We start from the raw sequence: 144,179 nt of genomic DNA, 5'->3' as shown, positions 1-144,179 counted from the left end.
GTGTTCTTTTTTGACCAGATGTTTTTTAACCTGACTATAGTCAGATTCATTCATATTTTTCTTTAAGTTTGTGTTTTATCATGTCTTGTTAAAGAAATCTTTCCTTACCGTAAAGTCAAAAAATATTCTCCTAAAATTAAAAAAAAATAACTTTCACACTTTTATGAAATGGTATGAAATATGGCTCAGTGTTTAATTGGAGTAACAGCAGGAAAGATGAAAGAGAATCAGAGAAGAAATCTTTGGAAAAATAGTGGCTGGAATATTTCTGGAATTGAAATAGAAATTAAAAGAAATTCATACTTTTACAAATCATGTAAAAATGCAAAACAGAGAGGATCTTAAAATCATCCCAGAGTAAAGAGAAATAATTTACAAAGGAATGACAATTAAACTAATAGCATATTTCCCAATATCCATAATGAAAGCCAGGAGCCAGTATTTCTTTCAAATATATATAGAGAAAAAAATTCTCAATTTAGAATTTTTTACCCTACAAAATTGACTTTCAAAATGAGACTGAAATAGTGAAAATTTCTTTTAAGCAAAATCTGAAAGTTTACTACCTATCGACCTGCCCTGAAAGAACTTCTAAAGGGGGTACTTCAGGAACAATGAAAATGGCTCCAGAATGATGATCTGAGATATGAGAAGGAATAGTAAGGAAATAAAATGGGAATGGCATACACAATTACTATCTGTTTAAATAATAACACAGTAATGTCTACTTTGTGAAGGTGGAAAAACAAAAGGAAAAAACTAAAATATTTGGCAATTACCCTTAAGTCAGAAGGGCAAGGGGTGTGATCCAAGTTAAATAGTTCTGAAGACTTGTATTATTCAAGGTGGAGCTAGGATATTGTATAACTTCAGGCTCTGTTCAGTAAATACATATAATAAAGTTTTAAGGATAACCAATAGAAGTAAATGGTATAAAGTCTGTATCATCAGGGGAAACAATGGATAAAAAGAAATATGCATAAGAATAGACATATAAAGCAAACAGAATAGAATTACGAGTCCAGAGGTAAACTATTACATTAAAAGTGACTGTGGTGGTTCGGTCCCGGGTTTCCACACCAAAAAGGGGGGGAAAGAAAAATTGACTGTGGTGATGGTTACACAATCCTGTGAATATACTAAAAACTATTGAATTGTACACTTTGAATGAGTGAATTGTATATTACACGAATTATATCCCAATAAAGCTGTTAAATTAAGAAAAAAAAACACAAAAAGAATGGTTGAAACTAGTGCCGTCAGAGCTCTTCTTCAGCTTATTTTCTCTGTTTTTCTCACACATCTGCTGCAAATTTTTTTTCAACATATAGAGATGTGTGGCTAATCATGACTTCCAGACTCCAGCCTACTTAACTCCACTAGAGATGAACGGGGCTTCCCTTTCGGGATCCTATTTGAAATCCCAACCAGAGGTTCTGATTGGCCCCACTGAAGTATTATTCCCACTCTTCAAGCCAATCACAGTGGCTGAAAAGATGAAGGATTATAATTGGTCAAGTTTTGGCTCATGAAGTAAGGTAGGGGAAAGGCGGTTACCAGAAGGGAAAGCAGAGAAGTAGAGAACAAAAAATAGTAATAAAGAGGAAGAATGTGGGGAAGAGGAGGAGAAGAGGAGGTCTATTCTGAATACACAGTTTACCTATAGCTCTGTCCTGAAATAATGTATTTCTAACTCACAGACAATAATCTTATTCAAAGTTTTCTAGAGGAAGTTCCCTTGTGGCACTAGGGTAAAGGATCCGCCATTGCCACAGCTATGGCACAGATTCCTTGGCCTGGGAACTTCCACATGCCCTGAGTATAGCCAAAGAAAAAAAAAAAGGCTCCTAACCAAAAACACTTGACGCTAACTGGTGATAGACTACACTCTGGTTCACAAATCAATCTGCAAATGCCCATCTTTAAATGAGTCTGGCCACACAAACTTATTATCACTCTTGTATTCCAGTGGGGACGATTCTGTCAGGTGTTGCAAAATAACAAAAGGTTACCCAATTGTATGATTTTGTCTCACTTTATGGTGACATTTATGTGATTGCTTCTTGGCAATGACTAAAGCCAGAGTCCCTCTGATAAATTAATTTCCATTTATGCTATCCTTAATCATTCTCTTCAGAGGCTCGTGTACTTCAGAATTTACTTGTATGAAATCATCTCCATAAAAAAATCTTTTTTTCTTTAGCTTCACATTTATCGTACTTCTTAAAGTCAATTTTATCATCGGAACTTTTGAAATTGCCAAAGTACAAAGATGAATGTCAGAATGTCAAGGGTTTTTTAATGAATTCTGACTAGACAGAAAAGGTCAAAGCAGATTTCTTCAACGTGTTCAAATGTGGTCCTGATTATAAAGATTTCCATAAGAGTATTTAGATTATTCCTTAAAATGACTGCATTATTCCACTACATGTGATGGGTTGAATTTTGCCTGGAACACTTTTCTTTCTAGGGCCCCTAACTTCCACCCTGCTTACCTCCTTATCCTTCTACTCTTGGTTGAGATAGATATCTTCTCTTGCAAGACGTCTTTCCAAGACCCCCAAGATATAGCCAGTTGCCCATTCTAATATCCTCTTCATACTCAGAGCTCACCTCTATTATAGCACTTATTATGGGCTGGATTGTAATTATCTGTTAATTTGTGTATCTCTGCCCCTTTTCATTGTAAGATCAGCTTCCTGAGGGCAAAGACTATACTGAAGCACCCAGGAGACAAGCACAGAGCCTAAAAAATCTACTATGCATTTGTAAGATTAAAGGATATTCTTCAAAACAATTGCCCTGTAGTCTGCAAAAGTGTCAAGGTCACAAAAGACTGAGAAACTGTCCTAGATTGGAAAACATTGAGAAGGCATGACTCTGATCCTGTATTGGATCCTGGACCAGGAAAGGAACAATAGTGGGACAACTGGTATAATCTGAATAAAGTCAGTGAGTGAGTTAATAGTATTTGATAAATATTAATTTCCTGCTTTTGATCATCGTACTGTGGTTTGCATGATGTTTGCCATCTTTTTTGTAAGCCTGAAATCATTTCAAAATGGAAAATTTTAAATAATTTTAACAGGAAAAAACAAGCATATGTTGACTGATGAATAAAATGGAAGAAAGGGAGGGATAGAGGGAGGGAAGGACAATAAAATAAAAGAAAGAATGAAAACTTATGAAATTCTCTTGTGTGCAATAGGTTAAGGATCTGGCACTGTCACTGCTGTGGTTCGGGTAGCTGCTGTGGTGTGGGTTCAATCACTGACCCAGAAACTTCTACTTGCCATACGCACTGCCAAAAAAAAAAAAAAGAATGAAAGATTAAAAGCTATCTGGCTTTTGGAAATATAGCTAGGGTGGTAAGAGGATAAATTCAAGAGATTTATGACCATAAGTTTCTCAAATGCCATGTTATTACCAAATTTCTTAGTAGTTTAATTAGGAAATGTTATTCATGACCACAACCTTATGTAATGCTTTGTTCCATATACTTTCAAATTATCCAATTCAATTGAGCAAGGGCTTCCCAAGTGCCTGCTGTGTGTCCAGCACAGTGATGGGCACTCAGGATAGGAGCAAATGCGGTGAGATGTGGTTCTCATCCTCAGAGAGGAGCATGATCCACAGGAAAAATCGAAGCAAAAGGCAAAAGAAGAATAGTGATATGGGAAGAAACATGCAAATATTCCCCCAATTACCAGATTAAAGCAAGACTTTGAGGGCATCATACTAAGTGAAATAAGTCAGATAAATACAGTATGATCTCACTTATATATGGATTTAAAAAAAAAAAAGAGTGGAGTTCCCATCGCAGCACAGAGGAAACAAATCTGACTAGGAACCATGAGGTTGCAGGTTCATTCCCTGGCCTCACTCAGTGGGTTATGGATCTGGCATTGCCATGAGCTATGGTGTAGGTCGCAGACGTAGCTAGGATCTGGTGTCGCTATGGCTGTGTGGCCCTGAAAAAAAAAAAAAAAAAAAAAAAAGAACTTCTAGATAGAAACAATAGATTGGTATTTGTCAGAGTGCCAGAGGCAGGTGTGGGGGATGGGTGAAATCAGTGAAGTGGGTCAAAATGTACAAATTTTCAGTTATAAAATACATAAGTCCTGGGGATGCAATGTATGACCTGGTGACTATAGCTATTAAGACTGTATTGTTTCCTTGAAAGTTATTAAGAGACTATATCCTAAAAGTTCTCATCACAAGAAAAAAAACGTATATTTCTATGTAGTGAAAAATGTTAACTAGACTATTATGGTGATCATTTTGCAAAATATACAAATATCAAATTATTATGTTGTATACCTGAAACTAATATTATATGTCAACTATAGCTCAATTTAAAGAAAAAAAAAAAAGGAGGAAGTATGGAAAAGTCCTTACTTTCCTGGGAGGACAGAGATATCACAGAAGAGGTGATGTGTAAACTGGGCTTTGAAAATAAATCAGAATTTACCAGTAGGCAAAATTGGGAAGAACATTCTGGGCACAAAATGCATAAGATCTCAGAAGTGGGAAACAGCAAAGCCTGAGCTCAGCTAAAATAAAAAGCAGTCACAGAAGAGTGGATTCCTTTTTAGTAGCTTTATTGGGATATGATTCATATCGCATAAAGTTCACTCATTTAAAGGGTACACTTCAGTGGTTTTTAGTATAATCACAAAGTTGTACAACCATCATCACTATCTAATTTTAGACTATTTCATCATCCACCCAGTGAAATACCATATTTATCAGTAGTCACTCCCCATCCCCCACCCTCCACCCTAAGCAACCACTAATCTACTTTCTGCCTTCACAGATTTATCTATTCTGGACATTTCATACTAAAAGAATCATACAGTGTATGGTCTTTTGTGATTTTTTTCATTTGGCATAATGTGTTCAAGTTTTATCCATTTTGTAGCATGGGTCAGTACTTTATTCCTTTCCATTGCCAAATAGTATTCCAGTATGCAGATATCTCACACTTTGGGGCTGTTCTGAAGAATGCTGCTATAAGCATTAATGTTTTTATCTGGACATAAGTTTTTATTTCTCTTGGATGTATATTTAGAAGCTGAGGAGTTCTCTTGGATGTATATTTAGAAGTTGCGTCCTGGCGCAGTGGTTAACGAAACCGACTAGGAACCATGAGGTTGCAGGTTCGATCCCTGGCCTTGCTCAGTGGGTTGACGATCCGGCGTTGCCATGAGCTGTGGTGTAGGTCACAGACTCGGCTCGGATCCCGTGTTGCTGTGGCTCTAGTATAGGCCGGTGGCTGCAGCTCCGATTAGACCCCTAGCCTGGGAACCTCCATATGCCGTGGGAACGGCCCTAGAAAAGGCAAAAAGACAAAAAAAAAAAGAAGAAGAAGAAGAAGTTGAATTGCTGGGTCTTATGGTAACTGTTTACTTTTTGAGGAATTGTCAAATAGTCTTCCAAGGTGGCTACTGCACTTTACATTCCCACCAGCAATGTATGAGGGTTGCAATTTCTCCACAACTTCACAATTCTTATTTTCATATTTTTTATTTTTATTTATTTTATTATTTTTGTCTTTTTGCCATTTCTTGGGCCGCTCCTACAGCATATGGAGGTTCCCAGGCTATGAGACCTCATAGAATGACTTGAGAAATGTTCCCTCTGCTTCTGTTTTTCAGAAGAGTGTCTAAAGGATTGGTGTTGGAGTTCTCATTGTGGCTCAGGGGAAATGAATCTGACTAGCATCTATGAGGACGCAGGGTCAATCCCTGGCCTTGCTCAGTGTGTTAAGGATCCAGCATTGCCATGAGCTGTGGTGTAGGTCACAGACATTGCTCAGATCCCAAGCTGCTGTGGCTATGGTGTGGGCTGGTGGCTACAGCTCCGATTAGACCCCTAGCCTGGGATGCTGCAAGGGCATCCCTAAAAAAAAAGACAAAAAAAAAAAAAAAAAAAAAAAGATTGATGTTAATTCTTCTCTAAACTCTTGATGGAATTCATCAGTGAAAACATCTGATCCTGTGGGAGTTTTGTTTTTTTTTTTTTTGGTGTGTGGAAAGTTTTTTGATTTTTGCTTGTCTCTCTGCTTGCTATAGCGATCTATTCAGGTTTTCTATTTCTTCCTGACTCTGTTTTAATACTTTGTGTCTTTCTGGGAATTTGACCATTTCACTTAACCTTATACAGTTTGTTTACACACAACTGTTCATGACATATCCTTAGAATCCTTTGGATATTTAAGGTTAGTAGTTACGTTCCCTCTTTCATCCCTGATTTTATTAAACTTAGTGCCTCTCTCTCTCTCTCTCCTTGGCTAGTTTAGCTAAAGATTTGTCAATTTTGTTGATCATTTCAAGTGACCAGTTTTTCAGTTCATTGATTTTTCTTTATTTTTCTATTCTCTATTTCATTTGTTTCTCCTAAACTTTATGATTTCTTTCTTTTTGCTTTGGGTTTAGTTTCCTTTTCTTTTTCAGTTTCTTAAAATGAAAACTTAGGTTCTCTATTAAGATCTTTCTTCTTTTTTAGTATAGGCATTTACGACTATATATTTCCCACGAAGCGCTGCTTTAGCTGCATCCCATACATTTTGGTATTTGTGCTTTTATTCTCATTCATCTCAACTATTTTCTAATTTCCTTTGTGATGTCTCCTTTGACTCACTGGTTTATTTAGGAGTGTTTAAACTTTCAAATACTTGTGAATTTCTCAAATTTCCTTCAGTTGTTTATTTTTTAAAGATTTTTGTCCTATGTACAATTGGCACTTTATTAGTGGTGGGAATGAAATTATATACAAGGGTGTGCAAATAAAATGGGGAGGAGAGAGTGAGGTAGAGCAGGATCCTGGGGTCAGCAAAGATAAGAAGGCAGGAAACTTGGGGTATTGCAAAAGGGTAATAGGAAAAGCCTCGAGTTCAACAAGTTTAGCATAAGGATCCTCAATGTGAGAAGACTAGGCATATCTACCACCCCTTACCCATACCGCCCTCCCCAAAAATTCCCTTAGCTGGGGATTCCCTTTCTTTCCCTCCCTTATAAAGAAAGCTGTGTCAGGAACTGGCAGAAGAAAGCAGAGGAGAAATTCACAGCCTCCTCCATCATTTCCATTATAATGGGCACCTATCCTTGAGAAGTGGATGCAAAGTATACTGCCTACATTGATTTTCTACTCAAAAACTCTTGTGTACAGATGATTCTCAACTTTCAAAAGATTGTCTTCCCAATGTTTTTGCTCATTTCCAAGCTTTGTACTCCTCTCTTAGATCACACTTTCTCAAAAGTGTTGTACAAGCTATATGTGACCACAGAGGCTCATTTCCCAAATCCTATTTGAATATAGCCACAAATCCAATGTTGAAAATAAAAAAGGAATGAAATAAAACTTTTCTTGAAAAATAATTATGACTAATGAAGAAAATAGCATTTAATTATAACAGGGACTTTTCTTTTTTTTGTCTTTTGTCTTTTTAGGGCCACACCCACCGCATATGGAGGTTCCCAGGCTAGGGGTCAAATTACAGCTATAGCTGCTGGCCTGTGCCACAGCCACAGCAATTCGGGATCCAGGCCATGTCTGCAAGCTACACCACAGCTCATAGCAACACCATATCCTTATCCCACCAATGAAGGCCAGGGATCGACCCTGCGTCCTCATGGATGCTAGTCAGATTTGTTTCTACTGAGCCACGATGGGAACTCCTGGGATTTTTTTTTCTTTAATTTAATTTCTCTAACCTTGAGAGAAAGTACTAAAGTTGGAGGGATGGTCAATGGAGACTTCAGTGGAAATTCTTAAGGAGACTTCTAGATATTTTCAAGGGCTTTGGAGGCTAATAAGAGATGTTAGCCATCATTTCTAAATCTACTTTCTTCATTCAATCAAGTAGAGGTAGCTGATACAAATGATTTTCTATAGTCACTGCTTAATTCAGGTTTGCTTTAGATCTAATGGCCATAAGTTCCTTTCCCTGGAATTTAGGGTACATAATACTTCAAACCCTAACTCCTCTTTCAAGCCCACTTAATCAAATATAAAATCCAGGAGTTCCAGTCATGGTGCAGTGGGTTAAGAATTGAACTGCAACAGCTTGGGTCACTGCAAAGGCACTGGTTCAATCCCCAGCCTGGCACAGTGGACTAAGGATGTGCGTGTTACTGCAGCTGTGGTGCAGGTTGCAGCTGTGGCTCAGATGCAACCCTAGCCCAAGAACTTCCATATGCTGATATCCATAGTAAAGAAAGGGCACTCTCTCTTCACATTTTTCCTTGTCCCTTCATCCTCTCAGACCCAGGTTCTCTTATACAATCTCAGCATAATCTGTATAATTTTTAAAAGAAGATAAAATATTTCAGCTCTTATAAATTAATGGGTTTCTTATAAATCAATGGATTTTTTGTTGTTGTAGTTTTATTAATTTATTTTAAAAAGCTCAAAGATTTTTAATCTTAAAACTCATGCTTTAATATAAAAATGTTATCCTCATAGTCCAGATTTGATTGTGAGACAAGTGAAATAATAAATACACTTTCATTTATAATGTAATTGGAATTCTATAGCAGAAACTCCCCAACTCCCGATCAAACTTTTTAATAGGACTTTTCTCTACTTTTTTTTTTCTTTTCTCTTTAGGGCCGCATCTTCAGCATATGAAGGTTCCCAGGCTAGGGGTCCAGTCGGAGCTGTAGCCACCGGCCTACACCACAGCCACAGCAGCACAGGATCTGAGCTGCATCTGCAACCTACACCACAGCTCATGGCAACACCGGATCCTTAACCCACTGATCGAGGCCAGGGATCAAACTCACAACCTCATGGTTCCTAGTTGGATTTGTTTCCACAGTGCCACAACAAGAACTCCAGGACTTTTCTCTATTTTAAAAGTCAAATCAGAGACTCCAGAAAACTGATGATAAAAGGAAAAAAAAAAACAACTTAGCCGAGAAATGAAGTGAAAACATTTATTTAAAAATAAAGAAAAAAAAACAGGGCAATAAATTTAAAATTAAAATAAAGAATTTAAATAAATATAAAGAAAGCAAAAAATAAAATAAACCTGACAATGATATCTACAAACAAATACAGGAAGCTGATCCAAATCTTGCTGTTTTCAAGCATTACATATGTAAAGTCCTCAGGAATGGCTTCCAGCTCACCCAAGAGAGAGTGCTTCTCCACATGCCAAGTTACAAGGCGAAGGCAGATTGAGGGAGAAATATAATCAACCATTTGTTGATTATTTATTTTTTAATCATGTCCTCAAGCATCTACAGATGTAAGGAAGCATGTGGCCTCAGACTGGAGCTGTTTGCAAACAGCAGGATTGCCTGGCCCAGGAAAGGGCGCTCACTGTGTGATGAAAACCATCCCTCCACGACTGTATTTGGTTAGCACCTATGCCCTGCTGAAACTGGCACCACACATTCTCCGTGGGCATGCTGCCAGCCTAACAGATGGGCATGACTGTAACCCTGCCAAAGAACCAGCGCGTGCCGCAAGCTCACAACTGTGGTTAGACTCCTTTCCAAGGATGTTGCCTCTATTTCAGCTGCCCATCCAAAAAAAAAAAAAAAAAATGTATGACTTACTTGTCTTCAGATGGTATTTATGAATATGTAAGTAATTCTCCAAATCAGCGGTTCTCAAAGTGTGGTTCCCTGGACCAGCAGTATTGGCACCGTTTGGGAGATAGGCAAGTTCTCAGGCCCCAGCCCAGTCCTATTGAATCAGAAAATCTGGTGGGTTAACAAGCTCTCCAGGTGATTCTAATTCAGATCTTGTTTGCGAATCACTGTTCTAAACCATGTTCTCAAATGTTCAGATGATTTGAGAAGTTTTTTAGAAGACCAATGCCTGTGTCTCGGAAATTCTGATTTAATTGAAACAGGATGCAGCATGCACCACAGGAGTTTGACCATCTCCTCAGGTGATTCTACTGTACAGCCAAGCATGAGAAGCACAGCTCTAACTACCCAGAATACCTCGCATGCCCTTTGAGGAGAAAGAAATACTTCAGACCTTCGCAAATATCCTAAGTCTTTATTGAAAGAATATTTGTGTAAGTCTTTGCTTAAATAACTCTTTGGTCTATCACTTTATTTTAAGCCCTTAGATAAGATTAATTTAATGTAATCTGTGGCTTTTGCCTAAATCCTGTGTGCTCTGCATGTCACTTACCATCAAGGCCACCCTCTCTGGCTGCACCGTATTTAACTCTGCTCCCTATTTCAGTGTGCTCTTTTAATCTGAATGAACTCAGCAGGTAATGTAATGTCCCCAAACTCTGTATTCTATTGGTGTCTGGGAGTTTACATTGTGGCCCAATGGGTTAAGAACCTGACATAATGTCCCTGAGAATGCCAGTTCAGTCCCTGACTTCACTCAGTGGATTAAGGATCCAGCATTGCCTCAAGCTGCAGCTTAGTTTGCAGATGTGGCTAGATCTAGCATTGCTGTGGCTATGATGTGGGCCTCAGGTGCAGCTCTGACTTGACCCCTAGCCCAGGAACGTCCACGTGCCACAGGTGCGGCCATAAAAAGAAAAAAATAAGAATATATTCTATTGGTATCTCACTTCCCTGTGCCTCTCAAATGCTGAAACCTTGCCTTCTTTCCAGCCAGAAAAAGGTCTTATATCAGGAAATTAAAACTTCAAGCAGTCTAGGGAGTTCCCTGGAGGTCTAGTGGTTAGGATTCAGTGCTTTCACCACTGCAGCCCAAGTTCAACCCCTGGTTTGGGAGCTGAGATCCCACATCAAAAAAAAAAAAAAAAAAAAAAGCAGTTCTCTTGTGGTACAGGGGATTAAGAATCTGGCCTTGTCACTCAGTGGTGCAGAACCAAAATGGCATCCGCCATTGAGTACCACCAACATAGCTACCGCTCAAAGAATCTTGCTGCAGGTTCCCAGCTTACCTTACCTGATACCTTAATTTGGGTTTTGTGATTTGGACTTCTGGTCCAGTTTCCCTGGAAATTGGTCAGGTCAATCCCAGGAACCTTTGTTCTGTAAAAGCTTAAGCTCGCCCTCTTCTCCTCATAGACCCACAATGTTGAGGGTCCAGGATGACCACTGGGAAATTGTATTTTCTATGACACTTTGAAGCTTCTTAGAAGGAAGTCTCCAAAGCACAGCCTTCAGGAATCACATAGCTATAATAATTCTCCTCTAGCCTCACAGAGATGGCAGGCTTTAACCCACAGTTTCCTTTGCCTCCTTGCCTCTTCCTCACAGGTGGGGTCGTTTGACTTCATATGATAAGGAGTGTTCCTCTAAATATACCAACCCATTTGCTCTTACATGGCTAAAGACATAGCTCAATGTCTCGGGCTCCCTTTGGGCCTCCCACATAGGTGTAGTTTCCCATCTGATTTGTATTCCTTCTGTGGTTAACTGACTGCATAATCAATAGTCTACACTTTCCAGCCTATTTGGGATAACTCCAGCTCCCCCAAAACTCTGGGCAGTGGCTCTGTCCAGATAAATAATAAATAATATCTTAGCCATAGATAATATATGTTATACATATATTATAGCACATATAATATTAAATATTATTATATCTTAACCATTTAATACCAGCACTGTATGTAATAGCTTAACCATCTAATACAAGTATTATCAATGTCCTAACCGTTTAATATAAATACAGTTTATATACATTATAAACAGCATCTTAACAATTTAATGCCAATATTATTCATTCAAAAAGGACTCTACACAAATTTATACAGACAGGAGGTAGAATAGTAGTTGTCAAGGGCTGCATGAGGGGTCAGAAGGAGTTATCGTTTAATGGATGATGAAAAGTTCTGGAGATGCACAGTCCTGATAGTTGCACAACAATGTGAACGTACTTAATGTTTCTGAACTATGCATTTAAAAGTGGTTACAGTGATAAGTTTTATGTTCTGCATATTTTACCACATTTAAAAAAAAAGGACTCAGGAAGCAGTAATATTTTTCTCTCATTATTCCTATTCTAGTTATTCACTCTGGTTGGAATAGTCACTCAAATTTCCACAATTAATGGCTCTTTATTGTAAGACTCAGGATGGAGCCAGGATGCCATGGCAATCAACTGGGACCAGGCTGGACCAGAAACTGCCAAGTACCCTTGGAATCTTGAGAGAAAGAATGAGAACTCCTCTCTCCAGTGCTCCATTTCCACAGGGCTCAGCCCCTCCCTGTCCCTGCCTCTCCTCACACTTCTTGCTAGTCCTTCTACAGAAGATTGGATTCCTCTTCTCCATCTTTTCTCCTTCTCATAGTTTCTGCTTAATTATTCTTTCACCTTTTTCAGTTTAGCTTCCTTAAACTTGGCTTTGCTCTTGGCGTCTCTTCTACAATATATGCCTCTCTATACATCCTTTCATCTCAGTTCCTACAGTCCTTGTGTTCTGTTTCCCAGATTGGGTTCCCACAGGTGAGTACATGATCAGTCCAGCTTGTCACTCTTTGAGCCAGGTCACCCCAGAAGCTACTCTCCAGGAAATATTTTAGCTCCCTCTAGTGCAATTGGCCATATATATGTAAGGCGGATGTATATGGTACAAAAACCATGGCCACCTTCACCTGCCTCTTTAGCAGTGGCAGTAGGTATAAAAGACTGTGAGAGCCACGTCCAGTACAATCTCATTTTCCTTACACTCCAGAATAATAGCCCTTTTCTAGGCAGTCACATCAACTGCATCTGGGTCAGTGACAACTTTGAAACATCAGTATGCTGTTTTAGGAGCATCTCTACCATTTGACACAGCTGAAGACCAAAGGACTGACCTAGAGATTGTATTAGCAACAATACCTGTAGAAAGCCCTCCTCGTTCTAGGGATCACATGTATAGCAGACAGCATGCCTCAGGTGAGAACATATGCAAAATCAATTTGAAACATTAGCTTGATTTTAGGACACATTTTTACCCCTGCTGGTTAATTATTGTGTTCCCCCTAATGCTGACATAGAATAAATCCAAAAATTCCTTTGGAAATATATCATTTTTAATCAACAAAATATTTGTAGTTCTTGGTCATTAAATCCTAATAATGTATCTAGTACATTTGGCCTGTAGCAAATGGCACTAATTATTAGTGTTTTAAATAGCACATAATAGTTTATTGTGTAGGCAACATGTTAAGTAAGATATTCCCCCCAGTTGGAGGCTCTTCCTTGAGACATCAGATCCGGCTGTCTGAGTCCTGTAGAGCAGAGTGAACTCATCAGCTGGCTCAACTCCAGCTCTGCAGGGCTTGAAGCTTCTGGGCAGGAGAACAGGCAGAAAAGCTGCATTGTGGGTGCCCCCAAGTGGGTACATTTTGATGTGCACGCTGAGGATTTTCTGGCCAGTAACTAACATTAGGTCATGTCTGTCAAGTGTTTTTAAAGATGGAAAAACGCTAAATAAAAGTGGATGTGTTTTTCAGCATGCATTTCTTATTATGTAATATCAACTGAAACAATTATTTCAGGTTATCACAGATATTTAATTTCTAGCAAATGTCTTATGGGAAAGCTTTCAAGTTGAGCTGCCATGTAACAGTGTGGAAATAAAAAGAGATGGACTTTAGTGGCAGACACAACTTGACTTTGAACACTCAGCCCCTTATTAGTTACGTGATCTTGGGCAAGCCACTTAATCTCCCTAATCCACGATTGTCTCCACAATTGTCTCATTTTTAAAATGGGATCTAGGAGTCTTTGAAAGAGTATTTATCTTATAGGGTTATGTTTTGGACAAGACAATACTTACGGTGAAATAGTGACAGTGTCTGGCACATTAAAATTGCTCAATAAGGGACTTCCCGTTGTGGCTCAGTGGTTAAGGAACCCGACTAGGATCCATGAGGGTGTGGGTTCGATCCCTGGCTCTGCTCAGTGGGTTAAGGATCCAGCATTGCCATGAGCTGTGTTGTAAGTCACAGATGCAGCTTGGATCTGGTGTTGCTGTGGCTCTGGCGTAGGCCGGTGGCTACAGCTCCGATTCGACCCCTGGCCTGGGAACCTCCATATGCCGAGGGAGCGGTCCAAAGAAATAGCAAAAAGACAATAAATAAATAAATAAATAAAGGTTGTGTTAAAAAAGACTCTCAGAGATGTTGGAACACATTATTTGGAGATTTGGATTTCCAGTACAAGAATTTGGAAATAAATTTCTGGCAGTCACATGTGAAACCAAATTAAAAAAAAAAAAAGAAATACGAGCTATAGATTGAATAAACATTTTATTAATGATAAATTTTCTGAATTGATTACTGTGATTATGTAAGAGAATCTTCTTGTTCTTAGGAAAATGCACTGAAATATTAAGGGGTATGATGCATGCAACCTACCCTCAGATGATTTAGAAAAAATAAATAAAATATGTATAATATCAATGTGCATATATGGATAGATAGATATAGAGAGATGTCTATGTATACACACAACACCATGCAGACACATACACGTGATGGCTAGGAATTTAGTCTACTCTTCCCTTTGCTTTTTAATGTCTGACTTTTCCATTACAATAATTTAGACATTACTTTTAAAAGATTGAGGTGGCTGTGTGTTTACTGAAATTGAAATACTACCAACAAATATTTGTTTAAAAAATCAAGGAATAGGAGTTCCCATCATGGCACAGAAGAAACTAATCCAACTAGGAACCATGAGGTTGTAGGTTTGACCCCTGGCCTTGCTCAGTGGGTTAAAGATGCAGCGTTGCTGTGAGCTGAGGTGTAGGTCACAGACGTGGCTCGGATCTGGCGTTGCTGTGGCTGTGTCGTAGGCCAGCAGCTATAGCTCTGATAAGACCCCCCAGGCTGGGAACCTCCATATGCCATGGGTGTGGCCCTAAATGGCAAAAAAAAAAAAAAAATCAAGGTATAATTTTGGGGTTGTTATATATTATATTTCACTTATTATTTGGGTTAAATATACATAATATAAAATTTTATATGAACATTTATATTAAAAATTATTTCATTTTTACATGTACACTTCAATGGCATTAAGTGCATTCACATGTTATTTAACAATCACCACTATCCATTTCCAGAAGTTTCTCAGCACCTCAAGAGAAACTCTGTACCCATGAAATAATAACTCTCCATTTCTCTCCTCATCTCTAGTAGCTTCTACACTACTTTCTATCTCTATGAATTTGCCTGTACATAATATAAGAAGAATGATACAATATTTATCCTTTGCATCTGGCTTACTTCACTTGGCATGATGTTTTCAAGTTTCATCCATGTTGTAGCATGTACCAAATTTTCATTAATTTTTGGAGTTCCCATTGTGGCTCAGCAGTAATAAACCTAACTAGTATATATGGGGATGTGGGTTCGCTCAGTGAGTTAAGGATCTGACATTGCTGTAAGCTGCAGTGTAGGTCACAGATGCAGCTTGAATCTGACATTGCTGTGGCTATGGTGTACGCCTGCACCTGCTGCTCCTATTCAACCCCTGTCCTGGGAACTTCCATATGCAGTAAGTGCAGTGCTAAAAAGAAAACAAAATTTTTTTTCATTACTTTTTAAGGCTGAATAATATTCCATTGTATGTATATACCATACATTGCTTATCCATTCATTTGTTGATGGACATTCGTGTTGTTTTGACTTTTTGGTTATTGTGAATAATGCTGCTATGAACATTGGTGTACAAGTGTCTGTTTGAATCCCTGCTTTCAGCTCTTTTGAGGATATAGACCAAAAAGTGGAATTGCTTAATCTTATGGTAACTCTATGTTTCACTTTTTGAGGAGCCATCACACTGTTTTCAATAGCAGCTACACCGTTTTACATTCCTACTATCATCGTGCCAGATTCCAATTTCTCTACATCCTCACCAACTGTTGTTTTTTCCATTTTTGGATAATATTCATTCTAATCAGCATTAAGTGGTATCTCATTGTGGTTTTGATTTGCATTTCCCTAATGGCTAGTGATGCTGTACACTTTTTTTTTTTTTTTTTTTTTTTTTTGTCTTTTTGCCCTTTCTTGGGCCACTCCCTCAGCATATGGGTGGTTCCCAGGCTAGGGGTCTAATCGGAGCTGTAGCTGCCAGCCTACGCCAGAGCCACAGCAAAGCGGGATCCGAGCCGCTTCTGCAACCTACACCACAGCTCACGGCAATGTTGGATCATTAACCCACTGAGCAAGGGCAGGGACCAAACCCGCAACTTCATGGTTCCTAGTCAGATTCGTTAACCACTGCGCCACGACGGGAACTCACTGTACACCTTTTTAGGTGTTTATTAACCATTTGTATATGTTGTTTGAGGAAACTTCTATTGAATTCCTTTTTCAATTTTTGAATTGGGTCGTTTGAAGTTTTTTGGTTAAGTATAGAAGTTTTTTACATATTCTGAATATTAATTCCTTGTCAGAAATATGGTTTGTACATATTTTCTCCCATTTGGTGGGTTGTCTTTTCACTCTCTTGATAATGTCCTTTGATGCATAAAATGTTTAATTTTGATGAAGTCCAATTTATCTATCTTCTCTTTTATCACCTGTGCTTTTGGTGTCATACCCAAGAAATCCAAATCCATTACCATGAATATTTTCTATGTTTTCTTCTAAGATTATAGTCTTAGATCTTAAATTTAGATCTTTGATCCACTTTGAGTTAATTTTTCTATGTGGTGTGAGGTAAGGATCCAACTATTTTGCATATATGTATCCAATTTTCTTTTTATTGAAAATAAGTTATAAGTTTTTATTCAAGAAAATTTTAAACTATATTCATATATTTCCATGTAAAAATAGAGTAAAAGATTTAGAAAGGCACATGCTATGCTGTTAATAGTGGTTACTTCTGAGGAAGAAAACAATATTGAGGAGGAGGCTATATAAGAGCTATGGTTTTTGCTATATGTATTTTTATATTGTTTCGATTACTTACAAGCCTGTAGTCACACATAACTTGTATAATTTTATAAAGATTGTTTTGGTGGGTTTTTTTCCTATTTGTTTTTAAGAGAAAATTAGTTGAATGTCAAAGCATGGGACGAGTAAGGCAAGGGTCAGTATTCTGGCAGGCTAGTAATCCAAATTAAATAAAAGTCCAAGGCCAGAGAACTGTAATGTGGGAAGGAATTAGCAGATCTAAAGGGAAATGCTGTTTGTACAAATAAATGTGAGTAACATTAGCAAATAGAGACAAATGTGAGAATTTGGTCCTAATTCTTAATGTTCCTCCTAGCCTGCCCCTCATTTATTTTGTTTTTAATCTTCAGCTATGTTTGGTAGCATATATTTTGTTGATACATGTAAGAGGTAACTGAGGCCCAAAGGTCTCTGTGGACTTTGCCAGAGAAAAACAGCCAGAGTTACAAAGAGGCTCTTATGCAATTGCAGTTTGGGGGCTGGTTGTCAGATCAGAGGATTTTAATAGTGGAGTAGTAAGGGGCCAGGAAAAAAAAAAAGGCTTTTAATATACATTTTATTCTGTAATTCTCACCAAAGAAATATCTATGGAAAGCAGTCTCACAATTATATATAATAAATAAATAGAATGCTTGTTGAATGAATGCACATGAATCTGAAGAACAGGAGATGAAGACAAATAGATTAAATCAAAATAGACTAATACTAGTAAGATATTGGCCAAATAGTTAGCCTCGATGGGAGAAGAAAAGAAAGGAATATGTCTAGACTTACTTCACAGTAAGGGCAGAACCTCTAAATAGTCAAAAAGTGTGAATCTGGAAGCTTGTGACTTCAGTAAACCATCAATGAAACTGACTCACCATTGAACTGACACTGCCCCACCTTTCCTGGCCCTCCCTTTCCTTTCTGACCAACACTCCATTATTAATGACTCTCCTCTAGCTGTCCTTTTCCTGCTGTTTTTTTTTTTTTTTTTTTTTTCCTCACGGTACAGCATGGGGACCAAGTTACACATACATGTACACATAATTTTTCCTCCCATTGTTGTGTTGCGATGTAAGTAGCTAGACATAGTTCTCAATGCTACACAGCAGGATCTCTTCCTGTAGGTTTTCTACTCTCAGAGCAACTTAGAGGCCAACCTGGAAAGATATTTCTAGTTTTTCCTCTAGAAGTCAGTGTAGTTCAGAAAGGATTTTGTTGCTTTATGCTCAAGAGCTTTTCAATAGCACTGTTATATACTGGCTTCCCATATCTGCTGCCTAGAGATATGACTCTCCTCTTCTGATACACTTCTGTCTAATTCCTTGGGTACCTGGCTTCTTTTCTGTCCTCCAGATTTTGAGTGTCCAGGATGGCCAGTCGGCTGGCTAGTATACCTACTATACTCTTGGAGATCATGTCATCTTTTGTCAGAGCACATCCCTGATACTCAGCTCCCAGGCCTCGTACTAACTAAGATCCATAATGAATGGCCCATCCCACACAACAATGGGCACCTCAGTTGCCTGAATTCTAAATTCAAGGCCCCATCCCATCTCCTTGATTTGTATTCCAGATTAATGACCCTTACCTGGAATCAACAAAAGTTTGACTACTGTATTAGTTTCCTACCCCAGATATAACAAATTAACACAAACTGGGTACCTTTAAAAAACAAACAAACACACAAATTTATTATTTTACAGTTTTGGAAGACAGAATTTTGAAATGGGTCTCACTGAGCTAAAATAAAAATATTAACAGGGCTGCATTCCTTTTGGAGGCTCTAGAAGAGAATCTATCACCTTGCCTTTCCAGATTCTGGAGGCTGCCTACATTCCTTGGCTGGTGGCCACCTTCCATATTTCCTTCCTTCCTTTCTTCCTTTTTTCTTTTTCTCTTTTTTGGCCACACCTGTGATGTATGGAAATTCTCAGGCCAGGGATTGAATCCGAGCCACAGCTACAACCTATGCCACAATGCAGCAACAGCAGATCCTTTAACCCACTGCATAGTGCTTGGGATCAAACCTGCACCACCACAGCGACAACACCAGATCATTAACCCACTGCATCGCAGTGGGAATGCCCTCTTTCTTTTTCTTCTTAGAAGTGTAATTCATTTAATAGGCATAAAAAAATGTAAATAGAACAGCAATTTTCTAAAAGTGTTGAAAACATTGACTCATTCAACATTAAAATTTTCAACTGTCATATGAATAACAAACTCTATCGAGATGTCATTAAACTAGGGAAGCACCCTATATTTTCATGATTTTCTTTTTAATTGAAATATAATTGATTTACAATATTATATTAGTTTCAGGTGTACGACATAGTGACTCCTCCATATTTTCAAAACCAGTAACAGCCAGAGTCTTTCTCACAGTGTGTCACCCTAACTCTGCTTCTACTGTCACATCTGCTTCTCTGACTCTGACTCTCTGGCCTCCCTGTTTCACTTATAAAGACCTTTGTGATTACACTGTGTCCACCTAGATAATCCAGGATAATCTTGGCCTCACAAAATCCGTAACTTATTCACATCTGCAAAGTCCTTTTCACCATGTAAAGTAATATATACACAGGTTCTGGGGGTTAGGACATGGACAGCTCTGGGAAAGAGCATCATTCTGCCTGCCAGAAGCACCCTCCAAATTTATGTGAGAAAGTCACAGCCTTTGTAAGGGGAAAGAAGTTATCACTTTAGACCCTGAGTTAAACCTGAACCCCTTATATTTGGTTCCTCCCTTTCAGTTCATTCCCCAGAACTCTCAGCATGCTGTCATGCTGTGTGGTCAGATGAGGTTAACTGAGGCTGATCTGACATAAGGATGTAATGTAAAAAATATATATATATGTTAATAAGATGTCAAAAGATCGAAAGATAGTGGGAAATGGTATAGGGGAAGGATTTAATTAAAGTTTACTCTTGAGAAATTAAAGTTTCTAGGATCTTGAGAAAAGGATTACACACAAACTGCCATAGTCTAGTAAGTTTTCAGAAAGATGGTTTATCTACCTGGTATATAATACATACCATATTGTTATACATGAATGTACCCTCTATTGGCCAGAGCTATGGGATGGCCAGACCGAAAAGAGGAAGATCTGACAATTAATCCTTCCTCCTAAAGCTAAGGTCCTTGCACTTTTGAAGTGGGCAATGGTGGAGTAAGAAGAGAGCAAACCCATGCTTTTCTAACATGACCTATCTCCCGGTACATCAGTTTCACTGAAGAATAATAAAGGGGATAATTAAGTAATTTAATTGGTGATATAAAGAATTTCAAATTACTTCAATTTCTACAATAGAGTATAATATAAACATAGTAGGATTTTTCAAAGATAAAATAGAACAGAGGCCTTTTGAAGTTTCCCTGGTCCTTGGAGGCTCTACTGGTATAGGAGGTCTGTTTGTGTTTGTTGACTGGTAGGAGTTCTCTAGTAGAACAAGCTGAGAGGACTGACTCCCTTATGTTATGGTCAATGACAGCAGATGGCAACTCACCAAAGAACACCCTGGAGCAATTGATACAGTTTACAGTTAAATAACCTGCATCTACCATGAACATACAGTCATCCTCCTGAGTGACTGACCAGCTCCATAATACTGTATAAGACTGAACAAAATTATGACCAGATAAAAGAAGTGCTTTTCCGTATGACTTTCCACACTGGAATGTTCTCATCACAATGATGGAATAGGACCCTCTAAATTAGAGATTTATCTGTTCTGAACTTTGCTTTCCCTATAGTTATTGACCATGGGCATTTTTCTTTTTTTCCCCCATCTTAACCATTTTTAAGTGTACAGTTTAATGGCATTAAGTACATTCACGTTTTTGGGCTACAAGCGCCACCATCCATTGACAGAACTTTCATCTTGTAAAACTGAAACTCAGTACCCATTAAACATTAACTCCCCATTTTCCCCATCCCCTAGCACCATGGGCATTTTTCTTTTTTTTTTTTTTTTTGGCCTTTTTGCCATTTCTTGGGCCGCTCCCTCGGCATATGGAGGTTCCCAGGCTAGGGGTCTAATCATAGCTGAAGCCTCCAGCCTACGCCAGAGCCACAGCAACACTAGATCTGAGCCACATCTGCGACCTACACCACAGCTCACAGCAACTCGGGATCCTTAACCCACTGAGCGAGGCCAGGGATCGAACCTGCAACCTCATGCTTCCTAGTTGGATTTGTTTCCACTGCGCCACAACAGGAACTCCAGCTTTTAAAGTTTTAAAGTAATTCATGCTTACGGTAACATATCAAATAATACAGAGATATGTGGAAAAAAATTAACAGTTTCTTCATTCTCCAGCCTCATTGCTCAAAAATGTACTGAGTGCAGAGTTCCCGTCGTGGCTCAGTGGTTAAAGAATCCCACTGGGAACCATGAGATTGCGGGTTCGATCCCTGGCCTTGCTCAGTGGATTAAGGATCCGGCGTTGCCATGAGCCATGGTGTAGGTCGCAGACGTGGCTCTGATCCCACATTGCTGTGGCTGTGGTGTAGGCCTGCAGCTACAGCTCCAATTAGACCCCTAGACTGGGAACCTCCATATGCCACTGGTGGGGCCCTAAAAAAGACAAAAAGACAAAAAATAAAATAAAATAAAATAAAATTACTGAGTGCCTATTAATGAGCCAAAAAATGTTCTTGGCTATGTGGATACAACAATGAACAAAACAAAGTCTCTGCCCTCATGGACTTGGAGTCTAATGTGAAATACAAACAAACAAGCAATAAATAATGCCAGCTAGCAATAAGTACTATGGGGAAATATAAAGTTAGCTAAGGGATCTAGGAAAGCCTCTCTTAACAGGTGACTTGAGCAAAGACTAGAATGAAGTAGAGGTTAAGCCAAGTGAACAGAAGGTGCTCCAAGTGAAAGGAGCAGAAAGTGTAACTCCCTGTTGGGGGAGGAACAGCAAAGAGGTCAGCATACATAAAGCAGATGATCAAGGAGTTGCTTGTCTTTTTATACATTTATTTATTCTTTGTACTTACCCTGTGTAGCTATGCTACAAACTAGATACAGTTAAATTCATTTGTTTCATTTACTTTCAATTTGTGGGGATTTTAAAACTTTTTTACTATTATAAATGGTTGCATGGTTCCAAATTCATATACAGAAAGCAAAGTAGGTTCAAAGATAATTACCTTCTATTCTCGCTCCCACCAGTCTATTGCTTCCCTCATAAGTAACCATCTTTGAACCTTCTATTTTTTAACCTAGGAAATACATTTGTAATTCTATCCCCTCCTTAGATCCATTCAAATCTTGCCCCCACCATTTTTTTTTTGGTCTTTTTAGGGCTACACCTGTGGCATATGGAGGTTCCCAGGTTAGGGGTCCAATTGGAGCTGTAGCCACTGGCCTGCGTCACAGCCACACCACACCAGAACCGAGCGGCGTCTGCGACCTACACCACAGCTCATGGCAACACCAGATCCTTAACCCACTGAGCAAGGTCAAGGATCAAACCTGCATCCTCATGGATGCTATTCAGATTCACTTCTGCTGAGCCACAACAGGAACTCCTCGCCCCCACCTTTGAGATGAATGGCAGCATACTATAAATATATGGAATACTTGACAACTTTGTGTGTCGTCTTGGTTCAGGTACCATGATAGCTGTCTCTGTATCATTATAATTTTTGGTATATGTGCTGCTGAAGCAAGCAACAAGTTAGATTTCTGTAGATAAGACTTCAGAAGCTGAAACCCTGTCTATAAAGAGATGACTTCAGAAGGTGCTACCATGGAGAGTCTAACATAGCCAGGAGACACCAAGAAGGTACCACATGCCGGCAGAGAGAGTAAGCTGCCCAGGGATGGACCAAAGGCACTGAGATAAGAAGGGAAAGAGTAAACTACTTCACAACCCAGCCTAGGGGCTACTCTGCTTCAGATGATGTCCCATTACTGCCAATATTCTATTGTATCATAGAGCAGATCAATAAACGGCTTTAATGTTTTGGGTTTTTAATGAATTATTTAGGCACACAAGAATACAAACAGAATCCTTTGGCATACATGCAAAAAAAAAAAAAAAAAGATTGTTAGAACAAATGCATGCCACAAATCAAAAAATCATTTAAGTTCGCTAAGCTTAAATTTTGCAAGAAAAAGAAACTCTAGAAGTCAATCTAATTTGTCACAAAACCTTAAAATTTTAGTTAAAAGAGAATAAAGTTTTTAGGAGTTCCCGTCGTGGCGCAGTGGTTAACGAATCCGACTAGGAACCATGAGGTTGCGGGTTCGGTCCCTGCCCTTGCTCAGTGGGTTAAGGGTCCGGCGTTGCCGTGAGCTGTGGTGTAGGTCGCAGACACGGCTCGGATCCTGCGTTGCTGTGGCTCTGGTGTAGGCCGGTGGCTACAGCTCTGATTCGACCCCTAGCCTGGGAACCTCCATATGCCGCGGGAGCGGCCCAAGAAATAGCAAAAAGACAAAATAAAACAAAAATAAAAAAAAAAAGAATAAAGTTTTTACAAATCACTTTGAACGTAGTAAGTACCTTATTTATTATTGAGCAAACATTTATTGAGTGACTACTATGTTTAATACTCTATGTTAGGTTCTGCGGAAGTCATAAATATGAATGAGACCAATCCTTGCCCTTGAGAATTTACCGTCTATGCTAGTCATTAACTTATGACTTCTCAGCTATGAATCCATCCCTCTTTGCCTTGCATGAATTTTACAACTGGACCCTACGAGCGGTTCGGTTTTGACAACTGGCAAAATGTTAGGCTTGGCCAATAGAGGGTGCTAGAAAGACACCATGAGGCCTGGCCAGGAGGAAGGACTATCTTCTGATGTACTGTTTCCTCTGGGACCTAGTAGACTGGCTTGCAGCTGAGGCCTGGTTGTGTTCACCTCACCAGTCCTTGTTCCCCTGTGGCCTGAATCTCCAGGAAATTTCATCACCACAAGGGGACTGCAAATTCCTGTGACAGCCACACCCTCTGTCTGCATCTCTAAGTTCTTCCTTACTGTTCATTCTTCCTCAGCCAAGTGTAGTAGCTACTCCTACAGTTCCTGCTTTTATATCCCTTAGAGTCCACTCTAGCCCTTTTAGCAGTTAAAGATCTTTTACTGGCTAACAAACTTTATATGAAATTTTCCCTGTTCAGATTACTAATATGGTTTCTGTCTTGTGATTTCCCCAGCAAATAAGGGAAAAAAGACAGATATAGGTTAATGTAAATTCTTGGGAGAAACAGCCGCTGTAATCACAGCCCAAAGACCAAAAAAGCCTCAGGAGTAAATCTATATAGAATTATGTATCAGTTTGGGTTGTATTTAGCTGCATATAACCGAAAGTTGACATCAGTCATGGCTTAGCAAAATAGAGATTTATTTTCTCATGTTTTATTTTCTTCATGATATGAAGTCCATAAATAGGCAGTTAAGACTGCTATAGTAACTCTAAAAAAAAGGTTAAAAACTCAGGACCCTTATTTTTTTAATTGAGGCATAGTTGACATATAACATTATATGTTTCAAGTATACAACATAGTGATTCACATTTTTAAAAGTATACTCTATTTACAGTTACATAAAATGTTAGCTATATTCCCCATGTTTTGTGATATATACCTGTAGCTTATTTATTTTATACCTAGTAGTTTGTTACTCTTAATCCCCTACCCCTATCATAGCCTTCCCCGTTCCCCCTCCCCACTTAACCACCAGTTTGTCCTCTGGAAGTCTGTTTCTTTCGTTATATTCACTAGTATTTTTTTTATTTTTTTAGATTCCACATGTAAGTAATATATACAGTATTTGACTTTCTCTACTTATTTCACTTAGCTTAATGCCCTCAAGTCCATCCATGTTACTGCAAATGGCAAAATTTCATTCTTTTTCATGGTTGAGTAGTATCAGTTTCCTTTCAGTTCTCAGCTTCTCCATCCTTAATGTGTAGCTTCTGCACTTCTGGCTGCAAGATTGCTGCTTCACCTTCAGACATTGGGTTCATATTCCAGGCAGGACAAAGAAAGGGAAAAGAAAAAAAATGAGCCAGTTACACCTATCCTCTTTCTAAGCATTCATAGAAGCCCTGCCAAATAACTTCAGCTCACATACCATTGACCATTCCTAACTGTAAATGAACCTGGGAAGCTCAGTAATTTTTTAACTGTGAGCAGAGTTCTATAAGTAAGGGAGGAGAGAACAAACGTTGTATGGGCAACTACCTGATCTGCCATAAATTGAAAAATGAGTAAATCACGTACTTTGAGATGGGTAGGAGTCAGCAGAAGGACTTGATCTCCTATCCGTATACTTATTCATTTTCTTTTAATATAATAGTCTTTCTAATTAACCATCAACTGCAACATGAAATTATTTTTTTCTTCAATAACAGCATACCTTCTCAGAAAAAAAGGATGGAATAAAGTGAATTCTATGAGTCTATTGTTTTCATGTAACTCTTTTATATAAATTGTAGCCTCAACCATCTGGACCTCTGAGAAGATGTGGATACATTTACTTTTTATTTTTTACTGAATTCTTTGGGGTTCTTTAGCAAATATTCTATTCCAGTATGCCAGATGGCCTGAAAGTGGCTAAGTAATTAGTAAAGGAGGCAACAGGGATGCTTAAGAACAAAAATTTCTGCACCAAAAAATGATTAGTAGTCTAGGCAATTAATAGCTCAAGGAGTCTTAGGTTTTATTTAAGAGATACCAAGAAATCTTTTCTCAACAAATCAATCCATCTCTCTAATCCTAGCTCAAGTCTGTCTTCAATGAGGCATTTCTGAACAGGACAATCTCTTTTCTTAAGTTATTTCCCTTACCACACATCAGAGAACTAAGTCCTGGAACATTTCCTAATTTGTATTTTTCTCCAATTTTTTATATAGTTTTGTTCAACTTTTCATATATCCCAATTATATTGTAAACTCTTACCTTTTTCTTGTATTTTCACTATATTAAAAGAAGGGGCATAGTATGTATTTGGAGTTCACCTTGATAGAATGATCCTTTTGAATTAGTGCAGATTTAGAGGCCTTTTTTTTTTTTTTTTGGTTTTTTGGCTTTTTAGGGCCACACCCAAGGCATATGAAGGTTCCCAGGCTAGGGTCCAATTGGAGCTACAGCTGCTGGCCTATGCCGCAGCTATAGCAACACCAGATCTGAGCTGCATCTGCAACCTACACCACAGCTCAAGGCAGTGCCAGATCCTTAACCCACTGAGTGAGGACAGGGATTGAACCCATAACCTCATGGTTCCTAGTTGGATTTGTTTCCCCTGTGCCATGACAGGCACTCCAGGAGGCTTTTTTTTTTTTAAGATAAATTGATAGCAATTTAAGGACAATAATTAGAAATGGAAACTTTTAAACTTTTGTAAGAAAAACATAACATTATAACAGATCTTAGTATATTTTTAATGTATATTTCTTATTTTCACTTCCACAAAGAGTATTTTTTTTTTTTTGGCCATGCTCACAGCATGTGGAAGTTCCAGGGCCAGGGATCGAACCCATGCCACAGCAGCAACCTGAGCCACAGCACTGATCCTTAACCTGCTGAGCCACCAGGGAGCTCCAAGACTGGTGGAAAATTTACAGATTGTTAAAATGAAATGTTGGAGTTCCCGTTGTGGTGCAGTAGAAATGAATCCTACTAGGAACCATGAGGTTGCAGGGTCGATCCCTGGCCCCATTCAGTGGGTTAAGGATCTGGTGTTGCCATGAGCTATGGTGTAGGTCACAGATTTGGCTCAGAGCTGGTGTTGCTATGGCTGTGGCATAGGCCGGTGGCTGCAACTCCGATTTGATCTCTAGCCTGGGAACCTCCATATGTTGTGGTTGCAGCCCTAAAAAAGAAAAAAAAAAAAAAGAAAAGAAAAGAAAGAAAGAAATCTTTCAAAAGTAGATAATTTAGAGAGTTCCTGTCATTGCACAGTGAAAACAAATCTGAGTAGGATCCATGAGGTCGAAGGTTCAATCCCTGGCCTCGCTCAGTGAGTTAAGGATCTGGAGTTGCTGTGAGCCGTGGTGTGGGTCACGGATGCGCCTCAGATCCTGCATTGCTGTGGCTGTGGTGTAGGCTGGCAGCTGTAGCTCTGATTAGACCTCTAGCCTGGGAATCTCCATATGCCACAGGTGTGGCCCAAAAAAAAAAAAAAAGCAAAAAAAATAGATAATTCATGCATCTTTTCATGTGTGCAAGTTAAAATTACCTTAGAAGACTAGTTTTAATAATAATCTCTACACCATCTCAGTACTTCAAGGAAAGGAGACCTGGGCTTCTCTCTATCTGGTTTGCTGTGAGCTATGCCTGAAATTCTAAACTGAAATTCCTTGTATTAATAGGATTCTTCCTTTACATGGATCTCAAAGGAGTGGTGAATATGTGGCAGACAATATATCCTGTTTCACTTATCTGTTGCTGAGTAACAAACCACATTAAAATTCGATAGTTTCAGGGAGTCCCCATTGTGGCTCAGCCAGTTAAGAATCCAACTAGTATCCATGAGGATGTGGGTTCAATCCCTGGCCTCACTCAGTGGGTTAAAAATCTGGCATTGCCACAAGCTGCAGTGTAGGTCACAGATTCGGCTTGGATCCCGCATTGCTGTGGCTGTGGTATAGGCCAGCGGCTGTAGCTCTGATTGAGCCTTAGCCTGGAAACTTCCATATGCAGCATATGCAGCCCTAAAAAGAAAAGCAAAAAAGGTAAGTTTCAAGAACAACACTTTCATTGCTCTTGACTCTATGGGTCAGGAATTTGGGCAAGGCTTATTTCTGGTATTGGTTGGTAAGGCTTGAAAACAGAGAGTCCAGGATGGCCTCACTCATGTGTCTGAGGCACCTTAATTCTCTTTCACTAGGCCTTTTTCTGTCCATTTAGTTCTTACCATTCGGTAGTCTAACTCATGTTTCTTGATATGGTGGTTGACTTCCAAGCAGAGAACAAAAGCTTTAATATCTTTTAAGGCCTAGTTCAGTGTCACTTCCAATGCATTCTCTTAGTCAAAGTAAGTCACCCAGTCAGCCCAGATTTAAAGAGAAGACTCTACTGCTTGATGAGATGACTGGCAAAGTCACATTGCAAAGGGGCATGCAGGACAGGAATGATTGCTGTAGCTATACTGAGAAATGATTTTCCATACTTTCTTTACTGCCCCATTCCTTTCTTCCCCATGCCATCACCACCCAAATTCTGATGTCCCATAACTTACCATGACTAACTTCACAGTCTAAGGAAAAATACAAAGAGTATTAAATATTTCTTGAAAGATCGCTGTTTATCTTTATGGTCTCACTCTACTCCTCTCAAAAGGTGCCTTTTTTCTTCAAACTTCCTCTGTGCAAACAGCCACCTCCCATCAACATGGGTTGGTGTCACTGAAAAGCAAATCCCTTCCTTCTATCAATGTAAGTCTTAGGGTACAAAACCTAGCAAAATCTGGATAAATCCACCTTGGAGACATGAGCCATGGTCAGCCCTCAACAGAATAGTCTAGGCTACCCTTTAGAACCCTAAGTCCAGTTTCTAGCCTCCAGCATGTGAGAGGTAGATATATTTTCTCATTCTTCAGTATTTCTTCCTCTAGCAAATAACTACCGGATCCTTTCTCTATCTCTCTATTTTCTCTGTCTCACTATGTCTTCCTGTCTTTATATCTATCTCTCTCCATCTCTCTCTGTTTTAAATGTGCACATAAGCGTGCATGGGCACACACACACACACAATTCTTGAAGGTAGAATATCTGTTCTTTGAACATCTAATATTTTCTTCATAAATATTTAAACTCTTAACTCATAGAACCCACAAAGGACCTATTCTCTCCTCTTCTAAGCCAGTTCATCTGCTTATTGACATGTCAACACTAATTAAGTGGAGTCTGAACACAGACTGCACCTTTCCTTGCTACAGGCAACTAGCCCATAAGCACCCTGGAAGTGAGCCTGTTAGGGATCCTGGCTTTTCTCCTGCCTCTTCCTCAAGAGTTACTGCCCCTACTGATTTACTGAAGAGAAAGGAATTTCCTCGAACCCATCTCCATATGCAATTCTTTTAGAACAAATTTTCCCTTGAGAAGATCTGCTATTGGAATATAAGGAATGTGATGGTTAATTTTTTGTGTCAGCTAACCATGGGGGTATGCAGATTAAGCATTATTTCTGGGTATATCTACGAAAGTGTTTCTGGATGAAATTAGCATTTAAATTCATCGACTCAGTAAAGTAGATTGCCCTCCCCAATGTAGGTGGTCGGCAGCCAATCCTGAATAGAAAAAAAAGCAGAGGAAGGAAGAATTCATCACTTTCTCCCCATTTCATTGTTGAACTGGGACATCCCATCTCATCTTCTCTGGCCCTCAGACTTGGATTTGTACCACTGGCTTTCCTGGTTCCCAGGCCTTGAGATTCCAACTGAATTATACCACCAGCTTTCCTGGGTCTCCAGCTTTGATAAGGCAGATCATGGGACTTCTCAGCTTCTACATGAGCCAATTCTTCATAATCAATCAATCTCCGTGTGTGTGTGTGTGTGTGTGTGTGTGTGTGTGTGGCACATTACCTAGAGAACTCCTTTGGTTCTGCTACTGGTTCTGTTTCTCTGGAGAACCCTAATACAGAACATTATTGTTTATTCTACCTTAGATATCACAGGATGTCATATCACACTTCAGGGAAGAACTGAGTACCTGAGGAAACATAATCTCTCTTTGAATTACTCATATGAATAATCTCCATTTTATGGGCTCAATATTGAGCCTGAAATTATTAACTTTCATGGGATTTCGAACCATTGGCATGTGAATTTGAATCAGTGCAAAGTCTTATTCATTTTTCAAGGGGTTTTTTTTTGTTTGTTTTTTGTTTTTTGGGTTTTTTTTGTCTTTTTGCCTTTTCTAGGGCTGCTCCAGCAGCATATGGAGTTTCCCAGGCTAGGGGTCGAATCAGAGCTGTAGCCACCGGCCTACGCCAGAGCCACAGCAACGTGAGATCCAAGCTGCATCTGCAACCTACACCACAGCTCATGGCAAGGCCGGATCCCTAACCCACTAAGCAAGGCCAGGGACCGAACCCCCAACCTCATGGTTCCTAGTCAGATTCGTTAACCACTACACCACCGCGGGAACTCCCATTTTTCAAGTTTTAGTTCTGAGGGCTTCTTCTGAGGATTGCTGCTAGATGATACTGCATCCTTATGCCAACTAGGAAAAAAGTGATCTTCTGGGTCCATGTTGTCCCATGCCAGGGTTCTAGGCCAAGTGGGTAGGATTTCAGTACCCAGGTATTCCTACAACTGGGTATACTAGATATTTAATCTTTTACGTTGCATCACTTCTGATAGACACTTGTTATAACTACTAAGTCAAATTTACAGAATTCAAGGACCTACCAAGAAGTCCAGTAATAGCCATTTTCCTGAGATATTTCTGTATTCAATAGAAAATGACTTATCCAAGGTTACCAAAAAACAAGTGTTAAAATTAGGTCAGTTTTGAAAATACTCAGACTTTCTTTAGTTCCTGGCCCTACCAAAAAAAAAAAAAAAAAAAAAAAAAAAAAAAAAAAAAAAAAAACCACCAAAAAAAACAAAAAACAAAAACAAACAAACCAAAAAAAAAAAGAAATTTACAAACCCTTAGTTCTTCTAATCTTAGGACTGGAAGAAAAACTGACCTCCCTCACTTCACCAAGAAGCAACTCTGTGCCCAAAGTCACAAAACTCATTCCTTTGCCCAGGTCAGATCCACTTTTACCCAAAAGATTAGCTAGACTTCTAGAACTCTTTTCCAGATTCCTTTAAAGAAATGCATTCACTTTGCTAGGGACTCTAGTTTCTTCTGTCAAACAATGAATGAACCCTTTCACCACAGGGTCCTATTTCACATAGGGAGGGAATGACCAGGAAGGGGGTTTCTCTATGAATGAGACCTAGCAACCTCTCTTTAAGAATGTATCAAATGAGTTCCCATTGTGGTGCAGCAGAAACGAACCCGCCTAGTAACTGCGAGGTTCAGGGTTCAATGCCTGGCCTCACTCAGTGGGATAAGGATCCGGCTTTGCCATGAGCTGTGGTGTAGGTCAGCAGACCCGCTCGGATCCTGCATTGCTGTGGCCCGCAGCTACAGTTCCAATTCAACCCCTAGCCTGGAAGCCTCCATATGCCTCAGGTGAGGCCCTAAAAAGCGAAAATATATATATGTGTGTGTCAAATGAAAGATAAAGTCCCACTGTCCTGCGACTAGTTTAGATCAAAAGCCGTTCGGTTTCCTCTGCCTGGGCTGTCTTTAATTTCTTTTTCTCTCCTTCACCACCTTCTGCCCGCCAAGCCATCTCAGAGTGGCTGTCGCTGTCCTTCCCAACTGGTTACCAATAAAGTTGTTACAAAGTGACCTTGAACGTCTTCCGGGCTCGCGGGATTCCCCGCCTTCTCCATCCGGGTGCCGGGGCGCGAATAAGAGCCGGACTGCGTCTGCGCGCCCAGCCCCACTTCTTCGACCTCTGCCGCAGCGGCCGCCGCCACCTCGCCGGAAGGTAAGCGGAGGGCGCGGGAGCCTGGCCTGGCTGGGGTGGAGCCGCGCCCAGGAGGGACCCATTCATTCTGCTGGATTCTGCTGGCGCCTCGCTGGGCGCGCGGCCCAAGCTGACCGCGTGCACGGGAACCCGCGGGACCTGGGTAGAAGGACAGGCCCTTGGAGAGCACTTGACCTTAAGCCTCTTTGCCCCCGCAGAGAGGAAGCGGGAGAGGAGCTTACATCGCCTGCCGCCCAAGTCTTCCAGCCGCGCCGCCCAGAAGAGTGCAAGATGTTCGCCTGCACCAAGCTCGCCTGCACCCCCGCTCTGGTGCGTAGCCCATGCCGGGCTGGGGACCGAGGGTCGAATGTCTTGGCCTGGGCGTCCACGTTGTCGAACGGGTCACCTCCGGGCAGGACACACCGCGCTCTCGGGATATCTCTCCCTCGCCCCTCAACCTCTGTGTCCTTTTTTTCTTTTCCTTCTTTTTCTGGGGCTTCTCACTCTCCTCCTCCCCTCCTACGGTATTGAAGAGCCACCGAGGCCTAGCTGTCAGGCCCCACTCGGCGTAGGTCAAACCCTCCTTCCCCCCTCGTCGTGGAGCGGCTCCCTCCCGCACCCCCTCCATCACCCTGTTGGGTCGGGGCCCGGTGGAGGTTGGGGTGCAGAGGGGGAAGGAGGGAGGCTGCCGGGGCCTAGTTCACCGCCGGCGCGCTCTCCATTGCAGATCTGTAGGTCAAATTCGCTGCTGCAGAGGGAGGGACTTTGCCTCTCCCCGTGTGGGCGGAGGCAGGTGGTGCAAGAGCCTGGAGTCTTTCTTCCTGCCTTTGGGATGTTATTTCCATAGTCGTTTTGCACGCCTTTGGTGGAGTGAAGATCTGAGGGATTTGCCTTAGAGAATCAGGTCTCGGTTCTGAAGGGATTTTCTGTGACCTTAGTTCAGTGGACACTCAAGGACGGAGAAGGTGGACTGGAATGTGTCCTTATGGTCAGAGTGTTTCGACGATTGTGTTTTTCCTAATATGGAATAGCTTAAACTGCTTTTTAATTTTGAGATTAATGGACATATAAGAATATCTTAGAAATAGTGGGAGCTCATATTAACTAATGGGCTGTTTTAAATGTCAAGCATTTATAGCACTGATGCCCGAACCTGTTGATCCACTTAAAATTACCGAAGAATGTGGGGCGTTTATTGCTGGGGTTTTTATCTGAATTGTGGTACTACAAGAATTGAAATTTTAAAAGCAATACTTATTCTTTTTAACTAGTTGTTCTTAGAGGTTTTGTTCAGAGTATTACAAATACATTATGAAGCAAGCTTTAAAATGCATTAGCAACTTTATCAAGATTCTTTCATAACCAGTGTAGCCAAATAAGAATCAATAGAGAAAAGTCATGATCTTTTTGATTCATTTTTGCTGCTTTCTTTTTCAGAGTTCATAGTGCAAGAAGGGGCCTTGAAGTCTTATCTGTATTCTTATTTAATACACAGAATCTTTTTTTCATTAACAGATCCGAGCTGGATCCAGAGTTGCATACAGACCAATTTCTGCATCAGTGTTATCTCGACCAGAGGCCAGGCCTGGAGAGGTAAAAGTAGTAATAATAGAAATTAAGTAACACTATCAAGTAAGCCTTAGGATTTTGATTAAAGGGGAAAACCTTCATTAATGAATGGTTTGAGCCAGTCCTTTCTACTCTTGAATGGAAAATATTTGCAGAGAATGAGCCAGTGAAAGAAACTTCTATATCCAAAACTTAACCACCCAACTCAGCTAAGAAATATAGTCAGTATGTATATATTTAAGTATATTGTTTTGCATTGCCTGTATTTAAGATTATGGTGGTAAGTTACTGAGAAGCTTACTCTCTTAAAAAGCATATGCACTGTTTCTTAATTTTTAAAAATCTTAACTCAGTGTAGGTATTGTTATTCCTATTTAAGATTGGACTTGTTCTAAGCCGTTGATTTTTCTGTTGTGTGACACCATCTCCTATGCAAACTCAGCTACAAAAGAGAAGTAGTTGTCATTTTGACAGTACCTAATAGCTAACTGTGATTACTGATTTGACCTTTGCCTTTATTTCCTGTTCTTTAGGGCTCGACGGTATTTAATGGGGCCCAGAATGGTGTGTCTCAGCCAATCCAAAGGGAGTTTCAGACCAGTGCAGTCAGCAGAGACATTGATACTGCAGCCAAATTTATTGGTGCAGGTGCTGCAACAGTAGGAGTGGCTGGTTCTGGTGCTGGTATTGGAACAGTCTTTGGCAGCCTCATCATTGGATATGCCAGGTAATTTCAAGTGCCAAATACACTAGTTTAAAAACACACTTGAAGTAGTGGGAAACTTAGAAAACTAGTGAAATAATAATGGCTACTTTGTATTAAGTGCCCATGTCTTACATTTATATTTTGAGGACTTTGCATGTATTATCTCACCGCTCCCAACATCCCTTGGAGAAACACTTCAGTTTACCTCTGAAGGACTACAGCCACAGAGCTTATACTATACTGTTTTCTCTAAGTCCAAGCTAGTGTCAGAATAAAAAAATTTTAACTTACTTTGACTTCAGAGTCTGCACTCTTAATTCTTCAGTTGCAGTGGAAATATAATTACATATTAAGAATATTTATGCATATCAATTTCCATTTTATTATTTAAGGCTTTTTCAAAACTATCAAATCTTAAAAAGTATAGAACATACTTTTCATGGGGATAAGAAGAATCCCTCAAAATGGATGAAGACTAACCATTTATACTGACATAGACAGTGCCCCCCCTTTCCGATAGGATTAGGAATGAGGAAAAAGAAATGTCAAGGGCAGAACCAAAAGAGATCTACTGTTCCAGTACTTTCCAGTTTACAAAGGTCCCCGTGCTAGTAATCTGATTCTTTAACATTTAGCAGTCATGTTAAAATTCAAATAATATTTCAAAGTAACTGATACATGTTGTCTCTTTTAGAAACCCTTCGCTGAAGCAGCAGCTGTTCTCATATGCCATCCTGGGATTTGCCTTGTCTGAAGCTATGGGTCTCTTTTGCTTGATGGTTGCTTTCTTGATTTTGTTTGCCATGTAACAGAAATTACTGCTTGAAATGTTGGCATTCATATTAATTATGGACGTAATTCTGTGTATCTTACTGTGACTCCGAAAACTGTAGTACTGGTGTCATGGAAGTGTACGTTATTTCCAAAGTCATTTCATTAAAGATGAAAACTTTAATTTTTGCTGTGATTTGTACTTATCTAAATTTAAATTTAGGTCATCACAAAGAAGAACATGTACTTAGACAAAGGCTGTACGAATCAGAGGAAACTACAGTAGTTGCCCCAATGATGGAAAATATTCTAATGTAATTTTTATCAGAAATCTTTAATATGGAGTTCTGCACATTGTAAATTATAGAGCTTTGGTTTTTTCAGTAAAAGGAAAATGTTTTGAGTGTTTTCAGCTTCTCTGCAATGTTAATTGATTGCTTAAGATGGTTTTGTGTTTTTAAGGGCTAACAGGATCAGTACTTGGAAGCAAAATCACCTTCCAGTATTAACTTGGCTGGTTTTAACAGCTGGATCTAAAAATAAATCTTGTCAGTTTTTTAGGCATTGAAGCCTTACTAAACAGATGTTGGGATTAGGAGGTAATTTTTGCTTTTCAGTAAGTCTCAAATTAAGCAGTTGTGTGTCTATAGTGAATCTTTTTTTTGTTTGTTTTTGTTTTTGTCTTTTTAGGGCAGCATATGGAGGTTCCCAGGCTAGAAGTCAAATCAGAGCTGTAACCGTTGGCCTACATCACAGCCATAGCAACTCGGGATCCAAGCCGCATCTGCAACCTACACCACAGCTCATGGCAACACCAGATCCTTGACCCACTGAGCGAGGCCAAGGATTGAACCCAAGTCCTCATGGACACTAGTCAGGTTTGTTAACCACTGAGCCACAATGGGAACTCTGTCTATCGTGAATCTTATCTGTTTTCTAAGAGGAAACCAAGTGGCAGCTCATTTCTTGGTTAAATAAGGCTTTCATTAAAAATAAAATATCAGGAGTTCCTATTGTGGCTCAGTGGAAAGGAACCTGACTAGTATCCATGAGGATGGGGGTTTGATCCCCAGCCTCACTCCGTGGGTTAAGGAGTGGGTTAAGGTGTTGCTGCTAGATGCTGTGGAGGTTGCAGACGGCTCGGCATTGCTGTGGCTGTAGTGTAGGTCAGCAGCTGCAGCTCCAATTTGACCCCCAGCTTGGGAACTTGCATAGGCCACAGGTGCCACCCTAAAACAAACAAAAAACTCCAGTATCAAAAAGTAAACTGAATTGTCTACAATTTGAAGCCAAAAATTGCTAAAGCATTGCTTATCTTTGATACTAACAGATGTCTATAATAGGAATCTTGGGAATGACAATTGGTTTCAGGAGCATTTTGTTTATAATACAAAATACTTGTTGCGTCTTGGTCAAAATTTGGAGTTTTCCCCCCAGCAAATATATTGTGCCATTGTATCATTTGTCATCTCAGTTTCAAGGTTTCTATAAAAGGTTAGGATGATGATTAGGAAAGTACATTTTAATCCCCTCTGCCTAATTTGATTTCAGTTGAGAAGGAGCCATCAGCTACCGGGGTTTGTCAAAGTACAGTGGGAAGACCATCTCCAGCAGAATCACCTAGGATGTCTAAAATACAAATTCCTAGGCTCCAGACCTACTGAATTAGAACCTTTGGCCTTGAGACGCAGCCATCTGCATTTTTAAAAAGGCTTCCCAGGTAATTTTTGTGTACCCTATTTGAGAATCACTAACTCCTATCTATATCCTTCCCACTGTCTATAAAGTATCAAAAAAGCTAGAGCTAGAGCTATTAGCATATTGTTTGGCTAATCATCTACTCTATATTACATTAGTTCCTAGAGCCTTCACTATTTTCTTAAATAGAACAACTCCGTATTTGAATTCAGCAATGTAAATAAAAAGTACTTTTTTATATGATCCAGCAATTCCATACCTTGGTATATACCCAAAGGAATTACAAGCATTCAAGCAAAAACTTAGGTACAAGTGTTCATAGTAGCACTATTCACAATAACCAAAAGGTGGAAATAACCAAATTAAAGATTGGATTAAAAAACAGTGGTGTTTGATTAAGCTGACAAAATGTGGAATATGCATGTGATGGAATATTCGGCCATAGAAAGAATGAAGTATTGATAATGTGATACAACATGAGTGAAACTTAAAAACATGCTAAGTGAGGAGTTCCCATCGTGGCCCAGTGGTTAACGAATCCGACTAGGAACCATGAGGTTGAGGGTTCGATCCCTGCCCTTGCTCAGTGGGTCAAGGTTCCGGCACTGCCATGAGCTATGGTGTAGGTCGCAGACGCAGCTCGGATCCTGCGTTGCTGTGGCTCTGGCATAGGCTGGCAGCTACAGCTCTGATTCGACCCCTAGCCCAGGAACCTCCATATGCCGCGGGAGCGGCCCAAGAAAAAGACAAAAAACGAAACAAAACAAAACAAAAAAACATGCTAAGTGAAAGAAGCCAGACACAAAAGGCTACATATTGTATGGTTCTATTTATATGAAGTATTCAGAATAGGCAAATCCATGAAGACAAAGCAAATTGGTGGTTCCTAAAAGCTAGTGAGAGAAGAGATTGGGAAGTGGCTGCTTAATAGGTATGTGGATTCCTTTTGGGGTAGTAAGTGTTCTGGTGATAATTGGACAACATTATAAACATGTAAATGCCACTGAATTACACATTTTTAAATAGTTAAAAAGGAAAATATATTTGCTATAATTAAAATACTATTAACACAAAGTCCATAGTATAAAATCATACGAAATTTTTTAAATCCTAGGGAAATACTTAGATTAACCAGTCCTCTGTTACAAGTTCATTTTAAATAAGATCAATTTAAATCAGATCAATTTAAAAAACTGATTTAGTGATAGTTTGGTAGTTAAAAAGGCCTGGAACATTGATTCTAGAAGTTTATTAAAAGACATGCGCTTGGCTGAGGAAACCCCCTGAGAATGAGAAGGAAATATTAGTGCTGTGCTTCCAGGTTACTGAGCAAAATGTTTTTTAGAAAATTGGTATAACTTAGAAGTACAACCACAGGTGGTTTTACCTAGAAAGGAAAGGGACGTAATTGTATCAAAGGATCAATGTCCTAGAATATATCTTTCTGCCTAATATTTTTATTTCCAGTACCAAGTTTTTGACATTGAAAGTATATCACTGGAATACATCTACTTTGATAGCCAAAATGTTTAGCATACATCATTTTGGCAGCAAATACTACCAGCCTTACAAGCAAATATGCATGGTATTTGTTTTGCACTAACTTAATATCTGAAAGAGGCCAGTATGTTGTTTTTGCATCAAAGGCCAAACGAATTTTCAATGGTGATAAGAGTTTGCCCTGTTTAAAAACTCCAACAGATGGAAGCACACAAGAGTTCTTAAACATACTGGAATGTTCTTAAAGGCATACTTTTTAGTTGGTAACATGTTGTTAACCATCCTCATTGCAGGAATGTGGTATTTTCAAAATCTTTGGGAAGTGACTGCTTAGGGTATGGGGATTCCTTGGGATTAACTCAAAATACAGATTTGAGTATGAAGTGTATGTTTGAACTAAAAAGAAACTTGTCATCTAGACACAAACACTGGACATGTATGGAAGTAACTAGAACTCAAAAAGTAGAATAGTGGGTTCCAGAAGAGTAGGAAATGCTAAGATGCTCAGAGGGAGTAGAAAGAGTTTACTAGTGACAGAACCACGCAAAGAAGTGTTATTTTCCTATGAATTAATATAAACCTTGAACTGGTAGAATGAAGAAAGGCCAGCATAAGAGGGTATCTTGGCCAGTGAATAGCTCAAGGAAAGGTTCGTGAGAAACACAGCTGCCTGGTTATGGGAGGGAAATAGCATAAGATAAGGCTGCAGAGGTAAACTAGAGCCAAATTATGTAACCTGGCAGATGTGGAAGTGGGTTTTATTCATCTGATGACAGCCAGCCATTGAAAGTCTAGAGCTGTGCTTAAGAGAGGGTAATACGAGAACAATGTATAGGATGGACTAGAGCTAGTGATCATCAGTGGTTCCTACAGTAGCTTTGTTGAGAGGCAATGAGGGCCTAATCTAGGATGGTGGGAATGAGTATTTTTAAATCAGTAGGATTTGATGGGAACCAGCTGGAGGAAGAGAGAATATGTGCATTGAATAAGTGCTGCTTCCTGTCCTAGGAACTTTATGTACTAAGTCATTTAACACTCATGACACCTCTGCAAAATTGTAATTAGTTTCCAAGATGCAGAGTAAAATAGGCTCAGAGGAGTTAAACACTTCTCCAAATCACAGCCAATTAGTGCCAAAGTCAGTAATTCAAGTCGTCTTCACCTCCAAAGCCCATGCTTTGATTTTTCATATGATTATCTTACGGATGGCAAGGAAAACGCTGGTTTGGGGGAAGTTATTATGTTAGAGAATTTTAATACATTTAAGCATACTCTTAAATAGAGATTTGTAGGCTTGAAAAGGTGAAAGGTATGGTGTATGATGTGGAGTACATGTAAATACAAGAAGTGCAAAGCAGCAGTAAGGACAGTGACCACTTAGGCCAAGGAAAATGCATATACTCAGAAAAGACCTGAGACCTTAGGTTTACACATCGGGGTGATCCTTAGCATAGAGACAGCCTACAACAATCAAAGAAACAATAACAAAAAGGAGCAAATGGGAAGGAGGAAAATGATTTCCAGAGATTCGACATTATTAGATTCAAATGTCCAGTTTTCAACAACAAAAAGATCACAGACTATTCAAAGAAACAGGAAAGCATGGCTCAAAGGGAAAAAAAATCAATAGAATCTGTCCCCGAAAAAGACCTGATGGCAGATTTGCTATAAAATGACTTAAACAACTGTCTTAAAGATGATCAGAGAACTAAAGAAGGATGTGGAGAAAGGCAAGGAAAAACATGTATGAACTTACTGATTTCAAAACTTACAAAAGCTACATAAAGCTGGACATAACAGGCCAAGAGAGTTAGAATAGAGAGCCCAGAAATAAGTCCTTGTGTATATAGTTTGCCGAAGAATATTCTCTCCCTTTTTTCGGTATAGTTGATTTACAGCACTGTTTTAGTTTCGGGTGTACAGCAAAATGATTCAGATATTTTCAGATTATATTCCATTATAGGGTACTGAATATAATTCTTTGTGCTATACAGTAAATCCTTGTTGCTTATCTGTTTTATGTACATAGTTTGTATCTTAATCCCATACTCTTATTAATTTGTCCTTCCTTTCCTACCTCTTCCCTTTGGTAACTGTATGTTTGTTTTCTATGTCTGTGAGTCTGTTTCTGTTTTGTATGTGGTTCATTTGTATTATTTTTTAGATTCCACATTATAAGTAATATAGTATTTGTTTTACTCTGACTTAATTCACTAAGTATCATGTTCTCTAGGTTCATCCACCTTGCTGCAAATGGCAGTATTCATTCTTTTGTATGGCTCAGTAATATTCCATTTTGTGTGCTTGTGCGTGTGTGTGTGTGTGTGTGTGTGTGAGAGAGCCAAATAATTCTGACAGAAGTGCTAAGACCATTCAGTGGAGGAAGGACAGTCCTTTCAACAAATGATGCTGGGAAAACTGGACACCCACGTGCAAAAGGAAAAAGTTGGACCCTCATCTAACACTACATAAAAATTAACTCAAGTTGGATTAAATACTTACTTGTAAGATTTAAAGCTATAAAACTCTTGGAAGAAAAAAGGCAAAGTTTGCCAGATATTGGTTTTGGCAATGATTTCTTAGATACGACACCAAAGGCTGAGGCAACAAAAGAGACAAACTTGACATCATGAAATTTTAAATTTGTGCTATAAAAAACTATCAACAAGAGTAAAAAGGTAATCCACAGAATGGGAGAAAATATTTGTAAATCATATCTGATAAGGGATTAATATCCATGTATATAGAGTATTCCTAAAACTCAGTAGCAACAAAAAACACCCCAATTTAAAAATGATTAATGGACTTGAATGGACATTTCACCAAAGAAAATATTTGAATGGCCAACAAACAAATGAAAAGGTGCTAAATATCATTAATCATTAGGGAAATGCAAATCAAAACCCACTAGAATAGCTACTATTAAAGATAAACAGAAAATAACAAGTGTTGGCATGGACATGGAGAAAATGGAACCTTTGAGCACTGTAGGTAGGAATGTACAATAGTATGGTTGCTGTAGAAAACAGTATAGTGGTCCCTTAAAAAATTAAAAATAGAATTACCATATGACCCAGCAGCTACACTTCTGAGTATATACTCAAAAAAACTGAAAGCAAGGTCTTAAAGAGATACTTGTATTTACGTATTCATAGCATTGTTCACAATAGCTAAAATAGCAACCCAAGTGTTCCATCAGTGGATGAATGGATAAGCAAAGTGTGGTATGTACATACAATGGAATATTTTTCAGCCTTAAAAGAGAATGAAATTCTGATCCATGCTACAATATGGATGAATCCTGAAGACATTATGCCAAGTGAAATAAGCCTATCATAAAAAGACAACACTGTATGATTCTACTTATATGAGGTACTTAGAGTAGTCAAAATCATAAAGACAAAAAGTAGATTGGTAGGGGAAATGAGAGGAGGCAGCTATAGGTTAATAGGTATAGAGTTTCAGTTTTATAAGATGAAAAGAGTTACAGAGATGGACAGTGGTGATGGTACCAACGTTATGAAATTTTATTTTATTTTTTGCTTTTTAGGGCTGCACCAGGGGCACATGGAGTTTCCCAGGCTAGGGGTCGAATCGAACCTACAGCTGCCAGCCTATACCACAGCCACAGCAATGCGGGATCTGAGCCACATCTGCAAACTACACCACAGCTCAAGGCAATGCCAGATCCCCAATCCATTGAGCGAGGCCATAGTTAGAACCTGCATCCTCATGGATACTAGTCAAGATTCTTTTCCACTGCACCACAACAGGAACTCCCATAAATGTATTTAATATCACTGAAATGTACTCTTAAAATGGTTAAGATTGTAAATTTTATGTGTATTTTATTAATTTTTTTAAAGGGAGGGATGAGGGATCAAAGGCTCAGAAATTGCAATAAGGCTGAAGATCCATTTCATTCAGTAAGTGCCAAAAAATAAAAAAAAAAAAAAACCTTTTAAAATTTCAGAGTTCAAGATCTTAGAAGTAAGGTAGGCTTAAGAAATTAATCAAATTTTGTGGTCAAGTTTTTGAATGGCTAAAGGGTTGAAGTTAATGTCACTGAAGTTAAGTTTCAGAAGGGATTTGTAGAGAAATGGGTGGTGACATTTGAGAACTAAATCAACTATACTCATGTTTCTGCTATAAGTGCTAAATTCTACTTGATAATTTTAGCCAATATGGTTTGGTTTGCATGTTAAGTAAGGAAAGTTCATATTGTTGCAGTACTATCCTCTGCAAAGCCTTTTAAAATATTTGATTTCTACACATGTAATTATAAATGGGTTGTTGAATTCTCTACACGCTGAACATACATTTTGTAATTTCATGGCATTACTCCTGATAATACTGTGAACCTAAGACCCAAACACATAGCTTATCAATTACTTGCAGAATTCTTTACATTATTAGGGGCAAAGGAAAAAAAATTTTTTTCAGATCAGATACCATCCTTCTCTGACTCAGCAAACATAGTGGTTGGATTCTGTCCCTGCCAATAGCAATTTTATACCTTAGCTTGCTTTGATGTAGTTAATAAGTCATAGTTAAACTGTGTCATAGTATATGGGATTTGTAAGAAACAAGAGCATCTTTCTAATAGTTTAACAAGTAGATGGCGTGAGTTTCTTTACACTTCTCTCTTCCTTCCATCCATCCATATCCCATCCTTCACACATACACCCCTGCATTCTTCTGTAGGTTTTCCGGCAATGTGCATAACATAATTTACTAGAGCATTGCTACTCAAAGCTCCATGTCCATGGATCAGCACCTTTGTCATCACCTGGGAGCTTATTAGAACTGTAGGTTCTGGAGCCTCACACCAGATCTTCTGAATGAGAATCTGAATTTTAACAAGGAACCCAGATGATCTGTATATACATTAAAGTCAAAGTTTACAGTGCTTCCCAAAGGAGCACTACCAAAAGAATACTGATTCCTAGCATGCCATGACTCAGACTCTTAATCTTTCAAAAATCTGTCAACTCATTCACTGGGAGACTTGCTTTCTCCTCCCTATTGGAAGGTTCTGCTAATCCAGCGATTCATTTTTTCTTTTGCTTTTTAGGGCCGCACTGCAGCATATGGAAGTTCCCAGGCTAGGGGTCAAATCTGAGCTATAGCTGCAGGCCTACGGCAGTCACGGCAACGTCAGCTCCTTAACCCACTGAACAAGGCCAGGGATCAAACCCACATCCTTGTGGATACTAGTCAGGCTCTTAACCCATTGAGCCACAATGGGAACTCCAATCTAGTAATTCTTAAAGTGAGAAATCTCGAGAGCCTTTCAGGAAGTCCATGAGGCCCTCCCTTTTCCATTTTCATAGCTGGATGAGTCTTGATTTTCATCATGTATTTCAACCAAAACATACTGCAACAGATCAAATGCAGAAGGAGATACAAGAATGCAGCTATCTTTAAGCATGATATAATGATTTACAAAAATGAAAACAATGTAATTCTTCTATTTTTTTGGAAAGTATAATTATTTTTCAAAAAATTTTATTTGTATTTACATGTTGTGAGGTGCAGGGCCCCAAAGTCAAAAAGTTTAAGAATCACTGGTCTAATGTGTCAGTAAGAAGACAGGCTCCAATATGCATTTCACTTCCAAATCTATAGAAATGTCAGTTTTGGTAAATTGAGGGTAACCTGTCTCCCGAGGTCACATCCTTTCAGCTATGAATCTGTTTATAATCTCTAAAAATTGGCACAGGTTCCTGGCAAGAATCTGTACTTCTTTCTCCGCAATGATGTAAGTAATCTATCTCTTAGATGTTTAGTAACTTAGAACTTCTTACTCAAGGGAGCTTAAATATTGAAGAGAGGAAATGACCTAAGATCAACAGAGCTTCTGACTGTTCCACCTATTAGCATGAGCTAGCATCCTACAACTGATCTTGGCAGAGATTCCTAAGAGGACTCATAGTTGTTGGCAGTAGCTGCTTTTTAACAAAAAGTGTTTAGTCAGCACTTCCCAACCCTGGAGATTCCAGGATCTGCTCCCCTTACGGAGAGAGTCCCAGGGTTTGCTTCCTCAAACAGCTGCATATGTTGGCTGAGTCTGATGCTGGACAGCTCAGTATTATTTCCTCAAGATTTGAATCTAAAGGACAGCTCAAAGCATTGTCTATTTCTTTAGAGACAGGTAGCTCTCAGTCTTCTAAAGTTGTATAAAAGGAGTAAGCATATAATATTGCATGTTACCACATTTCTGCTCTATTTTCTCCATAGCATTTACCATTATTTAAATTATCCTACTATTTATGTATGTTTGTGCTGCCCCTCCTCCCACTGTGAGACTGTCTTTAGAAGACCTTGTCCCCTTATCATTGTAGTCTCAGGGCCAGGAACAGTGCCTGGCATGTTCATGCTCAATAATTATTGATACTTTATGAATAGTAAACTATAGAGACAGAGCATTCGGTTGACAGTTAACCTAAGAGGCTGTGTTCAAGGTAAAAAGGTAATTGGGAAGAGCAAGGTGTTAGTTAAAGGGACCTTCCCTGGTTTCCAGCATATAAGGAATTTGTTATTACTGGGGCCTTAGTTTGACAGATGGACTAGTTACGGGAATCATGAAGGCTAGATAAGAATGACAGACAAAAGCATTTACTGTGGAAGTGGTTCTATCTACGTTTACTAGTAACTTCAGAGTGTTTGGAAAGCAGATTGTAATGACGACAAGCCCTCTTTCTAGGCAGTGGGATGAGAGAGATAAGAGAAGCCATTGAGATGAAGGATGAAAACGAGACCTCTCTTTGGGCTGGTCTCACTGAAGCTGGCATAAGCTAACTGTAATGATTTGAAGGTAAATACATAACAGCCCTCTAATTTTCCCCACAGTGCTGCACACAATTATAAATTATTTTGAGAAACCAGAGATTAGGGGTGGGAAGTGGACAGTGGGCTTCCTTGCACTTGAAATGTTCAGAATGTTAATTTCCATGCTGAGGACAGGTACTGAGAGGTAACTATTATAGGTCATTTCATCAATGTGAAAGAAAACCTGGCTATCAGAGGGAGGAAAAGAAGACTTGCCATTAGATGGAAGCTACCCAAAAAGTCAACTGAGATGTCGAGGGCCATGCTCTCCTCATCTCACCTCTCAGATATCAGGTAGGTGGATAATTACATCCTGCTTCCCTCAGCCCTTTCACATCACATGTACATCACACACCCTTCCTAATCCCACTGGCAAAATCCTATCTAATCCCACTGTACTCAGAGACTCTTTCCCCAAATCCAAGGCAAACATAAGGGAGTATGCCATGTTTTGTTTAGCTACCAACAAGTAGAAACTATGTCTTATAAATTAAACCTTGCCTTTTCACTTTTTCTATACAGATACTTAGCAGGGTTTTACTAGTTCTTTTTTTTTTTTTTTTTTTTTGTCTTTTTGTCTTTTTGTCTTTTAGAGCCACACCAGTGGCATATGGATGTTCCCAGGCTAGGGGTCAAATCTGAGCTGCAGCCACCGGCCTACACAACAGCCACAGCCATGTGGGATGCTTAGCCCACTGAGCAAGGCCAGGGATCGAACCCAAGTCCTCATGGATGCTGGTCGGGTTTGCCAACCACTGAGTCTTGACAGGAACTCCTAGTAGAATTCTTATAAGCAATAACAGACTCATTGATTAACAACCACACTTCTAAACAAGGTGTTTAGACAATGTAAATAAACAATGTAAATATTACATTCTGTGGAGTTTGGAAGGTTTTGAGGGTGTTTAGAAGCCACTGTTGTTTCTTGTAGTATTTAGTAATGGACACTTTTTTTTCTTTTTTTTTTTTTGACAGAAGTGAATTTTCTTCAAATAGCCTCTCCTTGTATCTAAAGAATACCAATTTTATTCAAAAGTCATGCTGGGTTCTTAAAAGCAGTTAACTAGACTCTAATATTCCTAGAAGTTGGGTAGATAACATATGTGGAACAGTAAGACAAAGAAGCAGTCAAGAAGAAGTTTTCTGGGAGTTCCCGTCATGGTGCAGTGGTTAATGAATCCGACTAGGAACCATGAGGTTGCAGGTTTGATCCCTGGCGTTGCTCAGTGGGTTAAGGATCTGGCATTGCTGTGAGCTGTGGTGTAGGTTGCAGATGCGGCTCAGATCCCAAGTTGCTGTGGCTCTGGTGTAGGCCAGTGGCTACAGCACCAATTGGACCCCTAGCCTGGGAAGCTCCGTATGCCATGGGAGTGGCCCTAGAAAGGCAAAAAGACAAAAAAAAAAAAAAAAAAAAAAAAAAGTTTTCTGCATTTGTAAAGAGAAGATTCTAGAGAATTTTAGGGTTGCTGTAGATATTGAATGAAAAATTGAGAAAAATGGAAATGCAAAGCATGAAGATATACATAAATAGTGAGCTTACAAGTTCATGGGATCTGAACTGAAAATATTAACTGTGTTCATTTTTGTCTACACTGAATGTTTTCTCCATTTGTAGAAAAGCTATAGTGAAGAACTGTTGTAGAACTAGATAAATGTAGATTAAAGTTAGCCACTTTGCTATGCTAGGCTGCCCACATGCATATTTAAAAGGTTTGCATTTGCTTCACCTATTTTTTCCACCTGACCGCCTTTATACTTTCTCTCGATATTACTTTCTCTTTAGAAAATTAGCAAAACTGTTCTCAGAACAGATCAGAGTACTATTTGTATTATTAAATGATTCTTCTCTTGTCTAGAAAGACGCCTAAAAGATTTTCTTTAAAATAACATGTAAATAATTATCTAATGGCAACAAACTGGGGAAGTAAGGATGAGGGGAAATTTAAAACCAAATCTACTGCCAATTGAAAATGAATCAAAACTGAAGAAAAACATAAGTGAATGGAAAATAATTTTTTTTAATCTATCTAATTTGAATGCCATAACATTTATAATTCATTTGCTCACACTAGGCATTTTGGGGGATGGTGAATGTGTGTGTGAGTGAGTGTGTTCTAGATGTAATAATTTATGATCTGTCAATTGCACATTTTGTCCATCACCATGTTCATCATCAGTAACCTGAGCTGCTGTGGTTTTAATAATCAGTGCTACATTACACTAACACTACACAGTATTACTAACATTATATAGGGACAGTACTTTCATTTTAATTTGAGACAAACAGTGTTAATAATTTGGTCCCTTTCAGGTTTTTGTTTTTTGTTTTTTTGTTTTTTTTTGGCTTTTTAGGAACCTCACCTGTGGCATATGGAAGTTCCTAGGCAAGAAGTAGAATTGGGAGCTGTAGCTGCTGGCCTACATCTCAGCCACAGCAATGCATGATCCAAGAAGTGTCTGTGACCTACACCACAGCTCACGGCAATGCCGGATCCTTAACCCACTGAGCGAGGCCAGGGATCGAACCTGTGTCCTCATGGATACTAGTCAGGTTTGTTACCACCAAGCCATGACAGGAACTCCCTGAAATTAGTTTTAAAAGAAGGGGTAAATTGGCTCACACATGTATACAGGCCAGACCTGATAAAAAGTCCAGTGCCATTACAATTTCACTCTTATGCCAGATATCATTATTGAACTGCAGGTTCATTAACTCTCGAATACTATGCCCCACAATCTTCCAACAATTTCAGTTTCACTTGAGTTTGGAGATAATGTTTGAGGTTTTGGGGTTTTTTTTGTTTTTTTTTTTTTCTGCACTTGTGGCATGTGGAAGTTCCCACTCCAGGGATGAACCTGTGCCTACCCAAGGTGCTGCACTGACAAGGATCTCTTAGCCCTCTGTGCCACAAGGGAACTCCCTAAGATCGCATTTTATGTTCATACGTAAACTTCTCAGCCTTAACCCACTGTGCCACAAGGGAACTCTCTGAGATTATATTTTATGTTCATGTGTAAATTTAATTCATAATTTTGTTATAGACTAGAAATCATCACTTAATAGATGGAAAACAAAACATTGAAAAAAACACACTTTTAAAAAATAATGCAACTTTTTGTAGGAGCCCCATCATACTTTTCAACAGTGCCAGTGTGTATTTATTGAACAATCAATATTTGTGTTTTTAGGAGTGTATCTGTGTCAACTGCAGAGCAATAAACATTGTCCCTTTTGTCTTTTATGTTAATCAAAAGATTCCCCCCCCCCCGCCCGGCTTTTTATCTTTTTAGGGCCTCACCCATGGCATATGGAGATTCGCAGGCTACTGGTTGAATTGAAGCTGCAGCTGATGACTTACGCCACATCCACAGCTGCACGGGATCCAAGCCACATCAGTGGCTGACACAGCTCATGGCAAGGAGGGATCCTTAACCCACTGAGCGAAGCCAGGGACTGAACCGTGTCCTCATGGATACTAGTTGGGCTCCTCACCGCTGAGCCATGGTGGGAGCTCTTCCCCCCTTCTTTTTAAACAGGTACTTTCAGAGCCTGACAGCTGTTTCCTTGGCATTGCATCAACCTACTAAGCGGTAGCATTAATATTTGTGGAAGAGTGCAATTTCTAAGCCATATTCTAATTTGGTGTCATTTGGTCCTCTCTAAAATATTAATACGGAGTTTTGAGGTTTTAAAGGTTTGAAATTATCGCTACTAAAATTGATCTATTTTTATCTATAGTAAGTAAACTGATAAAACAAGGTACACCATAACATGGAGGATTTTTTCTTATTAACAAGTCCTTCCATTGTTTTAAGTTATGGAGACATGGTAGAAGGCCACAATATTTCCTTTTAGTAAGTTACTTAGAATATATTTGTATGCCAATATCATACACCGGTGCTGGGCGCTTTGAGCCGGAGCAATCAGTTTCAGCTACAACTTAGTAAATTCGAACAAAAGCCGTTCATAGTAAAGGCTTTTTCGTTTATTTTCAGAACTGACATTTTTCTTTCGCGCCTTAGGCGTGTATGGGGGCTCGGGGGTAATTTCCAGCAAACTTCGCCTCTTCTAAACTTCAATTTAACCGAACCCCGCCCCTGCCTCCGCCCCCTCCCCACAGGCTTCACGGTAGCCCGAAGGTGGGTTTCGGTGCACGCCTCCCTACGCTTTACTCTTTTTCCTCCCGAGGGTCGGGAAATGACAGCAACGGAAATACCAGGCTCCCGGATATGACTTCTTCTGCTTTCTCTCCCGCTACTTGCAGCCTTTCCAGAGTTCACCTTTCCTCCCTGCACATCAACAACCTCCTCTAGCTACCTCAAGCAGCCACCTGCTGAGCGCCCCAGTCTCGCGCCCGCCTCCAGCCAGCTGCCAATCACCCTTCTGCAGCTCCTGGGTTACCGAGACAACACTCTTTCGACTGGTCCCGCCCCGTCCAGAATTGCTTCCCGCCCATCTGGCTCTTTATCCAATAGCCAGCGGTCGAGTAGTCTTTGGCTCCCGCCCCCTTCACCCCGGCCCTCCTGCAGTCCCGCCCCTTTTCTTACGCCTCACGGAACCACCTGACCCGGAGGCGCTTGGTCTGAAGGAAAGCAAGAAGGGGCGTGTGCGTGGAGGGGAGGGGCATGAGAAGAAAGGAGGGATGCCGGGAGTGGGGCGGAGAGAAGGGTTGTCAGTCCGATCTCGCGAGAGAGGACGGAAGCCTGTGGGAGCCCGTGGCCTTTAAAGTGTGGTTCAGCCCTTTCCTCCTGGGGTGGTTGGTAAACACCGCTGAGCTCGGGTATTCTCAGCCACTGAAAGAAGCATGAACTAGTGACTTGGAAAGGTGAGTGGTGATGGGGAGAGGGCTGCAGGACTGCAGACTGTAGGGATACGGAGAAAGAAGGCACTAATATGGCGACGTCGCTCACCATAGTCCCCACCCCCCGCTTCCCATCACCTCGGGCGCTCCTGACTCGGTGCCTAGCCCGCGGGGCGGCTGTGGCTGTGCTGCCACCTCAGCGGACCGCGCGGCGTCCGCTTCGCGAGCCGGACCGGCCAGGCTGGACCGTTAGGTAACTGGCATTTGTTGTTCCGGCCCCTCCCTGCTCGCGCGCTTTCCTAACGAAGAGGAAAAGAATAACGGCTCCTCTTAGACCCCTCCCCCTGATATAGCTTCCCCTTCTTTGGTCAGTTCAGAGGTCCCGGGGCACACGTCGGATTCGCCGAGGATGCAGGGAGACCCCCCGCTTCAGTCCTTAGATTGAACAGGAAGAGGGCTGGCTCTGGGCTCCCCACTCAGTGGTTTGGGGACTGTATGTGATGGTGGTGGCGGGGGGCAGGATCATGAGGCGCGGCTGAAAACAGGGTCAGGGTCTCTGGCTGTGGTGGAAGCTGGTGGAACAAATGGTGTAAGAACCTGGAGCTGGAAGTATCTGCCTTTTCTGTCCTTTCTGCCCCTTCATACTCTCGCCACCCCCTGCATTTTCCCAATGGGGCGGGGCTGAGGTGCGGGTGCAGATTGATTCTGGTATTTTCCCCCATTTTTTTTTTTTTAACCTTACTGGGTAGACTGCAGAGCTTCTGTAGGGGAATAACCTGTGCTTTTTATTGATGCCCTAGGGACCGGGCCCGAGTGTGTGTGTGTGTGTGCGCGTGTGTGTGCGTTTTCTGTGTTCGCTGGTTGAACTGACGCTAGGAGGAGGGAGAAGGCGGAGGGGCTGGGAACTATTTTTGTTCCCTTAGGTAGCATAAAATTGTCTTTGCTTAATGAAAAGTTTTAAAACTGGTCAGGACAGGAGCAAAAGTACTGTGAATATGGTGGAGTAAAAGGGATTACTCCTGAGGAACCTTAGGCCTGTGACTAATCCCTTAATTATTATGTGAAAAGTTACAGATTCTTAGGAATTTTAAGTTTTGGAGACGGCAACAGTAAATAAATTTAATGTATATGTTTGAAATCAGGAAAAACCGGTTCCTTTGGGCACACTTTTTGTCCTATGTGAAGAAATCTATAACCATTGTCAGTAATCACCTTTCTAGGCACAATCTTAAAGCCTATATCCAAAACTATGAAGGTGAGAAGCTTGTTAAAAAGTCATCCCTACAGGGTTAAGTGCCCTGGAAGACAAATACAATAGCAATTATATTTTGTAATTGAATTTAAATTTATTACACTGACTTGAAGAATCCGCTGTAAGCACTGTTTTCAAAACTACAGGAACATCATTGTACAGTATGTTCAAAAATAGAGATGCCCTTCTTCAGATCACGAAGCAATTACGTTCATGGATCTTTAAGGTCATTAATAATTTAATTCTAATCTTTGTAAAATAATTTGTATGAATATTCCAAATGCAGTGTGTGCTGCTTTCCTAAGAAACATGTTTAATCTTGTTTTGAGAGAATGCTACTGCCATTAAGTTTTAGTTATTTAAAGTGTAATAGAGTGGTAGTTTAGAACACAGGTGTTTGGTTTTTAGTTGTCAGTAAGGAAGGGGCTTTCAGGGACTTTTGTGTGTTGTAAGATACATGCCTTCTGTAGATTTGATTGTATTTTCTGGAATTTGTTTTTTGAAATACCTTATTAGAATGTTTATTTAGTATTTGGGGCACTATATTTATTAAATGTGCAATCCAGAAATTCCTGCATTTACTTTTTTACTTAGAGTATATGTTTCATATTTTTAAACTGAGATTAACAGAAGTGATTGTCAGCTCTTTAAGAAATAATTTGAAGTGGTGCTTTTTATTGGTATTCAGGATTTAGAGACTATATGAATATCATTTTTTTTTTTTTTTGTCTTTTTGCCTTTGCTAGGACCACTCCCCCGGCACATGGAGGTTCCCAGGCTCGGGGTCTAATCGGAGCTGAAGCCGCTGGCCTATGCCAGAGCCACAGCAACGCAGGATCCAAGCCACATCTGCAACCTACACCACACACAGCTCACAACAACGCCAGATCGTTAACCCACTGAGCAAGGCCAGGGACCGAACCTGAAACCTCATGGTTCCTAGTCGGATTCGTAAACCACTGTGCCACGACGGGAACTCCTATATGAATATCATTTTAAAAAGATATGCTTTACATCAAACTTCTACTCCCTGTAATTAACATTAACTCTGAAGAAATCATCTATAAAGTTTTTCTACCTAAATTTTTGTATTTTGGAAAAGTTGGGATTTAATGATTTGTATATCTTCTGCTGGTAGATTAAATTGTTAGATCCAGTAAATAATCTCACCATACATGCTGTTTCCATTCATTTTGTCTTCAGGCTCTTCCTTCCAATATGAAATAAGCCTATAAGCTGGCACCTCTTTTTCTTTGATATTCCTAGTTTAATGTCCTTAGAAAAGGTAAAGTAGTTGAAGTCTCCCTATTTTAAACCAGATTTTCACCAGAAACTCTCATCTCCACTGAATAACAATTATTTTTTTTAAATTAATAAAGTATTTGTTATGCTGTTCTTTAATTAAAAGTGTACTATGGAATTCCCACTGTGGTTCAGTGGGTTCAGGATGTGGCATTGCCAAAGCTGTGGTGTAGGTCACAGCTGCTGCTCAGATTCCACCCCTGGCCCAGGGAACTTCTGTACACTGAGGTGTGGGCACAGTAAATTAAAATGTACTGTAAATAAATTTGTATTGTTGTAGTCAGTAGTTTAATCTAGAACATTTATGTGTTTATCAAATATTCCCACCTTTTCCTTGAGGCTAAATACTGATCTAAAATTCTGCGTGTTATTGTAACTTTTACTGATGAGGTAGTAATGATAGTATTCACCTATTCATATCTAGGGGAAAATCCCACAAAAAATATTTTGTTTCTTTTGTTCTGTTTCTTAAGTTTGAAAAGTTAGTGTAAGTTATAGTTTCAAAGAAATTTAAGGATCTTTAAGGTCAGCAATAATTGGAATTATTTTACATGTATTATTATAACTAAATATCATTTAAAATATACATAAATATTCATTAAAAATCCTACTTTCATTCTTTTTAATAACCTTGTAACTGGTATATCCATTTATATATGTGTATTTTTTGGGCGGCTTTTTTTTTTTTGGCTTCTCTAGGGCCGCACCCACAGCATATGGAGGTTCCTAGGCTAAGGGTCTAATTGGACCTGTAGCCGCTGGCCTACGCCACAGCCTCAGCAACTTGGGATCCAAGCCACATTTTCAACCTACACCACGGCTCCAGAAATGCCAGATCTTTAACCCACTGAGCAAGGCCAAGGATCAAACCTGCAACCTCATGGTTCCTAGTCAGATTCGTTAACCACTGAGCCATGACGGGAACTCCTCCATTTATATATATATATATTTTTTAGTGACGCTTTCTTTTTCTTCTTCTTGGCATTTTGGTAGTGGTAGTAATTAAAAACATTTTTTTGCAACAAGAAGGGATATAAATTCTTGGTGGCCTAGGCCTCATCACCCACCTCTGCATTCTGTATCTTAACAGAGATAGAGATTCTACACCATTTTTTTCTTTCGGTCTTAATAATTAAGGAATAGAAAGCACTCCCAACAGTAATAGTAGCTTATTACTGGAGAAACTCTCAACAAGATTAGAGGGGAAAGACAGAGTGGGAATGATTGTAATTGGCAAAAAAGCCAGTTGGTAAATTACCAAGAAGTATTTTGGTTACTTTGGTATTATATGGTTACCTTCACCTGTAATGTGACCTTAAATTTATAAATATGCTCCCTAAATGTTCTTTAGTTTGCCTAACTGAACCTCAACCTTTATCATTCCAATTTTATAGCTTTGTTTTTTTTTCTAATTCTACTGTTTTGAGTGAGTGTGTTTACTTTTATTTACTGAATACTTGTTAATGTTAGCAGAAATCAGTTCCAGTTTTCCCTACTAACAGATAAGTGTTTTCATTATTTTTGTTGTCTTCTAATTTGTGCATATACATTACAGTTTTTACAGAATTATAATATCATAGATAGTTTTTTTATTTTACTTTTATAGCATAAGCATTTTCCCATGTTATCTAATATTATTATTATTGTAATAGTTAATGGTTACATGATAGTTTACCAAGCAGCTATTAAAGTTTCCTCAATTGTAATGCCCAACAGGAAATTTTTTGGTTTCTGCCTATTTTAACATTAAATTAAGCACCTCTGTGCATATACTTTTTTCTTACTTCCAGTTGTTTAAGACACCGATCAAATGAAATTACTAGGTCAAAGAAAGACTTGCCAGAGTCTTTCTCCCCAAATAGTTGAGCAGGTGTATATCATAATGTTAATGTACTAACCTTGTCATAATTTTATCAATTTTGGAGTTGTTCTTATTAAAAAAGTAGGATTACTTAGCTAGGAATTATTAATGGGAGTAAGCTGCATTATTTAGACGTTTTATTTAGTTGACTATATCAATCCATAATTATTTGTTTGCCAGTGATCTATGTGGGGGACAGATATTGTATATTTAATATTTTCTGTCATTTCATTTTGTTTCCCTTAAAGATTACTGAAACTTTTGATATCCTAGTAACAATAATCCTTAAATTTTATGCAGTTTTACATAGTTTACACATTGGATGTCTTATGTTTGTTTTAACGTAAGAGCTATGTTTTGAACTGTACATTTATGAATTACTAAAATTTGTAATGACGTTTATTTCATATATATAATCCTTCAAATAAAATGTTATAGCCAAATTAACTGTGCCAGTCATCTTCTGGCATGTTTTAAGAATATAATCAGTGTTTTAGGATAGTTATTTGTCATGTTGCCATGAGTCTACCACTTATTATCTCTGTCACCCTGGGCAAATAATATACCTTCTCTGTGCTTCAGTTTCCTTATCTTTAAAAATAATGCTTAACTCATAGCTTTTTGAACATTCAGATAATTAATTATATTCAGTGCTTGAAACAGTGTCAGGAACTTAATGAGTACTCAGTGTACGGTATGGTAATTATTATTGTTAAAGTTCATTCAAAAATAATAATAATCCAGCACAACCCTGACAGGCATGCTTGCAATGTGGCTTAAAGGCAGTACTGCAATCATCTATTTAGTAGCTTTGGCAATAATGTTGAGTTTTCCCTGGGAACTTATAATTTGTGGCAGAACTTACTGCCTTAGAATTTTCATAAATCCATGTGAGAGAATATCTTATATTTTTTGTTCCATATACACCCCTTCTGCCCATGTGAGACTGTTTCTATAAAAAACTCATTCAGTATAGCATATCCATATTTTGAGATGATAAAACTGCGATACTGTGACTTCCATACAATCCAATTATTTTCTTCTGCTCCACCAATCCACTACAAACACTTTGGTGAGACCTTTCATTTCTTCCTCTCCATAGTGGAAGAGATGATTAAATTAAAACACCACATTTCTCTTTTGGGGTGGGGGGTGTGCAAGAATTAGTAGCTTGATTTGGAAAGCCAGCATACCGAGAAGACCATGGATTTGTGTCCCAAAGAATCATCTTCCCTCAGAGTTTAGCCTTCTTTTCTACCAGAAGGAGAGGGAATACAATCCTGGTTCAGGTCAGACTCCAGAAGGGAGGTACTCTTTTCTTCCTTCCTGCAGCCATTCACAGGTGAGCATGGTCAAGAGTTTTCCTATGAGCTAAACAAAAGTATTTTAGCTTAACGTTCATTACACGGAAGGCAAGGTTCCCAGAGATGGGCCATTATGTATAATATAAAGTTATAGGCAGAGTTCCCATCATGGCTCAGTGGTTAATGAACGTGACAAGTATCCACGAAGATCTCTGGCCTTGCTTGGTGGGTTAAGGATCTGGCATTGTAGTAAGATGTGGTGTAGGTCGCAGACGCGGCTGGGATCCCACATTGCTGTGTTGTAGGCTGGCAGCTACAGCTCCAATTTAGCCCCTAGCCTAGGAATTCCCATATGCTGCTGGTGCAGTCCTAAAAAGACAAAAAAAAAAAAAAAAAAAAAAAAAGTTTATAGGCAACATCACTTTAGTGATTAAAGGAAATGGATCCAACATGGAGTCAGGTTTGTTCTTCCCTACTACAGGATGACATATTGGTTTATTGGTTCTTGGCTAGATTGAATCATATGTCTACAGTCAGCTGTGGGTTGGCTAGGCAGTCCTTTTGTTGTTACTGGTGATATTAGTCAACCACATGTCTGCTCGTTAACTAGCAGTTAATTGACTGGTCTAGTTAACCTCAGCCTTTCTCCTAGAAGCCTAGCCTGGTTCTCATGGCAAAACACCACACTTCCAATGTTTGTTCTTTTGATTTCTTTACCAATTTCTTTACTAATAAATACAACATCATTTCTCAGTCACAGTGTTGAGAGTCACTGATATCTTTCATCATTTGTAAGACAGGCTTTAATGATTGCTGAAGTATGAATGCTAGGGTTACTTTTGAGGTAATATCTCTTTCATTTACTTGAATATTGACATATTTTGCAGGAGGGGGAGATGAGCTTACCAGTGTTAAAATGGGAATTGTACGTAATCTATACTCTGTGTTATTTGTGCCTTCTTCATATTGAGAAATTATTGTTGATGTACTCCTAATAGGTGATTGTTATGAATTACTGTAATTCTTGGTGAGCTGTCAGTTTCTATTTCTTTTTTTTTAAACTTTTATAAGATGTATTTTCAGTAAGAGAGCAATGGTAGATAAGTACATTTTATAAATCTACCTTGAGCAAATATAATGCTCTGGAGTTATTTCATGTAACAGATACGGTTACTAAATCTAAAATAATGTTATTGCAGTGAGATCCTGCTGTGTAGCCCTGGGGACTATGTCTAGTCACTTAGGATGCAGCATGATAATATGAGAAAAAAGAATGTATACATGTATGTGTAACTGGGTCACCATGCTGTACAGTAGGAAAAAAAAAACTGTATTGGGGAAATAAAAATTAAAAAATAAAATAGATATAAAATAAAAAAATAAAATAATGTTATTAGTAAAAATTTGCAGTAGCACTGTTCGTATTCATAACTATTACTCTGTAAGTTCTTTTTAATTTATATATTTGTAATATCCTGTTGTAATTTTAAACTATGGAACAAGAACTTGCTTATCTTAGATCATCTGGGAATCAGAGATTTGAGAATAATCAAGACTTAATTTTAAAAATGAATAAAAGGAGTTCCCTGGTGGCCTAGCAGGTTAAAGATCTGGCATTGTCATTGCTGTGGTTCAGGTTCTATCCCTGGCCTGGGAACTTTTGAATGCCGTGGGTGTGGCTTAAAAAAAAAGGCTTTTGGAGTTCCCTGGTGGCTTAGCAGGTTAAGGATCTGGAATTGTCATTGCTGTAGCTCAGGTCACTGCTGTGGCATGGGTTTGATCCTTGGCCCAGGAATTTGTGCATGCCATGGGCACTGCCATAAAAAAAGCTTGACTTAAAAATTAAACTAATGATATTTTTATTAAAGAATACTTTGAGATACTAGGCCGATTTCACTTTCCACTTACAGTCATCCTCAGTATCTGTAGGGAATTGGTTCTAGGATGCTCAAGTCCCTTATATAAATGGCATAATACTTGCATATAACCTAATTGCTTCCTCCCACATTCTTTAAATCATCTTTGCATTACTTATACCTAATACAACGTAAATGCTATGTAAATAGTTGCCAGGCAGGAGGCAAATACAGGATTTGCTTTGTGGAGCTTTCTGGAATTTCTTCCCACCAAATACTTTTGATCTGAGTTTGGGGCCAGTTGCACTCATGGTACAGTACTGAGAAGAATCAGTGCTGCTCTGCATGTACCCCATCAACTTAGAGAAATTTCATCAAAACTTTGGTATACTCTTGGAAGTTGTGATATGTGCTAAGAACATCTGTCATTTCTGCTGTAAGTGGGGAACAATTAAAAACTGCTGCTTTTCTCATTAAAGCTGAGCTTATATTTTTTTCACTTCCTTAAATTGATGAACTAAACATTGTATACCACATAAACTTATGGGATAACATCAAATTCATGGCCTAAAGATTAATGTTAAAATCTATCTAAAATTACATAGTTCTCAGTTTCTGGCTTTAAAAATAAAGGTAGTTTGGCAGTGGGATCTTGCTCTGTAGCACTGGGAACTCTGTCTAATCACTTGTGATGGAACATTTAATGTGAGAAAAAAGAATCTATACATGTATGTGTAACTGGGTCACCATGCTGTACAGTAGAAAAAATAATAAAAGGTTAAAAAAAATAAAGGTAGTAAGATTAGGATTAATGATTAGGAAAATGTACATTTAAAGTCAAAATACAGTAAAATTTGTGATAAACTGAATAGTTATTGTGCAAGTGCCATGCCTTGTACTGAATGTATTTTACATATACAGTAGTATTTTCATTTATTATTTTTGACAACCCTGAGACTTTCTTTGTCTTTTTAGGGCTGCATCTGTAACATATGGACATTCCCAGTCTAGGGGTCTAATTGGAGCTACAGCTGCCAGCTTACACCACAGCCACAGCAATGTGAGATCCAAGCTGTGTCTGTGACCTACAACCACAGCTCACGGCAGTGCCAGATCCTTAATCCACTGAGTGAGGCCAAGGATCGAACCTGCATCTTCATGGATACTAGTCACATTTGTTTCCACTGAGCCACGATGGGAACTCCCATTTATTATATTTTTCTTTACTGAAGAGGATAGTAAGTGTAATCATACCATGTAAGTTTTCCCTAATTTAGAAACTAGAAGATACTGATTTAGAAGATACTTTAACTTTTAGAGGGGAATGAAGTCTTACTAGCTTATAGCTGCAAGCTTTCAACTTCTTAGCTATAAGTTTGTTATATGACCATGTTGTTGTCCCCAGTGTGAGCTCTAGGATCATTTCTTAGCATTTTGTGGTCCTTGACCAAGATACAAGAAGGAAATTGGAGCACAGAGAAAACTCTGAATTGGTAAAGATTCCTTGGGCCACAAGCCTATCCTCTGAGTACCTTAGCATTTTCGTTTACTTTAATTAATTTGCTATTATTCCTGCATCACAAATTACCACATACTTTGCATCATAAAACAACCCAAACTTATCTCATAGTTTGAAGTCCAGATTGGCTCAGTTGGACCCTCTACCTAGGGTCTTACAAAGTTGAACTCAGTGTGTTGACAGAGCTGCACTTTTTTTTTTTTTTTTTTTTTGAGTCTCTGAGGAAGAAACCCACTTCCCACTTCAGTTAGATAGCTGACTGAATGCAGTTATAGGGCAAGGTCCCTCTTTCCTTGCTGTCGTCTAGAGCTGGTCTTCACTCATAGAAGCCAAAATGCTTTTAGTGCTGCTCCCTCCAGTAATGGCGGGTAAAGCTCCTCTCATGCTTATCTCTGTGACTTTTGCTGCCAAAATATCTCTGACAGTAAGTTCTCTGCTTTTACTGGCTCATGATTTAACTGGGCCATCTAGATAACTCAGGATAATCTTATTTTTACATCTGCAAAGTCCATTTTGCTATGTGATATAACCTATTCATAGGTTCCAGGGATTGGGATGTGGACATCTTTGGGGGGCCATTCTGCCTACTACATTCATATATACTAAAAAGAAATTTGATGACCATGTACTCTTGCACATCTTTTTTTTTTTTTTTTAATTTTATGGCTGCCCCTAGGCATATGGAAGTTCCAGGGCCAGGGAATGAACCTGAGCTACAGCTGTAGCAACACTAGATCCTTTTACCCACTGCGTTGGACAGGAGATCAAACCTGAATCTCTGCAGTGGCCTGCACTGCAGTCAGATTCTTTTTTTTTTTTTTTTTTTTTTTTTTTTGTCTTTTGTCTTTTGTTGTTGTTGCTATTTCTTGGGCCGCTCCTGCGGCATATGGAGGTTCCCAGGCTAGGGGTTGAAACGGAGCTGTAGCCACTGGCCTACACCAGAGCCCCAGCAACACGGGATCCGAGCCGCGTCTGCAACCTACACCACAGCTCACGGCAACGCCGGATCGTTAACCCACTGAGCAAGGGCAGGGACCGAACCCGCAACCTCATGGTTCCTAGTCGGATTCGTTAACCACTGCGCCACGACGGGAACTCCTGCAGTCAGATTCTTAACCCACTGTGCCACGGCAGGAACTTCATCTTGCACATTCCTAAGTTGATTCCTAAAGTTTTTCTTCATAAATTTTTTTCTTTTTGGGTCACACCCAAGGCATATCGAAGTTCTCAGGCCAGGGATTGAATCAGAGCCACAATTTATGCTACATCTGTAGCAATGCCAGATCTTTAATCCATTGCACTGGGCCAGAGATTGAACCTATGCCACTGCAGAGACGATACCGAATCCTTAACCTGCTACACCACAGCAGGAACTCCCCTTCATACATTCAAATAGTTGAAAAAATGTATATTTTCTGACTTTTCAAGATATTGATATCAATTGATCCTTGAAAAAAGAGTTTGAACTGCATGGGTCCATTTACATGTGGATTTTTTTCAAAAGTAAATAAGACACTGTTATACTATCTACCACTAATTGAATCCATGGAAGCAGAACTGCAAAAACAGTATTTACAGATACAGAAGTCTTCCTATAAGTTATACTGAGATTTTCAACTGTGGCAAGAATTGGCATCCTAACCCCCACATTATTCAAGGGTCAACTATAATCATTAGTGATTTGATGCTATAATTGGTTTTGTTTTTTTAAGCCCCAAATATTGTTGTTATAGTATAGTTGATTTACAGTGTTTCATCAATTTCTGCTGTTCAGCAAATGACACAGTCATACATATATATACATTCCATTTCTTATATTATCTTCCATCATGGTCTGGATATAGTTGGAACTCATTACTTATCCATTCTAGTAGTTTTCAGTATATTTTGTTGATAGTTGTTCAGCAGTTTGTTGTAATTTCATGTTTTTGTGAGAAGAGGTATGCTTAAGTCCTACTCCTTCGTCTTGTCTCACTCCATTCTAAATGTAATAGTTAGGATCTACTAACCCCAAACTCCCAGTCCATCCCATTCCTTCCCCCATCCACCTTGGCAGCCACAAGTGTATTCTTTACATCTTTGAGTCTGTTTTGTATATAGGTTCATTTGCACCATATTTTAGATTTTACATATAAGTGATATAATATGTCATTCTCTTTCTTGTCTTACTTAGTACAATAATCTCTAGCTGCATCTGGGTTGCTGCAAATGGCATTATTTTTTCTTTTTTATGGCTGAGTAGTATTCCATTGTATATATATACTGTATCTTCTTAATCCATATTCATCTGGACATTTAAGTTGCTTCCTGAATAGTGCTGATATGAACATACGATTGTGTGTTTCTTTGTTTTTTTGCTTTTTATGGCTGCACCCTCCACATATGGAGGTTCCCAGGCTGGGGGGTCAAATCAGAGCTAAAGCTGCCAGCCTACACCACAGCCATAGCAACGCCAGATCCAAGCCGAATCTGTGACCTATGCCACAGCTCACAGCAACGCCAGGTCCTTAACCCACTGAGCAAGGCCAGGGACTGAACCCGCAACCTCATGGTTCCTAGTTGGATTTGTTTCCACTGCGCTATGACAGGAACTCGGTTGCATGTATCTTTTTGAATTGTAGTTCTGTCTGGGTATATGCCCAGGAGTGTGATTGCTGGGTCATACGGTATTTCTATATTTAGTTTTCTGAGGTACTGTTTTCCATAGCAGTTGTACCAATTTACATTCCCACCAAAAATGAGGAGAGTTCCCTTTTCTCCACACCCTCTTCAGCATTTGTTATTTGTAGACTTATTAATGATGGCCATTCTGACAAGGTAGTACCTCATAGGTTCGATTTGGTTTTTTTTTTTTTTTTTTTTTTTGTCTTTTTGCCTTTTCTAGGGCCTCACCCAGGGCATATGGAGGTTCCCAGGCTAGGGGTCTAATCGGAGCTATAGACGCCAACCTTTACCAGAGCCCCAGCAACGCTGGATCCGAGCCATGTCTGCAGCCTTCACCACAGCTCACTGCAACGCCGGATCCTTAACCCAACAAGTCAGGCCAGGGATTGAACCTGCAACCTCATGGTTCCCAGTCAGATTTGTTAACCACTAAGCCACAATGGGAACTCCTTGATTTGTATTTCTTAATAATTAGTGATGTTGAGCATTTTTTCATGTGCCTACTGGCCATGCTTCTTTGGAGAAATGTCTGTTTAGGTCTTATGCCCATTTTTCTATTGGGTTATTTGCATCTTTTGTTGAGCTGTATGAGGTGTTTGTACATTTGAGAAATTAAGCCCTTATTGGTTGCATCATCCACAATCATTTTCTCCCATTATGTAGGCTGTCTCTTGTTTTTTTCTAACAGTTTCCTTTGTTAATGCAAAAGCTTGATTAGGTCCCATATGTTTATTTCTACCATTGTTTTTAAAAATAAACTTGAATTAATTCACCTTTAACAATTGAGCATTTTTGTTGTTCCTTTTTCTTTCTTTTTTTTTTTTTTGTCTTTTGTCTTTTGTTGTTGTTGTTGTTGTTGCTATTATTTCTTGGGCCGCTCCCGCGGCATATGGAGGTTCCCAGGCTAGGTGTTGAATCGGAGCTGTAGCCACCGGCCTACGCCAGAGCCACAGCAACGCGGGATCCGAGCCGCGTCTGCAACCTACACCACAGCTCACGGCAACGCCGGATCGTTAACCCACTGAGCAAGGGCAGGAACCGAACCCGCAACCTCATGGTTCCTAGTCGGATTCGTTAACCACTGTGCCACGACGGGAACTCCCCTTTTTCTTTTTGAACTTAATTTTTGCTACTCTATTTTTTTGGAATTCAGTGTGTTTTAATGTTTTAACTACTTCGATCACACCTTATCTCACTTTTCTGCAACAAATGTAAATTGAACATTTCAGAGTTTCCTATTGAGGAGTTCCCGTCATGGCTCAGTGGATAACGAATCCGACTAGGAACCATGAGGTTGCGGGTTAGATCCCTGGCCTCACTCAGTGGGTCAAGGTTCCGGAGTTGCCGTGAGCTGTGGTGTAGGTTGCGGATGAGGCTCGGATCCCGCGTTGCTTCGGCTGTGGTGTAGGCCGGCAGCTACAGCTCTTATTAGACCTGTAGCCTGGGAACCTCCACATGCCATGGGTGCAGCCCTAGAAAAGACAAAATAAATAAATAAATAAAGTGTCCTATTGATTTTTCTCTTTGCTTTGTTCTCATGGAGCTCACTCTCAGGACAGTGCATTTTTTGACAGTATTTTGGAGAACAGAAGAGGCAGCCATTAGGCGAAAGTGGTTTTGTTCCTGTCATCACACTGTGCAATATATCTGAATTCAGAACATCCCTCAACACAGGGTAAAACCGCATTCTTAAAGCCATGCTTTGCTTTAAAAGCAGTATTAATAAAACAGGAAAGACAGAAGCCTGAGTTTTAATGGTTCTTTTATTAATGGAGGCTTTAAGATACTCTTATTTAAATTAACGTATTGTTTTGTTCCATGGAGATTTTTACATTTACAGGGCAATGCATTGTAATAAGATTTGGTATGGCTGAGAGGTAGGGGTTTCTTCTGAAATGTGAAAGAAAGGTATGCAGGTTATTTTTAGGAAAGCAGATGTGGAAGTTGAAGATACAGAAATTTATGTTCTTAAAACATCTCACTCAGGGGTTCCTTGGAAAGTCTTGGTGTGCCTTCAGTAATAATATACACCTATATGAACATGGCTGCCTTGAAAGTCTGACCACCACCTGCCAAGCTCCTCTCCTGTCATAAAGCCAGGAGCCAATTTCTTTCTACTACCCAGGATTGCCCTTTAGTAGACTCTATTTAGTCCATGTCCAAGAGAAAATTAATTCCTTTCTCATACTAATGTCTACCTTTTGAGCCCTGTTTCTTGGCACAGTTTCTCTTTCCAGAATACTTGACATTATCAGTCTTTGTCCTCTTCAGCAGAGATCCTCCTCCTTAACCACCAGTTGACTATATCCAAATACAAGAAACACATATATAGTAGCTAGGATAGGGTAGTAGTGGTAAAGGAGAGGTTCCTTACATCTCTGTCCTTCAAGCTACAAACAAAAAATAAACCCTTATTTTTTAATGTCTTTCAAAGTCTAGATGGTTAGCATAACATTGCGTATGTAGAACATAAGGTGTATGTGCCAGGTACAGCTGGCTAGCTTTGTGTTATTGCTTTTTGCTTGAAGTGAAGACCTGGAGTCCATCATGATTTTTTCTAGGGTTTAAGTTCCTGGTCTTTTGTGAGCAACTGCTGAACTAAGAACACAAACATTCAGTAGGAAATCTGAAGCCATACTTAAAAATGAATATTTCCCTGAAAGAAACAATTTGCAGAAATGTATCTCTACCTGGAAGATGTGAACCTTTACATTATTCCAAAGAGCCATTTGTCTTTTGAATGGCTGCTCCATTTATAGTCCTCAGTTTACATTTGTATAGCTAAATATCCTGTTCTGGTCCCTCTTCCTTTAAGAAACAGTCTGAATATGGAGTTCCCATTGTGGCACAGCGGAAAGGAATCTGACTAGGAACCATGAAGTTGTGGATTCAATCCCTGGCCTCGCCCAGTGGGTTAAGGATCCGGTGTTGCCCTGAGCTGTGGTGTAGGTCGCAGAGGTGGCTCAAATCCTGCGTTGCTGTGGCGTAGGCCAGCAGCTATAGCTCCATTTCAACCCTAGCCTGGGAACCTCCATATGCCGTGGGTGTGGTCCTAAAAAGCAAAAAAAAAAAAAAAAAAAAGAAAAACAGTCTGAATATAAAACAGAATTTTTTGCTAGCTTTGAAATGAGAGTCCTTATAGCCTTTGGTGTTTGCATCAAAAGTTTTAAACATATTAAGGCTGTTTGGGCCAGCCTTATTCAAGGTAAAGTGCAACCCTTCTTTCCAATAGTCTTCGGTAAGGAAATCAAGTTCATACATAACCCCCCCCCCCACGTATGAGGCTTAGCCCATAAATTATGGTAGAGAGGAAAGTTGACTTTCCCTTTAACATCTTGTTCCTGAGATTATTGCCTTTTCCTAATTCAGTTGGTAACTGAACTTTCTGCCAATTTCTTACCCTATCTCACCTTAGGAACTCCATTACTTACTTAACGGTCCTGCATAATCATTCCTAAGTTTTGTGGACTGCCTAGTGTGTTTATTCTCCCAAACTACAACTGTTAGGATGTTCCTTTATTCCTGCATTGTTATTCTGGTCTTCAGATTTTTTTCCTTATTACTCTGTCACCTACAGATTGATCTTGCATATTTAGAGAAGTCCTTATGAACATTGGTCTTGCTTCTTGGCTACTGGCAAGACTTCCTGCTTTTGAAAGCTCCCTTCGGTGGACTGATAAAGCATCTCTACAAGGTGTCCAACCACCATGTTTTAGAGTGACCTGAGTATGATGACAGAAACAACTAATCGTCTACCAGTGTTCATTCTCTTTTTTCTTATTGTAAATGCTCTAATTTTTTGTTGAGTATATGGCAGAATAAAAAATGTATTTCCCAGCTTCCTTGCTAGCTATGGCCATGTGATTTAAGTTATAACCAGAATAGAAGTTTCCTGTAAGATTTCTGAAAAGCTTTAAAGGAAGGCTGTTGCTCATCTCCCCATTCTCCTTCCTGCCATTTGATGTGATGGCTAGACCTAGAGCAGTTTTTTTAAACCATGAAGGGGACGTCACATGTTGAGGATGACAAAATAACAAAATAGAAGGAACCTGGGTTCCTAATGATCATGGTTTTGGACTGCCTGTGTTCAGGAGAGAGAAATAAATCATTTAAGCCATTGTGATTTTGAGTTCTCTGTCACTCCAGCTGAACCTAATCCTTATTGATGAAAGTGTAAAAAAAAGTCAAATTGTTTCCAAATGAGAAGTACATGAACTGTTATGGTAAGCACTTGAGAAAGTGAAAAAACGATTAATCTCCACTCTTAAGAATTTTTTATGCTTCAATTCAACACTACCATTTCATGCATCAGCTATGACTACTTCTCCCTTCCATTGTATTAAAAAGTTTTATTTTGGAGTTCCCGTCATGGCGCAGTGGTTAACGAATCCGACTAGGAACCATGAGGTTGCGGGTTCGGTCCCTGCCCTTGCTCAGTGGGTTAACGATCCGGCGTTGCCGTGAGCTGTGGTGTAGGTTGCAGACGCGGCTCGGATCCCGCGTTGCTGTGGCCCTGGTGTAGGCCGGTGGCTACAGCTCCGATTCAACCCCTAGCCTGGGAACCTCCATATGCCGCGGGAGCGGCCCAAGAAATAGCAGCAGCAACAACAACAACAACAACAAGAAAAGACAAAAAAAAAAAAAAGTTTTATTTTCCTCTTTCCACCAAAATTCCATTGCCATACTTTCATCCTTGAAGCTATTACACCTCTGATAGGTGGCATGTGCCAAAACATATGGAAGCCACAGGATAAATATCTTCCTGAAACATTGAAGATTTGGGAGGAAACCTTAATTTTTATATTAAAAACTAGTAGAATGGAAGGCAAAATTCACATGCATTTTAAAATATAAAATGAACATTTTAAAATGTGTGTAGTGGAGTTCTTTAGGTCTTGCACAATAATGAGTTTCCTCTTTTCTGCCTATTCTTTGCCCTAGGGAAACTTAAGAAGTGATGCTTGCTTGGTTAAGAGTTAAGGGATTCCTGGCAGCAGAGTAAATAAAGCTCATGGCCCACCAGCTAGAAAGGTAAGAGATTTTTAAGCTTTTAATACAAAAGTGGTCTTTTATTTTATGATTGTCTCTCATATGTTACTAAATTCAAGGGATGTTTCCAGATAGTAGTCCTCAGAATGCTGGTGTCCTGCCATATTGATAGCTTTCAGTAAAAAAAAAAAAAAGTTGTGAGGTTCAGCAAATTTAGAAATGTCCTTTTGGAGCTACAATGCCTATCATCATATAAAAGACTTAAAATATGTATACATAGGAGTTCCCGTCGTGGCGCAGTGGTTAACGAATCCGACTAGGAACCATGAGGTTGCGGGTTCGGTCCCTGCCCTTGCTCAGTGGGTTAACGATCTGGCGTTGCCGTGAGCTGTGGTGTAGGTTGCAGACGTGGCTCGGATCCCACGTTGCTGTGGCTCTGGCGTAGGCCGGTGGCTACAGCTCCGATTCAACCCCTAGCCTGGGAACCTCCATATGCCGTGGGAGCGGCCCAAGAAATAGCAACAATAACAACAACAACAACCAAAAAGACAAAAAAGACAAAAAAAAAAAAATATGTATACATAATTTAGTTTAACCCAAAGGCTCCTACACTTATCTGACTAGGGAACTGTCAATAGCAGAAGGTTCCCATATGAAAGCCCCAACTCTGCTAGGATTTTATAACAGGGGTTAATCCTTGAGATATTTTCTGTATTTGAAAAATATTTTGGACAAAAAGTTTTACACTGAGGCTATACATGGTAACTAAAATGTCAAACTTTTTTGCTTTTAGATTGAATTATATCAGTTAAATTTAATAGCATGGTTATTTCATGCTGATCGGAAACATTAATAGGAAGTTATACAGTACTTCAGATATTCATTTATGAACATAAACTCCATGCCAGCCGTAGTGTTGGTGATGTTAAAGATATAAAATATGGTGGTTTCTGGCATCAAGCCCTTTAGAGTTTGGGGATGTAGCTTCTAAAAATGGGAGGAAACTATGGGAGGAAAATATTGATTTAATAAATGTGATCCAGCATACAGACGCTTTCAAAACATGATGGTCTAGTGATAGATTTTGTCAGATACATCAAGATAAATAAGAAAATTGGCTTTTGCCGTTATACCTGAATCTGGAGGTTCAGAGCAATAGAGAAGTTATGTGTAAATGTAAGGTTACTCTAACTTTGACGAAACTTGGGAAATCATTTAAATGTACCTATATTTGAAAAAGTAGGAGTTCCCGTCGTGGCTCAGCGGAAACAAATCTGACTGGTATCCACGAAGATGCAGGTTTGATCCCTGCCTTGCTCAGGATCCAGTTAAGGATCCGGTGTTGCCATGAGCTGTGGTGTAAGTCGCAGATGTGGCTTGGATCCCGTGTGCTGTGGCTGTGGTTTAGGCCAATGGCTACAGCTCTCATTTGACGTCTAGCCTGGGAACCTCCATATGCAGTGGGTATGGCCCTAAAAAGACAAAAAGAAAAAGTAAAAAATTTTAAGCAGATATAAGGAGGAAAGAGTGGCAACACTTGATAATTTTTCTTACACATTGATACCTATATAAAGTAATTTTAAGCTATTTGATCATTGTAAATGTTCAAGTCCACTGATTTGGTTAGAAGTATTTTCCATAAAAGGTAAATTTGTCGAGGGCAGGGATTGTGTCTGCATCATTGTACCCTGGAGTCTAGCATAGTTCCTACCCTCTTGCATGTGCTTAAGAAAAATACACTGATTGAATGCCTAAGTAAATGAGACATGAATTTCCAGAAAGAGGGATAGTGGATGGAGGAAGATCAGAGGTGAGTGGTATTAGCTAGGAAAGGAACAGATGAATGGGAAGTAAGAGCACTCTGGGCTGAGAGAGGGAGCTAACTAAAAGCCTGTATAACTACAGCCAAGAGATCAAGGTAGTAGCTTAAGAGTGGAATGGGAGGCAGGGGTCAGCCCATGCAAGGGTCTGCAGACAATGGTAAGGATTAGAGTCCTATCTAAAGAGCATTTTTTTTTTTTCCTATAACTTGTTCTTTCCTCTCATTTTGACTGGCTCTGCTTGGGTATAAACCATCTATCTCTTTCCTGAATCTAGCTATAACTTGTATTGGTTTTCTTATGCATCATGTTACTCTCACTAATCTATCCTCCATACTTGTATTAGTGATGTTGCAGAAATGGCCTTTTTTTTTTTCCTAATTCACCTATTGAAAAATCTTTCCTTTTTTTTTTTCTTTCTTTGTTTTACAGCAGGGTTAAGCAGACTTTTTCTTTAAAGAGCCAAATAGTAAGATTTTAGGCTTTATTGGGGTCACAGATCATCTTTTTACTTCTTACCCCCTGTCCCCATTTTAAAACCATTTAAAAAAATTGAAAAACTTTCTTAGCTCAACATTTTGGTATAGGCCATAATTTATAAACTCACAGTGGGATGGAGCGCATGCATGTATAGTTGGAGTTCAACTTCTTTGCTGGTGTATTAAAAGCCCTTTGAGATTTGCTTCCCTCTCTGGCCTCACCTCTCTTCCCTTCAAGCATATATCCCATGCTTTAGCCATCAGAAGTTTTTAGATAGCCTTCAGTGTACTCTGCTTTATTGTGCTTCTACATGCTGTCTCTGCCCAAAATATCATCCCCTCTTTGTTTGAGAAGACCAAGTGCAAGCATTACTTTCTTCAGCACCCTTCCCAGACCCTCTCTCTAGGGTTGGCTATGTACTTGTCTTACCTAAGGGGTAGAAAATCAGAGAAGAGTCTTAGATGACTCAGTCACAGAAAGCATAGTCAGGCATCACAGAAACTTCTTCATCTTGGCTACATGGTATCTAGACCCTGTTTTTCTGTACCTACTCCATTTTGGCTTTTATTAATTGCTTATCAATATGAACATGACAGAAAATGACCACCAATCCCGAGTATGACTTTGAATGTCTAGTGTACATTTCTGTTTAGCTGATTTTTTTTCTTTTTACAAATTTCCCAAAGAGCTACTCTGTATGGCTTAAGTTGTTCAGGTGTCTTCCCTGGTTCACCTGAAACAAGTATGTCGGGGCCATGGAAATAGAGGATTCCCCTTTGCTGGCAGTCTGACTCTAAGAGCGGATTATGAGTGCTGAGGAGAGATGACTAGCTCCAGTATACTCCTTATTCCCCTGTGTTCCTATAGTACCCATGTGTAAGTTTATTATTATATGTATATCACTGAAGTAGTATTACTATTTTCACTTGTTTTTCTTCCATACTAATCTGATTTTAAGGTCAGAGACCACATCTCTTGTTTTGTACCTGAAATACATTAAGAATAAGAGATATGATATCTGACCTCAAAGCCAGATAGTATAGTATCGGGTACCAAATAGACAGTCAAATGCTTTCCAAATAAATTTTGTAAAATAAATTATTTATATTAGAAATGTTCGGGGAGTTCCCGTCGTGGCGCAGCAGAAATGAATCCGACTAGGAACTGTGAGGTTATGGGTTCGTTCCCTGGCCTCCCTCAGTGGGTTAGGGATTTGGCCTTGCCGTGAGCTGTAGTGTAGGTTGCAGACGTGGTTTGGATCCCATGTTGCTGTGGCTGTGGCGTAGGCTAGCAGCTACAGCTCCGATTGGACCCCTAGCTTGGGAACCTCCATATGTGGCGGGTGTGGCCCTAAAAAGACAAAAGACCAAAAAAAAAGAAATGTTTGGGAATGCTGTACATTGTGTAACATTTATTAGCATAGTATATATATTTTAGAAATCTGCTTTGAAACTTCAGTACATGCTTTAAAGATGAGCATTTACAGCATTTGTAGTTCTATAACCAACTAACTAGAAGATCAGTCAAATTCACATTTTATTTTATTTTTGTTTTTTAGGGCCGCACCCCCTAGGCATATGGAGGTTCCCAGGCCTAGGGGTCTAAGCAGAGCTACAGCTGCCAGCCTATGCCACTACCACAGCAATGAGGGATTTGAGCTGTGTCTGCTATCTACACCACAGCTCACTGCAACACCGGATCCCCAGCCCACTGAGCGAGGCCAGGGATTGAACCCACAACCTCATAGTTCCTAGTCAGATTCATTTCTGCTGAGCCACAACGGGAACTCCCAAATTCACATTTTAGAATCTAGCGATTTCTGAAATTACTCATCAGAAATTGATTGATTCCCCTCCCCCCCATTTTCAAAGATTCATTTACTCACACTCCTTTCTGTAAAGCAAATTGATTTCCTTCTTTCTTGTTTTTTGATAGAGATATAAGAAAAGCAAATATTTTTATCACCAAATCATTTGAATGATGGAATTTCAGGATAGTGTGGGATTATTGATAACTATACCTTTAAAGACCATCTATCTTGCTTTGACAGATTTAACCCACATTTCGTATTTTTTAAAAAGGAGTTGTCTAATAGGACAAATAATTGTCTAACATCACCTCTCAAGTCTATTCAGATACAGAAATTGTTCTACTGTAATATGATTCTGTTTGCTCTTAACCTTTTAGTACAGAACATAGTTTTTCTGTTCTTTGACATCTCATAACATTGAAGTTATAAACCAGAAACAAGCAAAGAATTGTTAGAGAATCTGTATATTTTAGTATTTTTTCATAACTTTTTATGAGATGAGAATTACATGATACTAATTATGTAATGGCTATATAGTGAATTGTTACAGTGCATGTTTTTTGTATACAACTTAAACTCCATCTATAAGTTTTTCCTTTTTTATTTTTAGTTATTATAGTTCAGAACCTTTTAAGAGTAAATTGCCAGTGTCATGTCCCTTTCCTCCAAATACTTCATTTTCTGCAATAATACATTTTCCTTCAAAACCACAATACAACCATGAAAATCAAGAAATCAACTTTGAAATATTGCTACCATCTCACCTACAGATCATACTTAAGTTTTGCCAGTTATTCCAATAATGTCTGTCCTTTATAGCAAAAGGATTCAGTCTAGAATCTCATGTTGCAATTAGTTGTCATGTCTCATTGATCTTTTTTCAGTCTGAAACAGTTCCTCAGTCTTTCCTTGACTTGGATGACTTGTACACTTTTAAAGATTATACACCAGTTATTTTGAGTTTACTGCAATTTGGGGTTGTATAATGTTTCTTAATGATTAGATTCAGATTATGTATCTTTGGCATGACTGTCATGGAAGTGATGTTGAATCCTCCTCATTGCAGCCCTTTGGGGACACATGATATTGATTTCCCTTACTTTTAGTGTTGTTAGCTTGTGTCAAGATATGCAACTTAAAATTTTTTTTTCACTTATTTGCCAGAAATGTTAGAAAAATAATATCTACTCTTGGTATGAGTGTTGAGAAAGGAGGTCTCTTTGTATACTACTGGCAAAGTAGAATTATTTGAGGACAGTTTAGCAGTATAAATCAAAGCCTTAAAATATACCTTCACTTTAATGTAGCAATTTCACTTCTAGCGGTTCATCCTATGGAAATAATTGTATAGAGATTTGTCCTCAGGGATTCATTGATGATAAAAATCCACTAATAGAAAATTAGTTATAAATATGTCATATTTATATGGTGAAATACTATACAGACATTAAAATGACTTCTGATGTTTAATGATATTACTATTTAATGATGTGGCAGCATTTAGAAAACTGTTTTAAAGGAAATTGTATTACTGTTTTTACAATTTTTACAAATTTTATGTATCTTCATATATTATTAAGACTGAATACATACTCTGAAATGATAAATAGTAGTTGTCATTGAATGGTGATATTTTGGATGACTTTTTTTTGTTGTTCTGTATTTTTCTGGGACCAAATTTAAAGTTTCTTACAGTATCTTATTTCAATAAGTGTAATTTAGTTCATGTTATCTAGGCGTAACAGTGACTTCCTTTCTAAACCTCAGTTAAAACTTTGAGCTTTAGAAGTTCCTGTTGTGGCTCAGCAGAAACGAATCTAAGCAGCATACATGAGGATGCAGGTTCCATCCTTGTCCTTGCTCTGTGGGTTAAGGATCTGGCATTGCTGTGGAGCTGTGGTGTAGGTCGCAGACGCAGCAAAGATCCCAAGTTGCTATGACTGTGGCATAGGCCAGCGGCTACAGCTCCAATTCAACCTATAGCCTGGGAACCTCCATATGCCGGGGGTGCAGCCCTTAAAAAAACAAAACAAAACCAAACCTTGAGCTTTAAAGGTTTTTTTAGAATTATATAAGATTGAGCATTTATATGGGATACCTAGTAGTGGATATTGCTGTGGCTCTGTTGTAACAAAATTTAAAGTATACATTGAACCAAGTTTGAAGTACTAAAATAAAATGCTTTGTGGCAACGAAATAAAGAAAATATGAGGAACATAAACATGTTTGTATGTGGAGTTGTCCTAGAAGGTGAAAAGCTGAATCTGAGCTGGATGCTTAATTAGGTAGTATAAGCTTCTTCCCTACCATGGAATCTTCTTGAAGGCAGTTACCTATCTTAATTCATCACCACGTCCATAGCATGTAGCATAGTGCCAAGCACAAAGTAGACACTCAAATATATTTGTTGTTTGAAAGAAGAAAAGGGGGAATTTTTGCACTAAACCCTGTGGGCAGGGAAGATAAAACAGTGTTAGAAGAAAAATTGAGAGAGATTAGAGAAACCAAGGAAACTGACTTCTTTTAAATCTTGCCTAGGAACCTTCCATGAACTCTTCATGACAGTGATTTTCCTACCAATATAGGTTGTGAATGATTGCCAGAGAGTGGTTTGGTTTAGTAACAGTTCTCTATCTGCAGTCATTGGCTTCCCCAACAACTTAACAAAGGCACCTTTTTGTGTTTTCTTAGAAGCATGTTTCCACCCTTGCTGTAAGGGTGATAAGCCTGGACTTAGAGGCTTAAGATTTAGTTAGATTAACAAAGAGATAGCGTTTAAGCTTCCCAGAGTAATTATCATTTACATCTCAAGGTGCTTTATTGAGTTTATAGCTACCTCAGCTGGGTATTAGGAAATAATATAAAGATTGGGAATCTTGGTTGGCTATGAAGTAGGCTGCTGTGAACGTCTTTCATGGAGGAGTAGAAAAGATGAGAGAGAAGGATACCAAGGGTTAACTCCCTCAAAACTTGTCTAGAATCATGGGATTGGTCCCTCTACGATCTCTATATTTTTAATATTTTAACTCTTAATTTTAACAAATGAATCGAAATTATATTTTTGTGTTCCTTCTTCTGCTAGACTGAAAGTATCTCAAGTGCAAAGACTGTTTTCTCCTCTTTGGGTCTTGTCATAAGTATTTTGGGGTTTTGTTTTTGTTTTTTCTTTGGCCATTCCTGCAGCCTGCAGAAGTTCCTGGGCCAGGGATTGAACCCTAGCCACAGCAGTAATCTGAGCCACAGCACTGACAATGCAGAGTCCTTAACCACTAGGCCACCAGGAACTCCTTGACCTAAGTTTGATATTTAAATGTTTCTTAAACTTAAATGAGTTTAGTTGCTTCAGTTTTTTTCAAATCATTGTGAACTGCATTTTCTTACTAGTTTTAGAAGAATCTTTCAAGTTAGATAAAATAAACTTATCTGACTTGTTCATATCATACAGATACTTATTCATTCCTTAATATGTAAGGAATAAATGCTACTGTAAGTTAGGCACTGTAACTTTTATAGGTTTCCTTTGGATTATTCTAGTGTTTTTTTCCCCCTCTTCACAGACAGCCTGGGAAGTTGGATGTGAATGATGAAATGGATCTTATAGATAACACATTTTGCCTGGGCCAAGGGAAAAATCTTTGTTCTTCCTGTCTCCTATACCAGATCATCCTTGTCTCTAAGTCTCAGAACTATTTGCACATTTCCCTATTGGGATTATGTGTTTTTCCTGAGCAAGACATTCTTGACACTACATTTATAATATGTAAAATAAAATGTTTCTTTCTGTACTGTTGGCTTATTGGGATAAGGATAGAGTTAACTCAGTCCACCACTAGATGGGGTTTCAGTGAATGTAAGATGGAATATTAGTGGACTAAGTAGTTTCAATATGTCATACTTGTCTTTAAGCTAGTATCCAAAAAGTAAGTTATAAAATTAGGGAAGTGGGAGCACCTTATATATAGATCAACTACAGTAGGTAACAGATTTTGATGAATCAGGGTGAGAACCAGACCACCACTGACCACATCTTAAAAAATTAAAAGCTTTTGAAATACTAGAACTCATCCTTTTTAATCAGACTTCAGAAGTCAGGATTTTTACTCTTTTAATGACTGCTCTTCAACCACAACCCTGAGGCGTAAAGTTAAATGTTTCTCTTTTACCATCTTCATGGTGGAGTTGGATATATTAATACCTTTGTTTAAGGCATTTATATGGGTGTTCACATTTTAGGAGCAGTGCTCTATTATAAAAACTCTTAATAATGAGTGGTTTTTGGATGACAATAGTGTTACAAAGAGTGTAATTATTTGAGTGTTTTTCTTTTCTTTTTTTTTTTTTTTTTTTTTTGTCTTTGTTGTTGTTGTTGTTGTTGTTGTTGCTATTTCTTGGGCCGCTCCCGCGGCATATGGAGGTTCCCAGGCTAGGGGTTGAATTGGAGCTGTAGCCACCGGCCAACGCCAGAGCCACAGCAACGCGGGATCCGAGCCGCGTCTGCAACCTACACCACAGCTCACGGCAACGCTGGATCCTTAACCCACTGAGCAAGGCCAGGGACTGAACCCGCAACCTCATGGTTCCTAGTCGGATTCGTTAACCACTGCGCCACGACGGGAACTCCTATTTTCTAATATGTTTCAAGAAATGTTTCAAAACTATTTTTAACAGTGGGAAACCCCTTCATTTTTCAGTATCCTTGCCATGAAAAAGAGGACGTGATAAGTTGTTCAACTTATGAAATTCAAGTTACATGTGAATTCTGCCAGGTATGTATGCATTATTTGATATTTGGGCCATTTTTCATATTTTAGATTATAAAATTTTTTATAGGTTGTTTCTAGATAAATATTTAAAGTGTTTTTGTTTGTCGGCCACGCTTGTGGCATGTGGAAGTTCCCAGGCCAGGGGTTGAACCCACACCATAGCATGACCCAAGCCACTGCAGTGACAACACTGGATCCGTAACCCCCGAGCCACACGGAAGCTCCTCAGTGGATTTTTTTTTTTTTCTTTTTTTCGTAAACAAGAAAACAGTTTTCTAGTATGTGGTTTAGCTAATGCTCTTATTGTGTTTTAAAATTAGCAAATAAAGCATCAAAATACAGTTAATTAACTTTGGCAAAAATAAACATATTTTAGGGTTTTGATTTCTCCTAAAATGAGTTTTAAATAATACTAGTTACATGAGATGTTCTATGAAAAAGGATCCAAATAGTAAATGGATGTGGCAGAAATGCCATATTTTAGGTGCTTTTTTTTTTTTTTTTTTTTTTTTGTCTTTTAGGTCTGTACTCGAGGCATATGGAGGGTCCCAGGCTAGGGGTCTAATCAGAGCTATGGCTGCTGGCCTACGCCCACAGCAATGCAGGATCCGAGCCGCATCTGCCACCTACACCACAGCTCAGGGCAATGCCAGATCCTTAACCCACTGAGCAAGACCAGGGATCGAACTTGCAACCTTGTGGTTCCTAGTTGGATTTGTTTCCCCTGTGCCATGACGGGAACTCCTATATGTACTTTCTAGGAAGAAAGAAAAATAAAATCCTACAAGCTGATGGAAGGAAAAAATAGAATATTAAGTCTAAATCAAAAAAGGAAAATAATTTTGGAGTTCCCGTCATGGCACAGCAGAAACGAATCTTAACTAGGATCCATGAGGATGCGGGTTCAATCCCTGGCCTTGCTCAGTGGGTTAAGGATCCAGCGTTGCCATGACCTGTGGTGTAGGTCGAAGACTCGGCTTGGATCTTGCATTGCTGTGGCTGTGGCTGTGGCGTAGGCTGGCAGCTTGTAGCTCTGATTGGAACCCTGGGAATCTCTATATGCTGCAGGTGCGGTCCTAAAAAGGCAAAAAAAAAAAAAGGAAAATAATCTTGACTCAAAAATGTCTTTTTGTAGTTGTTTGGTTCAAATCAGGATCCAAAAATGTCCCCATATTGCATTATGTTTGGTATATTTATTAGCTCTTTTTTAATCTAAAATTGTTCCCCCCTACCTCCACTTTTCTTTTGTTCCCCATGACATTTATTTTTTGAGGAGACCAGGTCTTTTGTCCTATAGAATTTGGCTAACTGCATGTTGGTAGTGTTTAGGTAAGTTTTTCTGTCCCCTGTATTTCATGTAGTTGGATCTAGAGAGGCTTGATTAGATTCAGGTTTGACACGACCACCACCCCTTCCCAGTATTTCGTGTGCTTTCTGTTGCATCATATCAGGGGTACATAATGTTTATTTGTCCCACTTCCAGTGATATTAATTTAAGGCTGACCTATGAATTCAGATGTTTTCAACCTGACTCAATCGTTATAAAAGTTCCCATCACCTTTGCTCATAATGGTTTTATAAGACTTCGAAGATAGTTGCCTAGATCTGTTATTTCATTGGGAGTTATGTGGTTGTGCTTTCATTCTTTCTGCACTTAAAACGCTGTTGCACAGGAAAAATTTAGCCTGATAGATCAGGGTTTCTAACATAGTATAAAATCTGCATGTTCCGTGTCTTTTTTCATAATAGGAAGATGGGAGATGGAATTAAAATGTCAGTAAAAGTGTTTAATTTCACATTCACATAGAAAAGGTAATTTAGTGGGAAAATAAAATATTATTATATCTTAAATTGTTCTTTATTTACAAATCTGTACTGTAAAACATTTAACGATCTCTTAATATTTTATTATAGGCAATACAAGGACCTGTGGAATATGAGTGATGACAAACCCTTTCTATGTACTGCCCCTGGATGTGGCCAGGTAATATATAAATTATTTTGTATATTCACATTTATTAAAACACTGATGACAGTATATGTTGTCATTAAAGGGATTCTTTTATAATGTTAAATACAATTTTGAAGTTAGAATGAAAATAACTCAGAAAAATTTGGAGAAGAAATTCGTTTTCCTCAGTGGCATATCTGAGTTTCAAAAAATACAATCTAATATGGAGGAAAAAAAGAAGTCTTGTATTGGAAAGGTAGAGAACCTAGACAAAATCCAGTGTTTGAAACTATTTTCATTTGACCGTTATTGGTTGAAAATCATTGTAAACTCCCTAATTGGAAATCAAATATACATTATCTTGTATGAAAATTATTTTATTTACTGAACTCTTAAGAAATTAATGTTTACCTCTGAGGGTATCACTAATGTATTAATGTTCTTAAGTCTAAACTTCTAACCATTAAACATTTTTAATATAGAGCATGTGTGAAGGCATTTTCAGAAAATATTTCAGTGTTTTTTAACAGGCCTTAAATTATTAATCTATTACTGACATAATAATTAATCTTAAAATTACTATAGACATTAAAGAATGAAAGAATAAATTTAATGTGTGGTGAAATTACAGAATACTTAAACATATAAACTGTAAATCATAAGCATTAAAGTGTTTATTGATTCTCATTTGTTTAGTTGATATTTTAAGTTGAGGTATAATTTATATACAGTAAACTGGACCTGCTTATAGTGTATAGTTCGACACATTTTAACATATGTGTGTGTCCATAAAACCATCACCGCAATTAAGATACTGAACATATTCATCATGCCTAAAACTTTCCTCACGCTCATTTGTTATCCTTCCTTTTCACTCCTCCTGCCCCAGTCAACCACTGATCTGCCTTTTGTCCCTAAAGATTAGTTTATATTTTCTAGAATTTTAATGAGTGGAATCAGATAGTATGTACTTTTGACTGGAATCTTTTCTTCCACATAATTAATTTACAGTTTTTCTGTGCTGTGTAATCAGTAGTTAATTCCTTTTCACCGAGGAATAGTATTTCCCTATTTTACAGTTAGTTTGTTTATTCATTTGTCTGTGGACGTTTGGCTTATTTCCAGTTTTTATTTCTTACAAGTTAAGCTGTTGTTAATATTTATGTGCAAGTCTTTGTATGAACACATGCTTTCTTTTCTCTTGGATGAGTACCTAGGAGTGTAGTGGTGGGATCGTATGTCATATATATATATTTACTTTTTAGGAAATTGCCAAACTGCTTTACAAAGCAGAGGTACCACCTTACATTCCCACCAACAGTCTGTGAGAGGTCTTATGTAATAGCCTTGCCAACATTTAGTGTCAGTCTTTTAATTTCAGCCATTTTCATTGTGTGTATACTGATACATTATGTGTTAATTTGCATTTCTTTGATAATGAAAAGATGACCACTTTTTCATATGCTTATTGGCCATTTGTATACTTTATTTTTGGTGAAATATCTTTTCAAATCTTCTACTTATTTTTAAAATTTGTGTTGTCTATCTTTTAATTATTGAGTTATATGAGTTCTTTGTTCTGGAAACCAATCCATTATCAAATATCTCTCCAGGTCTGTGGTTTTCCAACTTGATTTTCATAATAATATCTTTTGATGAATAGATTTTTCTAATTTTAATGAAGTTTAATACATTGACTTTTTCTCTTCTGTGGTTGTTGCTTTCTGTGACTTATTCAAGAAAACTTTGCCTACCCTCAAGTCACAAAGATACTCTCCTTTGCTTTCCTCTGAAAGCTTAGTTTTTCATTTCGTTCTCTTTTGCATCTTGGTTAATTTTTGTGTATGTATAGTGTGTGGTAGGAGTTGAAGCTCACCTTTTATCCGTATGGTTTCTCAGATACTCCAGCATCATTTGTTGAAAAGATTTTTCTTTCTCCATTAAATTGCTTCAGCCCCTTTATTGAAAATCAAATAATTTGTGGGAACTCCTACTGTGGTGCAGCGGAAATGAATCCAAATAGTATTCATGAGGATGCACGTTCCATCCCTGGCCCCACTCAGTGTGTTAAAGATCTGGTGTTGCCGTGAGTGTGGTGTAGATCACAGACGCAGCTATCCTGCATTGCTGTGGCTGTGGCAGAGGCTGCCAGCTGTAGCTCTGATTCAACCCCTAGCTTGGGAACTTCCATATGCTGCAGGTGTGTGGACCTAAAAAGCCAAAAGCAACAACCAAAAAAAAAAAAAAAAAAAATGATTTGTATGAGTGTAAATCTACTTCTGAGCTTTCGATTCTGTTCATCAGTCTGTCAGCTTTTATGCCAGTACCACACTATCTTGATTACTTTAGCTTTACAGTAAGCCTATCATGCAGGTAGAGGAAGTTCTCCAACCTAGTTTTTCTTTTTTGTTTTGGCCATGCCCAGGGTATATGGAAGTTCCCTGGACAGGGAGTGAACCTGCATCACAACAGCATCCCAAACTGCTGCAGTGACAATGCCGGATCCTTAACCCACTGCACCACAAGAGAACTCCTAGTTTTCTTTTTAAAAAAGTTGTTTTGGATAGTCTCAGTTTTAGTCATTCTGGTGAGGGTATAGTGGTATACCAAGATTTTTAGTTTACATGTCATCCAGTGATGTAGAGCAAGGAAAAGAGAGGAGTTATACAGGGTTGGTGATATTTTAGATAGGTTGATCAGGGAATGCCTCTGTAATAAGGTGACATTCTAGTGAAGATGGAGCAAACCCGACACATACCTGGAGGAAGAGTTTTCCATACTGAAAGAATAGCATATATAAAGGCCCTGAGGGAGGAGAGGTATTTGATGTGTTTAAGAACAAAAAGATGACTATTGTGGTTGGAGTATATAGTGATTAATAAGGATGAGGGCGAGATGAGGTCAGAAAGGTACAGGATAAAAAGAGTCCATAGTCCATAGGGCTTTTGTTGACTGTGATAAGGTATTTGATTTTTTTTCACAGAGCAATGAAAAGCCGTTGCTGAACTAATAGTGGAAGCAGGGAAAGTAGAGACTGGCAGCAGTCAGGTGAGAGATAATGGTGGCTTAGACTATGTGGTAACAATGGACATATGGAGAAATAGACTGATTTGACATATATTTTGGAGGTGTATTTTATATGTATTTTTCTGTAAATTCAAGAAAGCTATAAACTGCAAATTCCCAAATCCTTTGCACCTAGAATCCTGGATATGATTTTAGGTACCATCAACCAGATTTACTCATTCTGGTAAGTTAAATTCATTCCTTGGATTTGGGGCTGAAATAAATGAAAGGTGTTATTACTCAAGTCATCCATTTTGCTGGAGTGGATTGGACAGACACAGAACGATTCTGTAATCCCTGAATTACAGCTAATACATTGTGTTTCTAGATCCAGCCTTTGGACCAGGACCAGTTTTGCTGTGCTTTCTAGGAATCATTCTTGGAAACCCAGTCTCAAACAAGTTCCTTATTTTTTTGTCCTATTCTTCTCTTCTTAAAATCATCGGAATTGTTATCTTGTGATCGACTCTTTAGTAATATACATACACCATTTTTTATAAAAAACATTACATTTAAATTTACTTAAGAGAGCTTCCAAATGAAGGCTACATGCCAATACAAGATCAAGGAGAATGAGAACCCAAGAAGTCGAAGTAGTACCATGCAGCCTTCCCCCAGTTTTTAGTGCCTCTATCCCAAAGCTGTCCTTTCCCTCTCCTGCCTCCATCCCAACTCCCGGGGACAGGCTGTCTTCCTATCCGGAAGACAGAACCAGTGAAAGAATGAATCAGTAAAATTAGGGAAATTAGATACATGGACATGAGATACCCTTTAGGTCAAGAAAGTATTTTAAATTGCTCAGAAAAATTACACAATCTACTTATGCATATACAAACTCTTTATAGGCACTGTTCATGCTTCCTTACCTGATGAGGTGAGGCAAATGGAACATTACACGATGCATCCCAGGAGTAAAGCAGGAAGTCTGGGAACTTTTTAATAGTCATTAAGTTCCCACAGCAGACTGTTTCAGATAGAGTATATGCCCAATCTGTGTCTATGGCACAAATAGCCAAGAGACTGAGAAGTAAACTACCCCTTAGCCTGCCACGAAGAGGAAGGAGAACCTCCCTATGATGAGGTCTTCTGCAGAGGTAACAAGGGTGTCCCAGCACTTTTATCAGACCCCAAAGTCCACCCACTGTTCCTCCTTATGTATTTGCAACATTTCTAGTTATCCTGCCTATAAATCAGTCTTTCTATGATTATTTTCTACCATAAGAATATTTATACTTTTGGCAAAGCAGTAACCACTTTACTTCTGTGATATTAAAAATACTCCTGCACTCTCATTCATTGCTGGTAAAAATGCAAGATGGCATACTCCCTGGAGGGAGTTGGGCAGTATCTAGCAAAATTTGAAATCCATTTACCATTTGACTTCAGAATCCCATTTCTGGAACTCTGTCCCAAAGATAACACTGTCAAAACTTTGAAAAGATGTATGCCTAAAGTTGTTAGATATATTTTTGGTATATTTGTTAGTTGACAGTCTTTTGGGAAGCAGTATTCCAGGGGAATAGAAGCAGAAACTGTAAAGCTCCTTGAAGCTTCAGTTTGGAAGTGACAGGGCATCACTTCTGCCCTGTCCTATATTGATCAATGCAAGTCACCAAAACAGCCCAGAATCAAAGAGTGGAGAAAAGATAGGTACCCTCCTTTGGACGGGAAAACCAGCCTTAATCACATTGCAAAGGAAGAAGGGTGCATATGATAATGGAAGGAATTTGTGGCTATATTTTACAGTGTGTCACAGACAAGTACTGAAATATTTTCCTGGTAAATTAATACCTGGGGTTGGCTTAAAAAAAAAGAAATTGATGTGGGTGAGTGGTAAGTAGAGATAATTGCTGAAGCTGGGTAAAGTGTGCAGGGGAGCTTATCATAGTTTTAAAAATCCACTTAAATTCAACAGAAGAAAAAAATGTATTGCAGAATATAAGAACATGTGTGTTGTGTATCATAAAATTGGTTAAAAGACTAAGGAGTTCCTGTTGTGGCTCAGCAGTAACAAATGCAACTGGTATGGATAAGGATCAATCCCTGGCCTCACTCAGTGGGTTAAGTGTCCGGTGTTGCCGTGGGCTGTGGTGTGGATAGCAGACACAGCTCGGATCCTGCATTGCTGTGGCTGTGGCACAGGCCTATAGCTGCAGCTCTAATTCGACCCCTAGCCTAGCAACTTCCATGCCATGGGTGTAGCTCTAAAATGCAATAAATAAACTAAAATTTTAAAAAAATACGAAAAATATTAAGAAGTCGGAATTGTTTTTGGAGTTCTCTGGTGGCTTAGCAGGGTAAGGCTCTGGTGTTGTCATCTCTGGGGCTTAGGTCTTTGCTGTGGCACAGGTTTGATTCCTGGCCTAGGAACTTCAGCATACTGCAGGTGTAAGCCAAAAAAAAGAAATAATTGTTTTTTAGATTCCCTATGAAAGGAGTTAACTTCATTCTTCATTTTACTTCTCTTTTCCCCTCCCTTGATTTCTGAGAATAATTATTTTTACATTGTGAAGGTTTGTAATACATTTTGTCTGATCATCTATAATACTCATATTTCTTTAGATTCAATATTTAAATAGTGAGATAGAGAGGAAGGGTGAGAACTAAGTTTTAAGGCATTCCAGTGTTTAGAAGTCAGAAAGGTGGGATGATATAACAAAGGAGGCTGAGAAGCAGCAGATGATGAAGAAAATTGTGCTGTTGAAGTCAAGTAGAAAAAAGTATTTCAGACTGTGGGGGAACAGTGTACTCATATAGTTAATAGGATAAGGTGAGAATTTAGTCTTTATTATTGGATTTAGAAATATGAGGATTATTAGACACCATGACAAGAGTAGCTGCAGTGAAGCAGCAGTGACAGCAATGAAATTGAAGCTAGCCTGAGGAGTAAATGTGGAGAACCGGAAGTAGAGACCTCATATGATACCTTTTGGAATTTAGCTTGAAGGAAAGAGTAAAATACTGCTAAAAGAGGACTGAAGATGGAGGTTTTTTAGAATTCCCTTGTGGCACAGTGGATTAAGGATTGGTATTGTCACTCGGGCAGCTTGGGTTACTACTGCGGCATGAATTCAGTCCCTGGTCTGGAAACTTCTGCAGGTACAGCCAAAATAAATAAAATGGAGCCGTTTTATTTGTTCTGAATTTTAAAGATGGGACTATTACAGCATATTGGACACTGTAGACATACAGAAATGAGGTCCTTACAAGGATGTGTTCAGGTGGAGGGACTGGCCTTAGATAGGACCGTGACAGTTTATCCATAGTAACTGAGAGTGAAAAGCAGGGAAGAGGTGTGGACAGTTTTAATAGAGAAAAGAAAGCATATTAAAACTCAGACGTAAAAACATATTTTCTTCAATACAGTCACCATAAAAAATTACACTTCTGTTTATTCCATTGCACAAAATAAATTTCTTTTAGAAGCTGTGGCACACTGTTTTAAAGGGACTTAGGGACGGTAAATTTTTAGCCCCTTGTGTTACTTGGGGTTCAGGCTGACAAGGACTCAACGTTAACAATAGATTGAGTAGTTTGTTTTTTATCTAATAGCCCAGAAGTATGAGTCCCAGGGCTGGCTATTTTGTAACCCTCAACATGTGACTCCCACTTTTAGGTCCAGGATGGCTATTCCAACTCCTGACATCAGTCCACATTCCAGTAATAAGGAAGGGAGAAGGGGAAGCAGAACAGAGCACATATTTACCCATCATTTTAGGAACATTAACTGGAAGTATTGCAAATAATTTTCACTCATTCTTTTGGCCCCAACCCAATCACATGGTCACCTAACTGCAAAGAAAGCTAGAAAATGTGGTCTTTGTACTGGGCAGCCAAATGCTTGCCTAAAATCCAGGAGTTCTTTTATTGAAGGGAAAAAGAATAATAGATATTGAGGGATAGCTAGCATTCCTTGTCATAGTTTTCAGGATGATTTTGAATTTGGAGACATAGCAGAAAGGCATTTGGAGTCTGAGCCTGGCTAAGCTGGGTAGTACTTTTTTTTTTTTTTTTAAATGGCTGCATCCCTGACATGTGGAAATTCCTAGGCCAGGAATTAAATCTGAGCCACAGCTGTGGCAATGCTGAATCCTTAACCTACTGCACCAGGCCAGGAAGCTGTTTTACAAAGGAGATAAAGATTTATTTGTTCTAAAGTTTCAGTGAAGGGGTGTGTGTGTGTGTATAATCAGTAACTTCCTGATGTTGAATAGAATCCTTCAGCTAGTGAAAGAAGTAGTGAAATGAGCCTTATAACGTAATTGTACCTTTTTAATCTGTTGGGTTTGGATTTTTGTTGTTGTCTTTTTAGGGCTGCACCCACGGCATATGGAGGTTGCTAGGCTGGGGGTCGAATCGGAACTGTAGCCGCCAGCCTACACCACAACCACAGCAACGCCAAATCCAAGCCACATCTGTCACCTACACCACAGATCATGGCAATGCTGGATCCTTAGCCCACTGAGTGGGGTCAGGGATTGAACCTGTGTCTTCGTGGATACTAGTCAGATTCATTTCTGCTGAGCCACAACAGGAACTCTCGGGGTTTTTTTGGACACACCCATGGCATATGGAAGTTCCCAGGCCAGGGATCAAACCCACACCACAGTAGTGATCCAAGCGGTTGCAGCAACAATGCTGGATCCTTAACCCACTGTACCACAAGGGAACTTCTAATGTTTTAAACAGGAATAATAATCTATATCCTGGATGTGAATACGTGTATTAAATGCAAAGTGACTGATTTCGTAGAAAGTTCATTCTGGTAGGAAGAGTGTTCAAGCCTTGGAAACACAGATTTCTTAGATAGCAGAACCTAAATTCATTTCTAATAGAAGCTGGAGTTCCCGTCACGGCACAGCGAAAACAAAACCGACTAGGAACCATGAGGTTGCGGGTTAGATCCCTGGCCTCACTCCATGGGTTAAGGGTCTGGCATTGTCGTGAGTTTGCTGTAGGTCACAGATGCATCTCAGATCCTGCGTTGCTGTAGCTGTGGTGTGGGCCGGCAGTTGTAGCTCTGATTAGACCCCTAGCCTGGGAACCTCCATGCCACGGGTGCAGCCCTAAAAAGTTAAAAAAAATAAGCAAATATTTCACCTCCCTCCCATCTGTCAGGTTACCCTTCCTTTTTAACCTTTTAAGGGAGGTGGTTATCCTGTCCTGTCTTTCTTTACTGCCTTTCTTTCCCATCGTTTATTCAGCTGTATACTCAAAGTCTTCTTGTTAACAAAACACTGAATATCTATAATAATTTGCATTGGGATTTCAATTGCCTGGAAAAAAGAAATTATATGAATTCAATATGTTATTGAATTATTATACAATAACAAACAATTTTTCTGCAAAACTTATTTTTAGAATAAACTTTGGGGAAGCAATTCAGATAGATTCTGCAAAAATGTTAGCTTGTAATAGCTACTTTTAAGTATTTGTTGAAAAAAGAATGAATTTCACTCATTCATATATATATTTTCCAGGTGACTCCCTTTTGACATTGTCTTTTTAAGTTTCTTGTTAGAGAGAAGTTTGCTTAGATGTTAGCCAAGTTTAAACTCACTTCTTTGAAGTATCAATTACAGTGTATTTTACCCACGTATGTAAATATCATTATATGATCAACAATTCCTTTATAAATAGCATTTAGGGAGATTTGATCTGTACATTCCCTGTGCTTCCCCTTTTACTATTCCTGTGATCCTTAATGTTTTTTAGAATCCCTTTAGCTGCCTTGGTACCTGTTTTCCTATGTTTTATACAAAATGTAATGGTAATGTTATTTATTCTACATGTAGTTGCTGTTTGATTTGGATATCTGTGTACAAATCAATATCTAAGCAGAGGATACTGTTAGAATAAAGTTCCTAGGAGATAACTTTCCAAGCTCTTCTTATCTGTTAATTATGCTGACTTTGCTATTTATTTAAGATCTCTACCAAAATGCATTCATTCACAAATATTTAATGATTACCCTCAGTGGAAAAGCCATATTGTTAGGTTCTATGGAACATAAAGTGAATCTTACTTTAAGATACTTCGTAGTGTGATATGTAAGATTCGTACATTCGAAACTGTAATGCAAAGTAAAAATTAATAAAGTAACGCCAGTATACACTCTATGTTCATTCTCCAAGAGCTTTGTTTTTCCCCACTCATTCAAGGGATGACTACTACTTATTTCTCCACTTTTGGGAAGGAATCTTAGAATGATGGAGCAATAGAAAAATAGCACTTGAGTGTGAAGGAGCTGGATTATGATCCTAGTGCCTGTAATTGATGCTTGGTAAATGAATAAGGGACAGAGGTTTTGTTTGCATCTGGACACTCACGTTCAATGGGAATACAAGCAGATTCTGAAGAGGGTTCATGTAATGATAATTCTCCACTCGTGTGTAGTAACTAAGACTTAGTGGTAAGCAAGTCTTACTGAGAGCAAAATATGACCAAATTAAATTAAGGCTTCATTCACCTTAAGGAATAGTCTGTGATTTGATGGAGTTTGTGAGTTTTTTGTTTGTTTGTTTGTTTTCCTTTAAACTGGGCTTGAAGACTCATTTCTTTTATTGTAAAGAGTTCATTCTTTCAGTTAGCATTTATTGACTACTTACTATATGCTAACTCTGGGAGGTGCTCAAATGGTGGGAGCTTAGCCTACTTAAAAGGACATAAGGAAATATCAGTATAGTATTAATAGGTGCTATAAGCAAGAAACTGCAGAACCTAATGGAATATGAAATAATGAAAGGGATTAACTTTTATAGTGTGAGGGGCTTGTGGGCTGGGCTAAGGATAATATAGTAAGGTCATACTTGTAATATTTAGAATAAAAAGCAAAATGGAAAGAAGTGTTTCATTCTCTGACATTATCTTAAGGTTACCTTAAAGCTGCTATCATTAGTTGCATGAAAGGAATATAATGAATTGGATAGGGGGTGGTGGGACCACAATAGAAGGAATCTATTTTTGGTGACTCAGTGGAACCAAGTACAAATTTATATAATTTTATCATCCCCATATATAAAGATATAGACTAGAGAGTGAGTTTAGATCTCTTAATTTGGCATTTTATAATTGTTGCTCTGAAATAACAGAAAGTAAGTGTTCCCTATTTTCAGTTATAAATGTTGCTAAAGGTAAGGAACATCTTCATAAAGATTGATGTCCAGACACAGGAGGTATTTAAACAATGCATTTATTTTGTTGTAATCATAAATGTCACCTTTGGCATAGAACCTATCCAAGTTATGTGTAGCTTTAGCTTTAAAAATAATTTTGCTTCATTTTTTAGTATAAGAAACAAAATAATGAAAAATGACTTTAAGTTAAAATTTTATTTTTAAATGAATTGCTTTATTATTGTATTGGTTGCTCTTTCTTTGCTACATTATAATAGAGGCATTCTTTTTTTATGTGGTAACATAAATATAAAGGGTGTGATTTACTTCTTAATTTGTCCAGGAGTAATATTTTTATAAGAAAGTTCTTTTTTTTTTTCTTTTTTTTTTTTCTTTTTTTTTTTTTTTTCTTTTTAGGACTGCACCTGAGGAGGCATATGGAGGTTCCCAGGCTAGGGGTCAAATTGGAGCTACAGCTACTGGCCATAGCCACAGCCACAGCAACGCAGGATCTGAGCCGTGTGTGTGACCTACACCAAAGCTCATGGCAACACTGGATCCTTAACCCACTGAGCGAGGCCAGGGATCGAACCCGCATCCTCATGGATCCTAGTGGGGCTTGTTAACCCTTGAGCCACAATGGGAACTCCAGAAAGTTCTCATTTTAAAAGTGGTAAGTAACCTGAAATCCAAGTAAAATATAATGCTTTCTTCAAAAGTCATCCATCCTATGCCATGGTCTATATTCTACTATGACATGGCAAAAAAAATAATAGTGGTCTATTTTTAGTGTCCAAATGAAATACATAGTTTCTTTGCCTCAGGCTTTGTTTTTAAATGCTCTCAAATGAGTTATGTGACCTAGTATTTATATCAGTATTGCTTATTCTTGGATAATGGGTTTTTCTATGATTATGTGGAATCTAATATGTTTACCTGTGCTAACAATAGATTCTATATAGTTAACAAACTGCTATGTCTTTGTTAGTGGTGGTTTTACATGTTGTGGAAATGAATTTCCTTATTTAACTTATGTGATCAAATTGAAAATCTTAACTATATTTTAAAACTTTTTGCCACAGCGTTTTACCAACGAGGATCATTTGGCTGTCCATAAACATAAACATGAGATGACACTGAAATTTGGTCCAGCACGTAATGACAGTGTCATTGTGGCTGGTTAGTATATGCTTTTATTAATAGCTTATCTACATATTTCACCTGGAATGTGCACAATTTTTGTGTATTCTCTGTAAATAATATAGTCTGGTGATATCCCAGTGGCTTCATTTACAATAAATGTTGACAACATGTATTTTACCCATGACATTTTCATGTTCCTTTTGACCATTCATTTCACTTTTTTGTGTGGTTTTCAAATGTAGTGTTCAGTGTTACTTTTTCGTGGAAGTTAATTATAATTCTAGGGGCATTCATACCATCTCTACAATTTACATTTAACTGGTAATTGAACTAATGCAATGTTTAGTCCATTTTTTTTTTTTTTTTTAAGGGCTGCACCTGAGGCATGTGGAAGTTCTCAGGCTAGGGGCTGAATCAGAGCTACAGCTGCCGGCCTACACCACAGCCACAGCAACACCAAATCTGAGCCACATCTGTAACCTACACCACAGCTCATGGCAATGCCAGATCCTTAACCCACTGAGCAAGGCCAGGAATTAAACCCGTGTCCACATGGATACTAGTCAAGTTTGTTTCCACATGCCACAATGGAACTCCAGTCCACATTTCTTTTTGCTGTTTACACCTGCTTTGCAGTGCTGTACGAAGATAGATGATCACACTCTTCCTGTTGGAGAAAGAGCAGTTAGCAGACCTGTTTATTAAGATTTCGTTTATATTTCTTTTTGGACTAAACATCTCTGTTTAGTAAAATACTCTCAATAAAGGAGGATTAAATTCATTCAGTGCTTTTTTTTTTGTATGTTGCTCCTGTGAACATACAGTATCACCTAAGCAAATGATTATCTTTTAGTATGTGAAAAGAGAAACCCCATTCGTGCATTGGTTTATTGTCTTTCCATGCTATATTAGTTATCCCTTTTGGGTTATGTAAATATTTTTTATGCACACATCTGTTATACACACACATACCATTTAATTTCATTCTGTATGTTTTTATAAGTATTGTCATAAGAAAACAAAGTTTTATATAAAATTTAATATACTTATATAAACTTCAATCCTTTTTGTGTCATAACCACAGCTTCACTTATAAATATTCAAATTCACCTTTAATTTTTTTTTCTCTTATAAAACTCAGGTTATATTTTTTTGTAAGTCTGGAATTATGCCTGAATACTGACTCTCCAACATAGAGATCAAATGTAATGCTTTAGAAGATAATGAGGAAAATAGATGGTTCTTCCTGTCATTTCAATATGAAAATTTTTGTATTGAAAAAACTAGAGGTAACAAAGTTGGTAATTTACCAAAACAGTTTATTTAGGAAAAGTATAGAGGAACATTCAACATATCTTCGTTTCTTTGAGTAAAAGGGAGCAGACAAGAGTAAGGTGTGCATCAGACATTAAAAGAGAACCAGAAGCACAATCAAACAAAATAACAACAACAGCCTAGAAAGTTCACTCTCCTAGGCATGAAGGTCCGTGCTTTTCTGGAACTTCTTGCCTTAGAGCCATATCTCTCTCTGTAACATTTAACTCAAGAATGTTTTGAGGTTGGTTTTTAGAATGTAAAAATGTATCTGTTCACATTTAATGCAATAGAAAAATAGACTACATTAAAACATTGTACTTGTCCATTTTTTACTAATATATGTTGAGATGGTTTGGTATTACTGTACAATGTAATGCATGATGTGTGTGGTATATATTGATGATCAATAGCTGTAAGCCATCTGCATGTTTAAAGTTGTGCCTTTGTTGATTTTTCTTTTCAAGCCTGATCATTACCGTAATTACTGGTAAAAGTGAGTTATGCATATGTATTTTATTTTTAGGACTTCTCTCCTTTTAATACAAAATAGGAGCCTTCTCTTGAGCTTAGATAGACAAACCCCTTTGGCTGTTCAGGAGAATCAAATATAGGTTCATTTTACTGATTCAGTCATTATGGACCTGCTGGGCCCTTGCTATAATACAGTTCTGTAAGTCTTTTGAGGGGTAAAGGTTATGTGTGTTGCAAACTAACTGTTAGGTAAAATGATAACAAAAGTACCTTAAGTAATTTTGGTAATACTGAAATGGGCCTACATTATAACTAATGTGTATGACAAGCATGTCATCTTAGTGTTATATTTATACATAGTAAACATATTAATACTCTGGGTATATTTTAGGCCAGAGACGAACATAAAACAGTATAAGTAAGGCCTACCCTGGGGACCCAATAGTTAACAAATAATGTCTGAATTTTAATTTCACAAAAGGTTTTATGAGTATTTTATCTTAAACCAGGAGTCATCCTTACACTTTTATTTACCTTAAAATAAATATAACCTTTAAAATTGATGCCCTAAAACTATATATGAATAGAATTCGAATGTGCTACCAACTCTGATAAATTAGAATAGCCTTGAAAACAGTAAGACTTAAACAGACAGAATTCATAAATTTGCTGTTTTTCATTTCAACATGGACTTTAGCATTTGTTCTGTAGATGTACACTCAGTGGATGTTTTAATGCACATAGCATGAGTACACATTCAAATGTAGTTAAAATTTTTCAATTTCAAGAAAGCAGAGTTGACCATTCCTTTGCTGCTTAGAAATTAAGCTAGGACATTCTACAGGTATATGACATAGTCCCTTATACTAAGCTTGAAAAATGCGTTAAAATAGAAAATTAGACAGTAATAAGGAGGGTTTTGTTTTAGTGGGGGTTTTTTTAGGGGGGAGGGTCTTGTTTTAACCTTTTTCTTCCTTATAGTATTCTGATCTGCCTACTAAAGATTGTTTTATCTTAAGTTTGCTTTTCGTAATAAATTATGAACACCAGTGGAAGGGCCAAGGTAAAGCAAATATACATGCTCCTGTCCTAGTTTTCCTCAAATTGCATGTATTTTAAGCCTTTACAAGTTTTAACAATGTAAGTTTTAAGAAATTTTTATTACGTTAGATGATGATAATAGTTGATCTGAGTAGAGGATACTTATGTCACTCTACTCAGAGAAAAGATGTGGACTGAGGAACAAGAAGGATTTCTTTTCATACTTTTTTGGTTCATAAAGTTAGAGGAAAAATCTTAAAACTACAACAAAAACTTAACCAAATTTTGTTTGCTTTAAAGGAAGAGGTCTTTCCAAAGAGAATTAACAGCTGACTGAACCAGTCCTGCTAATTTATTAATTTACTAGTGATATTTTAGGGTCCTGTATGCATTTTAAGTTAATGCAATTACTTCTTGACATTTATTTCAGATCAGACCCCAACACCAACACGATTCTTGAAAAACTGTGAAGAAGTGGGTTTGTTTAATGAGTTGGCAAGTCCATTTGAGAATGAATTCAAGAAGGCCTCAGAAGACGACATTAAAAAAGTATGTTAACCATAAAATTTATTTATCTATTTTTATGACTGCACCCTCAGCATATGGAAGTTTCTGGGCCAGGGATTGAATCTAAGCCACAGCTGTGGCAGTGTCGACCCTTTAACCCACTGTGCTGGGACAGGGATCGAACACATGGCTCCACAGCAACCCAAGCCACTGCAGTCAGGTTCTTAACACACTGAGCCATAGCAGGAACTCCTAACCATGAAATTTAAAAAGAATACTTCTCATAGAATAATCATAGTTTCAGTTCCTACTTTATTATTTTAGATAAAGTGATTGGCTGTTTCTTTTTTTTAACTCCCAACATTTTCCTTAATGTTTGTGTTTTAGATGCCTCTAGATTTATCTCCTCTTGCAACACCCATCATAAGAAGCAAAATTGAGGAGCCCTCTGTTGTAGAAACAACTCACCAAGATAGTCCTTTACCTCATCCAGAGTCTACTACCAGCGATGATAAGGTTAGAAATTGGTGTTTATGGTAGAAATGCAAACTAAGTGGGAAAAAATCAGTACTCTTAAGTATAATGTTTCTTCTTCCTAATATGTTATTGTAATAAATTATTCATAAATCAGTGTCAGATTATAATAGTTTTATATGTGAAAGCCTGTGAATACTCAGAAATTTCAGGGAAAGAAGACTCCATTTTTATAGATACTTCATTTTTTATTAGACACAGAAAAATTATTGGGGAGAATAGCAGTCATTTTATTTATTTATTTATTTTTAATTTATTTTTTATTGTTATTTCCCCCAACACACTTTTTTTTCCTCCCACTTTACAGCATGGGGACCCAATTATGCATACATGTATACATAATCTTTTTCTCCTATTGTCGTGCTGTGTTGTATCTAGACATAGTTCTCAGTGCTACATATCAGGATCTCATTATAAATCCATTCCATGAGTAATAGTTTGCATCCATTGACCCCAAGTTCCCAATCCCTCCCACTCCCTCCCCTCTCCCCCCTGGGGCAACCACAAGTCTATTCTCCAAGTCTGATTTTCTTTTCTGTGGAAAGGTTCATTTGTGCTGTATATTAGATACCAGATATGAGTGATATCATATGGTAATTGTCTTTCTCTTTCTGACTTATTTCACTTAGTATGAGAGTCTCTAGTTCCATCCATGTTGCTGCAAATGGCATTATGTCATTCTTTTTTTTATAGCTGAGTAGTATTCCATTGTGTATATGTACCACATCTTCCGAATCCAATTGTCTGTCAGTGGACATTTGGGTTGTTTCCAGCTCTTGGCTATTGTGAATAGAGCTGCAATGAACATGTGGGTGCATGTGTCTTTTTTAAGGAAAGTTTTGTCCAAATATATGCCCAAGAGTGGGATTGCAGGGTCATATGGTAGTTCTATGTATAGATTTCTAAGGTACCTCCATACTATTCTCCATAGTGGCTGTACCAGCTTACATTCCTACCAACAGTGCAGGAGGGTTCCCTTTTTTCCACACCCCATCCAGCACTTGTTATTTGTGGACTTATTAATGATGGCCATTCTGACTGGTGTGAGGTGGTATCTCATGGTAGTTTTGATTTGCATTTCTCTAATAGTCAGCAATGTTGAGCATTTTTTCATGTGCTTGTTGGCCATCTGTATATCTTCCTTGGAGAAATGTCTATTCAGATCTTTTGCCCATTTTTCTTTTTTTTTTTTTTTTTTTTTTTTTTTCTTTTTAAATTTTATTTTTTTATTTTCCCACTGTACAGCAAGGGGGTCAGGTTATCCTTACATGTATACATTACAATTACAGTTTTTCCCCCACCATTTCTTCTGTTGCAACATGAGTATCTAGACATAGTTCTCAATGCTATTCAGCGGGATCTCCTTGTAAATCTATTCTAGGTTGTGACTGATAAGCCCAAGCTCCCGATCCCTCCCACTCCCTCCCCCTCCCATCAGGCAACCACAAGTCTCTTCTCCAAGTCCATGATTTTCTTTTCTGAGGAGATGTTCATTTGTGCTGGATATTAGATTCCAGTTATAAGTGATATCATATGGTATTTGTCTTTGTCTTTCTGGCTCATTTCACTCAGGATGAGATTCTCTAGTTCCATCCATGTTGCTGCAAATGGCATGATGTCATCCTTTTTTATGGCTGAGTAGTATTCCATCGTGTATATATACCACATCTTCCGAATCCAATCCTCTGTCGATGGACATTTGGATTGTTTCCATGTCCTGGCTATTGTGAATAGTGCTGCAATGAACATGCGGGTGCATGTGTCTCTTTTAAGTAGAGCTTTGTCCGGATAGATGCCCAAGAGTGGGATTGCAGGGTCATATGGAAGGTCTATGTATAGATTTCTAAGGTCTCTCCAAACTGTTCTCCATAGTGGCTGTACAAGTTTACATTCCCACCAACAGTGCAGGAGGGTTCCCTTTTCTCCACAGCCCCTCCAGCACTTGTTATTTGTGGATTTATTAATGATGGCCATTCTGACTGGTGTGAGGTGGTATCTCATGGTAGTTTTGATTTGCATTTCTCTTATAATCAACGATGTTGAGCATTTTTTCATGTGTTTGTTGGCCATCTGTATATCTTCTTTGGAGAAATGTCTATTCAGGTCTTTTGCCCATTTTTCCATTGATTGATTGGTTTTTTTGCTGTTGAGTTGTATAAGTTGCTTGTATATTCTAGAGATTAAGCCCTTGTCAGTTGCATCATTTGAAACTATTTTCTCCCATTCTGTAAGTTGTCTTTTTGTTTTCTTTTGGGTTTCCTTTGCTGTGCAAAAGCTTTTCAGTTTGATGAGGTCCCATGGGTTTATTTTTGCTCTAATTTCTATTGCTTTGGGAGACTGACCTGAGAAAATATTCATGATGTTGATGTCAGAGAGTGTTTTGCCTATGTTTTCTTCTAGGAGTTTGATGGTGTCCTGTCGTATATTTAAGTCTTTCAGCCATTTGGAGTTTATTTTTGTGCATGGTGTGAGGGTGTGTTCTAGTTTCATTGCTTTGCATGCAGCTGTCCAGGTTTCCCAGCAATGCTTGCTGAATAGACTTTCTTTTTCCCATTTGATGTCCTTGCCTCCCTTGTCAAAGATTAATTGACAATAGGTGTCAGGGTTTATTTCCGGATTCTCTATTCTGTTCCATTGGTCTGTCTGTCTGTTTTGATACCAGTACCACACTGTTTTGATGACTGTGGCTTTGTAGTATTTCTTGAAGTCTGGGAGAGTTATGCCTCCTGCTTGGTTTTTGTTTCTCAGGATTGCTTTGGCGATTCTGGGTCTTTTGTTGTTCCATATAAATGTTTGGATTGTTTGTTCTAGTTCTGTGAAAAATGTCATGGGTAATTTGATAGGGATTGCATTGAATCTGTAGATTGCTTTGGGTAGGATGGCCATTTTCACAATATTGATTTTTCCAATCCAGGAACATGGAATATCTTTCCATTTTTTTACATCTTCTTTGATTTCTTTGATTAAGGTTTTATAGTTCTCGGCATATAGGTCCTTTACCTCTTTGGTTAGGTGTATTCCGAGGTATTTGATTTTGTGAGGTACAATTTTAAAAGGTATCGTATTTTTGTATTCCTTTTCTAATGCTTCATTGCTGGTATACAGAAATGCAACTGACTTCTGAATGTTAATCTTATATCCTGCCACTTTGCTGAATTTATTAATCAGTTCAAGGAGTTTTGGGGTTGAGTCCTTAGGGTTTTCTAGGTATAGAATCATGTCATCTGCATACAGTGACAGTTTGATCTCTTCTCTTCCTATATGGATGCCTTTGATTTCTTTTGTTTGTCTAATTGCTGTGGCTAAGACTTCCAAAACTATGTTGAAGAGCAGTGGTGAGAGTGGGCATCCCTGTCTTGTTCCAGATTTGAGTGAGAAGGCTTTCAGTTTTTCCCCATTGAGGATTATATTTGCTGTGGGTTTATCATAAATGGCTTTGATTATATTCAGGAATGTTCCCTCTATACCCACTTTGGCGAGGGTCTTGATCATGAATGGATGTTGAACTTTGTCAAATGCTTTTTCTGCATCTATTGAGATGATCATATGATTTTTGACTTTTTTCTTGTTAATGTGGTGTATGATGTTGATTGATTTGCGTATGTTGAACCATCCTTGTGAACCTGGGATGAACCCAACCTGGTCATGGTGTATAATTTTTTTGATATGTTGTTGGATTCGGTTGGCTAAGATTTTGTTGAGAAGTTTTGCATCTATATTCATCAATGATATTGGGCGATAGTTTTCTTTTTTGGTGGTATCTCTGCCTGGTTTTGGAATGAGGGTGATGGTGGCCTCATAGAATGTCTTTGGGAGTATTCCTTCTTCTTCAACCTTTTGAAAGAGTTTCAGGAGGATGGGCACCAATTCCTCTTTATATGTTTGATAGAATTCACCTGTGAAGCCATCTGGTCCTGGGCTTTTATTTGTAGGGAGTGATTTTATGACCTCTTCAATTTCATTTCTAGTGATTGGTCTGTTCAGTTGGTCTGTTTCTGCTTGATTCAGTTTTGGCAGGCTGTAAGATTCTAGAAAATTGTCCATTTCTTCCAGATTGTCAAACTTATTGCCATATAGTTGTTCATAGTATTCTCTTATGGTTTTTTGTATTTCTGCTGTATCCGTTGTGATTTCTCCTTTTTCATTTATAATTTTGGTGATTTGGGTTCTTTCTCTCCTCTTTTTAGTGAGTCTGGCCAGGGGTTTATCAATTTTGTTCACCTTTTCAAAGAACCAGCTCTTGGTTTTATTAATTTTCTCTATTGTTTTTTGAGTCTCTATTTTATTGATTTCTTCTTTGATCTTTACAATTTCCTTCCTTCTGCTGACTTTAGGACTTCTTTGTTCTTCTTTTTCTAATTCATTTAGGTGGAGGGTTAAGTTGTCAATTTGGGATCTTTCTTCTTTTTTGAGAAAGGCCTGTATTGCTATAAATTTCCCTCTGAGCACTGCTTTCGCAGCATCCCATAGATTTTGAGAGGTTGTGTCTTCATTATCATTTGTTTCAAGATAGTTTTTAATTTCCTTCTTGATTTCCTCATTGACCCATTGGTTTTTTAGTAGCATGTTGTTTAGTCTCCATGGAGTAGGTTTTTTCTCTTTCCTTTTCCCATGGTTGATTTCTAATTTCATGGCATTGTGGTCAGAGAAGATACTTGAGATAATTTCTATGCTCCTAAATTTATTGAGATTCGCTTTATGTCCCAATATGTGGTCGATTCTTGAGAATGTTCCATGAGCATTTGAGAAGAATGTGTATTCTGATTTTTTTGGATGTAGTGTCCTGAAGATATCAATTAAGTCTAACTTTTCTATTGTTTCCTTTAGGATCTCTGTTGCTTTATTGGTTTTCTGTCTAGAGGATCTGTCCATTGATGTGAGGGGGGTATTTAGGTCTCCTACTATGATTGTATTCTCATCAATATCTCCCTTTATGTCTGTTAATATTTGTTGTATGTATCTGGGTGCTCCTATGTTTGGGGCATATATGTTGATGATAGTAACATCCTCTCCTTGGATGGATCCCTTAATCATTAAATAGTGTCCTTCTTTGTCTTTCTTTATGTCTTTTGTTTTAAAGTCTATTTTGTCTGATATGAGCGTTGCAACTCCTGCTTTTCTGTCATGTCTATTGGCATGAAATACTTTTCCCCAGCCTTTCACTTTCAATCTATATGTATCTTTTGTCCTAAGGTGAGTTTCTTGTAGGCAGCATATTGAAGGTTTTTGCCGTTTTATCCACTCAGCCATTCTGTGTCTTTTGATTGGGGCATTCAGTCCATTGACATTTAAGGTGATAATTGATAGATGATTATTTATTGCCATTTGATCCTCGTGTTCCAGTTGATTCTATGGTTCTCCATTCTTCTTTTTTTTTTTTTTTTGGTTGGATGGTCTCCTGTTATTATCTGCTTGAGTGTATTTTTTTTTTTCATTTTTTGCAAATGCAATATTTGGTTTTGGCTTGTGGTTGCCCTGTTTTTGAAGTATGCTAACCCCTTTTGCCCATTTTTCAATTGGGTTGTTGGCTTTTTTGCCATTGAGTTGTATAAGTTGCTTTTATATCCTAGAGATTAAGCTCTTGTCAGTTGCATCATTTGAAACTATTTTCTCCCATTCTGTGAGTTGTCTTTTTGTTTTCTTTTTGGTTTCCTTCGCTGTGCAAAAGCTTGTCAGTTTGATTAGGTCCCATGGGTTTATTTTTGCTCTGATTTCTATTGCTTTGGGAGACTGACCTGAGAAAATATTCAAGATGTTGCTGTCAGAGAATGTTTTGCCTATGTTCTCTTCCAGGAGTTTGATGGTGTCTTGCCTTATATTTAAGTCTTTCAGCCATTTTGAGTTTATTTTGGTACATGGTGTGAGACCGTGTTCTAGTTTCATTGCTTTGCATGCAGCTGTCCAGGTTTCCCAGCAATACTTGCTGAAAAGACTGTCTTTTTTCCATTTTATGTTCTTCCCTCCCTTGTCAAAGATTAATTGACCATAGGTGTTTGGGTTTATTTCTGGGTTCTCTGTTCTGTTCCATTGGTCTGTATGTCTGTTTTGGTACCAGTACCACACTGTCTTGATGGCTGTGGCTTTGTAATATTGCCTTGAAGTCTGGAAGAGTTATGCCTTCTGCTTGGTTTTTGTTTCTCAGGATTGTTTTGGCGATTCTGGGTTTTTTGTGGTTCCATATAAATTTTTGAATTGTTTGTTCTAGGTTCTGAGAAAAATGTCATGGGTAATTTGATAGGGATTGCATTGAATCTATAGATTGCTTTGGGTAGTATGGCCATTTGTACAATATTAATTTTTCCAATCGAGGAACGTGGAATATCTTTCCGTTTCTTTACATCTTCTTTGATTTCTTTGATTAATGTTTTATAGTTTTCGGCATGTACATCCTTTACCTACTTGGTCAGGTATATTCCCAGGTATTTGATTTTTTGTGGTGCAGTTTTAAAGGGTATTGTATTTCTGTATTCCTTTTCTAATATTTCATTGTTAGTATACAGAAATGTGACTAGTTTCTGAATGTTAATCTTATATCCTGCTACTTTGCTGAATTTGTTGATCAGTTCAAGTAGTTTTTGGGTTGCGTCCTTAGGGTTTTCTATGTATAGTATCATGTCATCTGCATACAGTGACAGTTTTATCTCTTCTCTTCCTATTTGGATGCCTTTTATTTCTTTTGTTTGTCTGATTGCTGTGGCTAGGACTTCCAATACTACGTTGAATAACAGTGGTGAGAGTGAGCATCCCTGTCTTGTTCCAGATTTGAGTGAGAAGGCTTTCAGTTTTTCTCCATTGAGTGTTATATTTGCTGTGGGTTTGTCATAAATGGCTTTGATGATGTTAAGGAATGTTCCCTCTATACCCACTTTGATGAGAGTTTTTATCATAAATGGAATTTGGACCTTGTCAATTGCTTTTTCTGCATCTGTTGAGATGATCATATGGTTTTTGACTTTTCTTAATGTGGTGTATGATGTTTATTGATTTGTTGTATGTTGAACCATCCTTCTGAACCTGGGATGAATCCCACCTGGTTATAATGTTCAATCTTTTTGATATGTTGGTGGATTCATTTGGCTAAAATTTTGTTGAGAATTTTTGCGTCTATATTCATCAAAGATATTGGCTGATAGTTTTCTTTTTCGGTGGTATCTTTGTCTGGTTTTGGAATTAGGGTGATGGTGGCATCATAGAATGTCTTTGGAAGGGTTCCTTCTTCTTCGACCTTTTGAAAAAGTTTAAGGAGGATGGGCACCAGATCTTCTATGTATGTTTAGTAGAATTCTCCTGTGAAGACATCTGGTCCTGGACTTTTGCAGGGAGTGTTTTTATGATGTATTCAATTTCATTTCTAGTGATCTGTCTGTTCAGTTGGTCTGTTTCTTCTTGATTCAGTTTTGGCAGACTGTACGACTCTAGAAAGTTGTCCATTTCTTCTAGGTTGTCAAATTTATTGGCATATAATTGTTCATAGTATTCTCTTACGGTTTTTTGTATTTCTGTAGTATCTATTGTGACTTCTCTTTTTCATTTCTTATTTTGTTTATTTGGGTTTTTTTTCTCTCCTCTTCTTGGTGAGTGTAGCCAGAGGTTTGTCAATTTTGTTTACCTTTTCAAAGAACCAGCTCTTGGTTTTATTGATTTTTTTTCTATTGTTTTTCAAATCTCTATTTTCTTGATTTCCTTTTTGATCTTTATGATTTCCTTCCTTCTGCTAACTTTAGGTTTTTTTGTTCTTCTTTTTCTAATTCGTTTAGGTGGTGGGTTAAGTTGTCAATTTGAGATTTTTCTTCTTTTTTGAGGAAGGCCTGTATTGCTATGAATTTCCCTCTGAGCACTGCTTTTGCGGCGTCCCATAGATTTTGAGAGGTTGTGTCTTCATATTATTTGTCTCAAGATATTTTTTAATTTCTTTCTTGATTTCCTCATTGACCCATTGGTTTTTTTAGTAACATGTTGTTTAGTCTCCATGTAATAGGTTTTTTCTCATTTCTTTCCTGTGGTTGATTTCTAGTTTCATGCCATTGTGGTCAGAGAAGATGCTTCAAATAATTTCTATGCTCTTAAATTTGTTGAGGTTAGCTTTGTGCCCCAATATGTGGTCAATTCTTGAGAATGTTCCATGCGCACTTGAGAAGAATGTGTATTCTGATTTTTTTGGATGTAATGTCCTGAAAATGTCAATTAAGTCTAAATTTTCTATTGTTTCCTTTAGGATCTCTGTTGCTTTATTGGTTTTCTGTCTAGAGTATTTGTCCATTGATGTGAGTAGGGTGTTAAAGTCTCCTACTATGATTGTATTCCCATCAGTTTCTCCTTTTATGCCTGTTAATATTTTTTTTTTTTTTTTTTGTCTTTTTGCTATTTCTTTGGGCTGCTCCCACAGCATATGGAGGTTCCCAGGCTAGGGGTTGAATCGGAGCTGTAGCCCCTGGCCTACGCCAGAGCCACAGCAACGCAGGATCCGAGCCGCGTCTGCAACCTACACCACAGCTCACGGCAACGCCGGATCGTTAACCCACTGAGCAAGGGCAGGGACCGAACCCGCAACCTCATGGTTCCTAGTCGGATTCGTTAACCACTGCGCCACGACGGGAACTCCCCTGTTAATATTTTTTGTATGTATCTGGGTGCTCCTATATTTGGGGCATATATGTTGATGATTTTAATGTCCGCTTGAATGGATCCTTTAACCATTAAGTAGTGTGCTTTGTCTTTCTTTATGCCTTCGTTTTAAAGCCTATTTTGTCTGATATAAGTATTGCAACTCCTACTTTCCTGTCTTTTCCATTGACATGAAAGATCTTTTCCCACCCCCTCACTTTTAATCTATATGTGTCCTTTGTCCTAAGGTGAGTTTCTTGCAGACAGCAGATTGGAGGTTTTTGCTTTTTTTATCCAGTCAGCTACTCTGTGTTTTTTGATTGGAGCATTCAGTCCATTGACATTTAAGGTGATAATTGATAGATGTTTATTTATTGCCATTTTTGTTTTCCAGTTAATTCTATGATTCTCCATTCTTCCTTTCTTTTTTTGGTTGGATGGTCTCCAATTATTTTCTGCTTGACTACTTTTCATTTTTTTGTGAATGTACTGTTCGGTTTTGATTTGTGCTTGCCCTGTTTTTTAGGTATGTTAACCCCTTCCTATTATTGTGTTTGCCTGATAGTCCTGTAGGTTCAAACACTTCATTACCATAATAAAATTTAAAAAAAGAAAAAAAGAATCTATTCATTTTCTTAGCTACCTTCCCCACGTTTTATGATTTTGATGTCTTTTTTTTTTAATTTAATTTAATTTTAAACATCTTCATGATTAGATCTGTCTGCTGGCTTATTTAAGTGATTGCTCTCTGATTGTGGTTTCCTCCACCCTAGTTCTTCCTCTTTTTTTTTTTTTTTTTTAATTTAGGGAAGCCCTTTCACTCAGTATTTCTTTTAGAATGGGTTTTGTATTGCTGTATTCATTGAGCTTTTGTTTGTTGGAGAAATACTTTATTTCCTCTTCTATTTTAAATGATATTCTTGCTGGATAGAGTATTCTAGGTTGCATATTTTTTTTCCTTTCAGTGCTTTAAATATCTCTCGCCATTCCCTCTTGGCTTGTAGAGTTTCTGTAGAAAAATCAGCTGATAGCCTTATGTGGGTTCCCTTATAATTGACACTTTGCTTTTCTCTTGCTGCCTTTATCATTAACTTTTGACATTTTTATTATAATATGTCTTGGTGGGGTCTATTTGGGTTCAACCTACTTGGGGCTCTCTGTGCTTCCTGTACCTTGAAATCAGTATCCTTTGGATTTGGAAAGTTTCCAGCGATAATTTCTTCAAATATATTTTCAATCACCTTTTCTTTTTCTTTTCCTTCTGGAATTACTATTATGCGTAGATCGGCCCGCTTTACATTATCCCATAGGTCTCTTATTGTTTTCGTGTGTTTCCATTTGGTTTTCTGTCTGCTGTCCTGTTTGGGTGATTTCCATTGTTCAATCTTCCACGTCACTAATTTGTTCCTCTGCATTATTCATTCTGGTTTTTACTGCCTTTAGCTCCATTTGTACCTGTGCAAATGAATTTTCTAGTTTTTCTTGGCTTCTCCTTGTATTTTCTAGTTCCTTTCTGAGGGAGTCTACATTGCTGTTCATATCTTCTCTTAATTCCTTCAGTATTTTTACTATCTCCCTTTTGAACTCCAAGTCTGTCAGACTGTAGAGGTCTGTTTGTTGACTGCTTTAGGTGAGTTCTCCTGTTGTTTTAACTGGGAATGGTTTCTGAGCTTCTTCATCTTGCTTGTGTTTTTCTTTTCCGTGGCGGAGGTGAACTCCCTGTGGCTGGGCAGGGCTTGCCCTGGTGCTCCTGGGCCACCACACTCTTCCCGAGGGCAAGTGGTGCTGGGCAGCTTGCTCCACAGGTGTAGGGCATTTCCTCTGTGCAGGCAGGCTGGGCCAGGGAAGGCCACGGTGGTGGATGGCTTCCCAAGGGTGGTGAAACCGCCCACCAGGATGGCAGGCAGCTTCTGACCAGGTGCAGGGGTTGGGTGGGATGTGCTGGGAAGCTCTGCTTTCTGCTAGCTAGCAGGCATGTGTGCACGCTGGGACGCAAGGAGTATTCTATGGCAGCCCACCCCTTCTCTTCCCTCCCCAACACTGGCGCCTTGTCTCTCCTCTGGGTCTAGACCTTCTTCAGGGTTTCCTCTATTGTGGCTCTCTACTCCCCAGCCCTTAGCATATTGCTCCCTCCACCCATGACATACCGCTTCCTAATCCCTCAGGCTGTCTCCACACTGCCAACCACAGCCCGCTCCCAGGGACTAACCTCCAGGGCCTAGGTCTCAGTGCCCAGCCCGCACCCGAGCATCTCCGTTTTTGGTGTCTGTGCCAGTGGTTCAGATGATCCGTGAGGCTCTCACTCTGCTTTTTAGATCTCAGACCTGTTTCTGTGCTTTTCTTGGAGTCTGGAGATACCTCCGACTCAGTTGATCTTTTCGTCAGTTAGGTGACTTTCCATGGTATGAGTTCCCTTTCTCCTTCACAGTTCCCTCTTGGGAGTGCCAATCCGGTCCTGATTCCCCTTCACTCTCTCTCCTCTTTTCTCTTGTTTTACCCAGTTATGTCAAGAGATTCTTGCCGTTTTTGGATGTTTAAGTTGTTCTGCCAGCATTCAGTTGTTACTCTGTGCGAGTCGTTTTACATGTAGATGTGTTTTTTTTTTGTTGTGTTTGTGGGAGAGGGCGAGCTTGTCCCCCTACTCTTCTGCCATCTTGCCTCATCTCCAGCAGTCATTTTAGATAATAATTTTCTTTTAAAGGATTTATAAATTTTAATTTTTCTGGGTTTTGCTATTTAATTTTTTGCTACTTATATATAGTGACAGCTTAAGAATTCTTACAAGTAAAAATTATTTGAACGAAGGTTATTTAGGCTTTTAAAGGGTTAAAGGAATAGCTACTCAGAAGTGGATCTTTGGTAATAGCAACTAAGTTAATAGTGATGATATTGTCTTAGTACAGGCTTTTTGTAGATGGTTTAGGGCCGCATTCCTGAATCTGAATACCCTGGTGACCTGGGACCACCTGGACTATATTGTGTGTTCACTTACCATTATTATGGGTACCTCTTGATTATTCTTCATTCATTAACACATCTAATGAACACATTTATTTTGGGGCACAGTGAAAGAGGCAGTGGGACATATAAAGAGGCAATGACAGTATTTTGTAGATTACATTATTCTAAAACCATAACCTAACTAGTGAACTTCTGCCATGGCAGAGAAGCTAGAAGTAAGCAGAAAAAGTTAACTATTTACTTGGGTAAACAGACGCTTTGACCTTAGGTGTTTTGGGTTTTTTTCACTTCCTTATTATAAATGTACATTCTTATTATAAAAACTTTGAAGAATACAGAAAAATACGAGGAAGAAAAATACAAACCACCTTTTAGTTCATAATTGAGTGCTAAGAATCACTAGTATTTTGAAACATTTTTCCTAGATATATACCTGCATTTGTACATTAAAAATATACACATGTAGGAGTTCCTATTGTGGTTCAGTGGTTAACAAATCTGACTAGGAACCATGAGGTTGTGGGTTTGATCCCTGGCCTTGCTCAGTGGGTTGGGGACCCAGTGTTGCCATGAGCTATGGTATAGGTCGCAGACGCAGCTCAGATCTGGCGTTGCTGTAGCTGTGGTGTAAGCCAGCGGTTACAGCTCCGATTTGACCCCTAGCCTGGGAACCTCGACCTGCCGCAGGTGCAGCCCTAGAAGAGGCAAAAAGACACAAAATAAAATAAAAAATAAAAATATACATATGTAAGTGACTAGTTACATAGAAGGATAAAGGGATACAAAGATATGAAGAAAAGAATCCTAGTATCATGCTTTAGATATTCAGGATTAGTGAACATTTTCCCATGTCATTAGAAGTTTTTCAAAGTCATAATTTTTATTTATTTATTTTTTGTTTTTGTTTTGTTTTGCTTTTTAGGGCCCCACCCACAGCATATGTAAGTTCCTGGGCTAGGGGTCGAATCAGAGCTACAGCTGCTGGCCCACAACACAACAGTGTGGGATCTGAGCCTCATATGTAACCTACACCACAGCTCAAGCCAACACCAGATCCTTAACCAACTGAGTGAGGCCAGAGATTGAACCCGCATCCTCATGGATACTAGTCAGGTTGGTTACCACTGAGCCACAATGAGAACTCCCTCAAAGTCGTAATTTTTAATGGTTGCACTTTATTTTATCCTTATCTTAATGTATTTACTTATCTTGTTCTTACTGGATATAAAGACTGTTTTCCATATTATCACAGTTATTAGGAATGCTGTTAAGCCTTTGACATAAATATCTTTTCCTGGAGCATATTCCATTCCCTTCTCACTCAACAGTTTTTTCCTGTTTGCTGCGTTTGCCTCTTATAGGGGTATTCTTCCTGCATTCCTCAAGTCATTAGCTCCTCTGGGGTAGGATATAGTCATTCCAAGTTGTAAAAAGTAAGTTCTGGGCCCTCTTCTCTTTTCTTTCTTCTTTCCTTCTTTTTCTTTTCTTTCTTTCTTTCTTTCTTTTTTTTTTTTCTTGTTAAAAGCCATCTACAAACTGATGATTTTCAAATTTATATCAACTCAGATACTTCTCAGATCTCTATATCTGTATCCAACTCCATCTTGACATTTCTTTTTCTATGTCTGACAGACATCTTAAACATAATATGTCTAAATCAGAACCCTGGATTCTTTCCAGTTATCCCTATCTCAGTAGATTTTCTCTCCATCCATCTAGTTGTTCAAGCCAAGAAGTCTTAATTCGCTCTTTTCCTTCACACTGAAACCAGAGCAGATCTTACCAGATTTACTTCCTGAATACAGACTTACTTCCTGAATACATCCTTATCTGTTCTATCTTCATTGTCACCATTTTAGTCCAAGCTATCATCATCTTTTACTTAGATTGTTAATAGTTACCTAATAATTATTAACAATTACTGTTAATATATTGTTAATATAATTTTTAACAATTGCTTGGACTTTCTACTTCCACCTCCAACCTATTTTGCATAGGTTGTTTTATTTTCAATATATAAGTCACTTTCTTGCTTAAAATCCTTCAGTGATTTATGATAACACACCCTCCTTCCATAAGTCCTCATTGATCTGGTCTTGTCTACCCATGCAGCCTCACTTCGTGCCATTCCCTGGTGTGTTCATCAGGTATTCTAAGCTTTTTCCTACCTGAAAGACATTGCTTTTGGTGTTTCTTCTTTCTCCCTAGAGTGCTTTCCTCATCTTTTCAGTGTCTGTTCAAATGATATTTTGTAAAGAACCTCAGCTTACCTCACTGTGCCGTCTAAAGTGGCCAACTCCAACCTTCTCTGTTTTTTAATCTTTAATGATTTATTATGTTGTGCTCTTAGTATATAATGCATTTTTACAGTCTGAAATTTTGTTTGTTTTACTTTTTTGTGGTCTCTCCTCCCATTAGTCCTTGAGGGCATGTTATAAATTCTCAAACTTGTGAAATAAATAAAGTTCCAATAGTGCTAAGTTTATCTTTCTGTGTAGCTTAACAAGATTTTGATAATAAAATGGCAGAATAAAGGACAAATTAAAGAACACAGTAGAGCTAGCTTTTACACTAGCTAGTTATGCCATTTTGGATAAGACCCATAATCTCTTTTCCAATCTATAAGATGGGGGAGAAGTGTAATTATGTGTAAGGTTCTGTGTTTTCCTTTACTTTGGAAAGATTTCACTCCAGTAGTTATTTTACATTCAAGATATTGATATTATTTGGACTTTTGATACTGAAAAATCATTTGGTAAGGGAGGGATATTTACTTGAAATTAGCAAACATGCATATCACTTACCAATTAAATAATAGAAATGTTTAAAAATTTTTTCATCAACTGTAACAATCTTCTGGACCTGTCTCTTCTTTTTTTTTTTTTTTTTTTTTATCTTTTTGTCTTTTTGTTGTTGTTGTTGTTGCTATTATTTCTTGGGCCGCTCCCGCTGCATATGGAGGTTCCCAGGCTAGGGGTTGAATCGGAGCTGTAGCCACCGGCCTACGCCAGAGCCACAGCAACGCGGGATCCGAGCCGCGTCTGCAACCTACACCACAGCTCACGGCAACGCCGGATCGTTAACCCACTGAGCAAGGGCAGGGACCGAACCCGCAACCTCATGGTTCCTAGTCGGATTCGTTAACCACTGCGCCACGACGGGAACTCCTGGACCTGTCTCTTCTTTATACAATATGATGATGGAGTAGGACTAAGTAATCTCTTCTAGGTTTTAAATGCTTTTGCTTCTATGAGAATGGGATTGAATTTTTACTTTTTAAAAATTCTTATGGAATTATAGCAGAGTTGCCTTGCCTAACTTGTTTCTAGGTTGATGATAAAACAAGTGGTGCTGAAAAAAACCACTCAGATATTTCTAAATTAAAGTATGAACGTTGATTTGAAACTTTACAGCTGCTTTTTGTTTGTTGGTGGTGGGGGGTGTTGGTTGTTTTTTTAGGGCAGCACACATGGCAATATGGAGGTTCCCAGGCTAGGGGTCGAATTGGAGCTGTAGCCACTGGCCTACACCACAGCAGCAGCAGATCCGAGCCGAGTCTGCAACCTGCACCACAGCTCACGGCAACGCTGGATCCTTAACCCACTGAGTGAGGCAAGGGATCAAACCTGTGTCCTCATGGATGCTAGTCAGATTCGTTTCCGCTGAGCCATGACAGGAACTCCTATAGCTGCTTCTCACACTTTCTTTTAATTAACTTTAAATATTAATATACTTGGGGAGGGTATTAAGTATTATGTTTGTGGTTGTTTTTAAAAATATATTCTGTTCACTAAGGTAACATGAATTGCACTTTAAATTGCATTCTTCCTCTGTCTCACTATTAAATAGGAAGTACCTTTGGCACAAACTGCACAACCCACATCAGCTATTGTTCGTCCAGCATCATTACAGGTTCCCAATGTGCTGCTTACAAGTTCTGACTCAAGCGTAATTATTCAGCAGGCAGTACCTTCACCAACCTCAAGTACTGTCATCACCCAGGCACCATCTTCCAACAGGCCAATTGTGTAAGTGATTTGGGCCAATCATTGAATTATATGAATTAAGTTTTTCTTGTCAAAATTTGTCCTAAGATATTTGTGTGTTGATCATATTTTACATGCTTTGAATTTTAGAAAAAGTACTTGGGTAGCCTTTTTTTTTTATAAATATAAGTATTATCTAATAAACTAGAAAACATAATTTTAAAAACAAATCAATATAAAATGTGATTTTTAAGATGATCTCTTATTTTCATGCTGTTTCACACAAAATACATAAAATTACTTTTATCACCAGGTAACATTTCTTTTAGTTCTTAGAGGTAGCTCTCAAGAGTTTTCTGGGTAGGAACTTTCCTCATCTAACATATTGGAGATGATCCTAAGTAAATTCATAACTTTTTCCATTTTTTTCTACACTGTTTATATACATTTTGCATATAAGATATAGTTAAAATAGATTTTACAGTGTGCTTTGTAGTGGTTAGAAAATTTTTGTTTTTAGTTGAATGGTATGTATATGCCATGTATAATTTTTTGTGGGTATTTTGTTCATTATATGAGAAAGATGGTATCAGGTTTCATCTGTCAAATGGGCATTTTCCTTAGCCTGGAGCTGCAGGGTTTTTTTTTTCTTGTTCAGTTTTATTGAAATATATGGTAGAACCTTGAACAGCACTTTTTGAACTGCATGGGTCCACTTAAAGGCAGATTTTTTTCAACAAATACATACTACTATACAGTTTAATCTGAACTTGGTTGCATCTGCAGATACAGAGGGCCAACTGGAAGTTCCACTCATATTTTTCACCATACATAGGATCAGTGCACCAACCCCTGTGTTGTTCAAGGGTCACCTGCAGTTGACATATAGCAGTATATACATTTAAGGTGTACAGCGTAATAATTTGACTTACATACATTATGGAGTATTCCCAACAGTAAGTTTAGTGAATATATTTCATCTTGTACAGATACAAAATTAAAAAATATTTTTTTCCTTGTGATGAGAACTCTTAGGATTTACTCTCTTATTTTAACAGCTTTCATATATAATGTACAACAGTGTGAATTACATTGATCATGTTGTACATTACATCCCTGGTACTTATTTATCTTATAACTGGAAGTTTGTACCTTTTGACTACCTTTATTACCATACAAAGATGATATTACATTATTAGTGACTGTGTTCCCTACACTGTGCATCTCATCCCTCTGACTCATTAATTTTGTAACTGGAAGTTTGTACCTCTTAGTTTCTCTCATCCCTCTACCGTCCCTCCCTCTGGCAGCCGCCTGACTGTTCTGTTTCTGTTTTGTTATGTTTGTTCATGTTTTGTTTTTTAGATTCCACATATAAGTGAATTCATATAGTGTTTGTCTTTCTCTAGAAAATTTATTTTTAAGTGATAATAAATAGAAATACTCTTATAGTTTTAGAGATTATTGACATGGATTTGTTTTTTATAATTACCCTTCTGTTATTTTTTAGTCCTGTACCAGGCCCATTTCCTCTTCTGTTACATCTTCCTAATGGACAAACCATGCCTGTTGCTATTCCTGCATCAATTACAAGTTCTAATGTGCATGTTCCAACTGCAGTCCCAGTAAGTTTGAAATTTAGACTATTTAAATCTTTTCTTTATTACAAACTGATCTTTGTAATCAGAAAATACACCTGGGGCTGCCTGATTAGTTTTATGAAAGGGAATCCAATGAAATACTTATTAGTGGTAAGTATTTACTCACTGATATTTTTTGTGATAGCATTTACCTTTCAAGGCAGACATAATTGGTAGAAAACATTTTTCCATCCTCAAAATGCTAATTGTTTTCCTTATATTTCTGGTATTAAGAACTTTATTCCTTGCTCAACCCATTTGAATTTGCTAGAATGTAGAATTCAAACTAACACAGATTTTTTTTTTATTCTTTATGAAGATATTTATACTGGAACATTTATCAGGTAACTCACAGTATTTTGATTGTTATAGAAGTTGTTTAGAAAAGCACTCTCTGTGAACTTTTATGGTCAAGTTGGGTTTACAAAATTCCTTTGCTGTCCCAAGCGTGTGAAAATCTAAATGGTCTAGTAGAAAGTCCCCCACTTTCCTAATGAGAAGTTCTAAAACAAAAGTTCTGAGGAGCATGTTAGAAAAACAATAGATAATAGTTAAATATCTACTTGTAATATTTAATAATTTAGTGAATATTTAAAAGCATATTCTTTGAATTAACATTAACTTAGAAATAATGCTTTTTTCCTATTCTCACATTTTATGAAACTGTTTTTACTCAGATACTTCACATGTGTCTTTGACATTGAAGTTTTCATTATTAGAACCAATTTTTAAGAAATCCAGCACAATTTTCCAAAACACAATATTTTTATCCTCATCTAATTAATTTCAATTTAACATTTTTTTAATCAGTTATTATTATAACCTGGGAAATCTTAATACCAAGCCCTAATATTCACACATACAATATAAAGACAGTTTCTTCTTTTACCTTGTAGGTAGATATTTCTGATCAGTTCAATATAATCATTTGTTCTATAATTTTGGGGGATTTTTTGGGGGGGAGAAGGGGGGGTCAGTCACCTCCACAGCATGTGGAAGTTCCTGAGCCAGGGATCAAATCCAAGCTGCATCTGCAAACTTCACCACAGCTGCAGATCTTTTTACCCACTACATCAGCCTGGGGACTGAACCAGGGCCTTGTACAGACACAAGCTGGGTCATTAACCTACTGTACCACAGTGGGAACTCCTCGTATAACTGCCTCCTTACAGTAACATCCAACACTTTTGGTGAAATTATATCTTCAAGAATATTACTAAAATTAATGTTAAATATTTATTTTTTAATTGGTTTTTCTAATTGACTTTTCTAAGTATCTAAGCATTGATTGAAATAATTTCAGGATGTGTTGTCTTCAGACAGAATTGTGCTGTTCAAAATGCATTATTTGAGAGACTTTATAAGGACTCAAACATAAGGTGACTACTTCCTCTTTTCTCAGGATATTTTTGAGGGGAAAAAGATGACCTGTATCTGGGATTATATGGTTATCTTGTTAAATGTAACTGCAATGAAAGAAACTGAAATGGAAAAGAAATATCCTTTAGGTATACAATAACTAATCATTCATTGTTGAGATTAGTTTTTTTAAAAAAGGCAAAAGACAGTGGAAAAACATGTTCCATATTTTTTTTAGGGCCACTCTCACGGCACATGGAGGTTCCCAGGCTAGGGGTCGAATTGGAGCTGGCCTTCGCCACAGCCACAGCAACGCCAGATCCAAGCCTTGTCTGCGACCTACGCAACAGCTCATGGTAACGCCGGATCCTTAACCCCCTGAGCAGGGCCAGGGATTGAACCTGCATCCTCATGGTGTGTTTCCCCTGAGCCAGGATGGGAACTCCCCATATCATTATTATTATTATTAGAAATAATCAGGTTTTCCTTTGTCATTATGCATTATATTAATATATCAAAGAACTTTCATTTATGTATTTTAGAAATTTTACATATATGTATTTTAGAAAAAAAATTCATTGTTGAAATTATTTTTTATGCCCAATTACTAAAAGTTTTGACATTTTTTCCTTTTTCATTCAAAATGGAAGTGTGACAGATCTGTGAGAAATTTTGAACCAGTCACTTTGAATATTGTGATTTTCTATAAGAAGAAATCATTGAGGAGTTCCCGTGTGGCACAGTGGTTAACAAATTCAACTAGGAACCATGAGAGTGCAGGTTCGATCCCTGCCCTTGCTCAGTGGGTTAAGGATCTGGCATTGCTGTGAGCTGTGGTGTAGGTTGCAGATGTGGCTTGGATCCTGTGTTGCTGTGGCTCTGGCGTACGCCAGCGGCTATGGCTCCGATTCGACCCCTAGCCTGGGAACCTCCATATGCTGCAGGAGCGGCCCAAGAAATGGCAAAAAGACCAAAAAAAAAAAGAAGGAATCATTGAAAAAATAATGAAAATTAAAGATTAGGGAAGCAAGTATCTCATAGAAATTAACTTTTGAAGGCTAAAGTAGGATTAAGATCAATAAAGGGTTAATATAGAGATGCAGTTTTCTGATTCTGAGGTCTCAAATAATTATATTTAATGTATATAATATATTGGCATATATTAATATATATTGTTATAATTTGTAAAGTATTATAGTAGCCACTGTGTAAGTAAAGTACAAATCTCTTGAATATATTCTCAAGCAGTTCTTTTTCAATATCTTTTGCATAGCTTGTTCGACCAGTCACCATGGTGCCTAGTGTTCCAGGAATTCCAGGTCCTTCCTCTCCTCAGCCAGTACAGTCAGAAGCAAAAATGGTAAGCAAGATTGTATTTGTTGTGTGCATTTTCCTTGAGCCTGTTTTGAATTAGTTTTTTCCATTAAAGTTCAATTCAAATGCACAATTTAGATCAAGTTTTATAAAACTGTGGACTATATTTATATTATAGAAGAACTAGAAAGTTTGGAAAAGGAAAGCTTTCATTAACATAGTGACAGGTTAGTGGTACTTTTAAAACAAACAGATAGATTGGGAGTAAAGTTCTAGTTCTTGTTGGTTTTTGTTTTTGGTGTGGCTTTTTAGACAAACTCTCCTCCTGCTGGAGGCTTAGGGATATTGCAGCTGAAACTAGATGTATATCATCTGGAGACAGTGCTGATATAATAAGTGTTTTAAACAGTGATACAATTGAGTAGAACAGTACTAACAAAAATTCTGAAATAGTATACAAGTTAATAAACACTGTACATAATATATAAAAGGAAAACCATATTTTTGAGTTGTGTTTCAGACACTAAGAAATTGGTGTTAAGGGATGAACATGATCGTTTTAATCCTAATTCTGCTATTCACTACCCCTAATCAAATTCTCATTTTCCTTTATCTGTTTTTTAAAAGGGGGGTGGAATTACGCTTTAATTTCTAGGGTCTCCTTAGCACAAAATCCTACTAACTTGCTAATTTTCTTGGAAGAAGATTTGAAGCTGCTACTTTGGGGCAAGGGTAGGCAAGCTTGTTTTGTTGTTGTTGTTGTTTTAAATCATATAATTCTTCCTTCTAAAGTCTAATATACTTTAGGGCTAATTCCCTTTAACATCAGTCAATGAATGTATCCTTAGAAAATTGGTAATTAATTACCTATTGGTTTCAGTTCTGTGCTAGGCACTATATTAACAATATAAATCTTTACACATAAAACCTGTTATGTGTTATTGTCAGGCTTTAAATTTTTTACTGCTGTTCTCCATTAGTGCAAATAATCAATCTGAAATGGCCGCTAATAACTTCTATACCATTTGAATGAATAATGTTGAAGAATATAAAAATTAGCTGGTTATGGATTATTGTGAGAGAACTGGAAAACCCAAGAGAGGAATTTTTCACATAACAGCATGTTTAGGTCAAAGCCACGGAAATAGGAAGATGAATCTTTTTCAGTTGATAGCAGAAGAGCTTAAGGGAATGTTTTTTACATTTCCTACTTTAAACATTACTGTTCTAATGAAAAGTTCAATTAGAACTGAGTAGAAATAGAAGTTAGTGATCCTGTTGTACACTGCATTTTAAATATTTTTACATATTCAGTGGACACGTCTCCCCACAAATTAATTCAAAAGGAACAAATCAGATTTAAAGAAATATTCTTTGCTACAAGAGCAGGCCATATTTGCAAAAACTGTTAAATTTACTTCCCTGAATAACTTTCTTTTAGGTCACTGGGAAATTAATAAGAATAAAAGTGTTTTGGAGTTCCCGTAGTGGTGCAGTGGTTAACGAATCCGACTAGGAACCATGAGGTTGCGGGTTCGGTCCCTGCCCTTGCTCAGTGGGTTGGGGATCTGGCGTTGCCGTGAGCTGTGGTGTAGGCTCGGATCCCCTGTTGCTGTGGCTTTGGCATAGGCCTGTGGCTACAGCTCTGATTAGACCCCTAGCCTAGGAACCTTCATATGCCGTGGGAGCGGCCCTAGAAAAGGCAAAAAGACAAAATAAATAAATAAATAAATAAATAAAGTGTTTTGTATGCTTGTATATTAAAAAACAACAAAGGTATATTTCAAAAATTTATATATGAAAAACAGTCATTGGTTGAAAGCCCAAAATATAGCATGGAGAGTCACAGGTTGCCCCACCTAAAAATCCAATAGCCCAATTAAATTTATTATTAGAATTTTGTTAATATATAAAATAGCCTTAGTTAGGTGATTGCCTATTTTAATTGGGATAGTAAATAAGATTGCCCTGTTTTAGTTGAATAAAAAGATCAGAAATTAGTCTACTTTGGAAATTAGCCTATTACATTTTTTTAAGCTTCTAATTATGGAAGATTTCAAACATACACAAAGTCAGTGAACCCCCACATCCCCATCACCCAGCTCAATTATTAGCAATATAACTGCCATTCTTGTTTCATCCATACTTCAGACCACTCTCTAACCTTAATAATTTTGTAATAAGCCTTTCTTAATGTAAAATTTACGTAGATTGAAGTGGACTGGTGTTAACCCTACAGTTTAAGTGCATTCATATAACTCCCATCCCTGTTATGGTATAAAACATTAACATCTACCCAGAAAGTTTATCTCCCTTCCCAGTCAGTCCACCTCCCTCAATTCTTCTGATATTTGTCACTAGCAGTTGTAATAGAACTTCGTAGAAGTGAAATCAGTATATACTCATGTGTTCAGCCAATATATTTGATTGTTCTATGTATAAGTTTGATTCAAGAATTTTCAGTGCTTGCATTGTCATTATCATCAATATCAATTATATAAGTACAAAACAAATCTACCTACCTTTGGGAATAACCTGGAAATAGTTTTGGTTTTGTAGATCAATTCATGCTCATATCTTGCCTCAGCCTAATTTAACAGTTACTTCTACCAATTGTTATTTATTTAATGAAAACTTCTTGAGTACTCAGAAATTCAGCAAATGTCATCTTAAATTTTAAGATTTTTCTTGCATATGTTTCTGATGATCATCAAGAGTAAAAAAAAGTCTACTGACCTTTTAATAAGGTCACTATTGTTATTATTTTTATTTTTTAAAAGCACCTGAGACACAAAGGCAGGCCTTCAGTTTTGTTGTTGTTGTTGTTGTTGTTGTTTGTCTTTTGTCTTTTTAGGGCCGCACCTGAGGCATATAGAGGTTCCCAGGCTAGGTGTCTAATCGGAGCTGTAGCCTCTGGCCTACGCCACAGCCACAGCAAGATGGGATCCCAGCCACATCTGTGACCTACACCACAGCTCACGTCAACACCAGATTCTTAACCCACTGAGTGAGGCCAGGGATCGAACCTGCAACCTCATGGTTACTAGTTGGGTTCATTAACCACTGAGCCGTGATGGGAACTCCCTAAGGCCTTATTTTTGTTTTTTTCCAACAAGTATGGCAGTTAGGATTATATCACATTGATGAGGTTTTGGTTATTTTTAGTTTTTTGATACACTTGATAGTGATTTTTGTGCATAAAAACCATCATTCACAATCTTTTTAAAAATAAAAATAGATTTATTTAAGTTACAAATTCAAAAACTTATTTATTCTCCAAGTTCTCGGGCGACTTTCTAAATCCACTTGTAGAATGATCAGTTTTAAAGGGTTGTAAATATAATTAAACATGCTAAACTTCATTTTAAACCCAGTGTATCCTGTTTTCTCTATAGGTACCTCATTGTCTAACAAACTTTCCCAAGTACTTTAATAACTCTTAAATTTGATTAAACTTATATATATAATGAGGCTTGGTTTTCTTAAATATCCCTGTATTATTAAGAGGTGCTTAGTAAGATTATCTTAACTCTTCCAACTAAAATCACAGTACTAAATCAACCTCAAACATTTTATTTATTTATTTATTTATTTATTTTTGTCTTTTTGCCTTTTCTAGGGCTGCTCCCTCAGCATATGGAGGTTCCCAGGCTAGGGGTCTAATCGGAACTGTAGCTGCCGGCCTACGCCAGAGCCACAGCAACACAGGATCTGAGCCGTGTCTGCAACCTACACCACAGCTCACAGCAACGCGGGGGGATCCTTAACCCACTGAGCAAGGGCAGGGACCGAACCCGCAACCTCATGGTTCCTAGTCGGATTCGTTAACCACTGCGCCACAACAGGAACTCCCTTCAAACATTTTAAATTGAAATCCAAGGACAGTCTCACTCTGTGTGGTAAATTATTTTAGATGCTTTTTTATAATATTAAATACCAAATAGTTAAAATACCAAATAGAGATTATTTCTAAATTTGAATTAAAATATCAGTGTCATTGATTTTACTTTATTAAGCTTCAAGAGGCTAAAAAAAAAAAAAAAAAAAAAAAAAAAAAAAAAAAGATTTACTAAATAAATGTATAATTCTGACTGGAGAAAGTTGAAACTAGGTTCATATCCCAATACACAGAGTTTTCTTAATGACTAGATAATTGATCATGGAACTTGATTCTTTTCTCTATCAGTGATAGAACTCCAATTCCATGCTCTCTCACATTCCCTAGATTCATGTTACATGTTAAATAATTTTTCTGTTTACCAGTCTATAGCTCTCCAGCAGAACTTTAATTTCTTCTTTCACTATTTCATTTGGATTTTGCTTTGTTGTTTTCAACTCTTTGAAAATATTTAAACATCCTCGTTTGGTTCTGCATCTCTGTTAAGGATTTATTTGACCTTTGTGTTCACAGTCTTTTAATAATATGTTAAATAGTGAAGCAGTGGTAATTCTGCTAAAATGTGGTTAAAGAATAATCTAAGATAAATGGCAGCATTGGAATATAAAAGAATGAGTAAGCACACTACAGCTGAAGAGAAATTCATTTGTATCCTGAGATAGCCAAGGATGCTTTTGTGGAGCCCTGATTTTCAGAAGCTCAAGGCTTACAGGAAGATAAATATTCATTTTTATGTGTATACCATAAATATTTAAAGAAGATCCTTCTTTTTTTGCTACAGAAATTTCTTCCAGACAAGCTGTGTTTGTTTTGTTTTTCAAGAACTTTTAAGTCTTTGGAAAAGTAAGAATGTAGTTTTTTAAAAAAATGTGGGGGGGGGGGTTCCACAAATACAAAATCATCTATTTTAAGATTATATGAAAATTCCTAGGATCTACATTTTCTATAAAACTGTATTGGATCTCACCAAATTTAGGTTTAGGCGCTTGGTCAGTAAGCACATAAAACCATAGGTAATTGCTATCTGTGCTCCTCTTCTAATAAAACAAATTTCCTATGTAATATTTGTAATCAAAAAGTAACTTCTGAATAAGAAAATGTTAACCATCTAGGAGTTTTATATAAGAAGATTTAGTAATTAAGAAGTGTAGTCTAGAATCATTCCTTTAAGACTTGTGTGACAAACTGAGATATCTTTGCACACAGTGGGTAGCCAGTAGGTTTTCTGCAGGGGGGTTTCTACTGAGAGCTGACAGAGGGCATCCTGGCAAATGTTCAGAAACCTACATTAACTTAGTTGGGCCCTGCATGGAACCTCATGTTCAGCAGAATTCTTCTGACCTGCCTCTGCATGCCAAGCTAATCAGCAAACACCTAATGAGCCCACTCCAAAAAAACAGACTCTCTCCCAACCTACTTCATTTTCATATGTTCTCTGGGGGTAGGGAGACAAGATTTCATGAGGACTGATGATGCTGCAAAGACCACAATAATGATAATTAACTTGCTGAATTTAGAAGATTATGCTGTTAATTAGTTGCAAAATAAAGATAAGTAATAGAGCAGCAGATGGTAGGATAACACCCAGGAGAAGGAGGGTTATTACTCTGATGAGCTTTTGTGGCACATATGAAATATGGATCTGACTTTTTCATAAATTGTTTCTAGGGAACATAACATTTTTTCTTTGAACTATGATAGAGTAGTTTCTTCCTACCAAGTTCTGACAGATGTGATAAAATTTGTTTTCCAAGGTTATAACATATAACGAAGAATTTGAATAGCAAATTATTTTTAGCAGATTACCTCTTAAAATGAATGTCAGATTGATCAGCATAACAGATTATTCACTTTAATTGACACAATTTATATCTAAGAAAAAAAGTTTTCAAAGTAAAAAAAAAAAATCCTTTTAAAAATTACACTAAATAAAGTACTTAGAAATAATCCTAACCAAAGAGATGAAGATGTTATATGCTAGGAACTATATAAATGTTAATAAACGGTATTGAAGATGATTCAAAGAAATGAAAACTCATGCTCTTAGATGGAGGAATTAATATTGTTAAAATGGCCATACTATCCTAAGCCATCTACAAATTTAATGTGATCCCTATTAAATTACCCAAGCAATTTAGTTCTAGTACAGAACCAGAATTAAAATTTATATGGATCAGAACTAAATTTATATAGAGCCATAAAAGACCAGAATTGCCACAGCAATCATGAGAAAAAAACAAAGCAGGGGGCATAATCCTCCAAAACTTCAGACAATGCTGCGAAACTACAGTAATCAAAATGGCATGGTACTGGCACAAAAATAGGCATGGATCAATGGCACACAATAAAGAGCCCAGAAATAAACCCACACACCTATGGTCAGTTAATTTTCAACAAAAGAGGCAAGAAATACAATGGGAAAAAGATAGGCTCTTCAGCAAGGGGTATTGGGAAAGTTGGACAGCTGCATTTAAAGCAATGAAGTTAGAACACAGCCTCACACCATACACAAAAATAAACTACAAATTGGCTTAAAGACTTAAACATAAGACATGATATCCTAAAACTCGTAGAAGAGATCAGACAAAACATTCTCTGACATAAATCATACCAATGTTTTCTTAGATCAGTCTCCTTGGGCAATAAAAATAAAAACAAATGAGACCCAATCAAACTTAAAAGCTTTTGCACAGCAAAAGAAATCATAAACAAAACAAAAAGACTACCTACAGAATGGGAGAAAATATCTGCAGATGATGTGAACAACAAGGGCTTAATTTCCGAACTATACAAACAGCTGGTGCAAATAAACAACAAAAAAAAAACCCAGTCAAAAAATGGTCAGAAGACCTAAATACACATTTCTTCAAAGAAGACATACCAATGGCTAATAGGTACATGAAAAGACATTCAACATTGCTAATTATTAGAGAAATGTAGGTCAAAACTACAGTGAGGTATAACCTCACACCAGTCAGAATGACCTTCATTAAAAAGTCTACAAATAAAATGCTAGAGAAGGTGTAGAGCAAAGGGAACCCTTCTCCACTGTTGGTAGAAATGTAAGTTTATATAGCCACTATGGAAAACAGTATAGAGGTTCCTCAAAAATCTAAAAATGAAGTTGTCATATGATCCATCAGTTCCACTCCTGGGTCTACATATTCCAGACAAAACTTTTAATTCAAAAAGATACATAATACCCTTATGTTTATAGCAGCACTGTTCACAATAGCCAAGATATATAAACAACTTAAATGTCCATGGACAGGTGAATGGATACAAAAGATGTAATACATACATATGATGAAATACTACTCAACCATAAAAAGAAAATAAAGCCATTTGCAGCAACATGGATAAAACTAGATCATCATACCAAGCGAAATAAGTCATAAAGAGACAAATACCATATGATATGTGGAATCTAAGATATGACACAAAATGAACTTATTTGTATAACAGATCTGACTCACAGACATAGAGAACAGACTTGTGGTTCCCAAAATGGGGTAAATGGGAGAGGGAGGGACTAGGAGTTTGGGGTTAGCAGATACAAACTGTTACATATAAAATGGATAAAAACAAAGTCTTAGTATATGGCATGGGGAACTATAGTCAATATCCTATAATAAACCATAATGGAAAGAATATTTTTCAAAAGAATATGTGTGTGTATGTATAATAGAATCTCTTGCTCTGCAGCAGAAGTTAACACAATATCATGAGTCAACTATACTGATTTTTTTTTGTGTGTGTGTGTTTTTGCTATTTCTTGGGCCGCTCCCGCGGCATGTGGAGGTTCCCAGGCTAGGGGTCGAATCGGAGCTGTAGCCACCAGCCTATGCCAGAGCCACAGCAACGCAGGATCAGAGCTACGTCTGCAACCTACACCACAGCTCACGGCAACGCCGGATCCTTAACCCACTGAGCAAGGGCAGGGACCGAACCCGCAACCTCATGGTTCCTAGTCGGATTCGTTAACCACAGCGCCACGACGGGAACTCCTCAACTATACTGATTTTTAAAAAGACTTCAGGAGTTCCCATCCTGGCACAGCGAAAATGAATCCAATCAGGAACGATGAGCTTACTGGTTCAATCCCTGGCCTCGCTCAGTGGGCTAAGGATCCAACATTGCCGTGAGCTGTGGTGTAGATTGCAGACATGGCTCGGATCTGAGGTGGCTGTGGTGTAGGCTGCCAGCTGTAGCTCCAATTAGACCCCAAGCCTGGGAACCTCCATATGCCATGCGGGTGAAGCCCTAAAAAGACAAAAAATAAAAAGATCTCCAAAAAAAATTTTTTAAATAAAGGCGTTCCCATTGTGGCTCAGTGGTTAACGAACCCAACTAGCATCCATGAGGATGTGGGTTTGATCCTTGGCCTTACTCTGTGGGTTGGAGATCCAGTGTTGCGTGAGCTGTGGCCATACATCACAGAAGTGGCTCCGATCTCCCTTTGCTATAGCTCTGGCTGGCAGCTACAGCTCCCATTGGACCCCCTAGCCTGCAACCTCCATATGCCGCGAGTGTGGCCCTAACAAGACAAAAGATTAAAAAGATTTAAATAAAAAGACGTCAAAAAAAGTTTTCAACATAGTGGCTGAATTTTTTTTTTTTTTTTTCCTTTCCTTTTTAGGGCCTCACCTGTGGCACATGGAAGTTCCTGGGCTAGGGGTCGAATGGGAGCTTTAGCTGCTGGCCTGTGCCACAGCCACGGCAACGCCAGATCCCAGCCTCATTCACGACCTACGCCACAGCTTAATGGCAGTGCCAGATCCTTAACCCAATGAACGAGGGCAGGGATTGAATCCACATCCTCAGAAACCCTATGTCAGGTTCTTAACCTGCTGAGCCACCACAGGAACTCCAGTAGTTGAATTTTATAATTCTAAATTTTAACTCTAACCATTAAAGCAGTAGTCTGCTTAGAAATACAGTAGTAAAAATTTTAGTTTTCTTTCAAACAGTGTATACCTTTAGTTTAAAATTGAAATTGTGCCTAGATTTTATTGTACGTTAGAGAATATAGACCTGCTAAATCTTAATTTCTCTGAGTACTCAATCTTTATTTACTTATATTAGATTTCTCTATTGAGAGAAATTCTGATCTTAGCAGTGGACTAAGACTGATGCCCGATATGCTTCTTAATAATTACTGTAATATACTTAGAGTACTTGATTTTAGACAAAAGCTCTAGTTTGGCAAAAAAAAAAAAAAAATTTTTTTTTCATGTTTGTTCAGTGAGCTAGGAGTCAATAGAATTTCTGGTCCTAGCTCTGCTTCTAACTTGCTCTATCATTCTTGGAAGCAACTATACTCTTTGGGCCTTAGTTTCTTTATCTGTAAGATGGTATTTGGACTAATTGATTAGCTCCAAAATTCTATTGTAAAATAAATATTCATTATATTTATATATGTTTTCATTCATTGTTTTGGACCAAATAGTTGCCCTTCTTTAAAATGTGGGTGAATTGTAGATATTATATTAATTGTAAAATTTATATGAATCATATTTAGCAACAACTTTCTTAACCTAACCTAACCTACTGTAAATTTTTTTAACATGTGAAATTTTTGTTGCTGTCTTTAAAAAATCTGCAGTTCAGAGCATTGTTAATTAACCCTTAAAATTTTTTTTCTTACATTTTGTACCCAGTGGCACTCTTTCCAAGTTAGACCCATTGTAATCAATGTAACAGCATGGAGCAAACATTAGAGCTTCCTCACTGGATGAGTACTGTATACCCTAGGGCAGTCAAGAGAGGATAATGAATGAATACTGATGCTGCTTTTAAGTGCTCTATAAGGTAGTAACTTGCCCTACTAAAGATTATTCAAGAGAGTGATGTTTATGTACTTCAGCCTCCCCTATGTGCAGTTACTGTATTTCATTAATTCTAAGAGTTAAGCTCTTCACTATAAAACTTTAAATGCTCTTCAATTCTGTGTTTTCTACCTAAGGACTTAAAAATGTTTTACCAACATATAATTTACCAAGCTTCACATCTCAACCGATACTTGTATTTATGCATATTTTATTTCTAGAAATGAAAGCCCTAGCCTAACACTACAGACTGGATGCTTTGTTCATTGTATTTTGATGTCTAACATTCTATTTTTAAATGACATAATTATGCCTACTGACCACCTCCCTCAGATTCTCCTCCTACACTTTCAGACTCCTTTTATACTTCCAGTTCTTTGACCATTTAGCCTAAGTATTTCTGAGTGATTACAGGCACTTACTGCTTTGGTCACGTACCTAATTAGTGTGAATCCATCTACTTCTACATTATCCCATCAGTTAGGAGTGTCCCAATTTCCTCTGTCTTTGCAGCTAACGTGGTCATTTCTGCTTGTTTAAAAATGAAAGGAAGAATGGAAAGAACTAGGAATCTTACCCAGATTCTGAAAGATGCAGTATATCATGTGGTTTTAAGAATATATTTTCAATGATAAAATATGTCTAAGGCTTTGCCAGTGTTTTTTTTTTTTTTTTTTAATAGTTTATTTTTTTTTCCCACTGTACAGCAAGGAGATCAAGTTATCCTTACATGTATACATTTTTTCCCCCAGCCAGTGTTTTAAATACTTTTTTTTCCTTAAGTACATTTTGAAACTACAAAAGTATAGGAACTATTCTGATTTCTTTGGTGTCCTCAATCCAGTACCCATGCTAAGAAAATAGAGGCCTCACTAGCTGTTTTTGAAAAAGGAAGCTGATATTTAAGAAATTCTTTTATGAGTCAAGTATCTTTACATGTTATATTTAATCTTTACCTCAACTTTGCAAGGAGGTTACCATTGTTCCCAGTTTCACACACAAGGAAACAGACTCAAGATTAAATGATTTGTCACACAGACAGTTTGAGGCAGGTAAGTGTTATCTCATGTAAAGTATCTTCTCAGCCGTATGCATTATGTATACTAATCACAGAAGACACTAGGACTGTACATATCATGTTGCTACTTGCAGTTCATAAAGAAGTACTCCGTCAGAAAAGAAGCATCTGTCACCTTTTTTTTTTTTTTTTTTTTCCTTTTAGGGCCACACCTGTGGCATATGGACGTCCCCAGACTAGGAGTCAACTTGGAGCTACAGCTGCCAGCCTATACCACAGCTACAGCAACACGGGGTCTGAGCCACGTCTGTGACCTACACCACAGCTCACAGCAGCACCAGATCCTTGACCCACTGAATAAGGCCAGGGATCGAACCTGCATCCTCATGGATGCTAGTCAGATTAGTTTCTGCTGTGACACAACAGGAACTCCCAAAGAATCTGTTTTTAACACATAATACCAAGGTAGTTATTTACTTCTAGTAAGTGTGGGTAGCACTGGATAGACTGCAACACAGCTCTCATGTCAGTATTTGTAACCTCCTTCCCACCGCATGTGTACCTAAGTATGGATCTTAGGAAAATGTAATGACATATCCTGCATCAGATTTTAGAAAACTTTATTTTGAGCTCAAGGACTATGTTTAGTATGTTTAGTTATTAAGAACAGTATCAACAACAATAATCCCAGGTCTGTCAGATACCTGAGGTCCCTTTGATTCCTTAGATACTGTGATATGATTATCTTATGCTAATTATTTCATATTTACAGATTATAATACTAAAACTACCCCAAAGATTATGTGGGCCTTTTTCGAGGAAACCAATTTCTGTCAATTACCAAATATATTTGTTGTTCACCTATGTAGCAAATCAATTATTAGTTGCTAAAGGGATGCAAGGAAATAAATAGAAGACAATCTCTGATCTTAAAGAGCTTACTGTCTGGTTGGGGAGATAAGATACTTACGACACATTTTTTGCTGATAGAATAATAAGCTTTACTCAGATTATTTTTATAAAAAGAAGTAGCATAAATGTCTAGGGCCTCATTCTAACACTAGATTGGCCATACTCTGATAGCGGGCCAGGTGCAGTTCAGTGAACTGACAAGATTGAACAGGGACAGACTTGGAACTAGGTCTGTTTACTGGAAACAGGGAAGACCTAAGGGAGGCAAACCCAGCTGATGCTTCTAGGAGGAGGTTCAGTCGGACTGTACAGTGGCCTAAAAAATGCAACACCAGGTCATTGTCCAAGTAAACACTGACATCAGACCTGCCAGCAGAGATCAAATTGGTTCAAATCGGGAAAAGATATTTATGTCTAAGAATCAAGGCAAAGCCTGAGAAGATTCAGATATGGGATATAGGGGTGAAATAGGAGAAAATAGGTGAAACATATATAATTTACTTGTGCTGCTTATTCTAGCTGAAGAAATCTCATTTTCAGTCAGCAGTCTTTTTACTTTTTACTCTTCTCAGAGTTGATTAGGAATAGCAAAGTATAGAACCTTCTAGTAGTACTAAACAAAAAAATCTCAGGTATTCTCTCCAAAGGTGCTGTTGTTTGTCTTACTGATACTTATTATGGCTTTAGGAATGCAATGAAATATGATAAAACTAATTTTAAAATGGAATGTATATATGTATTCCTTAACAAATAATCTCTTTTGATTAACCAAAGATTACTTTGGGAGTTGAATTTAGGCGGAAAGCAGAGAGTGTTTTTTTAAATTGGTATATGCTTTTCAGAGATTAAAAGCTGCTTTGACCCAGCAACATCCTCCAGTTACCAATGGTGATACCGTCAAAGGTCATAGTAGTGGATTGGTTAGGACTCAGTCAGAGGAATCTCGTCCACAGTCATTACAACAGCCCGCCACATCTACTACAGAAACTCCGGTATGTGTGTTGTTTGTATCATTCGGCATTCAGTTATCCTTCCGCTCATTCCGGTTATTTCCCTGCAGAACTTAAGATTTTTGCTTATTGTATAGATTAAGAGAAAATAGAAGTTTTTATTTGTTCACATCATTTAAAGTATCATTAATTAGAGGTAAGAGATTGCTTCTGTGAATTCTGCCCATGGCTGGAAAGTGCTGTTTCTTTTGCACTATTACTAAGGGTTCCCATCCTGTCTCCTATATTCAAGTGTTCATGGCACAACTTTGGGATTTGTGACAGGCTTGAAGATACTTATTGTTCTGTAGTCCTAGACACTAAACAGTATCACTAATGACTGAAGATTTCAGACTCTGGCCAATCTGAGATAACCAGGCTGATCCATTGCAGGGCAGGAGGACTAATTAAAATGAAAATCTAGACTCCTGTGGGCTTCTACCTACCAGGAAAAGCAGTATTAATTACATGAACCTGGCCCTTAGAAAGAGACTGACCCCAAATTTCAGGAACTGAAGAAAAGCTGAATAAATAAACTAAATATCTATATACTATGCTTTCAACTCCTTAATTTTAGAGAAACCAATTTTTAAAGAATATTTCCATATTTAATGCTATTTTTTATTCAAAAATAACATAGAAAACATGGTTCCCATAGTGAATTTTTCTAAGAAATTATTATATTTTTTATTTTTGTACCATAATAATTTTCAAAGGATTGAAGAATATCGTGATGTTTGCTTAAAAGTACACTTGAAAAAAAATGCAAGACCTGTATGATCATTTGTATCACATTTTCAATTTCTTCATATTATTTCTATATAAATGAAAATATACAAACTTTAAAAAATAACATTCACTGCGATAGCTAATTAGTGAGAATCTTGTTTTAGCAGTGCTCATTTGTTTCAAGGAATTTGTTAAACCACAGTGTGATATTCACATTGCTCCAAAATACTGAGGTGTACAATGAGACTTGGTGGCTCTCACCTTTACTGCCTATGTTAATTTAATCACTAGGTGCAAATATAAAAAGCTTTCATTTGTGTTTTAAATAGGCTTCTCCAGCTCATACAACTCCACAGACCCAAAGTACAACTGGTCGTCGAAGAAGAGCAGCTAATGAAGATCCTGATGAAAAAAGGAGGAAATTTCTGGAGCGAAATAGAGCAGCAGCTTCAAGATGCCGACAGAAAAGGAAAGTCTGGGTTCAGTCTTTAGAGAAGAAAGCAGAAGACTTGAGTTCATTAAATGGTCAGCTGCAGGTATGGTGCATATATATAAATTGTTTTATTTATTTTTAATAACTGAATACAGATTGTCCCAATTTTTTCTGATTTTCCATCCAGACATTTTAGAATACAATACTGGGTGTGTATGGAATCTATAATAAAGCATAGTTTTGTAAACGTGTTTGAATACTGAGATGAAGTAATATAAAACTTTCAACACTGATACAGTAAATAAATTTTTAAATATTGAGTATTTTCTTGTATAGTACAAAAGTACCTAAACTTACCTGGTTTAAACTTTATGAAGTTGTGATATAGAACTCATAGAATCTTAAAATTTAAAATAACAGTGGTATTTCACCTATCTTGATTTTTGTTTTTTGTTTTTGGGGTTTTTTTCTTTTTTGGTTTATATCACAACTATAAAGGTGCTTCGGTTTGTAGTTTTTGTTTTTTAAGTTCTTTTGTTCTCTGAATTATAAATTTTGTTTTGTTTGTTTTATTTAAAGTGAATATAGTGCTCGTGAAAAGTGCCAGATTGACAGCTTTGGAAACTGAAGGACTCTAATTATCCACAGAACAGGTACAATATGGCCAGTGGCAGTAGAAATCATTTCATACTGCCCTGCCAGTGTGCCTCAGATATATTTCTTAGGAACCTTATGGGGTATAAAGGTTTTAAGTCTCCTTTTTAGTCTTTGGTAAGATTTCCAGTGACGGTATTGGGCAGCACTAAGTCTCTCTCCTTCCTTCTGTTTTTTCTTCCTTCTTTTGTTGTTTTTAATGTTGTGAATATTCTCAAGTAAAATTCAAACTACTAATTGATGAGCATCAGCTAGAAACTTGGTGTTTATGAATTGTAGTGTTATTGGTTCAATCTTCTGAGCTACCCATTTCTAGTTAAAAATGAATCTTCTGTATCATCATAATTGATGATGAGACCTGCTCTCATATGTTTAAAGATGTCATCAATATAAATGTCTTGTTTAAACGCTTGGGAACAAGTTTTTTAAAAGCACCAGGCATAGCATTTAACTTAACGTAAATTTTATAACTTAGATTTTTTTCATATGTGAGGCAGATATCTTTGAAAACTCCATGTTAGGCTTTGACATTACCTTACAAAATTTACTTTTCAACTTTGTCATTTTGACCATTAGGATGAAATTAAACATGATTTATCATATCACGAAGACTTCAAATATGTAGTTATATACTAGGATATATTAATAAATAATATGTCATCTGATAAATTCTTATTCAAAACTATTTTCATAATTTTTTTAGAAAAAACAAATTTTTTCCTTTTGAATAAAGTGAGACAGATTATAGATACCAATTTATTTGTATACTATAAAAATGGCTGTTATTTACCAGTTTCCTCTGTTAGAATATTGACTATTACCATTTAAATTTTTAAATATTCATATTACTTTAATAAAGTGATTTAGGTAGATCTGTTATTTTCTTTTCTTAACTAACAAAATCATTCTTCTGAATGCCTTGACTACTTTACAATAGCGTTCTTTGTTAGCCCTAGTTATCTTACTCATGGACTAGAGAAAATAATACTTGCTGGTCCTACTTCTCTGGGTTACCTCATAAATCAGTTGATTTAGAATGTTGCAGATATTTTTAAGTATATAAATTTTAATAGGATAAATTTATCAATATTTTACTTTGTAATTTGGCTTAACTGTGCCTTTTTAAGAAGTAAATATGTTTGAAAACTATAAAGTGGTATATAAATAGATGGTATTATTTTCAGGATATTGGACTTTAGTTTGGGCCACTTTTCTGTTTTGACCCAAGTTACTGCAATATTAACAGCTTTTAATGAGATATTGTCATTTCCTTAATTATACTGCTGCACTGGTAACCATTATGAATAGCAACAGTGCTTTATTATTTCAGAAAGCCTTCAAAAATTCAGTACTCAAAATAAATATAATCTTTACTTCATTAATCTCATGTTTTTTTCCACCATACAAACTGATTAAAATATCATTGTAAAATGCATTACATTTTTATATTTCCTAATTTGATTAGAAATTTCTTGATTGGAGGAACAAAGGCAAGATTTATCATATAGGTAAAAGTTAGCTAACACTTTAGTTTTCAAGCAAGCATGAAATCTTTAAATAGAAGTCAAATTCAAGGAATCACTAAGTTGAACATAACTTTAGTTAATGCCTCAAATTACAAACAGAACAAATAAAATCAGTACTTTTTAAAGTTGAGTTATAGTTAATGTATAAGTTTTAGGTGTATAACATTGTGAGATTCATAGTTTTTAAAGATTATACTCCCTTTAAAATTATAAAATATTGGCTATATTCCTTGTGCTCTACAGTATATCCTTGTAGCTTATTTTATATATAAAAATGTTTGTACTTCTTAATCCCCTCCCCTATCTTCCCCCTCCCTTCTTTTATCTCCCCACTGGCAAGCTCTAGTTTTATTCTATACATCTGTTTCTTTTTTGTTACATCCACTAGTTTCATGTTTTAGATTCCATATATAGATGACATCATAGTATTTGTCTTTCTCTGACTTATTTCACTAAGCATAAAAATCAGTATTTTTTATCACTAATAATTGAGTGGTGATGCCATCATGGTTAGATAAGAAAGTGTTCTTAGTTTTAGAAATGCATACCAAAATATGAAGATAGGTGAAATGATGTTATTATAAGGGATTTTTAAAAAACTACTTTCACAAAAAAAAATAGAGCGAGAATAAGGTCTATCTGCCTGTACTAACCTGGGAAAATGTATATATTGTTATGGGCAAAATCAGCTCAGATGTCCATCAATGGATAAATTGTAGCATACATACCCATTGTACAGCTGTTAAAAAGGAGTGATAGTACACGGTACAGTGTGGACGAACTTCAAAACATCATGCTTAAGTGAAAGAAGCCACACACAAAGTTGCATATGAATCATATGAACTATCTATAACATTAATCTATAGATACAAATGAAACTGGTAGTTGCCTGGGACTGGGAAGAGGAGGAACTAGGAAGAAACTAGTTAATGGGTAAGGGGTTTTACTTTGAAGTGACAGGAAGTGTCTTTAGATAGAGGGTGGTGGTAGGACAACATTGCAAATGTACTAAACAGTACTGAATTGTTCACTTTAAAATGGCTTATTCTATGTTACAGGAATTTCACCTCAATAAAGTTACATACTAAAATTATAGCAAAATTCTTTTTCATTATTAAAAGGTTTATAGATTGATAAATGTGTAGGCGTGGAAATCAATATAGAAATGAATCCTTTGAGGTAAAATTTTAAGAATGAGACATGTACCATCATGTAACAGTGATGAAGAGGGGGTTGGAAAGCATGAATGGTTTGGAAAGAAAGGGTACTTCAATTATGACTCTCTCTATTGTTTCAAGTTTATATATGACTTTGTTGTTTCTCATAAAATTAAAAACAGTTTTTAAAAAGTGAAGTGACAGATTCTAGTTTTCAGAATATGACGAGTTAAAGTGCTTATTTTTATAATAGATTCTGGGAGAAAAAAATTTCATTCAGTCTGCCGACAGCAAAACCGTTAACTGTGAAGAACAGAATGACTTGTAAAGAAAATTGAATGTCAAAGAAATAATTAAGCTCTACTTTATGTGAAAATATTCATCAATTCTACATTTCCTTAATAATCCTTCACGTGATGTAAAGGCTTAGCTGATCAATGTAGTGGGCAGTAATGACCCATGGTTACTTATGTATTATATATAATAAAAGGTTTAATGAGTGTTGAGGTGTGACTGTTCATATTTTCATCAAATATATGTTAGGTTTTTAAAAAATGCTAATTATTCAGCCTTATTGCCCTATGCATTGAATTTAATTATATTTTAGCTTTCTGGAATCATTGCTTTAGAAGAGCAATTTCATCAAAGTGTATTAAAACATTTATGATAATCTAGATCAAGAACTGGATACTGTTGATTATAAACTGTTATATTTTTTAAGGTAACATGATTTTATCTTTTACTTGAAATGGTTTTAACCTCGTTATATCTTTGTCTTTCAGCTATACTCATCTTGGGGGTTAGTGTTCAGTTTACAGTTTCAGTATTTCCTTTGTGAACAAAAGGCAGACTCTTTATTAACAGGAGCTCCTTAACAATTACTCTGTGGATAAAACTTGGAGACTAATGTGGATTTGCTTCTAAAACTTAGGTATTGCTAAATGTATATGGAGTGGAAGCTCAAATTAATAGAAGCATTCTTTGATGACAGGATATGTGAGGAGTTTTCATTCGTAAGTTAATGATATGGAAAAGATTTTGTTTATTGGTCCATTGACTTAAAGGGAATGTGATCAAATCTTTTATTCCTGGTACCTAAACAATATTTTACTTTAGTGTTTATCACCTGAGATAGAAAGGAATGGCAACAATTGGGAGAGGCTAAACAATACCTGTTTGTTTTAATTCCTGAAAAAAAAAAAAAAATTCTGTGACTGTCTTCTTCTTCCTCTGAGTTTTTAACTATATTCTAGAGGGGAAAAGGGTAATAGCAGTGCCACCTCTACCTCATGCATTTTATTCCGAGTCCTTTTACTAGCCTTTGCTAAAAATCTTCCCAAGACTTCCCTGTCACACTTGAGAATAAGTACTATTTTGAAGATCAAATGAGAGAAGGTATAGAGAAGTGTGTTGTAACTATGCTATGCAAGTGCTAGTTATTTATTCTGTCATTAAGCATCTATTGTGTGCAGTGCATGTTATTAGACATGGGGGACAGAAGAGTGAAAAAAGACATTGTTCTTATAGAGTTTGTGGTCTAGCAGAGAAGACAGATGTGAAACAAGTAATTAAAGTATGAGAATAGGAGAAAAATCATTCCCATTCATTTGGCAGAGTATTTCCAAAATATTAAGAATCCTGACATCCTTTTTATCTGTTGTTGGAGATAAAAATTAAAGAACTGTTTTGTTCTCAAGTATAAGGTTTTACATCCATGACAACCCTTGGAACTTGTGATGGTGGGAAGTTAAGATACTTAATCACTGATTTTTGTGAAAACTAAGAATGAAAAATATCTTTAGCAATGAGAAATTACCCAAAGAAGAAACTGATATTATTTCTTTAATTTGGGAGGTAGTAGCTGGGAGCTAGAAAGTCAAAGATCATGAATTTCTGAAATACCGGGGCATCAATCTGTGGCCAGATATCAATGAAAAGTTTTGATTGGTTAATCAACTGGCTATCCTGTCCTTATTTTATCAGTCTGATCTGCTTTAGACATACCATAAAAAAAAATATTATCGGTTCATCAGTATGTAATTAACCTTTGAGAAGCTACAAATAGAGTAGAGCAATGGTACAGACAATGCCAAAATAATGTATTTTATTTTAGACCATAATAATAATTCTCTTCAGCATCTGCTTTATCTTACCAAATGCATTTTACTTTGACAAAAGAAAAAAATTGCTCACATTTGAATGGGACTTTAAAGTTTTCAAAATATTTTCATGTTTCTTATTTCACTTTATCTTCAGAGTAACCCTGGAAGATAGTTAACATATTTTGCACATACACTAAAAACAAATTAACCAGAAGGGCTTTGGAGGCTGAATCCAATTATAATCCAGTCTAAAATAATCCACAGGTAGTAGGAGTATATTACTTCTTTTTTCATTTAATATTAAATCTGTTTATGGCTTAACATTTATCCCCTTCAGATTCACTTTGGCTTAAGCAAACTTATATTTACATAGGTCCTATGTGTGTCTGTGTGTGTGGGAGAGAGCGAGAGAGATCATTAGAGCTTTCTTTTTTTTCATTCTGAAGATGTTCAGGAGTCTTCTCATTATATGTATGTAGGCATTTTTCTGATTCTACCTGTCTTCCAAATAATTTCAGAATTAAAGTCATGATTTATGCAACTGCTTTATCGAAATGGTGTCTGTCTTTAAGTCCTTTCCTTTATGCATATGAATATGAGACTATGATTCTTGAATGTTTGGGTTAATTTGTTGAATTTTACTATATTTATCAGAAATGACTTAAAAAACACTGGCCAGGCTTTAGCCTCTTGTAATTCTGCCTAATATAAAGGTTATAAACTAGAATCAGGCTCCTCTTTTCAACCTCTGCTTGACCTATCTTGACCACTAGCATATGCTCACACTTAAGGCTCTACAGCTCAATTAAATCCACTTCCTTCAAGGTTTGGTCCTCTCATTCCTAATTAATACTCCAACTGTGTTTGCTTTGCAGTATTTCTCACAGTCCCAGTTCTTTGCTCACAGCTGTGTCCCATTTGCTGTTCTCAGTCTACTGCTAATACCAATTTTTAAATAAATTGAATATTAGGGTACAGTAATAATACAAGCTATTAATTTAATTTAAACTTTCAGTCAGAAATCATTTTCGAGCTTCAGGTTTATCATTACAAAAAAACTCTTGGTTCAGCAGAAACAAATCTGACTAGCATCCATGAGGATGCAGGTTCAGTCCTCGCTCAGTGGACTAAGGTTCCAGCATTGCCATGAGCTGTGGTGTAGGTCACAGATGCAACTCAGATGTAGTGTTGCTGTGGCTGTGGTGTAGGCCAATGGCTCCAGCTCTGACTTGACCCCTAGCCTGGGAACCACCATATGCCACAGGTACAGCCCTAAAAAGACCAAAAAAAAAAAAAAAAAAACCTCTTAACATTGTAAAACATTTTAGATTGGGATGATCTAAATTTGTATTGCACATACCTTGAGTTTGTTGGTTTTTTTTTTTTTTTTTCTTACTGTTTCTGTTATTTAAAAGATGGGGAAAATTTCGTTGTTTCAATAAAGAACAGCATACTTATGAACCGTATCACTTAGGTATATGTAAATTGTATTAAAATGTTCAAGTTTTTATTTTTAATGTTCTTCTCTCTTCCATTTTTTTTCTCCTTTTGTTTGCTCTGTTAAGTGTGACTCCAGTTAAATTCACTCAATACAAAGTTGTTGTAACAGGAATCAAATACCTTACCTCTTAAGTCCTTAATGTTTATTGCCCATTGTTAGCTAGTGGCATTTTTACATTTGTTCATTTGTTAATGGGCCAGGAATTTTATCTAATATAAAATTTTGTTTCATACTATGGTTTATGATGAATGTCCATATAGAGTATTACGGAAAGAAGGCATTTGTGATTTTTAAAATTCTGTAATTGAGATGTTGCCAATTTTCACTTTCTGACTGAGAAAATTAGCTGTGGCTATGTTGGTGAGGTTGATGGCAATAAATGAAATTAGTACCCTTGACCAGTATTATTTAAGCTATTTCATTTCACTTTCTTTCATGTTTTTTCATCCATAGAAATAGATTTTAGAGAAAATCATGGTAATTCTGTGTACTCAGTTTATGTCAGGCTATGGGCTATGCTCTGGGGCTGCAAAGAGCAAGATAATCCTTGCCCTTGAGAAATTCTCAATCTTGCAGAGGTGGCAAACAAATAAACCAAAAACTAAAAACCAGTGTGATAAGTAGGATGTAATACATACATATATGTATATATATGGCTGTGGAAAGCACAGAAATGGACACCTAACTTCTTTTCCTGTGTATATTTACATTGTACTAAGTTGACTCTTAAAGATGAGTGAAATAATTAGCAAGGCAGAATCTATTGTGTTGATGCTGTTACTTTGAACTCTGACCATATGGCAAAACTACAGAATTATCGTGATGGCCACAGTGTTATCCATTTCAAAAACAGCGTCTTAATTATGGCATGGGGGAGTAGAAGGACTTAAGCACACTTCCTCTCACAAAAACACCAAAATCACAACTTGCTGCTGAACAACCATTGACAGAAAAGACTGAAACCTGCTGAAAAAGATATTCTACATCCAAAGACAAAGTCACAATGAAACTGTAAGGAGAAGCACTCTCATGATATAATCAAAGCCCATACCCACCAGGTGGGCAACCCATGAACTGGAAAATAATTATATTGCAGAGGTTCTACCACAGGCCTAAGTTCTGAGCCCCATGTCTGGCCACCAGCCTGGGGTTCTGGCATGGGAAGGAAGAGCCCCCAGAACATTTGGCTTTGAAGGCCAATGGGACTTGAGTGCAGGAGCTGCACAGGACTAAGGAAAACAGAGACTCCGCTCTTGAAAGATGCACACAAAATCTTGCATGCACTGGAACCCAAGGCAAATCAGTGACTCCACAGGAGCCTGGGCCGGGCCTACCTGCAGGTCTTAGAGAGTCTCCTGGGGATGCAGGGGTCAGCTGTGACTCAGTGTGAGGGCAAGGATACTGGTGGCAGAGGCCTGAGGGAATAGTGTGAGCTCTCCTGGAGGTCGCCATTTAGGCACAGAGACTTGGCCCCACCGAACAACATGCAGGCTCCAGTGCTGGGACACCTCAGGCCAGACAACCAACACGGTGGGAACATAGCCCAACCCATCAGCAGATAGGCTGCCTAAAGTCATCCTGAGCTCTCACACTCACCTCTAAACCCACTCTTTGACACAAAGCAAGCACAGGCCCGTGGGCCAACTTCACACACCAGGGGGCAGACACCAGAAGTAAGAACTACAATCCTGCAGCCTGAGGAAAGGAGACCACATACACAGAAAGACAAAATGAGATGGCAGAGAAATATGTTCCAGATGAAAGAACAAGATAAAACCCCAGAACAACTAAGTGGAGATAAACAATCTGCCTGAAAAATAATTCAGAATAATAATAGTAAAGATGATCCAAAATCTCAGAAAAAGAATGGAGGCACAGGCCAAGAGATCCAAGAAATGTGTGTAATTAGCAAGACAAAAAGGAAAGATTTTCTGTCTGGAGACAGCATTTTATATTTAGTTAGCTCTGAAATTTCCATTTTTATAGATCAGAATGATTAAATATTATTTAATAAGTTTAGACTAAGGCAAAGGTTGGTCACAGGTACAGATAAAAGATTATGTATTCTTGACTAAAAGTACATATCCAGCCCTATTTCCTATTATAGAAATTAATCAAACTTGTAGATGTGAGTCTCAAAACCAAGCTGATACAACAGAGAGAAGAATCTCATTTAACCCAACAGACTTGCCTTTGAGTTACTTCCATCATTTTGATTTGTATGTTTCTGTCATTGATCATTTAAGAAGACCTAATGAGTCTAGGCCACCAAATTTTTTTTTTGTCTTTTTGCTGTTTTAGGGCCACACCCATGGCATATGGAGGTTCCCAGGCTAGGGGTCCAATCGGAGCTGTAGCCGCCAGCCTACACACACAGCAACATGGGATCTGAGCCTCATCAGCGACCTACACCACAGCTCACAGCAATGCCGGATCCTTAACCCACTGAGCGAGGCCAGGGATCGAACCCACAACCTCATGGTTCCTAGTTGAGTTTGTTAACCACTGAGCCACGACGGGAACTCCAACCAAATTATTTTAAATTCGGTTTTCTGGTTAAGAGACTTGGGGGTGAAAAAAAGAAGTGCTTGAACTTTTTATTTTTTTAAGAGCTGCTCCCACAGCATATGGAGGTCCCCAGGCTAGCGGTCCAGTCAGAGCTGTAGCCACTGGCCTACACCACTGCCATAGCAACTCGGGACCCAAGCCACATCAGCGATCTACACCACAGCTCACTGTAACACCGGATCCTTAACCCACTGAGCAAGGCCAGGGATCGAAGCCGCATCCTCATGGATGTTAGTCGGGTTCCCTAACCACTGAGCCATGACGGGAACTCCAAGAAGTGCTTGAACTTTTATGAACACCGGTTTGCTATATTTCTTCATTTAATTTTGGATTCATGGCTGAAGTCTGGATAAAGTTAATTTAAATCCAAATAAGTAGAGGTATTTGTAAGCTAAGATTTTTTTAATGTTACCAATTTATTAAATTCATATTATTCCTGGCTCTTGAGTATTGTTAATTATCACCAATTTATGTGTGAATATTTGGGGGGGAACCCAAAGGAATTAATTGGACTCTCTCAATTTGAAACTTTTACATAGAATCAATCTACCAGATTAATGCATCTAGAACAAAGACTGAACTGCTCATCTTGTAATAAGGAGTAGAAAAATCACCATTGAGTTTTCAGATTTAAATTTAGATGTGTACAGATGGCCTAGGTCGAAGGCAACTAAGCCATTTGGACATTACATCTACTTTCACTGGTTCCATGTCCAGTGCAGTGCTTCACAATGCACTTTAGGTATCTGTGATTCTTTGGTTATTATGTTTTCCCCTATGGAGCTTTTCCTAGTTTCTAGAAAACTGCTTAATTGAGTTTCCAGGATAAATTTTTTTAATTTCCATATAAGTAGAAGCACTGAAATTGTATCACAACTGTCTTAATACTTCTAATTTTTCAAATAATTAAAAGAACATGTAACATATATAAAATAAAAATACCTTTGATAGGTAACCTGTAGTATATAAACAGTCTGAAGGCAAGTGATAATGTAAAAATCCTTGAAATATGTTATCCAGTTCTGGTAGTGGTTAAATTTTTCTGCAATTGAAGGTTTTATGCAAATACTAAAATATAGAAGTTAATGTGTGTAATTAAACACATTTAAACAACATATTTTGTTTATTCCTTGGTATTGTTTTAAAGATGTCTGGTTTTCATATCTTAATTTTCACCTGTTTTAAACAGTAAAAAAAAAAATATTTAGACTGATGCTGGTAAGGTACATAAGTTGTTTCTTCTCCAGAGTGAAGTCACCCTGCTGAGAAATGAAGTGGCACAGCTGAAACAGCTTCTTCTGGCTCATAAAGATTGCCCTGTAACCGCCATGCAGAAGAAATCTGGCTATCATAGTGAGTAATGTTCCATTACCTATAGCCTTAGGCTACATCAATGAAATACTGCCAGAGTGAACCAAGCTAACATTAAAAAAAATAGGGACTGCAATTCTAATATTTAATATTAAATATGAGAGCATCTACAAGGTTATTATTTAATGGGGGTATACTTAGGATCTAGAGTTTTTTGATTTTCCTATTTCTAGCTTTTTTTCTAAAGATTACTACTATAGATCAACAAAATGGTTAGTAATTTAAAAAAAAATTAACTGTCTTAATATGTAGCAGATCCTATAGTTACAGTAGCAGATCCTATTGTTCTTTCCTAGATATCAGCATTGTGCAGTTTTATCCTTCTGAATCTTTCTATTGAGTCTTCTAGTTAGTCATAAAAATGCTAAAATAGAAGAGTATTAAATTATCTCCCTGTAAGTTTCTTCTTAAATAGTTCCCCTCAAAATGAGATTCTTCTGTTTTCAGCATTTTAGAGGTTAATTGTGCTTTTCCTTCTTGTAATGCCCTTTTTTGATAAGATGCACAATGTTGGAACCAGCTGTTACGTTTGAATAAATGGCCAATTTTGTCCATCGTATACAAATTTGTAACAAATAACAGAGCCGGGAATGCATTAGGCAACATTCATAATATATAACCCACAGCTTTCATTTTTATGATTTAGTGATATTTCAGGATATTTGTAAATGTGAAGATTGTTTCAACCATATGTATCCACTTCATTTTAATTTGCCAGTGTCAGTAATTCAAAAGAAAGAAACATTTTGTACTGGATGCAAACAGTTCCTCAGGTGCTCACGATAAAACTTAATGGCCACCATCTTTACTTGTAGTCATTGTAAGCAGTTTCATCAGAATGGGCAATATTTTTTAATTTAAAAGATTCAGTAGATTTAGCAATTCCCTATTGCCATATATATTTCGAACATTGATTTTTGTCACTTTTGAGCAAATAAATCTCAGTCCTTTGATATCTAGCCATTTTGACAGGATGGTGAAACACATTGTGGAGTAAATTGGAACCATATAGAAATATATTTGGGGTTTGTATTAATAATGATTGCTGCGGGGATGAGGCCATTATGGCTCCCGTCTGACTTAACAACATAATTTCCTTTAGAAGCTACTGAGTTCAGTATTATGCATACATGATTTTCTTAACAAGAGAGCTGTTCTAAAATTTTGATAGTTCAAAAAGGAGTATGCAAGTGATTCTCTAAAATTAGAAGGAAAATTAACTCAAGTTGCATTTAATTCAAGATTATCTTCAATTTTTAAAGCTTACTTTTTTTTATTAGATAACCCCAACAGTTTTATCCCTGTTATCCAGGCGGGTATGCTCAGCAAATGCAGTAAGGTATTTTTTGATGTATAGAGGTATAGGTTTATATACTATATCCTCAAACTGACTGAAAATTTAGAGTAATAAGTTTTTAGTAAAGATGTATTAGGTTGTGAAAATGTTAGAAATGAATAAGACATTTTGGGGTTTTGGAATAGCACTTTTCTGTCTAGTTATCTAGATAATCAAATTGAGATTAAGTATTATTCTTGCATAAAATTAGTTGTCTTCAGCTTTTGGGAAATAAGTGGATTTTATTGATGTTTCAAAATTTGTATTTTCAAATCTGAGGTTCTTTGAAAAAGAATCTGAATCTGACTTCTCATTTAATAGTCAAGATAAATACAGATTGTTTAGGTGAATATTTAAATCTTGGAGAAATTTGCAAATACCTAACACTGTTTATCATGTTGTAGCACATAGCAGTTGCTAATATGATGGTAAGCTGTAATACTTTTTAATTCTTTCCCAAAAAATGGGGTAGAAAACTAAGGTTTTGGAGTGCCGATCATGGCTCAGTGGAAACCAATCTGACAAGCATCCATGAGGACACAGGTTCGATCCCAATCTCTGGCCTCTCTCAGTGGATTAAGGATCCAACTTTGCCATGAGCTGTGGTGTAGGTCGCAGACACCGGCTCGGATCTGGCGTTGCTGTGGCTGTGGTGTAGGCCAGAAGCTGTAGCTCTGATTTAGCCCGTAGCCTGCAACCTCCATATGCTGCAGGTGCAGCCATAGAAAGACAAAAGACCAAAAAAAAAAAAAAAAAAAAACAACTAAGGTTTAGTAGAAATTAAGGCGTATTACAAAAACTTGCAGGTAAAGGTGACAGTGTAAAGTCATGCTGTCATAGAATCTCTTTTTTAACACTGAAAGTCCCACATCCTAGGAAACACCTCAGTCTTGGGAAAATCATGACCTTGAGTCAAATAATATAAAATGAGAATGAAAATATGAAAACATTCTTAATGTTTGGGTTCCATGAAGAATAAAATACAAGAGTGACCTTTTTTTCTTCTCTTTTTATGGCTATGCTTGTGGCATATGGAGGTTCCCAGGCTAGGGGTCGAATCCAAGCTTCAGCTGAGATCTATGCCCACATCCATAGCAGCTTGTGGCAGCACCAGATCCTTAACCCACTGGACAAGGAAGGCTAGGGAGCAAGCCCACATCATCACGGAGGTTATGTCAGGTTCCTAAGCTCCTGAGCCACAGTGGGAACTCCCACAAGAATAATCTTATTGCCATTAATTCATACTCTCTAAATCTCTGGGAATAGTTAACATCGTATTATAGTTGTTTCTATAATCATAAGTAGGAAGGAAAGCTTATTGGGCCCTAAATGTAATTGGAAGCTTATATTTTTCATTAATGAAAATATGTATAGATATTGGTAGAATTTCAGAGAAAGTGAATTGTCAAACAGCTGGTTTCTTTTGAGTAGGGCTGAAAGATCGCTTGTGTCTTTCAAGTGCTTGTGATCATACTAGCAATTTTCTCTCTTTACCATCTAGAACTGGACATAGGTGTGGCTCTATGAAATTATAAAGATATTTTATACATAAAATTTATAACAGTTTATGAGTACCAGATTCTTTGTACAATCCAAAGATTTGCTTTACCTAATTTTGAAACCTGGAGATAGATAAGCACTTGTCCCTTACAAGTTACTCTTTCATTTTGAGTGATTGCCTCCAATATATATTTATATTTCCTTATACTCTTCATCACAGATCAGCCTCTTCATTCTTGAAAGCTGTTGTATCCCTAGAACTTAACGTTGAGAGAAGGTCATTTTGTTGTCATGTTGAATAGTGGTGAAATAGAGGGCTTTTTACTATTCTTTCCAGGTAAACTGTCATTTGCCAGTGTTTTCTTTGAATACGTAACAATTGTATTGAATATTTAACTGAACTGTAAATATTTCATAACATTCATTATTGCTTGATCAGAAAAATGTCCTTTCTGCTTCATAAAATTTCAGAGGATTACTGGTTGTGATTTTTTTTTTTTTTTTTTTTTTTTTACTATTATCTTGAGGTCAGATTTTTATCCAGTGGTGTAGTTTGGCATTTGAGGCAGATTTACAGAGAAGTTCCCGCTGTGGCACAGTGAGTTAAGAGTCCAACTGTAGTGGCTCAGGTCATTTTGGAGGTGCAGGTTCAATCCCCAGCCTGGTGCAGTGGGTTAAAGGATTAAGCATTGCAGCATCTGTGGCATAGGTTGTAGCTGCAGTTTGGGTTCAGATCCTGGCCCAGGAACTTCCATATGCCACAGATGCAGCCATTAAAAAAAAGAAGCAGATTTATAGAGAGGATGAGATTCTATCTCATTAATGTATTTAAAACCTGCTTTTCAAAAATGCATGGATTTGAGGCAAATATGTCAAAATTCTGTAAAGGATACTATATTTCAAAAGACCCCCAAAATGAGTTTTATTTGAACCAAAGTTGTGCTTGCCAGGTTGCTCCCCCTCTATCTTCTGTATTACAAACCAAGGGATAAATCCTGCTTTATAGGGTCCACAGTCGTTTAATCATTGACTTTCAGAGTGAGCACCTGGCCATCAGTGAGAAGGCCAGTATGTGTTGTCAGATTTGATAGAAAGTGAAAGCCTACTTATTGTCACTTCTAAACACTAAATTAAAAATTTTTAATGCCACGTGCAAAATGCAGTGTGCAAAAGAGTACATCCAGTATGATATTATTTTTAGAATGTTAAAAAATAAAACCAGGGAGTTCCCATCATGGCTCAGTGGTAACGAACCTGCTAGTATCTGTGAAGACGCTGGTTCGATCTCTGGCCTGGCTCAGTGGGTTAAGGGTACGGTGTTGCAGTGAGCTGTGGTATAGGTCACAGACGCAGCTCGGATCTGGCATTGCTGTGGCTGTGGTGTAGGCTGGCTGCTACAGCTCCAACTCGACCCTAGCCTGGGAACTTTCATGTGCCATGGGGTATGGCCCTAAAATGACTAAATAAATAAATAAGCTAAATGGTATTGTATAGGGATACATACCTATTAGGTAAAACTTCAAAGAAAAAAACAAGGGAATGGTAAAAGAAGTACCTATCAGAAAGGCGATTACCTTTGGTGAAGAGAGGAGTCTTCAAGAAGCATAAGCATTACTATCTACGTTCTCCAAGTTGGGGGCTCAGTGCACAGCTGTTCATGCTGTCATAGTATATGCAAGTTATAAGACACAATAACTATTTGTGTTTTGCATATCAAATTTTTCACTAAATTTCTGGACTCTTGTTAAAATAAGAAATATGTAGAAAATTTGTTGTTCAGGCCTTAAAGTTGGTAGATTTTCATAAATATTTAGAATGCCCTTTCTTTTCAATTATAGTATCTTGAGTTTTATATGGACTTTTATTTGGATTTTTTTTTTTTTTTTTTTTTTTTTTGCATTTTAGCATATGCTGCATCTGCAGCATATGGAGGTTCCCAAGCTAGGGGTTGAATCGGAGCTGCAGCTGCTGGCCTACATCGCAGCCACAGCAACACCAGATCCGATCTGTGTCTGCGACCTACACCACAGCTCACAGCAACACCTTAACCCAAAGAGTGAGGCCAGGTATCGAACCCCTGTCCTCTCATGGATATTAGTGGTGTTTGTTACCACTGAGCCACAGCGGGAACTCCTGAATCTCAATTAATTCATGCAACTGCAACAGCTGGTGGCATTTAGATTCTAAATATTGCTTATGCTCATGTGTATGCATCATTAGAATCAGGTGTTATAATCATCCATTGCTGCAGTAGATGGAAAGTCAGCCAGAATAAATATAGTTCTGCAGAGGGAATTATTCAAAGATATAATTTATATGGAAGAGTTCATTTTGTTTGTGCATATGGTTATAAATTTATCTTCTAATAAGAAAGGCATGTAACAGGTTTTGTTCAATGTGTTGCTGGACAGGTATTTGATTATTTCTATGAGACCTAGCTCCCAAATCCCTACCCAATTTTCCTTCATAACCCTAGTTAGCAAATAATTCTTCAGCTTTGTTTCATGTGGTGCTGGGCACTGAGGTGTTTCCATATGCATGTTTGCGCCTTTGTTCATCCTGTTGTGTGCAAAATTGCCTTCTTGAGGGTGTTCCCAATGCATCTGACTAGGAACCACGAAGTTGCAGGTTCGGTATCTGGCCTCGCTCAGTAGGCTACGGATCCAGCGTTGCCATGAGCTGTGGTGTAGGTCACAGATGTGGCTCGGATCTGGCATTGCTGTGGCTGTGGTGTAGGCCAGCAGCTGTAGTCCCATTAGACCCCTAGTCTGGGAACCTCCATATGCTGCGGCCCTACAAAGCAAACAACAACAAAATGGCCTACTTCATAACTTACAGCCACCTTTCAATTACTCCATTCCAGTCATACCAGCTTCTCTAAATAACTGATTTTGTAAAATGCCTTCTAACTTTATTCTGTGCATTAACTCAATCCGATAAATTCCTACAACTGTATCCAAACACTGAGTCATTTTATTTTTTCCTCTCAGCTACTGACAAAGATGATAGTTCAGAAGACCTGTCAGTGCCGAGTAGTCCACATACTGAAGCTATACAGCATAGCTCTGTCAGCACATCCAACGGAGTCAGCTCCACTTCCAAGGCAGAAGCTGTAGCCACTTCAGTCCTCACCCAGATGGCGGACCAGAGTACAGAGCCTGCGCTTTCACAGATTGTTATGGCTCCTTCCTCCCAGTCACAGCCCTCAGGAAGTTGATTAAAAACCTGCAGTGCAGCGGTTTTAGATACTCATTAGTGACTTCAAAGGGAAATCAAGGAAAGACCGGTTTCCATTGATGCAAAATCTGTGGTTGTAAATTTTTTTTTTTTACTTGAAATTAAATTTGGCTCTAAAGTTGGTGTAACAGCAGTTGATGATCAGACTGAACAGTTTTTAGTCTCTGGAAAAGGACTGATTTTGCTTTTTTTATAAATATTGTTAGATTTATTAATTTTTCTGTGCTCCATGTGTAAATTGTATTATAATTCATTGTGGTTTATTTCATTTTTAATTTGGTGGTGTTTTAATAAATGGGGGTGTTACTGAATCTCTCTTCCCACTTCCATTTCTTTTGACCACCTCTTAATCCTCAACTGTGATGGTAGTATTGTTATATCATTTATACCAAAGTTCTGCATAGTCCCTGTTGACTTTGTAATGTTAACAAGGTCATAAAGCACTAGCAAGAGAAGGATAGAAATTCGCTTTTAATCTTTTTGCCTTTTATTTTGCACATGATGCAAAAGGAAGAACGTTAGCAAACACTTTTTGAGTGAAACATGGTAAAAGACATACAGTGCTTTTATGCACACTCAAACTAAATGAAGATCAATTATAGTCCGTTTTCTTTTTTGTAAGATTTTAAGTGGGCATAAATTTTGGAATCCTTTATCATTTCAAAAATGACTATTTTTCAAATGTTAAATTCAGTATTTTAAACCCCATGTTTTGAGGCTAACAAAATATGAAACCATATAATGTATGATACAGGGTTATCAGATATCTTAATAATTTTTAGAAATTAGAGGTTTGTTTTTATTTTTGTTTTTTGCAAATTTCAGGTTTCACACTGAGAAGTTTATGCATAATCAAGTAAGGTATGGTTGCCAGAAAGCCTAAAAATTACTACTTAGAAAATTTAAGACTGTTTACCCCCATTGTCTTGTACTTGCAAGCTAACTTGTACTTATTCTTGTGAAAGCACTGTCATCTTTTAGTAGCAAATTTTGATAACATTTCTCGTGAGAAAAAATCAGTATCTATCTTTAGAACAATGTAATTATAACGTGGGAAACAAGAGTGAGTGAGAGAGAATGTGTGTGAGAGTGCGTGTATGTGTGTGTGTTGTGTATGTGAGTGTGTGTGTCTTTAAATAGTTTATGCCAGCAACCTTTGCTTGAATGTCTAACGATGCCTTCAGTGTGATGCTGGCCAATAGATGATTGCAATTTAAAATGTCATTACTGTGCAGGCTTGGATAACTAACATTCCATGATGTAGTTTGTTTCTGATGAGATGATTGTAGGTACTGTTTTCTCATTATCCAGTCATCTGTGGGATACTGAGTTTTCTAATGTGCCATTATCTATTTTTATTCTTCAGTTAAGTTCAAAATACAGTACAATATTTTAAAATAGACAAAATTGTTAAAAATAAAAACGTAGTAGACGTGTGTAAGAAAACTTTGTAAAATAGTTCCGAGTCCTCCCCAGTAGCAACTTCTGGCATTCAAGCAGGATTCCATTATGTAAATATCTGTAATGCATTTATAATAAGTTGTGTAGTTTGTTCTGCATCCATACTACACTATTAGC

At 37.7% G+C, this 144,179-nt stretch overlaps 2 protein-coding genes and 1 non-coding gene across 3 annotated transcripts; 2 read left to right on the top strand and 1 right to left on the bottom strand.

Annotated features, from left to right (window-relative positions):
- Nucleotides 1-22,418: 22,418 nt before the first annotated feature.
- Nucleotides 22,419-22,526, bottom strand: LOC146395992 (U6 spliceosomal RNA). The gene has a single exon (XR_014830683.1). It is a non-coding gene; the product is annotated as a U6 spliceosomal RNA (small nuclear RNA).
- Nucleotides 22,527-31,305: 8,779 nt separating this feature from the next.
- On the top strand, nt 31,306-34,566 carry ATP5MC3 (ATP synthase membrane subunit c locus 3). The gene is made up of 5 exons (NM_001244862.1): nt 31,306-31,357; nt 31,555-31,666; nt 32,852-32,929; nt 33,439-33,632; nt 34,306-34,566. The coding sequence occupies exons 2-5, from the start codon at nt 31,628-31,630 to the stop codon at nt 34,418-34,420; spliced, it is 426 nt and encodes a 141-aa protein (NP_001231791.1). The 5' UTR covers nt 31,306-31,357; nt 31,555-31,627; the 3' UTR covers nt 34,421-34,566.
- Nucleotides 34,567-49,083: 14,517 nt separating this feature from the next.
- ATF2 (activating transcription factor 2) lies at nt 49,084-142,816 on the top strand. Its single transcript, XM_021075925.2, is given in 15 exon segments — nt 49,084-49,237; nt 65,913-66,002; nt 74,762-74,836; nt 76,748-76,817; nt 88,048-88,144; nt 91,368-91,486; nt 91,832-91,960; nt 107,393-107,571; nt 109,040-109,154; nt 111,802-111,888; nt 124,341-124,490; nt 125,546-125,752; nt 136,405-136,510; nt 142,355-142,560; nt 142,562-142,816. Coding segments are annotated over 13 exon segments (1,521 nt in total). The 5' UTR covers nt 49,084-49,237; nt 65,913-66,002; nt 74,762-74,804; the 3' UTR covers nt 142,586-142,816.
- The last annotated feature ends 1,363 nt before the right edge of the window (nt 142,817-144,179 follow it).

The sequence above is a fragment of the Sus scrofa genome, chromosome 15 (genome assembly GCF_054392235.1).
Source record: "Sus scrofa isolate SSC_HxYL_T2T_F1_AM1 chromosome 15, Sscrofa_HxYL_maternal_Yorkshire_Landrace_v2.0, whole genome shotgun sequence".
NCBI classification, from domain to species: domain Eukaryota; kingdom Metazoa; phylum Chordata; class Mammalia; order Artiodactyla; family Suidae; genus Sus; species Sus scrofa.
This window is presented reverse-complemented; position numbering and strand designations above follow the sequence as displayed.

Excerpts from the sequence above, each read along its gene's own strand:
- ATP5MC3 (NM_001244862.1), top strand. The coding sequence starts at position 31,628 with ATGTTCGCCTGCACCAAGCTCGCCTGCACCCCCGCTCTG. Across the intron at positions 31,667-32,851 it reads TCGCCTGCACCCCCGCTCTG|ATCCGAGCTGGATCCAGAGT; the intron begins GTGCGTAGCCCA and ends TTTCATTAACAG. Across the intron at positions 32,930-33,438 it reads CAGAGGCCAGGCCTGGAGAG|GGCTCGACGGTATTTAATGG; the intron begins GTAAAAGTAGTA and ends CCTGTTCTTTAG.